The sequence below is a fragment of the Hemicordylus capensis genome, chromosome 3 (assembly GCF_027244095.1).
Source record: "Hemicordylus capensis ecotype Gifberg chromosome 3, rHemCap1.1.pri, whole genome shotgun sequence".
Classification (NCBI taxonomy): Eukaryota; Metazoa; Chordata; class Lepidosauria; order Squamata; family Cordylidae; genus Hemicordylus; species Hemicordylus capensis.
In genome coordinates, this window is record NC_069659.1 from 193,869,492 (window position 1) to 194,011,926 (window position 142,435).

General features: G+C 45.6%; 4 protein-coding genes and 2 long non-coding RNA genes across 13 annotated transcripts; 3 read left to right on the top strand and 3 right to left on the bottom strand.

Moving 5' to 3' along the window:
- Positions 1 to 8,385: 8,385 nt before the first annotated feature.
- On the bottom strand, positions 8,386 to 36,133 carry TMEM72 (transmembrane protein 72). The gene is made up of 5 exons (XM_053308948.1): positions 36,124 to 36,133; positions 31,819 to 31,885; positions 28,838 to 28,909; positions 28,556 to 28,695; positions 8,386 to 8,877 (listed from the first exon to the last, which is right to left on the bottom strand). The coding sequence occupies exons 1-5, from the start codon at positions 36,131 to 36,133 to the stop codon at positions 8,477 to 8,479; spliced, it is 690 nt and encodes a 229-aa protein (XP_053164923.1). The 3' UTR covers positions 8,386 to 8,476.
- A 16,788-nt stretch (positions 36,134 to 52,921) lies between these two features.
- Positions 52,922 to 54,493, bottom strand: LOC128348977 (uncharacterized). Of its 2 annotated transcripts, none has more exons than XR_008318463.1 (3): positions 54,285 to 54,493; positions 53,702 to 53,774; positions 52,922 to 53,555 (listed from the first exon to the last, which is right to left on the bottom strand). It is a non-coding gene; the product is annotated as an uncharacterized LOC128348977 (long non-coding RNA). The 2 variants fall into 2 exon arrangements; XR_008318465.1 differs by having other exon boundaries at positions 52,922 to 53,558.
- A 16,281-nt stretch (positions 54,494 to 70,774) lies between these two features.
- Positions 70,775 to 84,171, bottom strand: LOC128348976 (uncharacterized). Of its 3 annotated transcripts, none has more exons than XR_008318461.1 (3): positions 84,010 to 84,168; positions 81,888 to 82,218; positions 70,775 to 72,244 (listed from the first exon to the last, which is right to left on the bottom strand). It is a non-coding gene; the product is annotated as an uncharacterized LOC128348976 (long non-coding RNA). The 3 variants fall into 3 exon arrangements; XR_008318462.1 differs by lacking the exon at positions 70,775 to 72,244 and adding an exon at positions 81,357 to 81,797; XR_008318460.1 differs by lacking the exon at positions 70,775 to 72,244 and having other exon boundaries at positions 81,849 to 82,218; positions 84,010 to 84,171.
- On the top strand, positions 71,465 to 79,809 carry PAOX (polyamine oxidase). Its single transcript, XM_053304780.1, has 7 exons — positions 71,465 to 71,651; positions 72,727 to 73,216; positions 73,840 to 74,039; positions 75,103 to 75,355; positions 77,672 to 77,784; positions 78,936 to 79,093; positions 79,426 to 79,809. The coding sequence occupies exons 1-7, from the start codon at positions 71,465 to 71,467 to the stop codon at positions 79,573 to 79,575; spliced, it is 1,551 nt and encodes a 516-aa protein (XP_053160755.1). The 3' UTR covers positions 79,576 to 79,809.
- Positions 84,172 to 84,203: 32 nt separating the features above from the next.
- MTG1 (mitochondrial ribosome associated GTPase 1) lies at positions 84,204 to 103,384 on the top strand. Of its 4 annotated transcripts, none has more exons than XM_053304781.1 (11): positions 84,204 to 84,451; positions 84,718 to 84,781; positions 86,816 to 86,921; positions 92,682 to 92,762; positions 93,014 to 93,070; positions 93,808 to 93,898; positions 96,020 to 96,081; positions 96,234 to 96,330; positions 96,927 to 97,008; positions 97,108 to 97,220; positions 101,760 to 103,384. In XM_053304781.1, the coding sequence occupies exons 1-11, from the start codon at positions 84,346 to 84,348 to the stop codon at positions 101,861 to 101,863; spliced, it is 963 nt and encodes a 320-aa protein (XP_053160756.1). In that variant the 5' UTR covers positions 84,204 to 84,345; the 3' UTR covers positions 101,864 to 103,384. The 4 variants fall into 4 exon arrangements, with proteins under 4 accessions (XP_053160756.1, XP_053160758.1, XP_053160757.1 ...); XM_053304782.1 differs by having other exon boundaries at positions 84,306 to 84,451; positions 84,726 to 84,781; XM_053304784.1 differs by lacking the exon at positions 84,718 to 84,781 and having other exon boundaries at positions 84,320 to 84,451; positions 86,808 to 86,921.
- Positions 103,385 to 125,801: 22,417 nt separating this feature from the next.
- ECHS1 (enoyl-CoA hydratase, short chain 1) lies at positions 125,802 to 138,251 on the top strand. 2 transcript variants are annotated; one of them, XM_053311657.1, is made up of 8 exons: positions 125,802 to 126,127; positions 129,065 to 129,262; positions 132,200 to 132,327; positions 132,950 to 133,049; positions 134,118 to 134,222; positions 134,754 to 134,873; positions 136,561 to 136,628; positions 136,874 to 138,251. In XM_053311657.1, exons 1-8 carry the CDS (start codon positions 126,028 to 126,030, stop codon positions 136,937 to 136,939), a joined length of 885 nt encoding a protein of 294 aa, XP_053167632.1. In that variant the 5' UTR covers positions 125,802 to 126,027; the 3' UTR covers positions 136,940 to 138,251. The 2 variants fall into 2 exon arrangements, with proteins under 2 accessions (XP_053167632.1, XP_053167631.1); XM_053311656.1 differs by having other exon boundaries at positions 125,803 to 126,127; positions 129,062 to 129,262.
- The last annotated feature ends 4,184 nt before the right edge of the window (positions 138,252 to 142,435 follow it).

The following is a 142,435-nucleotide window of genomic DNA, read 5'->3' on the forward strand; positions in this document are numbered from 1 at the left end:
GCATTCACATTCCCTAATCACTGGAGTAATAATCTCATTCATCTTTGTCACTAAATTGCACTGGCAGGAGCCATAGAGGCAAATCATTCTATTCTCAAGCTGCTGAAAGCAACATTCATAGAGCCATTGTCATCCAGTTCCATTCTTAAAGCAATCTAGATGGGTATTTTGCATGGGATCCTGGGGGTTTCTCTTCTCAGATAAATGAGGGATTAATTTAACATGTGCAGATTTATCTCTCTTCCTTAGGGCTGTATTTCCAGTACTCTGGGCCCCACCACTGGGAAAAATTGTGCTCCTTCCTGATCAGCATCAACATCAGCATCTGGCTCTGTTCCACAGGCTTCAGCTTTTGTTTCATACAGACTTTTTTTGAAGGGTCTCTGAGGCCCATCTCCTGGATGATATGTTTTGCCTTCATCATTCCCAACCCAAGAAACAACTCCCTAGACTTTCTCGGGGTGGGGGGAGTCCCTCCGTTTTCTAGATCAGTTGCAAATGAGGTTCATTTTTCTCCCTCTACAGAATACTTTGTGGAAGAGTGGCTCACTTTTCCAGAGAGTGCAAGTAAAAAGGGCAGAGAAAGTGTCCTCCCTTATAATAGCAATTATTTGAAACTGAACTCATTTTCGGTAGGGTACTCAGAGATAATACAGCCTTACTTAGCGTAACCTGTGACATCACCTCTCTTGTTTTGGTGTGGTAATGTGAGGAGTTTGCTTTGTTCTCCCTGAGTTCCTTACCTAAAATGAGTTCAGTTTCAAATTACTACATGGGAAGACAGTGACACCATGTAGTTTCATAAATCTCAGCATCAGAAGGGACCATAAGGAGCAGTTTGTACTTGTGGCATAGTTTTCTGTGCATTAGTTATCTATCTGACACTCTCACTGTGTGTGTGTGTGTGTGTGTGTGTGTGTGTGTGTGTGTTGTTTCTATCTGTCTTTTGGGTGCAGTTGCACATGAGTCCATGTTTGAATTAGAGTGCAACTAGTTGCTGGGATAATATCTTTCCTTCGTAGGTGGAAGATACCTGCAACTTGTAACTTCTCGGAGGGAAGGTAGGATGCCTCCTAGTCTTAAGGAGGCAATTATTAGACCGCTTCTGAAGAAGCCTTCCCTTGGATCCCTCAGAGCTGAGTAACTACAGGCCTGTCTCCAACCTTCTGTGGCTTGGCAAGGTAATTGAGAGGGTGGTGCCCTCCCAGCTCCAGACAGTCTTGGAGGAAACTGATTATCTAGACCCATTTCAAACTGGCTTTCGGGCTGGTTATGGGGTGGAGACTGCCTTGGTTGGCCTGATGGATGATCTCCACCTGCAAAGTGACAGAGGAAGTGTGACTCTGTTGGTCCTTTTGGACCTCTTGACGGCTTTTGATACATTTCTGGAGCGTCTGAGGGGGTTGGGAGTGGGAGGCACTGCTCTGCAGTGGTTCCGCTCCTACCTCTCGGGCAGGTTCCAAATGGTGTCCCTTGGAGACTGTTGTTCTTCAAAATCTGAACTTTTGAATGGTGTCCCTCAGGGCTCCATATTGTCTCCGATGCTGTTTAACATCTACATGAAACCGCTGGGAGAGATCGTCAGGAGATTTGGTGCAGGGTGTTATCAGTATGCTGATGACACCTAAATCTATTTCTCCATGTCAGCATCATCTGGAGAGGGCATAACCTCCCTAAATGCCTGCCTGGAGTCGGTAATGGGCTGGATGAGGGATAACAAACTGAGACTGAATCCAGATAAGACGGAGGTACTCATTGTGCGGTACTCATTACTCCTGTATTGAAGGAGTTACACTGGCTGCTGATATGTTTCCGGGCAAAATACAACGTGTTAGTTATAACCTATAAAGCCCTAAACAGCTTGGGCCCTGGGTATTTAAGAGAACGTCTTCTTCATTATGAACCCCACCGCCCACTGAGATCATCAGGAGAGGTCTGTCTGCATTTGCCACCAGCTCGTCTGGTGGCTACTCAGGGACAGGCCTTCTCTGTTGCTACCCTGAGGCTTTGCAATGCGCTCCCTAGTAAAATAAGAACCTCCCCATCTCTGACAATTTTTTAAAAGTCTTTAAAGACACATCTGTTCACCCAGCCTTTTAACTGATATTGTTTTGATTGTTTTTAATGTTGTTTTAAAATATTGTTTGAAAAAAATTTAAATTGTCATATTTTAAATTTCTTGTTTTTGTTTTTAACTAATGTTTTAATGTTGTTTTTATTTTGTTGTAAACCACCCAGAGATGTAAGTTTTGGGCAGTATAAAATATGTTAAATAAAACAAACAAACAAACTTGGGGAGGGCTATTTTAAGGAAAATGGCCATAGACTGAGAAGCCCCTACCCCTCCACTGCTCCTCCAATCCAATCTACCAACTCTTGTGGCTGGTTTGTTTTGTTTTTAAATGTCAGGATAGAGTTGCCAGATCTTCTAAGACTATAAGTAAGGGAGTAAAGGGTAGTGCCTCGTAGGTCAGGGAATGGAGCCTAGGGAGATGGGGAGAGGCATAGTGGAGCCTCATGAGAGCAGATATTACATGGTTTGTGCTTTGGGGCAGGTTGCGCCTGATAGACATAGTGGGGGTTGGGTGGCACAGTTAATAGCAAAAGTTCTCATCAGACCAAGCAGTAAAAACTCTGTTGTCACATCTTGGTGTCAGCCGTGATAGCGAGTAGCAGTTCAGGCATGGATGGAAGAGAAGTAGAGGGCCAGAGAGGGGAGCAGCAGCTGGGGGGTGGGCTGTGGCCAGGTAACAAGTGACAGTCAAACAGAGGGCCAGAGGCAGAAAGTGCAAGCAGGGCCAGGCCAGGTTGAGGACTAATTGGGATAGGCAGGTTGAGGAGGGACAAGGCAAGTCAGCTTTGCTCCTTTGATACAGTCTCCTAGCTCAGATTGCTAGGCTAGCCAAGAGGCAAGGCATACAGCCAAAGGACCCACTGACAGTGCTCAACCCACCCAAGGGGCTAGCATCAGTTATCTGAGGGAGGGAAGGATGTGAACATAAGCAATTGCTAACAAAAGCAGCTAAAGGGGGCATGACCCATACTATCATGGTTCTGATAATTACTAAACTGTTGGAATATACTAATGAAATCAGGGGTCTCTTGCCTGCCCAATAAAAGGTACTCTATATGAAATCTCTCACATAAGCTACACTTCCACAGCTAGAAATTACCGATCTTAAGAAATAATACTATAATAACAATAAACTTTATTTGTTAGCCTCCCCATAACAAATTGTTGTCTGAGCAGCTTAAAATTTCTCTGGGCTGATGAAGCAGAGCTGAATACGGGGGTGGGGGGGGCGACCACAAGTGTCCCACTGTGACAGAAATGCAAAACCACTGAAACCCCTTGAAAGATGTTCCAGTGTGATGATGAAAATTGTGTATAATCACAGAGACAGTGAAACTGCTCACGCTGTACATAGAGCAGAAGCTCAAAAGACTGTATCACAGACACCTGAGTCCTGTACTTGGAGGCTCATCCCTATCAGAGTACAGAAGGGACATGGGTGACTTAAAACCAGTTGATGCTGAGCATCCTCACTTGGAGGCCCCAGCTAAGCCAATTGAGAAGCCAGCTCCTAATCAACCAGCATAAGCAACATCTCTGTTAGACAACTCAGCCACGGATGCTACACATTCCAGTTACAGAAGGCCTTTCAAGCCCAAAGAATGAAAGGGCTATGATATGGGCTTGAAGCAAATGTGAGCAGACACATTGCCAGCAACACACTCCCCCATTTTCTGTTTACAGAGTAGATGTTTTGTATTGAGTCACAGTGAATTAACTGTATATTGTCTCCTTAAATACAGCCCAGCCTTCAAACTCCCCCCTACTGCTCACCCCTCAGGCTAGGGAAAACTCTGAGCCGTCTTGTGTTAAGAGCCCTGGTAAGAAACTCTATAAAGCCTTGTAAATAAGTCAATTACATTTTCAACACTTGTGCAGAGCCTGAATTCAATAGCCAAGGTTCAACAGATGCCACATTTGGAATGGAAAATCTCCATATGACAGCAATGCTTCCCTGAGGGGAAATGTGAACTGAGTACATTTCAAAGGGCGATTTGCACATTATGTTGTGTGCAAGTACAAATACCTGTATGTGTGTGTATGTTTTCATATAAATTATTGTATGTCTTCATTTTAAAAATCAACATGGGGACAAGGCCCTTAAAAAACGTAGAGTACAAATTGCATGAACTGCTGTATGCACAATAAACTTAACATGCAAATGCAGATCAACAAATTAAGCAAATCATGCATGTGTTGATCATGACATGTGAATAGGTCTAATACAGGAACAAATGCAAAAATCATATAGAACCACCCAAAGAAGGATGCAGCAATTCCAGTTATTCTCTTCCCCACCCTACCCTACTGCCCCATGCCAGAAATGCAGTCAATAGCCTGGTCTACCCATGCAGCACAATGAAGTGGAAATAAGCGGGGTGGGGGTAGCATCCCGGGGTGGTAGAATGAACTGTACAACTTTCTGTCACAAGTAGAAGAATCGATTTTTTTAATACTCCATTGTGTAAACAGAAAATGTGTATCCAGGAAGCAAGCTGGACTTTTTCCGTGTGTGTGTGTGTGTTTTAATTTGCTGGTTATGTTTACATGGGACAGCATTCAAAAGAACATGCTCCCCCTCTGTTTTGAAAAGCAATGGTCTACTCTGCCACTTCAAGCTTCTAGCACTTTATTTCTGATACCCAGAGGTGCTCTTACCCCTGGACTTTGGGGCCAAAGTACATGGCCTCCACCCTCTGGGGGCCCCCAAAGCCTCTTTAGTGTGTCCTGGGTGATGCGGTTGCTGCGCCAGGCCACTGGCCCGCACTGTGCAAGGTGGCCGAGAGTGATTCTGACCTGTGCCAGGTGCTTTAGAGTGGGCGAGTAGGGAAAGAAATATGTGGGAGGGGAATAAGTTGCATTTTGAAATGTTTTTGCTAATACATATGTGCATAAATATATACCTATTTTATGTTCTTACATTCTTGTCAGTTCAATTGCTTTTTGTTTCCTCAGAACCCCACATGTTAGGGGTGTGTGTGTGGGGGGGGGGATGATTAACTTGCAGTGGGGGAGTGGGGCCATCAAAGGCATTTAGGTCCAGGCTCCAGAATTACCTAGGTGCAGCTCTGCTGATACCAGCCTAAGACTAGTCTTAACAGAATTTTTGTTTCTCTACCACCAGATGTCCCCAGAAAAACCCACCAGACTGCTTTTTAAAGCTCTTAGAGCCACATCACTGCACATTTCGGTACAGAATGCTCTGCCCTCCCAAATTCCTCAGCCCCCAACTTTGCTCCCCAGCTCCCTTAGTCAGAAGACACTGCCTCAAGGCTCAGCTGCTCTCAATTGGGCCTGTGTATTGCAGCTGCCTTGATGTTTAGCCTGAATTAAGCCTGCAGGCACTTTGAAATGTCACTAGAAAGGGCAAGCCGGATGTTAAGCTATGTGGAGACAGCAGCAGGCTCTTTTTGCTTAATTGCAATGCTTTGGATTCATTTTAATGAGTAGAATCTCTATCTAGACCCACTAACTGGATGTTTGCCTGGTTTGCTAAGATATGCTTTAGTTGCAGATGATCTTAAAGACAGAGCTTGAAGAATCTATCCATCAAAGCAAGGTACAAGCAACCTACTAGATAAGCATGGATGTAAACCATGGGAGTTTACTGCCATCTACAGCACAGAACAAGAATAGGCTTAAATCTGTGACCACAAGAGGTAGCGGTGGGTGTTTGCTCAAGACAAGGCGTAGTGCATTTGTATCTGTTTGGGAAACATGTTTTTGTTGTCACTTCTGCAATGATGATAGAGTTTTTAATCTACAAGGATTCTGTCAAGGATTCTGTTCATACAGCTGTGTGAGCCTGTTCACTGTGTTCCATTTCACAGAGGCAGAACTAAGGCCGAAACATGGTGCTTTCCATGCATTAGGACCATGTATTAGGACCCCAGACATTCTGTGCTGCAAGCAGGAAACTCTCAACTTTTCTTGCTTCTCTTCCCTAGGAGGGAAACACGAGTCCACCTAAAGATTTAAAATGTTCAACAGAAGGTAAAAAATAATCACTCCAAAAAGTTAGTGCTCAGTGAACAGTTCCCCCAGTCCCCTGTCCATTAACAACACAACACTATAGTTATATTTAAGTTCCAAATTTTATTATTAAGAGGAGAAAATTACAGTTGGCTTGTGTAAAAGGAATATGAATCTGTTCCATAACAAAAGTGGGGTAAGGAGCTCTGCCACACTCCATCCACCTCCCCTTCAACAACAATGATGAAGGAACACTTCTAAGATGGAGCCAGTCATTTACATTGTGAGTGGGCTTCCTGAGGTGCCAGCAGTTTAGGCACGACTGAAGGGTCTTCCCTAAAGCAGCAAACCTTCAGGAAATGCATATATCCAGGATTACTGTGGATTTTGACATTACTCTATTACTCTTGCATTTTGGCATTACTCTATTATGTAATTTTGAACTGCCACACTACTACTTCATTCCAGCCACTTTGAGGACATTTTTCAGGACAAAATGAATCACAATTTGTATCCATACTGTAGAATTCATAGGACTAGTACAACATATCAAAATCAGATCAGGTTTGCTAACTAGGCAAAAAGGCACCTTTAAAAGTTATCATTTTCTTGCTTCAGCTTGGCATAGTGTCCCTCCCTATTGCTGCTGTTTCATTCTATTGTGTTTCTTTTTAGGCTGTGAGCCCCTTCGGAATAAGGAGCTGTCTTCTCATTCCTTTTGCCATATAAGTCATTCTGAAAACTGTGGTATATGAATATTCTAAATACACAGAAATATAGTATCTATGTTTATTGGTTAATTACACAAAAATTCTACATAGCCATGTTGGTCTCTACCTATTGTGACTTATTTAATAGTCAATATAGCATGGTTTCCTTGATTTCAAACACACACTTATTGTTCTATGTGTCATATTTCATGAGAAACAGAATTCTGAAAATAGTGAAATATGATCTCCCTGAAACTCCAGTGCACATAGAGGCACCTTTTAAAAGTGGTGATTCTCTTTATTTAGCAGGGGGAGAGCAACTGGCCATATCCATCCCCAGAACAGCATCCCTCCAGTGTTGCTGTTGCTGGTGTTTATCTTATGTTCCCTTTTTAGATTGTGAGCCCTTTGGGGACAAGGAGCCATTTTATTTATTTATTTGTATGGAAACTGCTTTGGGAACTTTTGTTGAAAAGCGGTATATGAATATTGGTTGTATTCATCATATTGTGGGAACATTTGTCAAAGATCATCCATCAGCATTTTTTTTCTCCTGGAATTACCAACTATAATACTGGCAAACTAATACCTTGGTCTTCAACCTATAGAACATATTCCTCTCTGATTTTCCTCCAAGAACATTGCTGTCAACCTACTGCAGACCAAGCACCGTCAGGGAGAAAGTGAATGAAGCATTCTCAGGTCCCATCAGGCCACACAATGCCCTGGTGGGCTATGAGATTTTGTTGTCCCTCTTTTTCCAAGGATTTCAGGAACTTGGAGAGAGTATGTTCCCATGGGGTCATCACAGATATAGGAAACAGGCATGAAAGTTATTAATGTCTTATTATTGTTAGTCCTACCACAATCACAAATATTCTCACCTAGCACTCGCCTTTCCACATTCACATTCTTCAGCAATTCACCTCCTGAACTCTGATTCTGTTTTAACTGTGGCCTCCTGCAAGCCTGCATGAGCCTCCAAGAGTAAGTTACTGCCTTTATCTCTTTTGCCTTGGAAGTGAAATAAAGCTTTATAATGGATCCATTATAATTCCATTATAAAGTTTTATAATGGATTAATGGAAATCATGGCTGTTTGAGCAAATACTTACTTGGGCTCCCCGGATGCCCAGGACAGAGGGATATTATTTTGTTTGCCTCTCTGATCTAGGAAATGAAAATTCTCAATCAGACAGAATTCAAAATTCCTAAGTCAGATTTAGATATATTGTGGCATCACACAGACAAACACAGAATGTGAACTGCTTTCTGGTCTCTGTCCCTCTGCAGTCATGATGGCCCTCTGCTCAAGTGGCAGACTTTGCTGTAACAAAGATCCGACTCCATTCTTTGGAACTGATCACAACTTCTTCTACAGTTCCTGCTAGGAGACGATAAATTCCTGTTGAATTTGAGCACTGTAATTAAAAAGGAGGAAGAAGGTGGCGGCTGTCTAGCAAGCAGATTCCTCCTTCAACAGAGATATCACAATATAAACTCAGAGAGTGAGGGTAGGGGGTGGAATGTGTTCTGGGGAATTTATCCCTATCTATCTGCAACCAGTGAAACTTCTTGTCACTAGCCCAAATTTAGAAAGTTTGTTCTAAGAGTTGCATCCAGGTGTCTTTGGGGCCAGATGCTGGGATCACAGGGAAGCACATCTCCAGGATACTGAAGGCAGCAGAAAGAACCCACTCTTCGTCTTGCTGCTGTTATATCACACCTGGGGAGCAAGGATGGGAGCTGTGTCTGATGTGTTTTCCTCAGCCAGGCTCTCTGGCTCTTCTGCATTTTCTTTAACAGAGAGGATTATATTCACTGTTTTCTCCTCCAAGTGTCTCTGCCTCCTTGAAGACACTATGGGTGAAGAATTCATGACAGCCTCCTGTTTCTTGCCACCTTTGAGGATGCTCCTTAGGCATCCAAAGAGGGGTCTGTGTTGCCCTCTTCTTGCTTCCCTGGGAAAGGTGTATGTTTGTGCAGTGTCATCTGCACCCATCATAGTTACAGCTGTACTGCAGGGGTCACTGTACTGGCCCTGTGTTCCATCTGCTGCTGTTTTGTTCTGTTGTTTACTGAGCAGAAAATATGCCAGACCAGTGAGCACTAACATTGCGCCTGGAAAGGTAAGAATACGAGGAGAGAGAGAAAACCAAATCCAGTTAGATTCTCAAAGGGTATCATTTTAAAAAACACACAACTGCAGAATGCACTTGTACCTTCATCCCTCCTGCTCTCTTCATTCCCACTTAACCTCCAAAATGCATTGGGCTGGGTCCAAAGATCCCCTTTCTCCAGAGGAAGGAGTCCTTTGTCAGAAGAAGGGAACCTTTAGATCTAAGCCAAGGATTAGTAATTCTCCTATTGCTGGTCATTGACCATGATAAATTCATTCATTCATTCATTCATTCATTCATTCCTAATTCTCCTAATGTGCTCGTAGGTGGTAAAGTAAAGTGTGCTGTTGAGTTGGTGTCAACTCCTGGTGACCACAGAGCCTTGCGGTTGTCTTTGGTAGTTTGGGGTTGTCTTTGGGGTTTGAGATCTTAATCAATGAGGCTGTGCACACTAGCAGCCAAACCCAAGTAGGGCAGCCTGTTGGGCAGGCTGGGCTGCTTGTTGGGCTGCTTGTGTGCAGCACCAGGATCGAGGCTGATTCTTGGACTGCCTTCCCTGCAAGCCCAGGAATTTACCCCAGGCTTTAACCTGGGTTAAAGGGCACAAGCACACTCTTTACCCCAGGTTCAGAGTTGTAAGTATGCTTGTGCTGCATGCAGCCCGAGCATATACAGAATCGGGCACCTAGTGCACCCAACTCTCAGGGGATCCCACAATGCACTGCGCTCATCACAGGGTGCACTGTGGGATTCCTGGACCAGGAAAATGAGTCCCAGCCTGCAGAGATCCACACTGCATGGAGCAGTCTGGAGTGTGGTTGCATGCTGAAGAGGAGCGTGGAGATCATCTGTGGGGAAGGTAGAGGTGCACATAAGCTTAATAGGTAGCTTTGTTCATAGTTGCCTACAGGGACCTCCACCTCTCTGAAGGCAAAGAACAGTAAATGAAGCTGGCAGCAGGGTGACAGTGACTGAAAGAAGTGTTGGGAATTCTCTCTGGTAAGAGATACCCTTCTATTACAGCAGAGTGCACAGAGGCAAAATACAGTGGAGTCTGCCCAGGCATGCATGTATGCTAAGAGTAAAAGAAACTCAGAGCCAGTTCATTGTTTCAAATCAATATAAGGAGTCTTTATTAGTGAACATTCTAGACAGGAAAGTGGAGAGAGAGGATCTCTAATCTAGCTAGCTTGCTGGATGCGGAGGGATGGCTTCTGCATCTCTGCACACATGGTGCAGGGAGAGAGGAGCGTGCGTGTTCCAAGGGAGAAGAAGGGAAAGAGGAAATGGCAAGGCAGGAAGGAAGTCCCTGAGAGTAGCAATCTACATATCAAAGGGATAGTGTCAGAGCAGTAGAGAAGGGATGACCAATCTCTCGACCCCTCTAGCCCTCTGACTCACTAATCTGTCCCCCTCTCTCATTGAGACATGAGACAGCGCAGAGTCCTTCACTTCCAACAAGAAGAAACGCCTGAAGCAGAAAAGTTAAGATTCTCTGAATATTTGTTGCACTGTTGCGCTTCAGTGTGCTTAGGTAGAACCATTTTATTTGAAATATATATAGTGCTTGCATGCAGAAGGTTCCAACTTCCCTCCCTGGCATCTCCAAGGTAGGTATGAGAGAGACTCCTGCCTGCAAGCTTGGAGAAGCTGCTGCCAATCAGCTTTGAGTCTGAGAAATGTAGGTTGTTGTTTTTCTATTTATATTTTTATTCTTCTTTTCTCAGTTGGGTTGACTGGAAATTGACCAATGTAACCACATTTTTTTAAAGGGATCCAGAGAGGATCTGGGTAATTACAGACTGAGTTTAACAGCCATTCCAGGTAAGTTGATAGAAAGCATTATTAAAGAGAAAATTATCAAGCATATATAAGAGCAAGCCTTGCTGAGGAGGACCCAGCACAGCTTCTGCAACGGTAAGTCTTGTCTCACTGACCTTCTAGACTCTTTTGAAAGTGTCAGCAAGCTTATAGATAGTGGTGATCCAGCAGAGCCAGAAAAGATGCAGAAAATAGCAACCAAAGCAATCGGGGGCGGTGGGAGTATTACTTGATTACAAGGAAAGACTACAACATTTGGGCCTTTTTTAGTTTAGAAAGAAGACAGCTAAGGGGGAACATGATAGAGGTGTATAAAATCATTCGTGGAGGCTATTCTCACGACCAGCAAAAACAGGGCTTGAGGTCTGAAGGCGGGGTTAGCACTCCCGTGTGAAACCTCGGCAAGCTTTCAAACAGGGTTCAGTCAAAAGAGGGTCACCCAGTTCCCAGCCCCTCCTCTAAAACCAGGTTTAGCAAGCACGGGAGGTTGCCTACCCTCTCCCAGTGCTCATGTGGAGCCAAGGGACGCTGTGGGGCGCTGCTTGAGGCTCCCTCCCCTCCTCTTTACCGGGATACCATAGAGCCTGGATACCAGAGTGCCCTGCAAAGCAAGATGAACGTTTGGGAAAAGCCTGCCCAGCCACAGCACTCAGCAGCACTCGCTCCAACTTTCTTAAAGTGACAGGCACCTTGCAAATGAGCCCAAGGGAAAACAGGAACATGCCATCCACCCGATGCCAGCATCATGAGAGAGCAGCAGCGCCATCACCTGTGCAGACCCTGCAGCTACCCTCCGATGCCTTCCTCCCACTGCTGCTCCAGAGGTGATACACCCCCAAGGCAAGGGCAACATCCCCCTCCCTTGCCCTTTCCAGGTTGAAACTGCACAAGTGATGAGACTCCTGCTCTCCTCTGCTTGGCGCCAGTGGTGGGGGAGGTGGGAGAGGAGGGAGGGAGTGCATGCTTGTCCACTGTATGGTAAGAAGAAGCCTACAGCAGGGAGGCAGCATCAAGGGAGAGAGCTGCTGCCATGGGGAGAAGGACTTCCATTGGTGGGGACCCACCAGTGCTCGCTTCCCAGAGGCAGCAGGGACAGTTCACACAGCAAAGAGTATTCCTTGCCAGCAGGTGACATCATGGCACAAAAAGGCACAGGAGCTCAAGGCAGCAGCCTTGCAGATGTTTGGCCTCAGGCAGTACTCTAAGCACACGCTCTGAAGCACTGTAATCCTAGTGAGCTTCCCACTTGAGGAAAGATGCTGGGGCCAATGCCTTGAAACACAGCCCCCCTTGTTTGTGCTAGCCTGCCCAATGGCCACCGTCGCCTGAGAGGAGAGAGGAGGTGGGGTGTCCTGACAGTGAAGCCTGGGGGCCTTTGGTTGGCGGATAGGCATGCAGGGTGTTGCAGGACAGAATGGCACGGTGAACTTTGTGGGGAGATATGCAGGCTGCCTCTCCTCAAGGGAGGAGGGCAGTCCCGGTGCGAGATCCCTGGGATGAAAGAGGATCCTCAGTCAGGCCCCCAAACAGATGGGTGGGGTGCAGAAGGATGGGTGGCAAGAGGCACCATTGATAGGATGGGGTGAGTGTGGAAGAACAGCTCGCCCACTCGCCTGCTTGCTCACTTGCCCGTCTGCTTGCTCGCTCCCTCCTCACCACTTGCGTGTTTGCTCACCCCTCCCCGCCCACCTGTTCTCTTGCCATCTGCAGGACTGTGTTGCACAGAGGATGTAGAATGAGCTGAGCAGTGTTTGTGTGTATGCCTGTGTGTGCACGCACATGTCATTTTTCCTTTGTACAGCTGTCGCAGCTTCACTTTGGTCCCTGGGCCCACTCCAACCTGGCTATATACCTCTGCAGGGTCAGCAACCTCCCTTTTCCGTTTGCAGGGGGTGGTGGGGGTGGCCAGGGAGTGCGGCTGCTGGGAGCCAGTTCAAAAGAAATCAGGCTAGAGATGTGCTCAGCAAAGGCGCTGAAGGAGCAGCCTAAGAATTAAGCCCCTGCCCTGCTCAAAATCCAGGGAAAGGCAGGGCAGGGAGCAGCAGAAGTCTTGCCAGCGTGTTTCTCCTTCCCAAGCAGATGGTGGCGGCTGCTCCGGGTGGGTCCAACAAGGTCTCCAACAGGCAGGAAGCCGGCGGGATGGCCAGCCAGCCTTCCCGCAGACAGGAGAGCCCTTCCTGGTGTGCAAAGGGCCCCGCCGTGCATCCCACCTCCAGAGGCTCCCAGCAGTTCGGCTCCCACATGCCCTCCCTCCTATGCCCATGCTAGGTCTCTTTGTTTGGCTCTCGTGCTTTGTCCCTCTTGGATCTGGGGTGTGCATTGGGGGGGGGTGGCTCTTCCTTTGAGGCTGGCTGGCAGCTGCAGCTGCTCTCTTCTCTCTGTTTCTGTCCCTGCCTTGTTGTGGGCTGGGAGATTTGGGCATTGGGACGGAGTTCAGTGCCTTTGACAGTGCTGCAGTTGCCAGGAAAGGGTTAACTGAGTCTACCAATCAGGAAGCAGCAAAGAGGGACTGCAGCTTGGAGCCCTCTGAGTGGTCTCCCTGGGTCACATGCTCGCCCTCTCCACTCATGGAGCTGCTGCTGCCAGGGGTGGGGCTGGAGGACCAACAATGCTAGCTGTGTCTGGGGAACCCTGAAATGTTAATCGTCTGTCGCTCATGCTCCCTGCCGAGTTTGCACCATATGCTCGTCTGTTTGCTATGAGGTAAAAATAGGTTTCAAGCTGCATTCAGGAGGTGACCCTGTTTTCTGCTCGTGTGACTAGCTCCATGGTGTGGATCAAGTGGACAGAGAGAGGTTTTTCTCCCTTTTCATAGTATTATTCAGTAATCCAAAAATCTTCAGTTTAAGATGAGAGTTAAGATGCTTTACATTTTCACTTGTGCTCTAAAAAGAATGGAAATAGCAAATTAAGCTGTCCATCTTTACATCTGTGCCATATAAGCTGTAAAGACTTTGTACAGCCTGCTTTCCCCACTCACGATCAGAGCGGGAGCCCTGGGCGGCCGAATCAGCCACCCACACGATTGCCGGCTCCATGATGGAGCCTGAGGGGGCTGGGGAGCTTGGGGGCTGCGTGGCCCCCGGAAGCCCCAGTATGCCCTGCACGAGCACGCAGGGCATACTGGGGAGACCCCCGGAGCCGGGAGGCGGTTTTCACCTCCCCTCCGGGGGTCTACTCCAGGGGTCTACTCGTGCGTAACCGTGGCGCAGAGCTGTGCCGCGGCTGCTCACAATCTTTAAAACTAGATTTGTGGAGCGCTCGCTCTGCAAACCTGGTTTTAGGGCAGGGGTAGTTAGGCGGGTTACCCGCCTAGGAACCACCGGGCTTTCAGCCAAGCCTCCGCTAGCCCAATTTCGCCCCATCATGTGAATAGCCTCATTGTATTTCCAGAAATTTCCCACAAACCTCACAGTTCTCCTGCTTGATTTAATTCCCTTCAGGATGGTGTTATCAGCAGTGCTGTCTAGGGATGTGCACAAACTGGCAGACGGCCAGTTTGACGGAGGTTGGGGGGGTTGCCTTTAAGGAGCAGGGAGGATGCTCTAACCCCCACCCAACTGCTGCCGCATTTTCCCTGCTGCCAGTGCTGTCTGCAAAATTGCTAGCGTAGGGGGGCAGCATATCCTCTTGCCCTCTTGGTCAGTGTCAGACCAGAAGTGGCCAGTGCGCATGCCAGTGATTTTTCAAACAGTGCCAGCAGGGGAAATGCGGCAGCGGGTGGAGTGGGGGGTTAGAGCACCCTCCCTGCTCCTTAAGGGCAACCCCCACCCCCGCTGTTAAACCCTGCTGGGCTGCCAAATTGGTCAGGAGGTCCGGGAGAGGGCCTTCAAACCCTTTCGTGCACATCCCTAATGCTGTGTCCTGAAACAGTGGTAGGCCTTAACCCAATCTGACTGAAATAGTAGGTCATAACCATCTGAATTGCACTTTTTTAACCACATATATTCCTACTCTGCTTTATGACTCCCTAGAGGACAACACACACACACCCAATTCTTGAAACCCCAACTCTTTCAAGGGCTAGAAATCTATATGAGCCCTTATATCTTCTTATTCTTCTTCCTTCACTCAGGACACATAGGCCTTGAGCAGCAGGTCTGTCCCCCAACCACAGTTGGACTCTCTGAGGAGCCGATATGAGCTCTTCTGGCCTTGGTTCTTTTTCTTCTTTTAATAAAGTTGTGGCATGTTTTAATGATACTTATTAGTGTCCAACTCTTTCCCTTCTGTCTATAAAGTAGTACATTTAAAACCTTTTACACAAGTGATGTAGTCTCTGAGTATAGACAGGGTAGATTTCTCCCCTTTAAGCTTCAGGCCTCCTTAATGGCTTACTCAAAGTAGTCTCATTGAAATTAAAAGGACATTAAGCATTTCTTAACATGCCTTTTTAATTTCAGTAGGATTACTTTGAGTAATTTTTCTCATTATGTCAGTCACTATCTCTTGCCGTATTCTCGACAAAGTCAGAGGAGAGGTTATTGGCATTTTTGTTTTAAATATAATCTTATGCCCAGTCAGGGGCATAACTATAATAGGGCAAGGGGAGACAATTGTCTGGGGGCCCAGTGCCTTGGGGGCCCCCCCAGAGGCAAGTCACATGACTCCCACAACCGCGCACCCGCCCTGGGCTTCCTTCAGTTGTATTCCTTCCTCAGAAATTGATCCTTTGTTCCTTTTGCGCCTGTGGCGCCATATTCCCTCAGTCTCTCCCTCCCTCTCCACCCTTTGCCACAGCCTCGCCTTCGTTACTCGCTCTTCCTCCTCCTCCTCTGTCCTGGCCCCTGTCCATTGGCTGGCGGTGCCACTTGAAAAAGAGTTGAAAGGCGCATGATCAACTGGAGCACGCTGGCGGAGCACGAAATCGCAGCCTGTGAGTGAACTCCTCCCGTCGCCCAGTTCTTTGAGGCCGCACTTACTTTCCCGCCTTGCTGAAAAATTTACCGTGCTGTGCATGTTTTTGAGGAAAGAGAGACAACGGACATAGAGAGGGAGCCCTCAGGTAGCTGATCCCAGTAGCTTTAACAGGAGGGTGGAGCAGGGGGATCCTCCTCAAAAATTTTGTTGCATTTTTATTGTTGTGTGTAGAAGCGGCTTAATCCGAGCGGGGGGAACCTGCTGAGAGGAGAGGGCCTTTTAGCCACAACAGGGTCTGTGTGTGCAGGGGCTCAGCAACCAGCCACAGGGTGGAGGGCCAGTCCAGACAGGGTGACTCAACTCCATGGCGGGGCTCTCGCAGACCCTGGTCGAGTGCGGAAGCAGCTTGAGGAAGCAGCGGTAGATGCCGGGCTGGGACCTGGAAGCAGCAAGCAAGGGCTTCCCACTCCCAAGCTCCGCCACCGCCCGAGGGTCCCCATACCATTTCTCGGGCGGGCAAGGCCTGGCAAGCCCCAGGCGCCTCCCCGCCTCGAAGATGCATTCTGCTGCAAAGAGCCCAACTGCAGGGGAGGGGAGGGGCACTCCAAGCAGACCCAGGGGGAGGAGGGAAGGAAACAGGGCCAGACAGAGCCCACAAGGAACACCGCTCCCCTGGCAAGCACCCCCCTCCCAAGGGACAACGAGCCCAGTTGCCGCTGGTCCCCTCCTTCCCCCTCGGGATCCCGGGCGGGTCCTCCTTCAATTGCTCCCCACCCCATGAGGAGACCTGAGCATGCGCTGCCCTTTGCCTCGTGCTCCCTTTCCCCCTTCCCACTTCTCTACCTCTTGCCTTGTTCTCCAGAGCCTTTCAAACAATAGTCCAACATCCAGGCAAGGATAGATATGCAAAGCAAGCTATAGCCTCCCTCCTCCCATTTGCAACTGTTTATGCTTTGCTGCATTTGCTAATCTTGGTCCCACATCATGCAAAAAGCCATGGAAGAGACAGGAAGTATTTTGTCCCACTCTGAAAGGAGCTGCTTGAGCACTGTGGGCTCCTCTTACTGCTACCCCCAAACTTTGAATGACTTGGGCGATTGTTCAGATAAGTCCTCTTTTTTATGAATTAGCATTTCTTAAATGGGATTAGTCTATATGCTTGCCTGGAACTGTGTAGTTAACATGACTATCTGAGTTGAGGGAAGTGAAAAGCACTGCAAAAATGGACACATGCTGTTAGTCTTTAATACTGCCTAACTTTTATTTACTTATTAGATTTAGATACTGCTCAACTAACCAAAGTCCTTTAAGCAGTTTACAAATCTTTTCAAATCTTTAGTTTGTCCTTTTGCATTGCTGAAGAGATACGCCATGTTAGTATTACTATAAGCAGAGCTAGGCTACTGTATGACAAACTGAAAAGGAAATGCGGGGCTCTTCCTACAGTTTGAATTTCACTATTTTATTGCTAATCTGCAGCGAGGGGCCCATTTTAATAATTAGTATTTCTAGTGTGTTCTAGGCATTAAATGTAGCACAAATATATAGTCCTCAGTGTATATCATGATATACTGTGAAGTGTGTGTGTGTGTATTCAGCGAAATGTATTTCCAGGCAGCATCCTTATTTTGATATATCAGACTTAAATTCTTCATTTCTCAAGTATGGTCAAGTGAAGCAGGGGCAGAGGGAGACCAGCGGCGGCCCAGGTTCAGCCCACTGCTGTGGCCCTAGCCCCGCCCCTTGCAACAGACACATCTGATGTCATTAAGCCAGGTCCCCTGCATCTGACAACAGATACATGGGGAATAGCTTAGCTCGCCATGAGGCCCCGTTTGAGAGTAAAGTCTGACCAGCGCTGCATTCACAGCATGGCCGGAGCACTCCCAGCCATGCTGCAAACATGGTGCTTGTTTCGCTTGCAAATGGGGCCCCGGGGCCACTTTTATGAGCAAAATCCGGCCAGCGCCGTGTTTGCAGCATGGCCCGGAGTTAAAGGCAGGGAGAGGGGGGGCCAGACCAAACCGGGGGGGGGGGAGGGTTCGAAGGGGGGACCAGACCAAACTGGTCCGGTCAGGTTTGAGTGCAATTCGCATTCAAACTGAACCAGACCAGCCGGATCCATGCACAACCCTATTTTTGAGGAATAGTAAAGAGACAGCACCACCTAATGGCACAACAGGGAAATGCTTGACTAACAAGTAGAAGGTTGCTGGTTCAAATTCCCACTGGTACTATATTGGGCAGCACTGATATAGGAAGATGCTGAAAGGCATCGTCTCATACTGCGTGGGAGATGGCAATGGTAAACCCCTCCTGTATTCTACCAAGGACAACCACAAGACTCTTTGGTTGCCAGAAATCAAAACTTACTCAAGGCTCACTTTAACTTTAAAGAGCTAAACATGTAAAAAATATACATTATCTGTGCTGAAAAAAGGTTGCCAACACTTTGGAAACCCCCCCCCCACTTTTTGGAAGTTAAAAGCTTAAACTGCTGTATCTCTGACATTTTCCAATGAATGTGCACCAAATTTGGAAGGGTGGTGCCTCCTATCCCCTAGTGGATGTGTGCAATGTTCTGGATGGTTACTTTTGATGTTATAAGCAATAGAATGCTCAGGGCAGAATGTTGAAAACTCTACTAATCTTAACTATACTGACACTGTTGTGGTTTCTCACAAGAAGTTCTTATAAAGATGGGTTCTGAGCAGGCTAAGAGAACACTTAGACAATAGGTGCTAGATATGGCTATGGATGATCAATCAGATCAGGCTTGCCTTCCAAGATATGTATTCCTGAGCAACCAATTTTCTATTTTAAGACCAGCGAGCTATTTGAACTGCAAAATGGTGTCGAAATTTAGCTTTGACCCTTTCTCATTGTATTGTCCTTCCTACAGCTGTATTAGTTGTGAACCTCCCAGAGACATAAGTTTTGGACGGTATAAAAATATGTTAAATAAATAAATAAATAAATAAATAAATAAATAAATAAATAAATAAATAAAATTAGAGGCGAGTAAGAAAAATCTGTACGTAGCTCAGCTATGCCTTTGCAGTTCCAGTGCTATTGAATCAACCGCTCATGTCCTCCTATACAGTCTCTTTTATAAGGATATCCTGAACTCATTTTATCACCCCTTTTATAATAAATTGTCCAGGCCATACAGATCTATTTTATATTCAATATTTACTGTCCAACTAGAATGATCTAATTTCTTTAAATGTTGTACACACAAAATTATAGATTGTAAAATTTGTCAACACTTGATTAATTTGCTTTAATTTAATAATTAAATAATAATAATAATAAATAATTTAATAATAATTTAATTTATTGTTTCAGTTTAATGGCTTGTAATCCAATCGTTTTGTTTTGCTTAATATTTGTTGTACAATGCTGGTTGATGACCATAATAAAGGATTAAATGATTGATTGATTGATTGATTGATTGATACATACTTTTGATTTTATAAGCAGTAGAATGTTCAGGGCTTATAATGGCAGAATGTTGAAAACACTGTGCCAGTATAATCTGTTGGAGCAAAATGCTGGAAGATTCAGTACAGACAAAAGAAAGTCCTTTACACAATGTGTAGTTAAACCATGGAATTCGCTGCCACAAACTAGATTATTTTTTAAAGGGATTATACAAATTAACTAATGATAGTGCTATCAATGGCTACTAGATTAGATAGCTGTATATTTCCATCAGGATCAGAGGGGGCATGCCCCTGAACACCAGGAGACTTTTCACAAAGGGTTTTATTTCGAATCCACTCCTGATTGGAGTGTGCCAGTCCACATATTAGCTGGATTTACCCCGAGGTTCCTGCAGGCTATCAGGGACCAGGACAGACAGGATTTTGTTTTTCCCTGAATGGAGGCTGCGAATTCTGGCTTAGTCCAAACTATGTCCGGTTTTCAAAAATCCTCTAGCTTCAGAGGCTTGGGGGGGGAAACCTGGGGCTTCTGTTTTGCCCTGCAGTTTTCTCTGTTATGTTTGGGGTGGTCATGCCACTAAATCGCCGTTTTTCAAAACTCAGTGAAGGAGAGTTTGATAGCTCTTTTGGGTATTAGGGGTGTGTCCAAACCAGTCCGGAGGCCATTCTAAAGGCCTCCGACCTGCCAGACCGGTTCGGACCTGGCTGGTTCGGGTCCAGGTGGGGGGTCTTTCTTTAAGGGCGGGGAGGGCTTGCTTACCCCTCCCGCCTCTTTGCCCCCGCCAGAGGCCGTATTTCACAGAGTAATGGGGGCGCTGGAAACCAGCCGCCCCCGCCGCCCCCCCCCCCCCCGCCGCGAGCAGATTAAGGCAAAAGCTACCGCTACCACTGCCTTGGTAGACCGGGCCTCCGGCAATCAGAGGCCCGGTCTACCCGGCCTTTTCCCGGTGGGTAGACCGGGCCTCCGGCAATCGGCGTCCTTTGCGGCGCATGCATGCACGCGCAAAGCCTCAGTAGCGTCCAGGACTTTGAAGTGAGAGGAGCTCTATTCGCTAGCTCCTCTCTTTGTTTAAAACAGCATCGGGTGAGGACTCGGGCGGGCGGGCGGCTGGGAGGGAGGGAGGGCTGGCGGGCGACGGCGGCAGTGGTAGTGGTAGCTTTTGCCTTAATCTGCTCGCGGTGGGGGGGGGGCGGCGGGGGGGGGCTGGTTTCCAGCGCCCCCATTACTCTGTGAAATACGGCCTCTGGCGGGGGCAAAGAGGCGGGAGGGGTAAGCAAGCCCTCCCCGCCCTTAAAGAAAGGCCCCCTTTCGGGGCTGGGCCGGACTGCTCCGAACCATGCACATCCCTATTGGGTATGGTCTGCTCGAAGTAATTTGCAATTGTAAGCGCTGGGAGGGGGGTTGTTGCAGATTGGCTGATACTTTGTTGAGGAAAGGGGAGGGAGAAATTCCTGAGTTAAACACAAGCACAGCCTGCAAAATGTGTGTGTTGCTCTGTTTTACATAGCCTTTAGATATGCAGAATGAATAACCTGAACCCTTTGTTGTCTAAGCTGATTCTATTAGGTGTGGGTGTGGGTGTAGGTGGTAGTGCTAAATATTATGTGATGAAGGCAGTCACTCACAAAGGCAAGGTTTTATCCTGCTGTTTTATCCAGCTGTTTGGCAACTCGTTATGCTGGTCTTGCGCTCTTAGCTGTCAAACTATTTTTTAAAAAGCTCTCTTGCCTCTTCCTCTGTGGTGTGATTTCTGACTGGTTGGAGTGAAAACCCGGACCAGGTAGGTATGAATGCACAGAAAAAAAATCTGCCAGGGAGTGCAGGGAGGAACCAACAGCTATGTGAACTGTCAATTTAATCCCCCCAAGTAAACATCTTGCGAATCTGCTGCTAAGCAGATTCGCTCTTCAGATACCTCGAGGCATAAAGCCATGTGTGAATAACCTTCTGGTGCTAGGGGACACCAACATGAGGGAGCAGTTGCTCTCTTTTCCCTGCTTGCAGGCATACATGGATGGCCATGTTAGAGATTTGGAAAAAGATTGTTTATCTACCCCACCTGCAGCAGAAGTGCACAAGTAAGAAGAACACTACTAATTAATATTGTCTAGAGCCATGGAGTTAAAGTTCTAAGTAAAGTAGTGCATTTAGGAAATACATCAGCGAGATAGGAAAGGCCTACATGCCTAGCTGCTTGCTACAGCAGGATAAATGTGATCTGGTTGGTATATGATAATTCTTGGACCATACTATGGCTCTTGAGTAAAGGCTCTTGAGTAAACTTATCATGGGATAAGGGGAAAGGTTCATGTGTGGATTGGTAACTAGGTGAAGGACAGGAAACAGAGGGTAGAAATAAATAGACAGTTTTCACAATGGAGGAAAGTAAGAAGTGGGGTCCCCCAGGGATCTGTACTGAGACCAGTGCTCTGGTCCCAGTACAGATTCATAAATGATCTAATTCATAAATGATCTAGAGTTGAGGTAAGCAGTGAGGCAGCCAAATTTGAAAATGACACTGACCAAAACAGATTGTGAGGAGCTCCAAAAGGATCTCTCAAACTGGGTGAGTGGGTGACAAATAGGCAAACGCAATTCAATGTATGCAAGTGTAAAGTGATGCATATTGGGGCAAAAAACTCCAGCTTTACATATATATTGATGGGGTCTGAGCTGTTGGTGACTGACCAGGAGAGGGATCTTGAGGTCGTGGTGGACAGCTCATTGAAAGTGCCGACTCAGTGCACAGCAGCTGTGAAAAAGGCTAATTCTATGCTACAGATCATTAGGAAGGGGGTTGAAAATATAAATGTTAATATTATAATGCCCTTATACAAATCTATGGTGTGTCCACATTTGGAATAGTGCATGGAGTTCTGGTCACCATATCTCAAGAAGGACATTGTAGAACTAGAAAAGGTTTAGAAGAAGTCAACTAAGATGATCAGGGGCACATTCCTTATGAGGCAAGGCTACAGCATCTGAGGCTTTTTAGTTTGGAAAAGAGGCAACTATGGGGAGACATGATAGAGGTGTATAAAATTATTCATGGAGTAGAGAGAGTAGACAGAAATAATTTTTTCTCCCTCTCTCAAAAACACTAGAACCAAGGGTGATCCCATGAAACTGAAGACCAGGAAATTTAGGACCAACAAAAGGAAGTACTTTTTCCACACAGCACATAATTAACCTAAGGCACTCTCTGCCATGGGATGCGGTGATGGCCACTAGCTTGGATGGCTTTGAAAGGGACTTAGAGAGAAATTCATGGAGGACAGGTCTATCAATGGCTACTAGTCCAGTGGCTATAGGACACCTCCAGCCTCAGAAGGAAGATGCCTCTAAATACCAGTTGCTGGGTATCAACAGCAAGAGAGAGGGCATGCCCTCACCTCTTTCTTGCCTGTGAGTTTCTCAGGAGTATCATAATCTGGGGGGCCACTTTGTGAAACAGGATGTTGGACTGGATGGGCCTTGGGCCTGATCCAGTAGGGCTGTTTTTAAAGCAGGGAGAGAAGAGGAAGTCACTCTCTCAGGTGAGGGAATGAAACCTGAGACAAGTGGAGGCACTTCACTTAGGGCAGAGTGGGTGGCACCCTCCCAAAATATCAGCGCTGCCACCATTTTTAATCACTCACTGCCTCCCCTCTCTGCCTTTCCCTGCCTGAAGTTTGCCTGCCTAGCTGCAATGTTAACACAGAGTGGGCAATAGTAGCATGCTCCTACTGAAAACACTGGACCATGTTTCCCCCTTAATTTAAATTATATTAATGAGGCAGCAGCCAATTGAAAGGCTTGGTTTTGTTTTCAGAAGTTTGGAACACCCAAAGAACCAATGAGAATTCACCATTTTAATTGACAGCTCTGGTAGCCAAACCGAGTGGTCAGAGGGGGAGGGTCTCTATAGAGAGACAAGGCAGAAATAGAGAAGGAATCGCCATTTTGGTTACAGAGTGAGAGTTGTAACTATCACTCTGGATTAGAGAGACCAATTGTTGAAAAGTAAAAGTAAGATTAAAAGCTTCATTTTATTTATGTATTGCTTAAAATGAAACCAATTGTGGCTAGAGGGGCCCCCTCCACTGGCTCCTGACAGGCTGTTTCTCCAGGCTGCTTCTCTCAGCAGCACACATGCGCTGCCACACGCCACTTCTTCCCTTGCCAACAGCACTCTGAAGTAGGGATGTGCACAGAACCGGACGGGGGTGGTATGAAGGCGGGGGAGTGTCCGACTTTAAGGGTGGGAGAGGGTGCACTTATCCTTCCCTCCACATTTCCCCCACCAGTGCTCGGTTTTTGTAAAGTCCTTCAGGGCGGCAGCATACCTCCCTGCCAGAAGTATCTGGTGCGCGTGCGCATGAGCCAGCCGGATGTGCATGCAAGCGAGTGTGATGTGTGCATGTGAGTGCAATGTGTGCACGTGAGCGCCCGGTGTGCGCATGCACACCAGGTACTTCTGGCCAAAGAGGGGACGGGGCGGCAGGGAGGTATGCTGCAGCCCAGAAGGACTTTACAAAAACTGAGGACCAACGAGAGGGAGCAGCAGGAGGAGTAAGTGCACGCTCCCCTCCCCTTAAAGTCCAACACACACATCCCCACCTTGGAACCTCCCAGTGTTTGAGCCATGTTTGTGCACATCCCTACTCCAAATCTCTAATACTCAGTCCTGTACTGAGCCCGCCAGGAGAGGCAGCGTTGAGCCTCTTCTCCGGGAAGCATATGCATGCAGCCGCATGCCATTTCTTCCCCAGCTGGGCCCGTCTGGAGCACTCCGGAGTACTGAGCTGGGCTGGCCGGGAGAGGCCCTAAATTCAGTTTCTTGTTCTCCTCCTCACACCTGGGGCAAAATGGCTAGCAGCCAGGATTGCGCTTAGTGAGCTGAAGCACTGGAAAGAGCAGTGAGGCAGTTAGGTAAGGGCACTCTCCCCCCCGCCACAATAAACCTGCATGGGATTTACCCATTAGCATGTTCCACCCAATTTTTGCTGCCTTGCTCTATGCCGCTTCTGAAACGTTTTCCTCTGTCAAGGGAGTATAGTGTGAAGGAAAAGCAACATTAAGAGGGTGGCGGCAGGGAGCCAGATGTAAAGGAAGATGAGAATTCTGAAGCCTTAGTAACTGTGGCAATTGCTGTTTTTCTTACCACATATACATCCCCCCCCACACACACACACAAATCCTAGAGGTGTGTTCTACTGCAGCTGGTTACTGTACGGTCTGTAGCAAATTATTTGTAGCAAATGTCACAAATAATTAGCTTGCTTAAATGCAAAAGTAAGAATCCTGGTGTATAATGAGCAGCTAGTGGCTTGTGTTTGTACTGTGGACTGTTGTTTATAGAAATCTGAAGAAATGGATACTTTGCCATTTAGAGCATTTCATCTTGAAATATCCATGGACGGTACCTGCTGGTAGTTATACTACAGATGATATTAACGCCTGCCAGAATTGTTTAAAATATCAAATTTACAACAGATATTAAAGAGTTATTAATATATGTGATAGTTATAGGGGAATGCTTACTTCCAGCAATAAGATACATATTCTCCAAGACTGTTCTTTTATCACTTTTATTATTCGGCAAAATGATATGTATAATTTCCCAGAAAGAGGTGAAAGAGTACAAGAGGGGGTAACAGCCCATCTAAAGTCAGGCACATTTATTTTACCTCAGGCATGATTGTCTCATTGTTCTCAATGGGCAAGATACGTTCAAAATTTGGACAATCCAATCTAAAATGACTGGTTTCAGTGTGATATATTTAAATAGATGCTTAACTAGCCCATTGAGATCAATGAGACTTAATGTTATAAAATAAACGAATAATAGAAAAAGAGAGATAATAGACCCTGATGTCTCCCAATAGCCTTAACAGAGATGAGAAACTGTACTAACAAACTGTATTGGAGATGAAATCTGCCTAATTTACAGATGATATCTGTGGCACACAAAGGAAAAACAGTATTTACCTGAATTCAAGAATATCCAAGGTTTTTTTTAAATATTAGAAATCAGGAGGTTGTTTTAAATTCAGAATCCTATTCCTTTCAAGTAAATGCAGGTAGAAGCTGTATTTAACCTCCACTTTTTAAGGGGATTGTCTTAAATTCAGAGTCATCTTCTGCACAGGTAAATACAGTAAATAGGTTGATAATTCAGTTCAATGAGGCTGCAGCAAGGACGAAGCAGTGCGTGTGTGTACTAAAAGGGAAGGGAATTAGGTTTCTCAATGGTAGGATACAGATATATTACTATTATGAAAGCTTACTGAAACTGTTTGGAGCCAAGCTAGTTAATTCTGAAAGCTAAATCAATGTTCAACTGAGAGCATTGAATGGAAAATCAGATTGAACTGTAGGCTTGTATGGTCCCTTCTTCCCCCTTGCACAGAACTTACCTCTCAGACAGTTTTCTGTTTATTGTTAACAATAGTTTGCCAGTGATGTCCAAACTGGCAAAATTGGGAGTATGCTATAATGCTCCCCCTGCATACCATGATTTCTTATTCTGGTTTGGAGGATGAACACCAACTTGAAGTCTTCTGTTCTAAACACCATGATAAAACTGATTAGTGCTAAACAGCCAGTAAATAGTTAACTGGAAATGAACCCTGTCCTAACTGACAGGCTGGTGAACTCCAGAGCTCAGCCAAAGTACACCTGGTGGGTGGGACTTAGGGAGCTGTGGCAGAGGGGAGAAGGCAGTTATTTGTTAGAGAGAGAAGGACATGTGGCCAGGAAGGATGGCTGGAGGAAAACTACTCTGCGGATCCTTGAAAGATAGGAGTGCAGGAAGCTTGAATTCTCCTCTAGTGAGTTCAAGAAAAGGAAGCCTGGGCGTCAGAGGCGTAACTATAGGGGGGGCAGGGGGGGCACGTGCCCCGGGCACCATCTTTTTTGGTCACATGGGGGGCGCCGCCATGACAAAAAATTATTATTATTATTATTATTTAATTTTTTGTTAACACAAATGTTTCCTGCTCAGTGCAGCAGTGCTGCAGCAGTCAAGGGAGCACGTCGGCGCCCCCCCTCCCCCACGAGCGGTCCCTTCCGTGCCGCCCGTGCCCCCCCCATTGCTTTGCTGGCGCCTGGCGGCCAGTCAGTGGCCTGGCTTGGCGGCGGCGGCGGGCGCTTGTGAGGAAAAACCTAAGTATAATGTAGTATGTTGTGGCGCGGGGGAGGGGGCGCCATTTCAATGCTTGCCCCGGGCGCCGTTTTCCCTAGTTACGCCTCTGCTGGGCGTTGACTTCGAGAAGTTTAGTCTAGGGAAAGGTTTGTTTAGTCAGACTTTGTGTTATATTCCTTTTGTGTGTGTTTTGCATATTCCTGATACTGCTCTATTATAGTTTACCTACAATGTAATTGAAACAAGAAACACTGAAGCTATTCTCACGATCACTGGAAAGTGGGCTAAGGGAACTTAGCCCGCTTTCCAGGGATCGTGGGAACCACTAGGTTTACAGGCAAGCCCGGTGCTCCCAAGGCGGCTAGCCCACCTAACTACTCCTCCCCTAAGACGAGGTTAACGGAGCAAGTACTCCATTAACCACATTTTTTTGCTCATGTGCTGCCGCAGCACGCGGAGACACACAAGTAGACCCCCGGGCTCGGGGGTCATCTTCAGAATGCCCTGCGCGCTCACGCAAGGCATCCTGGAATTTCCAGGGGCCGCATGGCCCCCAATCCCCGCCGCCCCTGCTGGCTCCGTGACAGAGCCAGCAGTTGTGTGGGTGGCCGATCTTGGCCGCCCAGAAACAAGTGTCTGCTCGTCTGCGAGGAAAGCGGGCTAAGCCCACTCTCCCTGCAGTTAGCCCCAAAGCTCTTCTCACTGATTGTGAGAAGAGCTTCATTAGCCTACGCGCCATACACCTAGAGAGTAGCAAAAGACTCTATACACATTTAAGTGTGCTTTTCCATTTTCCTAAATATTTGTTCTTTGCAACTGAGTAACCAAGATTTTTAAAGTGTGCTGCCCCAACATCATTCAGACTTCTTTTGAAGTGTTATTGTAACCTACTGAGTATTTTTATCTGTAATTAAAAGCTGAGTAAGCCTCAGACGGAAGCAGTCTGTAGTACCTGAATAAAACTCTTTTTCTTTTTGTTCTTTTCTTTTACAAGCCTCTCCGAGTTGGTTTTTAACTCAGGAACCCCCCTTTCCTGAGTTAAAAATCAATTCAGAGAAGCTAAAGGGGGATTTTTCTGGTGCAAACACATCCCCTCAGGCATTCAACAGCTATAAGCTTTCTCACCATGGTTTTCTCAACACGGCTTGCCCGTGGAAGATTTTTGTACTTGTCTAGTAGCAAAATAAAGAGAGTTTTCCCTGGCATTCCACCCCAACCCCAGGAAGGTTCAAGCTCTGTAATAATGGGGGAGCCATTTTTGAACCTACCAAAAATACAGAAGAGTATTAGGAGAAGCCTAGTCATGCAGCTCATCAGGGATGATTCAACATTTCTTTCCCTCACAAGATCTTGCTTGGAGACAAAGGCTTTAATCTGCTACACGGTATGAGATGGAAGCTGCATACAAAACTTGAAGAGCTTGCCCAAGCCCACTATGCTTTTATGATCTTCCAAATCTTGGCTTCAAGTTTTGTCTGAATTGAACTGATGAGTCAGCAGTACCCAGGTCTTTTGCTAGCAGCAACAAAAATTGTTTTGTAACTTTTAACATAATAAAAATTGTAGCGCACTCCTCTTGACTAATATTTCTCTTTGAGCCAGGCATGTCTCTACTGCTTTTCTTTTTCTTTTTAAAAATCAACAGATGCAAGTGAAAGTTCAGCTAGGGGCTAGTGAATAGGGGAGCAGATTAGTTTACAGCTTTGTAAAATTTGTGTAAAAATTAGATAAGCTATAGCTGATGATTAGAAAAAGTCAGATTTTAATTGGAAGAGCTATCCATTAAGAATACATGACTACTGTTGGGTTTTTAAAAGGTTATTTGGTTTACTTCCCCCCCTGCTCTATTACAGCAATTGAAGATGGCTTTTCTAACAATGAGTGGTATTTGTTTACTTAAAATTGAGTGATCTTGCACTTAAGATCTGATCTTTGAATCTCTCAAACATCTCTGAGTCTCTGGCTCCACATCCACCCAGTACCGCCCACACTGGCTCTGCCCATTACTTGCCCTGCCTAGTGCCCATCTAGTCCCAAGAGCCATCAGTCGCCACTGCCTGAGACTATCAGTGTAACAAAAGGGAAAGTAGAGTAGAGAAAGGGGTCAGAGAGGGGATTCCCTTGTCACTATCTCTACCCCTAGTGGTAAATAGGGTTGCTGATGCTATGAGTCATTGCTATCAGGAGCTGCATTTCCAACAGGCCACTGCATTTCCAACAGACTAACAAACAAGAAGGATACTGAATTATATACACCTTGATGTACATTTACCATGCCTTCCATTCATGAATTAATTTGGGCCTTCTTTCTTTAAACCAAATATTTTTTCAACTGAGAACCAGCTTTACTTAAGCCTCTCTCTCTCTCCCTCTCCATTCCCCCCGTCCTCACTAGGTATTCCCATTAACTCTTTCTTCCTCTTACCTGGGATAGTGACATGCCAAACAATTACAGGGTGCAGGAAACAAGCTACTGAGAGCAGCAGATAGGCCAGGAACTTCTGGAAGGCCCCACGACGCCTGGCTTGCTTCCAGCAAGTGTGCACCATGGGCCTCATCTTGGATCTGCAGTGAAAGAGGCAAGTTCAGGCTGGGAGTGGCTTGGTGCCTCTCATCCAGCCACAATTACAATGATCTTTCAGAAATAACTTAGTATTACACTCAGCCCAGATGGACTGGCCAGGGTGGGTGGGGAAATAGAACTCACATAGAGCAGGAGGTCAAGAGCAGGCTGGCGAAATAAGCTGCTTCACACACAGAAATGGCTATTCCTGAAAAACTGAAGGAGGAGACCATTTAAAAGGCAAGGGATGGGTAGTACAAAACAATCCCCACTAACAAGCTAAAATACCAAGTCAACAATCAGTTAACCATCAGTTAGCTGCTGTGAAGCTTTTAATTATTTTTTTGTGGAAAATATATCTTGTAGTCTAGCCAACCTAGATTCCATCGCTGGTGCAGAGTCTTTAGTGAGGGTATCCAGTAACTCCTCGTGCAGTTATATTGGATTAGTTTCAGTTTGTGACTCCCAACGACGTGAAAAAGCTGCTAGGAACTGTGCATCCTACCACCTGTTCTCTTGACCCTTGCCCAACATGGCTTATATTAGCAAGCAGGGAGATTGTTGTAGAGGGCCTGGTTGAGATCATAAATGCTTCTCTGAGGGAAGGTAGGATGCTTCCTTGTTTAAAGGAAGCAAATATTAGACCTATTTTAAAGAAGCCTATACTGGATTCCTCAGAGTAGGGCAATTATAGGCTTAACACCAATCTCCCATGATTGGCCAAGGTGATTGAGAAGGTGGTGGCCTCTCAACTCCAGGCAGTCATGGTTGAAACAGATTATCTAGACCCATTTCAAACTGGCTTTCGGGCAGGTTATGGGGTGGAGACTGCTTTGGTCAGCCTGATGGATGATCTCCAAAGGGGAATTGACAGAGGGAGTGTGATTCTGTTGGTCCTTTTGGATCTCTCAGCAGCTTTTGATAACGGCCATGGTATCCTTTTGGATCGCCTGCAGGGACTGGGCGTAGGGGGCACTGCTTTGCAGTGATTCTGCTCATACCTCTCAGGCAGATTTCAGAAGGTGTTACTGCTCCTCTACAAAGTGACTGCTGCTGTACAGCTTTTGTATGGTGTCCCTCAGGGTTCCATTTTGTCTCCATTTTGTCTCTATATGAAACCACTGGGAGAGATCATCAGGGAATTTGGAACAGGGTGTTATCAGTACACTGATGAAACCCAATTCTATTTCTCCATGTCAGGCAATGCCATGCCTTTCCTAAATGCCTGCCTTGAGGCAGTAATGGGCTGGATGAGAGATAACAAACAGACTGAATCCAAACAAGACGGAAGTGCTCACTGAAGGAAGCCATAGTTCAGGAAATGGGATAGATTTGCCTGTTATGGATGGAGTTACACTCCCCCAGAAGGAACAGGTTCGCAGTTGGGGAGTACTTCTGGACCTAACCCTTTCTCTGATACCTCAGGTGGAGGCGGTGGCCAGGAGTGCTTTCTATCAGCTTCAGCTGGTTCGCCAACTGCACCCTTTCCTGAAAGTGGAAGACCTTAAGTGGAACATCTTAAGACAGTGGTGCACTTTTTTTTTTTTTTACATTTATATTCCACTCTTCCTCCAAGGAGCCCAGAGCGGTGTACTACATTCTTAAGTTTCTCTTTCACAACAACCCTGTGAAGTAGGGTAGGCTGAGAGAGAAGTGACTGGCCCAGAGTCACTCAGCTAGTATCATGGCTGAATGGGGATTTGAACTGGGGTCTCCCCAGTCCTAGTCCAGCACTCTAACCACTATACCACACTGGCTCTCACTACACCACGCTGACTCTCCACATGCTAGTAACCTCCAGGCTTGACTACTGCAATGCACTCTACATGGGGCTGCCTTTGTACATAGTCTGGAAGCTGCAATTGTGCAGAATGCTGCTGCCAGATTGGTCTCTGGGATGTCCCGTAGAGACCATATTACTCTTATTCTAAAAGAACTGCACTGGCTACCAATAGGTTTCCGGGCAAAATACAAAGTGCTGTTTATTAGCTATAAAGCCCTTAATGGTTTGGGCCCACAATATTTAAGAGAATGCCTTCGTTATGAACCCTACCACCTATTAAGATCTTCAGGGGAGGTTTGTCTAAGGGTGCCACCAGCTCATCTGGTGGCAACTCAAAGGTGTGTCTTCTCTATGGTTGCCCCAGGGCTGTGGAATGCACTTCCTGCTGAGATTAGAGCTGCTCCATCCCTGTTGACCTTTAGGAAACAACTGAAGACACATCTCTTCAGCCAAGCTTTTTAGTTAGTTGGTGTTTTTATGGATATTTTAATCTAGTTTTAACTGTTAAATTCTTGGTTTGTTTTATGCTGTAAACTGCCTAGAGACTTTGGTAGTGGGCTGCATACAAATTTATTTTTAACATACATACATACATACATACACACACACACCAGGTAGAACAGGTATTCTATTCAATTCAGGTAGAACACAGAAAAGACAAAGCCCCTGCACAAAAGGTTTGCAGTCTTGGATTGCCTTTTTTGCTTCCTTTCTACCCAAAACTTGTTTGTTTATTTACTTTTAAAAAATAAAACAAACACGTAATACAAACTGGAGAGGATGCAGTAAATACATCAAAAGATATAATACAAAATATGGTGAGATGGCTGAACTGAGATGCTGATGTAGCATCTCACATCTCATCTCATATGGTGAGTTCAGCCATCTCACCATATTTTGTATTATCTATATTGTCTCTTTACTGAAATATCAAAATATTAAAATAGCATTTGATATTTATTTTGTATGTTGTTTTTTAAATATAAAAATTAAATTTATATCCCAAGAGGAACAAGATTTGTTGCGTTTAGTAGGCAGCCTCTCTCTCTCTCCCCTCCCGCCCTCTCTGAACACTTTAGAATGCCTGTGTGTCTTCCCCTGTCCCACATCCCCACTAATGACCTGAATGCATGATGGACCCTTTGCCTGACTAATTAACCAGACTTCAATCTGATTGTACATTGATTGTGGTAGTGAACATTCACAGCTAAGTCTGTCAAACAGGAGAAGATGGGCTCTTGCATGGGCAGGCAAAAGGTTCACTGGGTGTTTTCATGTGGGTGATATTCAAGGAAGTTTCCAATCTATTCTTCCAGTCCCCAAGTCTGAGAACAAAACTCACAGCAGGTAGATGGCCAGGCTCTTGAACTGTCCCTGTAGCAGCGTGTCTGTGCCCACACCGATGAGTACTGCAACAAGGAACACACCACAGAAATAAATAGATAGATAGATAGATAGATAGATAAATGCTTTAGAGTGTACAAAGTGTTTGTACATGGTGTATCATTCATTCATTCATATATATATATATATATATATATATATATATATATATATATATATACACACACACACACACACACACACACACACACACACGATGCTGCCTTTGGTCCATATAGGTCAGGATCCCATCTACACCAAGGCTGACCCTCCAATGAAGCCTGGTGAAGCAAAGGATTGGAGGGGTTCGTGAGGAAGCCCTATTACTACCACCCCAATGAGTCTTGCCACAACCACTCAAGCTCATCTTGGCTGGTGCTTCTTATTCCCCATTCACTCTGCACACTGGGAAGAAGCTAAGGTTGAGACTGAGTGTGTGTGTGTGTGTGTGCGCGCGCGCTGCTTGTGCACTGCATGTGCCATGGGGATAGGGAAGGTGGTTTGTCCACCAGCTCATATGCCTGCCCAGCTTGGGCCAGACCTGGTCTAAACTGACTGGCAGCAGCTCTACAGGGTTTCAGACAGAGGTCTTTCCTACAGCAACTTGGGGATGCCAGGAACTGAACCTGGGCCCTTTGGCTGCAAAGCATGTGCTGTATCATTAAGTTACAGCCACTCTCTTGTCATATTGCAGTTTAGATGCAGGGAGAAGAGAGGCTGTAAGAACAGTGTGTTGCCCCGTAGTATGTTAGTGGCTGAGGTGAAATTTGAACCAGGGACTTCCCAGCTCACACTGTTAGCCATTACGCTATGTAATGAAAGAAGAGAATTATGAAAACCTATTCCAACCAAATCTTTAAATCCACTCTCTAACAGACCTGACACTATGGGCAGGTTTGGATATACAGAGGCACCTGAGGTTGGGGAGAGCAGCCAGTTCCCTGGGAGCACACGCTCCCTGCGCCAGCCTCTACTTCTGCCCCAGCTTCCAAGATGCTGAGCTTGGTCATGTTGTATTGTTACCTGAGAGTTAACTAAAGCAGCGCCATTTTAGATTCTTAAATGGACTGAGCAAGAGTCTACTCCATTTTGTGAGTTGTTCATTCCCACGTAGAAAAGTATTTGGTCTATTTCTCACCCTTTGCTGTAAAGGCCTTGATTTTAGCAACAGTATGTGAATTGCTGTGCCTTCATGCAGGACACGCTGATCACAGAAAGGAAGATTGCTGATTAGAAGCAGCTCAGTAGGATACATCTATATTATTAATTCTCCAGGATGGGCCATGCATGGGGATGTGGCAGAAAGGAGGCGATTGGCTGACAGAGGGGGAGGAGGCGATTGGCTGACAGAGGGGAAGAGCGTTCCAGAGCAGCAGGGAGTTTTGCTGGCCAGTTGGAAAGCAGTTTGACAGTTGGCTCGGGGGTGCCATGAAGTGGCAGGGAGCTCGGAGGCTGGGGGCAGCTTCGGGAGCTGGACTGTTGGCTCTGGGGGCTGCAGGCAGCAGACGGTTGGCTAAGCTGCGCCGTGAAGCAGCAGGGAGCTTAGAGGCTGTCAGGTGAGCGGGCAACAGTGCCTGGCAGTGGCAAGGGGAAGCAAGGACTGTGAGATAGAGATAGAAAGATGTAGGATAGAGGGGGGGGGCTGTGGGGAGAGCAAGCGAGAGGGTTGGGGGGAGAGTGAGCGAGAGAGTTGTGGGGGTGAGAGAATGAGAGAGAGAATTGTGGGGGCGGTGAGAGCAAGCAGGAGAGTTGTAGGGGTGGTGAGAACGAGCGAGAGCATTGTGGGGGTGGCTAGAGCGAGGAAGAGCATTGTGGGGGCGGCGGCGAGAGTGTTATGGGGCAGTGAGAGCAAGAAAGAGAGTTGTGGGGGGATGTTAGCAGTATTTATTGCTACTAGTAGGGTCAGCTAGTAGTATTTATGACACAACAAAGAGAGGCATAGAATCTTCAAAGGCTAATAGGATGATGTAGTACAGGACTACCTGCCAGGTTTCTTGTTATTGCTGATTGTGCTAAAACTGTGTCAATCTGTATAAAAACCCTTGGCAGCCTCCATTCGTTGCTGCCCTGCTCTGGAAACTATTCCCGGGGTTGCTTTTGCTCTGCAGATTAAATAAAGCTTTGAAAACAGTCTCCAACTGGTGAGTTCAATTGGCTAAGCGTGCACCAGGCTAATAACCCATTTTTCCAGTAACAGTTTGAACCCACTAATTTCAGCATATCATGCTCCATTTCCCTCAGGGAACCCGACATCTGTCCCTCACTTCAAATCTAAGTTACAGGTGTCCGATTCCATCCCACAAGTAGGAAAGTATTCGTGAGTTTCTGCGACATGCTCAATCTCAGCATATCATTACTAAGACTGGAAGTAGGGTTCATGCATGCTCCCGGAGTTGTGGCAGCTCAGGTGCCACATTACATGTGAAGCAGGTTACAGGATCTCAGAACAATAGTGTTTAGTAGGCCTGTGCATGTTGGAAAGTTTTGGAATTCCAGGTAGGAATTTCCAGCCCCCACCACCAGGAGGCAGTACATCATAAGGCAGGTGTCCCAGGGTAGGAGCAGGGTAGGAGGGCTCTTGAAAAGTATGAGTGCCAGTGTTCCCGCTAAGGCATGTGCATGTGTGTGTGCACTCACACTTATTTTTGATGTTTGCTCAGTTAGTTTTAGATCCCGCTCAGGTTGAAACAGGAAGGCCCCACTCCGATTGCACACACTGCCTTGATATTGCCGCCCAGAACAAAACTCATTCTGCACACAGATAAAAAAATTAGAGAGAACACTGATGGGTGCTCCAGGGAGTGGGGAGAGTGTGCTGCACAGCAGCCTGGGAAGCGTGCATGAGGCTGCTGGGAAGGCACATACAGGGCTGGGGGTAGTAGTTCTACTTGGAGCTGCAGTGTTGCTCCAAGTACCACCTAGTTGTCACCCCCGTGCCAGTGCTGGTTGGCTTTTAAAGAGCTCCCACCACTCTGCTTGTACCTTTGGGCACCTGCCCTTTAAATCACTGCCTCCTGGTGGTGGGAGCTGGGAATTTCGACCTGGAATTCTGAAGCTTTCCAGCATGCACAGGCCTAGTGTTTAGCATAGCCACATTTTCCCTATTGGAAGTGCATACAGGACAGTCAGAAATTCCATGTGCAATTCCTCATGACTGCATTTCTATTATAGGGATAGGATGGATCTTTTGAATTCATCCCAGATGTAGATGTTCAAGGCTCAGAAAATGGTGAAAACATAAACTGAGCTGAAAACCGGAAGACAAATATGTTCTAGTCCAGTTGCTTGCTCTACATTAGGGACTTCAGGTGCTTGTCCAACCTTTTCTTGAAAACCTCAGTTATCTAGGCAGCTCAAATACCATCAGAAGCAACCGTTTAACAAGCAACTAACCAGGGCTACATGGGGAAGAAAGGATTGCTATTGCTCTCAGAACATCCAGTCAACTCCACCGCTCAAGAGTTAGGAGAAGGATTGCATACAGAGCCTACAGGCCACATGCACACATAGTACAGGGCTGGAGACCAACTGCAGAAAACATTCCACAACTCTGGGGATATTACATACAGTGTGTTTGTATTGGTGCTTATGAAAGGATAGAAGCATTTTGCAAGATTGTGGGGGGAGTGAGCATAGATAAGTAGGAAAGCACACCGCAGCAGCAAGTTCAGAGGAAGCAGCAGCTACATGACCTGGCTGGTGTGAAGAGTAAGGTAACAAGGAACAGTTTGATTCCCACTGTGCAAGTTGTTAGATGGAGAGGCAGCAAAACTAGATCTCAGTACTATCACTCCACAGAAAGCAACAGAAATAGACAGGAGACAGTCCTTTGATGCCTTCTAGGGTGTTACTCATAAACAGCAAGTAAATCTCCAAGGGCGAGAAGCAGAGAATATAATCCAAAACACATCAGTGACACATTTGCAAAGTTCTTTGTAGAAAAAATTTGCTTGCACCCACGATAATTTAAATTCCACATTAACTGTTTCAAGTGGCATCTTTCTGCTGTGTATGGGATTCTTTTCATCCTATTTTGCTTGAAGATATGGATAAGATCCTTGGGATTGTGAGTTTTGGAAGTTAAGGACTTTGCGCTGTCTCGTCTCAGACAGTGGAGGACAGACTAGTGAGTCAGAGGGCTAGAGGGTCAAGACATTGGTCACCCCTTCTCCACTGCTCTGACACTATCCCTTTGGATATGTAGATTGCTAATCTCAGGGACTAACTTCCTTCCTCTCTCTCTCTTCCCTACCTGCCCTTCTACCTTGCGACATGGTAAGCCTCTCTCCCTGCACCATGTGTGCAGAGAAGATGCAGAATCCATCTGCATCCAGGTAGATAGATAGATTAGAGATCCTAACTCCTCACTTTCCTATCTAGAATGGAGTTCCTTAATAAATGCCTTATATATTGATTTGAGACTATGAATTGGCTACAAGTTACTTTACTCTCAGCATACACGCATGCCTAACTAAATCCGCTGTGTTGTGCCTCTGTGCACTCTGCTATAATGAGAAAGGGATTCTCTCACCACAGAGAATTTCCAACAGTGAGGGTAAACACATGCAAAGGCACCTAAGAGGAACTCGGGGGTGGGGTGTGTGAGAATGCTTCATTTGCAGGGAGAGTAGCGTCATCAGTCTTAAAAGCAACAGTGCTCTATCCCCTTCCCAAGAAGCCCTCCCTAGACTCGGATTTGTGGCATTTATTGGCCAGCCTCCGATTTGCCATTCTTGGGCAAGGTGCTCAAGCGGATAGTAGCAACTCACCTTCAGGGGTAACTGGATGAAATGTATCATCTCAATCCCTTTCAAACTTGCTTTGTCCCAGTAAACATGCATGGCTATTTACAATAGACTTCTACTGAGTATGTTCCAATGTCTCAAATAAGACCAAGTGAGCTGTTCACCCCTATCAAAGGCATCAGCTAATCACTGGAACTGTTTTTAGTAGAAACTGTGAACTGGTTGGTTGTGACTCCATGAGGACAGCACCATGCCCACATTTTTTATTTTATTATTTATTTATTTGATTTGTATACCGCCCTTCCAAAATGGCTCAGGGCGGTCAAAATGTACAACACTACCCCAAAATAGTACTGCTGTATAGCTGTGCTCTGAAAGAAGAGATGGGCAGCTGGATGATGTAGTTCCATCACAAAATTGTCAACACCTTTAAAGGGACACAACTGAGGATTTGGGTTGGGTCTTCTTCCCTTGACCACTCTAAACTAGTGGTTTTTTACATGGGGTCTACCAGAATAAATTGCGACTGGGAATGCTGGAGTTGTAATTCAGCAATATCTGGCAGACCCCACACTAAGAACAACTGCTCTAAACTCTATCTAAATTTTCCACAATTTCCCCCTTTGTTCAGTGCCCTGAACTTAACTTCCCTGCCTTTGAAAAAAGCCAATGAGGGAAGAGAACACAAGCACGTTGATGAACAGCAGTAATGCCCCATGCAGAAATACCAGAAAGGAGAGAGCCAGGGATTAAGAAATGTAATGAGCTTTGCCCTATACTGGAGAGACCTGGTTCAGAATTAATAGCCTTTCCAAGCAATTTGGATTGTGCTTTTCAGAACATTCCATCCTGCCCCTGTCCCCTTCAAAGTTTAACCCCTAACTAAGGACTGGTCTCACTGTTAGCTGTACTATACAACGTTTAAATCACTGTGATTTAAACATTTATACAACGTTTAAATCACTGTAATTGACTTCCACTTGAAAGGACTACCTGAACATGCTTTGAACTTTCCTCCTGCCAGCATTCACTCCCAGTGAAAAAGGCATATCCAGTTCAGTTGGGCAAAAGCAGCCCAAGGATGTCTCTGTCAGAAATCAGCACATTCAAATCATCCAGCAAGTCAAACAAGATTCAGACTTGGGGTGAAATCACATGTCTTGTCTTAAGGAGGCTATCATTAGAGCATATTTGAAAACAACTCCACTGGACCCCTCAGAGTTAGGCCACTATAGGCCCATCTCTAATCTCCATGGTTAGGGAAAGGTGATTGATAGAGTGGTGGCCAGACAGCTCCAGACAGTCCTAGGGGGAACTGATTATCTAGTAGGTGGCACTGTTCGACAGTGGTTCCATTCCTACCTCTCGGATAGAGTCCAGATGGTGTCACTTGGAGACTGTTGCTCTGCAAAGCAAGGGTTACTGTATGGAGTCCCACAAGGCTCTATACTGCCTCCTATGCTCTTTTTAACATCTACATGAAACCACCTAGAGAGATCACCAGGAGATTTGGTGCAGGGTGTTATCAATATGCTGATGACATCCACATCTATTTTTCCCTATCATCCAGGAAATTGATATCATCCCTATCATCAAGAAATGGCATAACCTCTCTAAATGCCTGCCTGGAGGCAGTAATGGGCTGGATGAGGGATAACAAACTGAAGTTGAATCCAAATAAACGGAGATATTGATGGGGGGGGGTCAAGACCCAAGAGATGGTTTAGAATTGCCTGTTCTCGATGGGGTTACACTCCCCTTGAAAGATCAGGTACTGTACATAGCTTGGGAGTGCTCCTGGATGAAAACTCTCTCTGGTTTCTCAGGTTGAGGCAGTGGCCTGGAACGCTTTTTATCAGCTTCGGCTGATACGTAAGTGACATCCATTTCTAAATGGAGTTAAATGACCTTAAAACAGTATTACATATGCTGGTAACCTCCAGACTTGGTTACTGTAATGCACTCTATGTGGGGCTGCCTTTGTATGTAGTCCGGAAACTACAACTGGTACAGAATGTGGCAGCCAGATTGGTCTCTGGGACAACCCAAAGGGACCATATAACACCAATTGTGAAATTGCACTGGCTAACGATATTTTTCTGAGCAAAATACAAAGTGCTGATTATTACCTATAAAGCCCTGAACGGCTTGGATCCAGGGTACTTAAGAGACTGCCTTCTTTGTCATGAACCCTGCCATCTGAGGAGGTCTGGTTACAGTTGCCACCAGATCATATGGTGGCAAACTCAGGGCCAAGCCTTCTCTGTGGCTGTCCCAGGGCTTTGGAATGCATTCCCTGTCAAAATAAGAGCTTCTTCATCTCCAGTTGCTTTCCAAAAGACCATTAAGAAACGCCTGTTTTCCCATTAAAATCAATTAAAATTAATTAATTGTCTTATTCTGTGAAAGTGTTTTAATTGTTTTGGTTTTATATTCTAACTAGAGATCTATATATCAGGTGGTGTATAAATATGATAAATAAATAAAAATTAATATGGCAGAAATATTTGCTATGTGCACTGTGGCAAATGCCAGTGTAGACAGTGGCTGACATCCTAATGAAGCGTACACACTGGAACGGTCTGCAAGATGCAGTGGAAGCCCCAGTAATCTCGAGCTTGTGCTCTTGCACAAAAGTGCTAATACTTTTGAGAAGTGCCTGTACTCCAGAAACATTCTATAAGAGCAGAAACACATTACTTAGGGTCATCAGCATGTTTATGTTTTTAAAGAGCACTTCCAGAGTACAGGTAGTTCTCAGAAGTATTAGCACTTGTGCGCAATAGTGCAGACTGGAGGAGTTGTGCAAGGACTCCCGCTGCACCCCCCACAGACCCGACTAATGTGCATGCTTTGTTAGCCAGAATGTCAGCCAGTAACATTTTGAGAAGAGAAGTGTTGTTTGCAAATATGCAGTGGAACCATAGACACTGGTATGTTTCCCCGTACATACTCCATACATCTCCATATGTTTCTCCATACATACAGAAACATACTCCGCAGTATGTTTCTCCATTTGTTTATGGGAATACATCTCCCTTTCACATCACACATTCAGCTAACATATCTATATGTTATATATGTATAACATATATACACATTTTAACAGTCTACCTTGTGCAGTTGTGGGCTTTCTTTCTCCAGAGATTCTCATTCAGAGGCTGGAGGACCATCTGTCAGGAATGCTGTAGCAGTTTCATGCACTGAACAGGTGGTTGGACTAGAAAACCTCCAAGCTCATTTCCACCTCTAACATTCTAGGGTTCTATGTTTGTCTAGAGTGGCCACAGAACCTTCTAGTAATTCTCCTTGTACAATGTCACTAAAGATTGTTTCAGTACAGTATTTCAAGCAATGAAATCTGTAAGCACACATTTCTGAGATACAATTTGCATTATGTATGAACAATGTATGGCATTCTGGGGAGATGTATGGCATTTTGAGGGGAATTCCTTAACCAACTCCCTGCCTGAATAGGGCCATATTTGCCAGAGAAAGGCAAAGGCCTGCAATGCGAATAGGATTGCCTCCATATGAAGATATGAGCTGGAGGAGCGAGGGAGCTCCTTCTTTTACCGCTAAAATCCTTAAGGATTCTTTGCTATGTAACTCAGTAAAAGTAATCTCAGTTGGCTGATCATATAAGCTTTAACTGATTAAATCTGCATACATTTTATAGTGTAGTCAGCACACAAGATAGCAGGATACTGCAGGATTACTGAACAAACATTTATTAATAAAAATCCTTGGGAAAACATGTAGGATAACTGAATTTATCTGAGGCATCAGCCTCAATCTAGCAGCAAAGCCACTGTCTGTTGCTGTCTAACAACAATATATATATTGTAAACTGCCCAGAGACATTTTTGTGTGGGGTGGTATATAAATGCATTAAATAAAATAAATAAATAAACAAACAATCCTTAACTCCACTCTCCAGTAATAATTACTAAGCAGGCTGAGGTCTTGTCTTAAAGTAACATTGTCTTTAACACTTCCCACAATACACATCACATTTGCATATTGTCAAAATCAATAGTTCTGAATAATAATAATAATAATAATATGATGATGATGATGATGATGATGATGATGATGATGATAATGATAAGGTAATAAGGTGAGAGCTATGCCAAGGTCCAACCATACTGGACAGGTCTCACCAGAGGAGCCAGACAAAGAGTGCCTCTCCCATCAACAATATGGTGAGACGTAACTTTAATAAATCTATACCTGATCGGTCATCGCCCGGGTCAACAAGGACCGCACCAGGTGCTGGAGTCCCTGGACATCTGGTGGCAAGTGGGCAACAGGACTCAGGATCTTCAGTTGAGCAACCAGGGCTGGAGACTGCAAGGTTACTGGAAGAAACGTCGCTTAACCGAAAAAAATATATGAAAAATGCCAACAAGGAAATAATGATCTGCTATTACAAGTCTAGTCCAACTAGAAGAGGTTATTTAAAAAGAATGTACCAAATTTGGAAAGAGAAGCATCCAGATACAGAAATAACAGAACAAAGGCTAGCAGACCAGAGAAGATACATAATAAGAAATAAAGTATTCACAGGAGTTGAGCTGGAAGAACTGCAAAGAGCAACACAGGCTCAAGATATGGAAGAAGAATTACCACCAACTGAAGAAGTTGCTCAGGCACAGGTGGAGGAGGTGTTGGAAATAGAGGATGCCACTGTTGCTGAACAGTTTCAGAATCAAAACCAGGCAACCTCCCCTTTGCCTTCACCTCAAAAACCCGAATGCCATTTAACAGAAAAGCAACAAGAAATAACTGAGCACATGAACCAAACAACCACCAGGGTTTGACTTCCAGCTCTAAAAACAGTTGCTAAAAAACAACTTACTCGGGCATTAAAAGATGACAATGCTGCACTTGCAGAAATAACAACCAAGAATTTGCAAGAAACAAACCAACTAATGTACAGTTCAGCAACAATAACAACACAAGAGCTCGGATATAAGATCAATGGACCTGTAAAAAAAGAAAGCAGTACATCCCCTAAATGCAAGATTCGATTAGAAAATAAAATCTCCAGGCTCAGATCAGATGCTAGTAAATTGAAAGATATGAAAGACAAGAAGCTGAAGAATGAAAACACCAAACAATATCTGATCCAAAAATACCACCTAGATTCAAGGAAAATTAGAGAAGTCCTGGAAATAATAAAGCAGCAAATAACAGCAGCGTCAAAGAAGATTAGCAGATACGAAGCCAGAATCACACAACAAAGGCAGAATCTCCAATTCCAGTCAAATCAGAGACGTTTCTACCAAAGCATAGAAGGAGAAACTGCAAGAAACGTAGAAACACCAAATAAAGAAGAAACAGTGCAATTCTGGCGGAAATTATGGGACAATCAAATAGATTATAATAAAAAAGCAGGCTGGATGAAAGAAGTCGAAAAATGTAACCAACAAATGCAAGATCTAATAATAACACCAGAATTAATAAGTGAAAGAGCAAAGAAAATTAAAGATTGGACTGCTCCAGGCGACGATGAACTGCATGGCTTCTGGCTTAAACACCTAACAAGCCTTCATAAACAACTATCAAAACAGTTCAATCACATTATGAAAGGCGGTGATATTGAACAATGGCTAACAACTGGGAAAACTCATCTCATCATGAAAGACCCAGCAAAAGGTGCAGTTCCAAGTAATTATAGACCGATAACCTGCCTGCCAACCATGTTCAAATTATTAACTGGAATAATAGCAGTTGAAGTGATGTAACACTTATTAACTAATAAGCAGCTTCCAGTTGAACAGAAAGGAAATTGCCCGAACATTAGAGGCACAAAAGACCAGCTGCTGATTGACAAAATGATTTTAGAAAATTGCAAGAGAAGAAAAACAAATCTAAGTGTTGCATGGATTGACTACAAGAAAGCCTTCGATTCATTGCCTCACACATGGATACTAAAATGTTTAGGAACTACTGGTGTCAGCAAAAACATTCAGATATTTATTTTTAAAAAGCAATGAGCATCTGGAGTACACAGTTAACAATCAATGGCGAGACACTTGGACAGGTTAGCATTAGAAGAGGCATTTTTCAAGGGGACTCTCTATCCCCTCTGTTGTTTGTAATCGCCATGACCCCACTTTCACAAATACTAAACAAACCAGGCCTCGGATACCAAACATCTAAAACATCAAGTAAAATCAACCATCTGCTGTACATGGACGATCTGAAGTTGTATGGAAAGTCCCAGTCAGAAATCAAATCACTGCTAAACACTGTCCGTTTATTCAGTAGCGATATAGCAATGGCGTTTGTACTAGACAAGTGTGCTGCATTAATAATGAAAAGAGGAAAAATAAGAAAAACAGAAGGAATAGAACTGCCCAATGGAAGCAACATCAAGAACCTGGAAGAGAAAGAACATTACAAATACTTGGGCATTCTCCAGGCTGATAACATTGTACAAACTGAAGTTAAAAGAAAAATTGGAAGTGAATACATCAGGAGAGTTAGAAAAATCCTCAAGTCCAAACTCAATGGCGGGAACACCATACAAGCCATAAACACCTGGGCTATACCTGTTATCAGATACACTGCAGGAATAATAGACTGGACCCAGGCAGAGCTAGAGAAGCTGGATCTTAAGACCAGGAAAATCATGACCATCAATCATGCTCTGCACCCCCGCAGTGATGTAGATAGGCTATACCTCCCTCGCAGCTCAGGTGGAAGAGGAATGCTGCAAGTCCATCAAACAGTCGAGGAGGAGAAAAGAGGCCTTGAAGAATATATAAGGGACAGTGAAGAAGATGCACTTCAAATGGTCAATAACTAGAAACTATTCAACACCAATGAAACAAAGCAGGCCTACAAGAAAGAACAAGTCAAGAACCGAGCAGAAAAATGGAGAAATAAGCCCCTGCATGGTCTATATTTGCACAATATAAGTGGAAAATCAGACATAACCAAGACCTGGCAATGGCTTAAGAATGGCAACTTGAAGAAAGAAACAGAGGGTTTAATACTGGTTGCACAAGAACAGGCACTAAGAACAAATGCAATAAGAGCAAAAGTAGAAAAGTCAACAACAAATTGGTGGGACCATACAATTGAAAAAGTGGTAGAAAATGAAGATGTAAAAATATTATGGGACTTGCGACTACAAACAGACAAACATCTGCCACACAATACACCAGATATAACTGTAGTCGAGAAGAAAGAAAAACAAGTCGAAATAATCAACATAGCAATAGCAGGGGATAGCAGAATAGAAGAAAAAGAAATAGAAAAAATCACAAAATACAAAGATCTACAAATTGAAATTGAAAGGCTGTGGCAGAAAAAGACCAGAATAATCCCAGTGGTAACTGGCGCCCTGGGTGCAGTTCCAAAAGACCTTGAAGAGCACCTCAATACCATAGAGGCCACAGAAATCACCATCAGCCAATTACAAAAAGCAGCTTTACTGGGAACAGCCTATATTCTGGGACGATATCTATAACAACTGACAATAAAATTCTGGCATCCCAGGTCCTTGGGTAGGACTCGATGTCTGGATAAAACAAACCAGTCAATAACACCTGTCTGACTATGTAAACAAGAAATAATAATAACTAGTGGGCCCGGGCACAGAGCATCTGTGCCTCTAGTTGGGCTCTGCCCGGGCCCACCGCTGCCGCCCGCAGCTCCGGCCGGGCCCACCGCCGCCGCCCGCAGCTCCGGCCGGGCCCGCCCCTGCCCTAGCCTGCCACCGCCTCACCCGGCTTCCCCCACTGCCTCCTCCAGCTGGACCCGCCGCCTCCTCCGGCTTCCCCCAGGCCCGCTTCCCCTGGGCTCCAGCTTCCCCCGGACCCGCCGCCTCCTCCCGGCCTGGCCTGCTGCCTCCTCCAGCTGGGCCCGCCACCACCCGCGGCTCCGGCCAGGCCCACCGCCGCCTCGCCCAGCTTCCCCGCCACCTCCTCACCTCGCCCGGCCAGGCCCGTCGCCTCGGCTCCTCGGCCTGTCCCCATCGCTGCCAGGCCGGGCCCGCCAGCGGCCATGGCCGCCGCCGCCACTGTTCTCCTGGGTGCGCCAGCCAATCAGGCGCCCCCGCAGCACAGCCAATCAGCTGGGCTGCCGGGACGCATTTTTCCTGGGCACACCCAGGAGAATTATATATATAGATAATAGTGGGTTCTCCTTAGACCAACAATCTGACAGTAAAGTGCAGCAGAAACTTGATGCTCTAGCATCAAGGGATGCTCTAGCTCTAGTTTTCCTACACTGAGCAGGTGGTTGGACTAGATAGCCTACAAGGCCACTCCGTCTCTATGATTCCCCTAGGACTATAACTGCTTCGATTGTCAAACTGTCAAAGCACCAAACTGGCTCATTTGGTGGCGACTCAAAACCAGGCCTTCTCTAAGGTTACTCTGGGGCTTGGGAACATACTTGGAAATCAGAATCTCCCCATCTCTGGTTGTTTTTAAACAACTTTTGAAAGCACTTCTGTTTTGCCAGGCTTTTCATTCATGATGTTTTAAAGTTTTAAAGCTATGGTAATTTTAATCTATTTTATGTGATTTGGGGGTTTTAGTTTCTGTTTAACTAACTAGATTGTAAACTGGCCTGAGATTTTATATAGAGATATAAATTTGACAAATAAGGATATAAATAAATAAAGGATCCTTCCTTTGATTTTATATTAGAGCTGCACAACTTTGGCTCTCCAGTGGTTGCTGGACTACAACTCCCATTATCTCCAGCTAGAGTTGTATTTTTAAGATTCTTCTGTCCAGCTAATCAGGGGACATTTTAATCTATCAATAAGTTTTTAATTGATTCATCAATCTGATGAATCACCTAAATGTTGTCAACCTGTAGTTTTCATGTTGTCCCTTTTTTAATATTTAAATTAAATTATGCAAGCTACAAGGATTTAAGACTCTGGGCACATACATTATATTAGACTCACAAGTATGACCAGCTTGGAAATAAATGAAAATATGGAGCTGCCCTATACTGTCAAATTGTTGGTCTCCCTAGCCTGGGTGATTAGCAATGATTCTCTGGGGTTTCAGGCAAAGGAGATTTTGCTAGGGACTGATCTATACTGTCAGATTGTTGTCATCCTACCCACCCCCAGCACACTGGCCCTACCCACCCTCAGCACAGTACTTCCAGTGACTGTTGCTGGTGTCTATCTTATGTTTCTTTTTAGATTGTGAGCCCTTTGGGGACAGGGATCCATCTGATTGATTTATTATTTCTCTGTGTAAACTGCCCTGAGCCATTTTTGGAAGGGTGGTATAGAAATCGAATGAATAAATAAATAAATAAATAAATAAATAAATATTAAATTAAATCTGTGACCTTAAGCAGGCAAAACACAAGCTATGTGAACTCTGCTGTGTAATCCTCCATACAAATATCCCAAAGTCAAGTGGCTGTACTCTTGAAATGAAAAATTACAGATCCATGTATTGAATTGAAGTTTAATTAAGGTGGCTTTGCTCAGACTGCACTCAGCAGTCTCCTTGGCTTCAAAGGAGAATTACATAGCTGCAAGGGAAATGCTCAGCCTCTCAATATGAAAGTTATTATTTGAGAAAGAATGGGAAGAGATTGAACTCGACTTATGATGATCCAGTAGCTCAACTTGGATGATCCTAAATTATTTGCCAGTTAATTAGCATACAATCCATCCCTTGACATGCCAGCAGATTGCAGGCCCCTGCCCCAGAAGAGCCCATATATATGCCAGCAAATCTATGCTGGCATAGTGTCATTTTAGCTGCTACTGCTGGCAGATGTGTGTCCCTGCAGAGGGGATAATTCATGACAGTTGGAAACTTGGATAGGGGAAGAGAGGGGGACTGCCAATTGGTGAGTGGGGAACTGAGACATGTGAAATGAAAGGTCACCTAGACTCTAGCATAGTTTCACATGTTTGATTAAAGTGTGTCACTGTACCTCTTGGTTGCTGATGCTACCCATTATCAGTAAACACATCTTTCTTTTTTTATTATTAGTATTAGTATTAGTAGTAGTAGTAGTATTTAATCTCCCCACAGGCAACTAGCTAGCCGCATTTCAACCAGGACAGAGACAAGAGATCTATCCTGTCCATCCACCCAGCAGATTCTCAGCAATATTTCCAGCAGTGGTTCATCTAACAGATTGCTACCCATTGGGTTCCTGGAGAGCTCCTATGCCTTTGATAAGTGCTTGACAAACAGGCATGCAAGAACCATATTCTACATGGAGAAGCTGTAACTTTGCTATCTGTCTTGCAGCATCTAAAAGCAGAGGCGTTTCTAGGGAAAATAGCGCCTAGGGCAAGCATTGAAATTGCGCCCCCTGTCCAAACATCTGACACCCATCTTTCAGATAACTTTACCATAATATCAGCTGGAAAATACAAGTCTGAAGGTCACATACAAGACACATATCTGAATATGTGTACAGTGACTTATATTATATTTTTTAAAAAAATTACCTGTAGCCCCTTTGGGGGGCTTCCTAAAGGCCGTGGTTGGGGGTCTGCAAAGGTCCCCCCTCCCCCATGCTGGCCGCTAGGGCTTCACAGGGACCATTTGAGCATGTGCAGTGGCCATTTTTTAAATTTTTTTTTTAAATGGCAACTGAAAACAAAATGGCCACCATGCATGCTCAAGTGGCCTCTGTGAGGCCTAGTATAGCCTAGGGCCTCACAGAGGCCATTTGAGCATGCCCGGTGGCCATTTTGTTTTTGGCAGGCTTTTTTTTTAAAAAAAGTAATTTTAAGAAATGGCGCCACTGGGGCATGTGCCCTGCCTGCCCCACCCTAGATACGCCCCTGTCTAAAAGCACAGGGACCCTACAAAATACATTGCAGACTCCATCCCTCTGTGTTGCTGTCAGGCCTCATTCTAAAATAGTTGCAGTTCTATAAGTAGTGTGATGGCTCCAGTATTTTTCTGCTCTTACAAGCTTTAGCAAATAGCAAATCCATACCCCTCTCATTAGCAAAAAGTTTGTGCACAATGTTATGGAAGTTGTCTGCTTGGAGGCATAGATGCCACAGGAGTATTCAGACTTTTCCTCGGACAATGAGTTCCCACACAGGACTCTTGCCCCTCCTAACACCATAGAGGCATGTGCAGGGGGAGGTGCTATGGTCTCCTTCTGACTACCTGATTCTGCATTGTGTGTGCGGACTGTATTGAATGATATCATGGGGTCATGTGGCAGTTGCTATACATCAATGGGTATCTTCCATATAGGAGTAAATGTAGGGTGATTGTTGCTGTGTAATTGCGGGTGGTGGCAAAGGGATGTTGTGTGCATGTCTGTCACTGTTGTTACATTCACGTTTTGTTTGTACAGCTGCTGTTGTGCTGCTGTCTCTGCTTCTGGTTGAACATGGCTACATTATGCCAGCATGAGCCCTGGTGTAGCAGCTGCCCAGTGTACTGAGACCATAGATACACTGCACTGTCTACATATGAACATGCTTTGCCGACTCAACTATGAGTGCTGGCATATACATATGAACAACAGGTGACTTACACATGTTAACTAACCAATGTTAAAGTGATCTTGGGAGCATGTTCCAATGATTGGAATGGTTTTTCTAAAGTCTAAACTGCAAGAACCAGTACTTGTATTAGAATTTGCGAGTTAACCAATCCAAGGTAAAGTGGCCCTGAATATTCCCAAAGATTTTGTTTCCACCCAACTTTGTCCTGTGGGAGCGAAAAAGGCTCTTTCTGTGTGAACTTCTTAGGTAGATCAGAAATACAATGGTCTTTCCTTAGGGGTTACTTTCAGAGTTGGGACTCACTTTTGTGCCAAACCTATTTTAAAACACCTAGACTGGAGGGCTGCTTGCACAGGGCCATCTACGTTATTGGTCTTCAATAAAGACCCTACCATTTTCTTTATTTTTAAGAGAATTTGTTTTAAGAGAAGATGTGGATGAAAGAGGAGAAAGACATAAAGAGAAAAGGTGGGGGAAGAGTGATGACAATTTTAAATTGTGTTCCCAGTTTTTGGCTCCCCCAAACTGTAAAACATCTAGTTCTCACTCCCCCTTCTCCTCATCTGAGGTAGGATTCCGATTTGTTAAATCTTTATAACTGACAAATCCAATCCAACTGTAATTGTCCCATGCAAAATCCAAGAAAGAAAAAGTGGCATCAACATCAGAAATTCAGGGAAGAAAGTTACATTAGGCAGCAGATCTCACCTGCTCCAGTAGAAATCCCCAGCAGTCGGCAAGTATATTCCAGTGCATTCCAAAAAGCTATTTTTGTCATGCTTGCAAAACAAGAAAGCCTTCAACCTTCCTTTAGGAATTATTGCATTAGACCTGCACTCTGTATGCCTCCACCCAGATGGAGGGAGCCTCAAATCAAGGATCCATGTCCTATGCAAAAGCAATAATCAGATGCTATGCAAAAAGCCAGCCTCCAGCAACACCTTATTCCCACCCTGAACCAGTTGGTACCATTCCTGAGGGCCTTGTCTTGTTCTTTTTGTGCTGCATTGCTCCGTAGGACAATTAATGATTACCAGGCAGAAATGGAGTTTCCACCAGTACCAGAGGGTCCCCTTCTCTGGGCTGTATTTCAGAGCAGGACAAACATAGCCAAAGCATGCAAAACTCTTGTGGCTGCAGAGGCCCCTTAGTGCAGATTAATTGCTATGGGTGGCAATCAGGGGCTTAGAGCTTTACTGGCTGCTTTTCAGAATTCTAGGCTACCAGCACAGAAGGTGTTACAAGACTTGAGTGGGTGCCAGGAATGCTGAAACTATATCCAAAACAAGCCTCAATTTCCCTTTAAGAGATAGTTAAAAGTGCACATCTCAGGAAACTCGTTTTTAAAAAAATATTGTATAGTTTTATATATTGTTCCTAATTCACATTAGAGCTATCGAAACAAACTATCTTCCATTTGGATGAAATGCAACAAAATGATATATAGCTACATACATCTGTTGAAGTCCAAGAAATAGATTCATTTTAGCCTGAAACATATTTAGCTTAAATTGACGATTAGTGTTCCTGATTCACCACAAATTGGTTAATTAGTCTCTGCTAAGTCACAGATCTTCCATAACTGTGCTGTTGCTATTATTGGTGTTTTCCAGCAACATGCAATTTCACCATTCAGTACAAGTGCATTCATAACAAATTCAAGCTTAGTATCCAACATTACATTGACCTGTAATGCAGACTGCTGATTTTCACAATGTCTGAAGGTTGCTGCAGAACACACCAATATAGTGGTAATAATAATCTTCATTATCAGCTCCATCTTTCTAGTCTATATTTACATGACTGATGCTACTGGCAGGCAGGCAGGCACACGCGCGCACACACACACACCCCAACCAATCACAACCTGCCAAACACAATGACAGCATCACATACAGATGGCAAAAAGCCTTTAAAAAAACAACCTGAAAAATGAACAGGGAGAGAAGGAAGGAAGGAAATTACAGCATAACACCTAGACAGCTAACTCAGGTGCAGATATGCCTCACACGCTGTCAGAAATCCACCCTGATGCCTCCCAAGTCCAGGGCTGTGATTTGTTTTATTTAATTTATAATCAATTGTGTTACCATGTTCATGGAATTCAGTGGGTTATTACTTTCTTTCTCTGCCACTATATGATTATGTTTATGTAGTGATCAGCCTCCCCTCCCTCTAAAGAGTTAACAGGGAGTGAACCCTAGTCTTGACTGACAGGCTGGTGAACTCCAGGGCAGCCAATCAGTACACTAGGTGAGTGGGACCTAGAGTGTGGTTGCTGGGTTCTGGGAATAAGAACCTAGGTTGCTGGTTCTGGGAATAAGAAGGGCGATCCATGCTGGAGAAGCATGTTAGGGATTTGTGAAACCTTTCGGATACAAAACATTTTGTACTCAAAATGGGCCATTTCGGGTGTTTTGTAGACAAAACAAAATGCCCATTTTCCAAATCCAAAAGTTTTGTAAACAAAACATCTCTGTTTCGGCTGCAAAACGTTTTGTTGTTTCAGATCTCCGTTTTGTGGAGATCTCTGAGTCAGTCTCCATTTTGTGTTTGACATCTCTTTGAATTTCCCACCCTTCCAGCCTTCCAGTTGGTGACCTAAACATGGGCTGACCTGCTGATGATTCCCTTCTTGTTCCGCACTGGCTCTTTTGCCTCTTGCCACTCTTTACTGACCCCACATTAGCCAGGGGAAGGGTTGAAGAAGGGGCAAGGATGGGGGGGGAGTTCAAGGAGGGGTTTTCCATTCATTCAACAATTTAGTTACTTATTCGCCATTCTGCCTTTCTGCCTCATTGAAGAGAGAGAGAACTAGTTTGCATGGCATGGCATGCCTCAAGTTGCCATGATGATGCCATGCCATTACCTATGCCTGCCTGCCTTGTTGCCAGCCTGAGCCCAGCCTGCCAGCCTGCTATGTTTACTGCATGCCAGCCTGGGAATGGATTTATCTGCTGCATTGCTTTTTTGTTCCGGAAGATTTTTTTTCACGCCCTTGAGAGATGTCATGCCATTGTCTATGCCTGCCTTGTTGCCAGCCTGAGCCCAGCCTGTAGATTCTCTGGTAGCATATGAGATTTTCAACAACAAACCATGAATCCACTCTCATATGCTACCAGAGAATCTACACTCAAAACATCTCAGAAACAACAGAACCCAGTACCCCATAGGTTAGCAACCCATGGGGGTGGTTGGTACCCTATGTGCTCTACACCACCACTCGCTCTGGGCCACCCCGGAGCCACCCAAGTGCAGTTATGGGGCTGCTGAAACCTCCATCATTCCCTATGGGGAAGAGCCTTAAAGACATGTAAACTCCATTAAATCTTTAAAAATCACCTTTCTGCTCAATTCCTTTGAAATAATTCTGGCAGCTTCCTTGCCCCCACTGGGCACGACCATCCACCCTACTCTGCTCTGGGCCACCCCCTCCCCCCCCCCAACATGAAGCTATACTTTTGCTGAAACCATTATTCCCTATGGGAAAAATCTTAAACTTCAAAAATTCACCAAATATCAGCCCTTTGCCCAATTCCTCTGAAATTTGGTTGGTAGCTTCCACCCATTTGGCGCTACCACCCCCAGCCACTAGTTTTGTCCCAGGGCCATTTTTAAAAAATGTTTCAAAATGTTTACAAAATCCAAAATGTTTCAGATTCATATTTTGCAATTTCGAACAAAGAACAAAATTGGAGTGTTTCAGATTGGCTGTTTTTGAACAAAGAACAAAATGGGGGTGTTTTGGATTCAGGACAAAAAAAAAACAGAAAAAAAAAACGCACAACCCTACTTTGAACCAAGGAATCTAACCAGGTAGCTCAATATTACAGCCTTAATGAGTGACCACTGAATCCCTCGGTGAAGCTTTCTTTTTGAACACATTTCATTTCTCTTCTTTCCTCCATTGGGATGGAGTTTGGTGCTTTTGATAGCTTCTGTGGAGGAACAACTGCCTATCCCTCCTAACTCTTTGCTGCTGCCACCACGTAGACGTTTTGTATGGCTAGGTCCACTACAACAAACCTTTGTCCACAATTAACAAACCCCCAAAATACTCAGTAGAGTGGAGAGGCTTATAGGCATGGAGAGGAGAGAAATCAATAAGCTTCAACTCTTTATAGAATAAGAAAGTTTACTTAAAAAGAAATCAGTTCCATTAAGACACGACTATACCCTAACCCTAAAAACAGTTAACCAAAGAACATCTCAAGGAAAATAAAAGGCTGGGGAAACCTCAGCCACTACCTGACCCTACACTGATCCCTGCACAGAGTTCTCTTTCTTTTCTCTCTTCTCCGCCTCCGGCTTGCTGGGCAGTCTCTGGTCCTAGTCTAGGCACAGGTTTGGGGCTCAGTGCAGCCCAGCCCTTCTAGGATTTCTGCTGCTGTCTTCAGAGGGGCTTTCCTGCCAACTTCTCCACTGCAGACAGATTCTCCTGGTACAACGTTGCCTTCCAAACCTCATGTCCTAGACTGGGAGCTTTTGTATACACTAACAGATTTCTTCCCTTTCCCCCAACTATGTGGTGTGCTTTACATCAGTTTGTTGGTAAAACCTCTTTTTAAACCAGTGATAACCTTAAGCAAGCCGATGAATATTGTTCAAAAAAAGTCAACAGAGATTTTATAACTAGAACTTTCCAAGAGTTTGCAAGGCTAGTTTTTCTCCTCTTCACATCTAGGCAAGGCAGTTCTATTTGCAGTCCTAAAGCGTGCTTTCCTCTTGTCATCTTAATGATTATGGAAATGCTCTAGTCAGTGGCTCTTCCTGGCATTTGCTGCAGTGTTTTAAGAAAAAATCGCTTAAACCCAGAATTTGGGTGCACCAGCTCTTCAGCCATGACACCAGTGACATCCCCTCCTTCTGGCCTGCTACTGCAGCCCTTGGCCAGATCCCCATTGACCAGACCACTCACGGACTTGCCCTCCTGGAGATCCTGGTTCTGCTCAGCCCGTTCAAAGGGGGTGAGAACCACATGGGGATCCTCTCCTGGGGTGAAGACAACGGAGCCCTCAGGGGTAACCTCGGCTGGCTGTTGCTGTCGAGGCAGAAGCATCTCTGGCTCCTGTTCATGCTGCTTGGGGTAAAGGTGCTCCTATTCCTCCAGTGGGTGCTATGCCTCTCGCTGCTCTCTCTCCCCACTTGAGCAGCTCCTCTTCTTTGCCAAGTTCGGCAACCAGCTTGCAGAGCTGTGCCCACTGCATGCAGACGTAAGTTTGGGTAGGGTATAAGATAGATAGATAGATAGATAGATAGATAGATAGATAGATAGATAGATAGATGATCTCCTGCTAGATGGCGGTGTGCCTCCAGCTGGGCAAGACGCTCCACATCTTGTTGGCACTGATGGAACTCTTCTTCTGGGGTTTTATGTTTTGGCCAGGGTTGCTCTGGGCCTCGCGGTGGCTGTGGGCTATTTCTGGACACAGTCATTCCTGGAGTCCTCTCGTTCTTGCTCGAAGAAGTCTGCTGGTTGGGAAAGAAGACGATGAGAGAGTGAATGAGAGCCCAGCTTGGTTTGGGAAAGGGGCAGAGGGCCCTGCCTGCCCACGAGGAAAGAAATAGGCTTCAGGGCTGGAATTCCCAAAGGGTTAGAGAAACGGCATCCTCACCTGAATTGGGACAGAAGGACTGCCAGGAGTTCTCAGTCCTCCCCGAATTCGAGAGCTCCCCGGAAGCAGTTGTCTGGTTGGGAATGAAGAAAAGAGTATTAATTACAGCACATCTTGACTTTGGAAAGGGGCAGAGGGCCCCTGCCCACCCCCAAGGAAAGGAGGCGGTTTCTGGACAGGGATTCCCAAGGGGGGAGCGGCAGAGATGGTTTCCTAGCTGCAGTTTGGCCACAAGGCCTTCCCAGGGAGCGCCATGTTTCTCTGGGGGTTTGGGTTGGGATGTCAGGGCCCTGGCTTTGGGGAGGGCTCTGGGGAGGGCCAGGGAGAGGGAGGGAGTGGGCTCCTATGAGACCCATGGTGGGCCAAGAGGGGTAGCCGCCAAGGACCAGAAGGAGGAGGGGGCTTCCCTCCTTCAGGGTTCTGGACCGCTTCACTGTCTAGAGCCTGACAGTGATCACAGGGCAGGCTGTGAAAGCTAGCAGACGGGTGGAGAAAGCAGAGCCGTGAGCGGGCTGTCTTTCGAGCCAGGCCACCCCCTCCCTGGCCCCCCAGTCCCCTGAGAAATGGGGCACCTCCTCCTCACCTCCAGCATCCTGCGCAGGTGGCTCTGATGGCCCTGGCTTGCTGCTCTACCCAGCTGGCGGCAGCGAGAGAGGCAGAGAGGCAGCAGCGAGGGAGGCAGCAGGGGCCACCTGGTTCCTCCACCCACAGATGCACCACTATGGGGCGGCAGCTGGCCCAGAGGCTGCGGACTCCCCTGGTTCATCCGGGGGGGCCACTCTACTGGTCCTCCTGGCCAGGAAGGCTTGGATCCTGCCCAGCCTAGAAGAGAAGAGGGAAATGGTGAGAACAAGGCCCTTGGGCAGAAATCTTGGGGGCAGAGAGGGAGCCCTGTGGGGGAACCCCTGCAGAGCAGCTAGGGAGATGTTACCAGCAACGCTGATTCTGCCTGGATTCTAGGAGCCTCCCTGATTGCAGCTGCATCTCCAGGCTTGGAGATTGCACTTTGGATATGCTCAGGAGCTTCACAGCAATGTGAGCTCTCAGTTTCTAGTATCCTTGGGGAACAGGTCACTTAGTTGTCAACAGGCTCGTTGCCCCTAGATTTGGCTGCAAACAAAACAAATTGGAACAGGCTTGTAGTTCCCACTCTTGACATGCTCAGAGCCTCACAGGATTGTGGGCTCATCACTTTTCAGTCTATGGGGATAGGTCAGTTAGCAGGCAGTGGGACAATTGCCCCCGGGTTCACCAGCTATGAAGCAAATTTAAACGGGATTAGCCTTGCGCCTTTCCTTCTATTGAGAATGTCTAAGCAGACCCGAGTTAGCTTCCGACTGAACTTCAAGGTCTCTCTGTCCAGAGACTGACTCCGTTACCTCCCCTCCTTGGTTGCCTCAAACAAGCTAAGCCAATCATCACAGCAGGAGAGCAAATAAGGCACTGCGAGAACGCTGCTCCCCTCCCCAGCAAAAGAGCTCAATGGGCCATAGGAACTCAGGAGATGCACTCATTAAAAGCACTGATCAGTTTACTGGTCCTTCCACCCTGACAGAGAAGTCCATGCACATCCATTCAGTCCATTTACATACAGGTTGTTCTTGCCCTGTTCACGCCATTGTGCTTATACAGTACTAGCACACCCCACAAAGACACTGGATGCTTTTGAGATCAACAGCAATTCCCCTCCTCAGGAAGGAGAAGGAACCAGCATTTTGCCCCAAGGCATGTTTTGGGCTATAACTGGGTTGCTTCAACCAGTGCGCTTCCTTTGATCTCTACACCTTGGAGCTACCTGCTGTTTGAGCGCTTGACCTGACACCCGCCATCACATCTGGCCATGCCTCGCTCATCGCACCATTCCCGCTCTCAGCCTGCAGATCGGCCTTCCTCATTGGCCTGATCTGCCAAGCATGCCTCGCTGCTATGAGAAGATGGCTACACTGGAACCAGACCCCTTTGGAATCTACTGCTACTGCTTAACCCCCCAATGGCATTTGCTTCTCTACCGCTGCCTCCCAATACCCCTCCATTCCAGAGGAAAGAGGTCCTTTGGTTGCATCAGAGCCATAAGGAGTGAGGTGGTATACTAACTACTGTGCCCCTCTGGGCTTCTCCCTATCCCTCTGGGCTTCTCCCTATCGCCTCAATCCAAAAACCTGTTTCTCTGAAGCCTTCTTCCTCTAGCCAGCCTGGAGTTCATTGAATTCAGACACCAAGCTCAAACAACCTCTTTGGAAGTTACCTGATTAACCCCAGTGACGTTTTTGAGTAATAATATTGCCTTAATCAACTCTTTTTCCACTGTAGCCCTAAACCCTTCAATAAATCGATTGTATTTGTGAACCTCAAGCTACTCTCTGTCAGTTCATTTCCCCGGGTTCAGAACTTTGCACCAATTTATTCTGATGTGGGACTGCTCCACTTATTCCCCCGCCAAACAAGCCCTAACGCATTTAGGAGTGTTTTGCCCATCACCCCATAGCAGTTCCATTAACAGAATATTTTTCTAAACCATTTTTAAAATTTTATGATTGGTTGGATTACTTTTTATTGACTGCTATTATTGCTTTCAGTTGTGCACACTGCCTTGAGATAACAACAAATATTTATATACATTTATATCAATGTTTTTCTAAACCATCTTTAATTTTTTAATAATTGGTTGGATTGCTTTTATTGACTCTTGTGCACACTGCCTTGATACAACAACAACAACAACAAAATATTTATATACTGCTTTTCATCAATCATTCCCTAGCGGTTTACATCAAGAAATAAATAAATAAATAAGATGGCTCCCTGTCCCCAAAGGGCTCACACTCAAAAATGAAACATAAGATAGCCACCAGCAACAGCCACTGGAAATACAGTGCTGGGGGAGGATAGGGCCAGTTCCTCTCCCCCTGCTAAATAAAGAGAATCACGTTAAAAAGGTGCCTCTGCCCAGTAAGCAAGGGTATTATTAGGTGGTTTGGAAATGAAATGGAAAGGAAGAATTAAAGCAAGACTTACATAATCAGCAGGATGGTTGTTCTTCTCCGATGAAGAATTTCAGCCTAACCTAACACTAACACTGAACCTAACTAAATTTAACTCAAACAGAACAGCAAAAAACAAAACTCCCCGAACTAAACCAAGACTAGTCCCCACCCCTCCCCACCCTTCCCTCTCCAATGAATACTATGAAACCCAACCCTGACCTAACTAAATCTAACTCAAACAGAACAGCAAAAACCAAAACTCCTCGAACTAAACCAAGACTAACCCCCACCCCCTCACAACCCTTCCATCTCCAATGAATACTATGAAACCCAACCCTGACCTAGTTGAGTTAGATTTCTAGTTGAGTTAGATTTATAACTCAACTAGAAAAGCAAAAAACTGAAAACTACTAGAAACTAAAACTAACCCCAACCCCAGCCGCCTCCCCCTCCCTATCCCAAACAAATCCCCGCTTCAAATCACTCCGATACTCTCCCTCTACCCTTTACTCAGTCTCTCTCTCTCTTTCTCTCAATCACTCTCAAAATTTCGCTCAATCTTGCTCTAAAGGACTTTCGCTCTCTCAGCCTCTCTCTCAGACACCTGCTCTCTTCCATTCTCACATTCATTCAAGGGAACCAGCGATGATTCCTTCCACAGGACACCATAGCGACAGGTGACATCACAAAGGGGGGCGCATCATCAGCTAACTGCCAACTCAACAGTCCCTGGTCCTCTGGGTCTAGAGCCAGTGTGGTGTAGTGGTTAGAGTGTTGCACTAAGACCAGAGAGATCCGAGTTCAGATCCCCTTTCAGCCATAACTCTCACTAGGTGACTCTGGGAGAGAAGCCACTCTGACTTCTCTCTCAGCCTAACCAACCTCATAGCGTTATTGTGAGCAGAGACATAACCATGTACACCACTGTGGCCAACTTGGAGGAAGAGGAGGAAATAAATAAATAAATAAATAAATAAATAAATAAATAAATAAATAAATAAATAGACAGACAAACAAATACACCTTCCTTGGGGCACCTGTGGTTCTTCCTGGGGTCTCTCCCTTCCCGGCCACATCCCCCTTACCTGAGAGGCCTCCACCTTGCCCATTATTGCTTGAGGGGCACCATCCCAAATCCCTCCTGGGAGACCCTTCTTTGAACTCCTTCTTTGCTGCTGTCAACTCCAAAGGACCCAAGGAGGAGTCCTCCTTTACCGTGTTAAAAATACAAGGCCCTCCTTCCTAGAGCAGTGTCTCTTCCATAGAGGACTCAATATACAGGTGGTTCTACCTTCGCCATCCAGAGTAGCATGTCACCTGTCCTGATGCTTCATAAAAAACATTCCCACCAGAAGCGGGCACGGCTTTAATTTTAAAATGAGTTTTAAAGCTGATTTGCATTTTCTTTTCACTTTTGGGGGGTCTGTTATGGTTTAATGTGTTATGTGTTTTTATTGTATGTTTTAATCTTCTGTTGTGAGCAACACAGAGAACAAATTGTTATGGGATGACTAACAAATAATGTTTGTTTGTTTATTGATGATGGCGATGATGCTATTTACACACAGTCTGCCAGATGTTATTAACTGGATTTGGCACTAGAGATGTGCACAAAACTGGTTTGCCTGATTTGGTTTGAATTCGAACTGTTTCAAACCTGTTCAAACCAGTTTGGACATCCAAAAATTGGTAGGATGGTAGCTGGCACCCAGGGGTACCTGCCAACCAAACCCCAAAGCAATCGGACACTTGTACAATTTTTTATGAATTTTTGAAAAATATTTTTATTTTTTTCTCAAGGGTATAGTGGGACTCGAAACAGCCCATTATTTGTTATTGTGGAGCACCCATGAGTGCCAACAACCATGCCAACACCAAAGCAATTGGACACCCCTAAGATTTTTTATGAATATTTGAAATATTTTTAATTATTTTTCTCATAGGGTATAATGGGACCAGAACCAGCCCATATCCCCTATTGTGGAGCACCTAGGGGCACAAAAGTGGGGTGGGTGGTAGACAACCAGGGGTGGCTACCACCCACAAAACCCCAAGGCAATCGGACACTCCTCTGATTATTGGTGAATTTTTAAAGTATTTTTGAATTCCTCATAGAGAATAATCAGGATTGCAGCAAATGTATAGCTTCACGTCGGGGAGAAAGGGGTGTCCTAGAGCGGAGTGTGGTGGGTGGTAGTTCCTAGGGTGGGCAAGGAAGCTATCAGAATTATTTGAAAGGAATTGGGCAAAGGGCTGATTTTTAAGTGATTTTTGAAGTTTATGTGTCTTTAAGGTTAGCAGATGAGAGTGGATTCATGGTTTGTCATTGAAAATCTTATATGCTACCAAAGAATCTACACTCAGAACACCATCATCGCCATCATCAATAAACAAACAAACATTATTTGTTAGCAACCCGTAGAGGTGGTTGGCACCCTCACTCTGGGCCACCCCTGCTGAAACCTCCATTCTTCCCTATGGAGAAAAACCTTAAAGCCACTTGCGGGTTGCTGGGGTAGCCCAGAGTGAGTGGTGGTCTAGTGTAAAGAGGGTGCCAACCAGCCCCATGGGTTGCTAACCCATGGGGTACTGGGTTTTGTTGTTTCTGAAGTGTTCTGAGTGTAGCAACTCATGGGGCTGGTTGGCACCCTCTTTGCACTAGACCACCACTCACTCTGGGCCACCCCAGCAACCCGCAAGTGGCTTTAAGGTTTTTCTCCATAGGGAAGAATGGAGGTTTCAGCAGCCCCATAACTGCACTTGGGGGGTGCTGGGGTGGCCCAGAGTGAGGGTGCCAATCACCTCTATGGGTTGCTAACCCATGGGGTACTGGTTTTTGTTGTTTCTGAAGTGTTCTGAGTGTAGATTCTTTGGTAGCATATAAGATTTTCAATGACAAACCATGAATCCACTCTCATCTGCTAACCTTAAAGACACATAAACTTCAAAAATCACTTAAAAATCAGCCCTTTGCCCAATTCCTTTCAAATAATTCTGATAGCTTCCTGGCCCCCTTTGGGAAATACCACCCACCAGACTATGCTCTAGGCCACCCCTTTGCCCCCGATGTGAAGCTATACATTTGCTGACACCTCCATGCTTCTTTATGGAGAAAAACCTTAAAGACGCATAAACTTCAAAAATCACTTAAAAATCAGCCCTTTGCGCAATTCCTTTCAAATAATTCTGATAGCTTCCTTGCCCACCCTAGGAACTACCACCCACCACACTCCACTCTAGGACACCCCTTTCTCCCCGACGTGAAGCTATACATTTGCTGCAATCCTGATTATTCTCTATGAGGAATTCAAAAATACTTTAAAAATTCACCAATAATCAGAGGAGTGTCCGATTGCCTTGGGGTTTTGTGGGTAGTAGGCACCCTTGGGTTTCTACAACCCAACCCGCTTTTGTGCCCCTAGGTGCTCCACAATAGGGGATATGGGCTGGTTCTGGTCCCATTATACCCTATGAGAAAAATAATTAAAAATATTTCAAATATTCATAAAAAATCGCAGGAGTGTCCGATTGCTTCAGGGTTTGGGTGGTTGTTGGCACCCATGGGTGCTCCACAATAACGAATAATGGGCTGTTTTGAGTCCCATTATATCCTATGAGAAAAAATAAAAATATTTTTCAAAAATTCATAAAAAATTGTACAAGTGTCCGATTGCTTTGGTGTTTGGTTGGCAGGTACCCCTGGGTGCCACTACCACCCTACCAAATTTTGGATGTCCAAACTGGTTCAAACCAGTTCAAACCGGTTCGAATAGAACCACCCCCCTGGTTCAGTTCGAATTCGAACCTGCAGCTCGAACCTGATGGCTGGTTCGGTTCGAATTCTAGCCTTCGAACCACCCTGGTTCGATTTTGAACCGGTTCGAATTCAAACCGGTTCGCACATCCCAATTTGGCACTTTAATTATCAGGCCTTTTCCAAGGCCCAAAAAATCAACTAAAGAAAAATTAAAAATATTGTCGAAGTATTTGTGCTCTCCCGAGTAGTGTGGCCTTCTGTCATTGACATGTTGTAATTTTATTGATGCCCAAGGTGTCAAGATAGTGTTCAAGTTCTTTTGGTACTTCACCAAGGGCACCCACAACTATCGGCACCACTATTGTTTTCTTTTTCCAGAGCCGCTCAATTTCAATCTGAAGGTCCTTGGATATGGTTATTTTCTCCAATTGTTTTTCATCGCCTCGTCTATCCCTTGGGATCACTATATCAATTATCAGAGCCTGGTTCTTCTCGATGACTATCAGATCAGGCGTATTGTGTCCTAAATGCCTATCAGTTTGTATTCGAAAATCCCAAAGGACTTTTGCCTCTTCATTTTTGGTGACCTTCTCAATCGGATGATTCCACCAATTCTTGCTTGCTAGCAATTTGTAATTCTTGCAAATGTTCCAGTGGATCATTGCAACAACTTTATTGTGATTTTCCTTATAATCAGTCTGCGCAATTTTCTTGCAACATACAAGGTGCTCAACCGTCTCATCCGCTTCCTTGCATAACCGACACTTACTGTCTTTCTGGGTCTTATCAATCTTTGCTTTTATAACATTTGTTTGTAGTGATTGTTCCTGGGCTGCAAAAATGAGACCTTACATTTCTTTCTTCAGTGTCCCCTTCTTTAACTGCTGCCATGTTTTACTATTGTTGACTTCCAATTGTATGTCATTAAAGAACTGACCGTGCAATGGTTTGTTGTGCCATTTTTCTCATTGATTCCTCATCTGCTGCTTTTTGTATTCATCCTTTGATCCCTTTATTTTCAACACTCCTGTCTTACTCACTTCCTGGAGCATTTCTTCTTGGCTTTCATTGATGTATTCCGCCAATGCTTGCTTTTCTTCTTCAACAGACTGTCTGACTTGCAACATTCCATGTCCACCTTAATTTCTTGGCAGATACAGCCTATCAACATCACTTCTTGGGTGCAGGGCATGATTAACGGTGATTATTCTCCTGGTTTTCCTATCCAGTGCAACCAGTTCAGCTTGTGTCCCATCAACAATACCTGCTGTATATCGGATTACAGGAATTGACCATATGTTGATTGCTTTGGTAGTGTTACCACCATTAAGTTTGGACTTCAATGTCTTTACTTGCCTGATATATTCCTTACTAACTTTGGTCTTTACTTCAGCATGCTTGATCTTGTCAATTTGGAGAATGCCCAAATAATTATAACTTTCCTCAGGTGACAGACTCTTTATGTTGTTTCCGTTTGGCATCTCAGTTCCTTCACTAGTTGCCATTTTTCCTCGATTTATTGACAGTATAGCACATTTGTCTAGTCCAAACTGCATTGCGATATCACGGCTATAAATTCTAACCGTATTGAGTAATGACTCAATATCTTTATAATTAAAACATGCCCAGGAGATGCGTCCCAGTACCCAGCGGATTGGCTGGGTGGCGGGAGCTCTCGTGCGGCAGGAGGCCGTTGAGCTGCTGCCAGTGGAAATGGCGGCGGCGGCAGCGAGCAGGCCACGGCTACAGCCACAGCTGCAGTGAGGCGGCCACAGCAGCACACCCGCCTGGGTCAGGAGGCAGCAGGGCTGCCAGGAAGTGGAGGTGGTGGCCGGAGGGGATGGAGAAACCAGCAGGAGGCAGGAGAAACCGCGGGGAAGACAGAGTCAGGGAGAAGGGGCTGAAGAGGGGGGGAAAGTTGAACTAGGGGCACAGACGCTATGTGCCCGGTCAGCTAGTTATTATTATTTCTTGTTTACACAGTCAGACAGGTGTTATTGACTGGTTTGTTTTATCCAGACATCGAGTCCTTCCCAAGGACCTGAGATGGCTGAATTTTATTATCAATATTGTTGTTGTTATTATAATAGATATCATCGCAAAATATAGGCTGTTCCCAGTAAAGTTGTTTTTTGTAATTGGCTGGCGGTGATTTCTGTGGCCCCTATGGTGTTGAGGTGCTCTTCAAGGTCTTTTGGAACTGCACCTAGGGCGTCAATTACTACTGGGATTATTTTGGTCTTCTTCTGCCATAGCCTTTCAATTGCAATTTGTAGATCTTTGTATTTGGTGATTTTTTCTATTTCTTTTTCTTCTATTCTGCTATCCCCTGGTATTGCTATGTCAATTATTTTGACTTGTTTTTCTTTCTTCTCGACTACAGTTATATCTGGTGTATTGTGTGGCAGATGTTTGTCTGTTTGTAGTCGGAAGTCCCATAATATTTTTACATCTTCATTTTCTACCACTTTTTCAATTTTATGGTCCCGCCAATCTTTGGCTAAAGGTAGCTTGTATTTTTTGCAGATGTTCCAGTGTATCATCCCTGCTACCTTGCCATGCCTTTGTTTGTAGTCAGTCTGTGTGATCTTTTTACAACACCTGATTAGGTGGTCCACTGTTTCATCTGCTTCTTTACAAAGGCAGCACTTGTTGTTTGTTGTTGAGTTTTTGACTTTTGCTCTTATTGCATTTGTTCTTAGTGCCTGTTCTTGTGCAACCAGTATTAAACCCTCTGTTTATTTCTTCAAGTTGCCATTCTTAAGCCACTGCCAGGTCTTGGTGTTATTTGATTTTCTGGTTATATTGTGCAAATATTGACCATCCAGGGGCTTATTTTTCCATTTTTCTGCTCGGTTCTTGACTTGTTCTTTCTTGTAGGCCTGCTTTGTTTCATTGGTGTTGAATAGTTTCTTCTTATTGACCATTTTAAGTGCATCTTCTTCATTGTCCTTTATATTTTCTCCTCCTCTACTGTTTGATGGACTTGCAGCATTCCTCTTCCACCTGAGCTGCGAGGGAGGTATAACTTATCTACATCACTGCGGGGCTGTAGAGCATGATTCGTGTTCATGATTTTCCTGGTCTTACGATCTAGCACCTCTAGCTCTGCCTAGGTCCAGTCTATTATCCCTGCAGTGTATCTGATAATAGGTATAGCCCAGGTGTTTATGGCTTGCATGGTGTTCCCGCCATTGAGTTTGGACTTTAGAATTTTTCTAATTCTCCTGTTGTATTCACTTCCAATTTTTCTTTTCACTTCAGTGTATGCGATGTTATCAGCTGGAGAATGCCCAAGTATTTGTAATGTTCTTTCTCTTTCACGTTCTTGATGTTGCTTCCATTGGCCAGTTATGTTCCTTCTGTTCTTGTTATTTTTCCTCTGTTCATTATTAATGCAGCACACTTGTCTAGTCCAAACTCCATTGCTATATCGCTACAGAATATATGGGCAGTGTTTAGCAGTGATTCAATTTCTGATTGGGACTTTACATACAACTTCAAATTGTCCATGTAGAGCAGATGGTTTATTTTACTTGATGTTTTAGATATTTGGTATCCAAGGTCTGTTTTGTTTAGTATTTGTGAAAGTGGAGTCATGGTGATTACAAACAGAAGAGATAGTGAGTCCCCTTGGAAAATACCTCTTCTAATGCTAACCTGTCCAAGTGTCTCGTCATTGATTGTTAACCGTGTACTCCACATGCCTATTGCTTTTTAAATAAATATCTGAATGTTTTTGCTGACAACAGTTGTTGTACTCCACATGCTCATTGCTTTAAAAAATAAATAAATATCTGAATGCTTTTTAAAAACAAATATCTGAATGTTTTTGCTGATACCAGTCGTTTCTAAACATTTTAGTATCCATGTATGAAGCAATGAGTCAAAGGCCTTCTTGTAGTCAATCCATGCAAGACTTAGATTTGTTTTTCTTCTCTTGCAATTTTCTGAAATCATTTTGTCAATCAGCATCTGGTCTTTTGTACCTCTGGTGTTTGGGCAATTTCCTTTCTGTTCAGCTGGAAGCTGCTTATTAGTTAATAAGTGTTGCATCACTTCATCTGCTATTATTCCAGTTAATAATTTGAACATGGTTGAGAGGCAGGTTATCGGTCTATAATTACTTGGAACTGCACCTTTTGCTGGGTCTTTCATGATGAGATGAGTTTTCCCAGTTTTTAGCCATTGTTCAATATCACCTCCTTGCAAAATGTGATTGAACTGTTTTGATAGTTTTTTTATGAAGGCTTGTTAGGCTTGTTAGGCTTCTTGTTGTTGTTGTTGTTGTTATATTTGTGTCCTTTATAGATATATATTACAACCTAGGATTATGTTAGCCCCCCCCCCTCCCCAGTCTTTTGTATTTTTCTGTATTGATCTTTTGGATCAGGGATAAATTAAAAAGGCCTTTGATTTAAAAATAAAAAAGGGGCAGGGAAATGCAGATGTAGACAGAGGCATTGTTAAGGCTGTTTAGTGGTGTTAGACTTGGACAGAGGAAACCCAAGAGTTTTCCAACTGAGTCCCAATACACTTTTTAGAAATCATTGAATCTCCCATGGTGTGAAACCTTTCGTTTCTCTGTCCCCCGTGCTCAGAAATGACATGAGGCAGGAAGAAAGAGAGCCTGTGGGACCCAGTCTGAAGGAGGAGCTGCTCCTCTCCATTTGGTGACAATGGCAATTCAAGAGTGCCACACACATAGAGTTAGCTGAAAATGAATCCATTTGCACTCATGATCCCAAGCAGCAGCTTGGAAAAATCAAGAGAGAGGTTTGAAAACATAATGATACCGGATCCCTGTGTCGTGCAGGAGCATAGCAGGCAGCAATGGAAGGACACATCAGCATGAAACCCCGGTTCTGGCGGCATCCGAGATTTGACATAATGCTTTGCCGGTCAAACCTCAGGTCCTGGCGGCGAATCTCTGTGCAAACCCAAGGCTCAAGGTGGAGTTAGGTGAGGCAAATCCATGCTCGCTTTCAGCCGGAAACCACAGGATCATAGATTTGTACTGGAGTACCAACCTCTGCCCTGTTTAACTCCAGTTTTGCATTACATCTGAATTTGGCCAAAGAAAGCTAGATGTGAGCAAGGAAGAAGACTAGATGGTATGTTTAGAAGAACTGGGTGGTGGTGGCAAGAAGTGGGGGCAATGCCCCTCTTGCCCTTAAAGACCAGCCTCCCATGGTCTATTGTGCGGCCACATTTGGAGTTCTCTGTACAGTTGCCAAAGAGGGCAGCACAGATGATCAGGGGCCTGGGGCACCTTCCCAAGGAGGCAAGGCTACAGCATCTGGGGCTCTTTAGTTTGGAAAAGAGTCAAGTACAGGGAGACATGAGAAAATTAAGCATGGTGTGGAGAATGTGGATATGTAGAAGGTCTTCTCCCTCACTCACAACACTAGAACCAGGGGGTCATCCCCTGAAACTGAAGGTCAGGAAATGTATGACCACCAGAAAGGAAGGACCTTTCGACACAGTGCATCATTAATCGATGGAAATCTCCACCACAGGATGTGGTGGTGGCCACCAGCTTGGATGGCTTGAAGTGGGGCTTAGGCAAATTGATGGAGGACAAGTCCATCAGTGGCTACTGATCCTGACAGCTATAGGCCGCCTCCTCCTCCAATAGCCTCCTCCTCCAGATCCCGGTTGCAGAGGAGCAACTGAATCCCAGTTGCAGAGGATGAAGGGGCTAGCCTCCATCTTCTGGTTGTGTGGCTCCCCTGGGCAGCTGATGGGCCACTGTGTGAAAGGGGTGCTGGACTGAATGGGCCTTGGGTCTGATCCAGCAGGGCTGTTCTTCTCTTCTTAGCAAAAAGAAAAAGAAAAAAGTCTCCAAGGGTTTCTATAGAAAAGCCAACGAAATGGTTGCCTGTCCACAAAGGCCTCCCAAAAGGATTTCCATGGGAGAGACCAGCAGCCATCTCCAGAGTGATGCTGTGATTGGGCTGGAGAGGGACTGGAAGAATCACCCTTCAGAAGGTGCCTCTTCTTTGCTCAGTTACGAGGGGGGTTGGTCCCAGATGCCCTGCCTGTTCCTCATCGGACAGAACAACATGAGCATCCTGAACAGAGGGACGACCTTTCTATGTCCTTGCACCCCCAAATGCAAATGTTTGATGCCCTTGTGAAACGCCCAGGGAGGGAGGTTTGGAGCGGTGTACAAACGTTAAATGGAAGTTCTTGCCCTTGGGAGTTTGTTTTATGGCAAAGACAGCTGATGATCAATATGCTAATTGAACAAAGAGGCACCTTTCAAAGTGGTGATTCTCTTATATTTATCTGGGAGTTATTCACATGTGGCTTCATGCTACACAGTAAATGTTGAGTGAAGCCACTTTTTACACTCACAGCATTGAGGGAAGCAGCCCCTCCCCTCTGCTCTTGGTTTCCTTTTGGTGCAAGTTCACATGGCATGTGTCCACATTTTCCTTCTAGCCAATGGAAGGGGTTATGGAAGGGAGATTTCTAAATCCTATATCTGCATTCCTAAAGAGGGTTTCCATCTTATTATGCTAATGATTCTACGTCAGTGCCTCTTCCTATTTGCTCTGGTGTTTTCAGAAAAAGTCGCTTAAAACCAGCATTTTAAAAACCCAGAAATACATTGAGATAAGCTAGAATTCAGAAGACAGAGCCCGATCTGTGTGTGTGGTGGGTCCAAGGATCTCGAAGGGACTTCGAGGTAAGTTTGGCTGGTGTGTGAATATACACTCTCTCTCCCGGAGGAGATTCGGGGTAACAGCCCTGTCTGTAAAGCCTCCAGAGGGAGAGCAATTGGCCCTATCCAACCCCAGCACAGCACCCCTCCAGTAGCTGTTATTGGTGTTTACCTTATATTTCTTATTTAGATTGTGAGCCCTTTGGGGACAGGGAACCGTCTTATTTATTTATTCTTTATTTTTCTATATAAACTGCTTTGGAAACTTTGTTGAAAAGTGGTATATAAATATTCATCGTCGTCATAGTAGTAAGTGTATTAAGCAACCTGGGACCCTCCAGATGTTGCTGAACTACAACTCCCATCAGCCCATTCCACAACCAACTGCACATCTAGAGCAGGGCTGCTGAACTTCGGCCTTCCAGCTGTGTTTTGGACTACAACTCCCATAATCCCCAGCCACAGTGGGCAATAGCCAGGGATTAAGGGAGTTGGAGGCCAACATCTGCAGGGGTGGGGCAAAACTGAGCAGTCCTAATCTCGAGGAAGCAGAAGCAGCAACCAGTTAATCCAGTTCTAATCAGTCCTCTGTTCCAGGTTCTGGGCACTAGAAACTAGCAGAGGTAGGAGCAAACCTATCCTCTTTGAATTATGTCTTTCTGGGGTCTGTACACACTGCACTGCCATCCTCTGAGTGGAGAAGAGGTTAACGGAGAAAGCATCTGCCCTGAGGTGAGGCATATAAGCTTGGAGTTCTCTTGGAACACGATCTTGAAACCAGCCTACTTTGCAGGGCTTTTGTGAGTATGACATGGGGAGAGGATCCAGGCAGGCTGCCCCAGGTGTATCATGGACCGGATATAAATTAGAAGTGCAACGTCTTTGGTGTTGGATGCTGCTCTTCTGTCCACTCTGTTGAAGTAGACAGAGGCTGGTGAAGGATCAAATCACCCTTCCTTCCTTCCTTCCTTCCTTCCTTCCTTCCTTCCCTCCTTCCCTCCTTCCCTCCTTCCCTTACTTACTGGATTCAACTCTGGCCTAGAAAATGATTTTTAATGTACAGTGGAAAGGCAGAATATAAATGTGCAGTAAGGCTTAGTGAGGGGCATGGAGTTTTTGCTCCCTCGTGGTCAAAGCCAGCATGGAGATTTCTCACATGGAATAACTGCAGATCCTTGAGACAGCATTGCAGGAACCTTGATTCTCATCAGGTGTTGGGTGACTTTTCAAGGAAAAGGAGATTCAGCATAGAGAGCAGTTTGTTTGTCAGATTTTGTGTTAGAAACTTATATTTCTGTGTGTGTGTGCTTTGCGTATTCCTGATACTGTTCTATTATTGTTTACCTGCAACGTAATTAAAATAAGATACACTAGCCTACACTCAATCCACCTAGGGCATTGCAAAAGACCCTGTAAACCTTTAAGCATGCCTAAATGCAACCTGAAACTGCAGCCTAAGACAACCTGTTTTTGTAACCTACGAAGTATTTTTGAGTGTATTTAAAACCTAAAAGCCTCAGATGGAAGCAGTCTTTAGTAATTGAATAAAACTGGGGGTTTTTTGTTCTTTTCTTTTCACAAGCCTCTCAGAGTTGGTTTTTAGCTCAAGAAAAAGGGAGGGCAGAAAGGGGATTTATCTGGTGCAAAAATGTCAAGCACTCAGCAGCTATCAGTTTTTTCATCCCATGGAATGAAACACATGGAAGGTTTTTGGTTGGGGTTTTTTGTATTTGCCCAATACCCAGTTACAGAAGGACCTTGGATTAAAACACCCAATCCACTGGTCTGGTTCTCTGCAAACTTTAGGATGCTTGGTGGCAGTATTTTAAATCTACCTGAAATATAGAAAGGTTTTATGAGAAGCCCACCCAGGCAGCTCAGCAGGGATGACTTTCCCTCACGTGAGCTAGCTCTGAGACAAAGGCTTTAATTCATTACAGTTTATTACCCTGCTCTCAGTAAATAACTTCTTGGTCATGTAGCCCCGTGAGCTCAGGATAGGTATATATGTTCAGTGTATAAAAGGAGACAAAGAATAAAGTATAAAACAAATAAGAACAAGCTTATCATTTGCTTAAGATGAAAATAAGGAACTCTGCAAAGCAGGGCACATAGACTTCATTACAATGTTGCTAAATCAATCAGCTGTTAAACACCACACAGAGCATTTTGACCTTCTTTCTGGTGACATTTGTATGTCGAATAACTTAAGACAGGGGTTTTCTACTGTATTTCTGAATCTTGGTGTAACAACACAGACCTCTTCCAGGAGTTTAACCAGGAGTTTTGCCTCTGGGCATCTTTCTTTCTCAGGATTCCCCCCCCCCAAAAGCCCAGAGTACTGTTCCAATGCTCCACTGGCTTCTTAGTCTCTGAACATCAATTCACCAAGAATTTACACAGAATATGAACAGTTTCTCTTGTTTAGTCACCCACACAGAAACTCTGGCTCTGAGCTCCATTCTCCTGTCTTACTTTGTCCTCCATTCCTAATCAATGGTTACCAACTCTCTCTAGTTTGGGGAAGCCTGCTCTAACAGATGTTATTGACTACAACTCCCATAATTCCCATGCAAAATCCATGGCAGCTGGGGATTCTGGGAGTTGTAGTCAACAACATCTGGGAATCTCTAACAGTGTTAGAGGGAACACTGTTCCCAGTCATTTTCAAGCCCTTTATTCTTTTCTTCCCCATGTCATTTCTCTTAACCTCTTTCCCTCTTCTCCACAGTACTTCCTCTTATCCAGTTGTTCAGCAGGCATGGAGTAGCGAGAGGGTGTCCCCATGCATCTTTGCTTCTCATGGTGTTCTCTAAGTTACAGGAGATGGTTCATAGCTGCAGTAAGCATCACTGGAAAGCCTGTGACTTTTCTATTTATGAATGCAGTTTTGAAACAGGCAGGCAAGCTGCTCTTGTAACTTCAGAATGCATTTATTTTCCACTCTTGTAGCTGGCCTCTGTTTTACCTTATATAGATTTATATAGATTTATTTCCTTTTACATGTATAGCCTGTGCTTCCTCCAAGAGACCCAGAGTGGCGCACATGGTTAATTTATACCCCCAAAAGCCCTCTCCAGTTCTGCTGAGAGATAAGTGACTGTCTCAGAGTCACCCAGTGAGTTTCATGGCTGAAGGGGGATTTGAACTCAGATCTCCTCAGTCTTAGTCCAACACTCTAACCCCTACATCACACTGGCTCTTGGCTCTACACCACATTTGATAGAAGTTTTCCAAAAGAAGTATGATAAGTTGTTGGAAAGGATTCCAGGGTCTTCCTAGGACCTTTCAGCATAGCATTTACACTTCTTAAACTTAAATTATTATTTAGCTACTTCTGGAAATATAGTGTCTGTCCTCACTGTATCTCCCCTGCTCCATTTCATGTAAAAATTAATGCTTCCTGTACAGGGTTGTTTTAAATATTACTGCAATGATATGCTTAAATGCTTTGAGATTCTATGATGCTGTATATATTGTTAGGAACTGAAAATAATTTTCCTCTCTTGGGTAGATGTATATGGGTGAGGGGTGAGAGCGCAGGCATCTTGTGGAAATTGGTGGGGAGAGAGAACTTAAAACAGTGCTATTGTAGTGCTATTAGGATGCCATCCACTTCAGTTTCTAACAATCTTGCAGAAACTGGACTACATAGGAACACATATATCCAAACTATTTTATTAGTATAGAATTGTGCTTCTTAATAGTTACAAGTGATACTTCATTTGAAATATTTATAAGTAAGAGAAAACAGAGGTCACATATCAAAAGTTAACAGAAAAAAATAATTATTAAATGAAACCCAAAAAGTATGGTGAAACCCACCCATTCTGCTCAAAAAACAGTAAATGGCCCTGAGCAATTTCGGAAGGGCGGTATAAAAATCGAATAAATAAATAAATAATAAACCTGGCGCCCCCCCACATAAATTCCCCTGCCCTCTCAGTGCCCCCAGTCCGGCCCTGTGGGGTTGTATCCTACTGCCAGCAGCACATCATGGGTTACAAGGGGTGTTATCCACATTTTGAATGGCTGCCATATGGTAACAAATTTAACTGGCAAAAAACAAAACAAAAACCACCCGGTTCAGGGACCCTTCTCCTATGCGCTGTAAATTTTGTTTGTGTCGGCCTGGAAGCGCAAAACTGAATAGAGGGGAGTACAAAGAGACATGATGGTCTTATCAGTTTTCTTCCCTTTGGAAAGTAGCTAAACCCGACGTCAAGCAGAGCAAGGAGCTCTCGTTTCAAGACCAGCGAGTTGTGACTCTAGTCTTTTTCCACCTCTGTGGTAAAGAGTTGCCTGACCGGGCACACGGGAAAGGGAGGACCGGCAGGAGGCAGTCGGCAGGGATGGAGCCACCGGGAGCAAGAGGGAACCCGGCGCTCCCAGCTCGGCCACGGGTGCTGATCGTGGGCGCTGGCGTGGCGGGGCTGGGCGCGGCGCAGCGGTTGCTCCGCGGCTCCCGGTGCTTCGCCGACCTGTGCCTCCTGGAGGCCTCGGGGCGAGTTGGCGGCCGTATCCGTTCCGGAAGACTCGGTAAGGCGAGCCCGCCGCGGGGGGAAGCGCGACCTTCGGCTCCAACGCCAGGCGCTCCCGTCCCGAGCAGCGGCGGAGAGCCCCTCCTTCACCTCCCAGCTCCACCGCCGCGGCCTGCTGCTGCGTTGCCCCGGTTATCGCCCCGGAGTCCTTTTTGTCCCCGCCAGCTCGGAAGTGGCGTTGGTGGGTGGGATTCGATCCACTGCCGTTTTCCTCCTTCTTCTCCTCACCTTAGTAGTGGAGCACAAGCCTTGCATCTCTAAGGTCCCCCCTCGGTACAACCCCTAGCATCAGCAGTTGTTTAAAATAAAACCGTGCCCATACCCAAAACAAAACCTAAGGAGCTGTGTTGGAAAATAGAGCCTCCTCCTGCCGCCTTTTAGAGGCTTCTCTGTTCTCTCTCACAAAGGCATCAGAGGAGGCCATCCCACCTCAGGAAAGTGATTTGGAGGAGTATGTCTGCCGTGTTCCTCACGGATTTCCTCCTCAGTCAGACAGCAGAACTTGACGCCTTTGTGCTGTGCACCATCCCTCTAGTTTCAGGGAACTCCCTCTTCTCTGGTCTCTTTTCTTCCCCGCTCCCATGTGCTCTCCTGGAAATAAAATAAAATAAAATTCCACCTCGTTTCCCCAGCAGTGTTGACAAGGGAGGGAAGCAGCCTGCTGCAACCCACCCAGCCAAACTGAATGTGGATCTGCTGCTCCCCTGCAGAGAAAGAAAGTGCATTATCAGAGCCTGCCCCTTCACAATAGCCTTGGGGCTTGGGCAACAACAGCAGTAAAGCAGAGAAAACTCTCTCCAACCATCCAGTACCTGCCCAAATACCACATGTATTGAGTAACCCTGAATGAATGAGAGTGCAAAAGGTCTTGCACTGAAGCTCTTGATTATCATACAGATACAAGAACTCTTCCATGTAAGCCAACACCGGTGATTTGCCAATCTAAGGTGCAGCCCCCGCCCCCTTACTCTTTGTTTATCTTTTGGTGGCCAAAATAAGCAGGCCCAAGAAGTTATTCTGTTGGGGCTTTATACTGTAGTGCTATTGGGAAGCAGCTCTCTCCTTTCTCCTAGGAAATAAGGTGGTTGAGATAGGTGCACACTGGATCCATGGGCCCTCCCCGAAGAATCCTGTCTTCCAGCTTGCATCCGAGTATGGACTACTGGATGAAGATGCTATGGCTGAGGAGAACCAGCAGGTGGAAGTGGGGGGCCATCCTATACTGCCATCAGTCTGTTACTCCAGCCGGGGCCAATTGCTGAGTTCAGACATAGTGGACTCCGTGGGGGCCCTCTTTTCTACTCTCTTGGAAAATGCACACAAGTTCCAGCATGTGGCTGAAGTGCCTGTACCCAGTGTGGGCGAGTACTTGAAAAAGGCAATTATTCAAGAGATGAAGGAATGGCCAGACGATGAGGAGACAAAGCAACTGAAGCTGGCTATCCTCAATATGCACTTCAAGCTGGAGTGCTGTGTGAGTGGGACCCATAGCATGGACCTGGTGGCACTGGAGCCCTTTGCAGAGTATACCATGCTTCCTGGTCTGGACTGCACATTTCCCAAGTGAGTGGTTGCTGCAACATTTTTAAAAAGAGCTTGCTCACCCCAGGAGGCTTCTCTGGTCTCTTTGAGGGCTGGTTTGCCCAGACGTGTCTCCTCCAGTGACTTAGCTTTGGCAGGGGAGGGAGGGGTCTGAGCTAAGTGAAGTATTATCTGCATATGGAAATATCTATATTAGCCATGTGTATTCACCAGTATTTTCAACTGTATCGTGTCTTCTGCTTGTCCCGTCTGTATGTTGTTTATGGTAGAGGCAGACTGAAATCCCCACTCAGCCATGAAGTTTAGGTCAGTCACTGTCTCCCAGCCTAATCTACCTACAGGGCTGATGTGAAGATAACATATTGGAGATGAACCTTATATACTTTCCTGACACCTTAGAGGAAGGAGGGGATAAAATGTATTAATTTCTCCTGTATGGATTTTCATCTCCCTCATTGCTTCTGGTCCTTCTATTATGAGCATCCTTTTCCTTCGGGTCTGGAAGGCAGTTTGAATCATATGAGCTGTTTACTCATATTAGCCCTCTTACTGCTAATATTTTTGGAGTGGGGAGTACGTATGAATCCGTTCTGAAGTACTTCCCAGATGAGGCTACCTAACATTCTCTCTCTTTCACTTTTTAGTGGCTATGAAGGCCTCACAAACTGTATGATGGCATCTTTGCCCAAAGGGGCTGTGCTGTTTAATAAGCCAGTGAAGACAGTTCATTGGGGTGGCTCCTATTTGGAAGAGACTCCCACAGGCCGGTACTTTCCAGTGCAAGTGGAATGCGAAAATGGCGAGAAGTTCTTTGCTGATCATGTCATCATCACAGTCCCTCTAGGTGAAAACTCTCTGGCTTTCTCCTTTCCTCCCTCCTGCTTCTCTGGTTTTGTTGGCTGATTTGTCAATCATTTATTTCTGTATAACACAATAGAGCTGCCCCTCCCTTTGCCTTTGATCCCTGGGCATAGTGCCAGCATTGAAGTAGTTGGCTAGGGTTGAGTAAAAACCAAGGTGCAGCCTCATTGGAGCCAGCTCCAGTTATCAGAGCTGGGAAGACAGGACAGTCTGAGAGACTTTGCAGCAGGGAGTCTCTCAAACATGGAGCTAGTGTTTCTTCAACTTTTCAAATATGAGACACCTTTCTAAGATTTCTTTTCTTTCCAGAACTCCCCCAACCCTTTGCCCATAATCTGTTTTACAGATTAGAGAGGCTTCTGTGCAGCATCCTTCAGCTGCATGCAAGGATCTTTCACTATTAGAGATTATTATCTTGGCATGAGTGCTACTTCTTCTTAGGAACATAGGAAGCTGCCGTATACTGAGTCAGACCATTGGTCTATCTAGCTCAGTAGTGTCTATCTACACAGACTGGCAGCGACTTCTCCAAGGTTGCAGGCAGGAATCTCTCTCAGCCCTATCTTGGAGAAGCCAGAGAAGGAACCTTCTGCTCACCCCTCACTCCTTCCCACCTTGCTCTTATTTATTTTTATTAATTATTATGTATATTCTGCTCTTCAACCAAAAATGTTCTCAAAGTGGTTTACATATAAAAAGGAATACTACTACTACTGATAATAATGAGATGGTTCCCTGTTCCCAGAGGGCTCACGGTCTAAAAAGAAACACAAGGAAGACACCAGCAACAACCACTAGTTTGTGGAGTGCTCAGGTCTCAGAGCCAGAAGTCACAGGAACCCCTCCCCACCACCACTACTTATGAAATCACCCCTTCAGCGTCTTGTGAGCCCTCCTTCCATGGGTCTTGATTCAGAGTTTAGGAACTGAGGGCCAGAATATTCTCTAGTAGATACATGAAGTGTCTATAAAGCCTGCTCTGGGATATTCCTCCAAATTTTGATCTTGTCCAAATGTGTGTTCTGTTGTGTCTTCCTTAACCCTAGGTTTCCTCAAAGAACAAGAGACCTTTTTTTCCCCTCCACTTCCATCTCAGAAGACGGCAGCAATACAGCAGCTGGGGTTTGGGACAAACAATAAAATCTACTTGGAATTTGAGCAACCATTCTGGGAGCCGGACTGTCAAATTCTTGAGGTTGTGTGGGAGGATGAATCGCCTCTGGCTGAGCCACCTGTTGACTTGCAAGCTACCTGGTTCCAAAAGATTCCTGGCTTCATTGTTCTTCACCCACCAGAGAGGTATTACTATAATTTACATTTTTATCCCACTCTAACTCCAAAGAGCTCATTGCAACACTCATGGTTCTCTTCCTCCCCTCTCTTTTATTCCCACAACAATCCTCTAACTCCACGTTTTCTGATTTATTTATTTATAGCAATAGCAATAGCACTTACATTTATATACCGCTCTATAGCCGGAGCTCTCTAAGCAGTTTACAATGATTTTAGCATATTGCCCCCAACATTCTGGGTACTCATTTTACCGACCTCGGAAGGATGGAAGGCTGAGTCAACCTTGAGCCCCTGGTCAGGATCGAACTTGTAACCTTCTGGTTACAGGGCGGCAGTTTTACCACTGTGCCACCAGGGGCTCATGGATTTATCTATCTATTTCTGTTTCTATACCACCCTTCCAAAAATGGCTCAGGTTGGTTTACACAGAGAAATAATAAATAAATCAGATAAGATGGCTCCCTGTCCCCAAAGGGCTCACAATCTAAAAAGAAACAAGATAGACAACAGCAACAGTCACTGGAGGTACTGTGCTAGGGGTGGATAGGGCCAGTTACTCTCCCCCTGCTAAATAAAGAGAATCACTATGTTAAAAGGTGCCTCTTTGCTAAGTTAGCAGGGGTTGAAAAAATAATTATTGAAAAAATAATGGCCCAATTTGTCTTGATTCTTCCTGGATGAGTGAACCATCTGCCCAGAGGCTTCCATCCAGATGTCCTCAAGCAATTCAGAAAGAAATGTTGTTCTTTATCATGGAACTAAGCTTTTCAGTTGGCCCAATGACCTTTGTTCTCAGGATTTGCAAGAGTCATGTCCTGAAGCAAATGGACTTCACCTGGGTTGTTAGGTTACTGAAGGTTGTTAGGGTACTAGCCACTCCCTATTTCTGCTTAAGGAAGCCCAAAAGCTTCCTAGATGGACCGAGGGAAATCTGGTGTCAGTGTAAGCAGAATGATTACAAGGGGCTCTCAATACCAGACTGTCTGGCTCAGTGCTCTAGTACATCAGGTGGTGGTGTCCCTGAACTGATGAAAATAGCCACCAAGTTATAGGGATGTGTGAGCCGGAACAAGGTTGAGCCAGCTCACACTCGAACTGGCCCGGCTTGAGGACTTGCCCTCAAGCCGGATTGGGCCCAGTTTGGCTCGAGGTCAAGCCAAACCTGCTGAGCTGGTCTGGGGCCAGTCCCCCCCCCCTCCAAATGGAGGACATCGCCATTGTGAGCTTTCTGTGTGCCCTCCTGTGAGGCTATTAGCAGTTTTGATAGGGTGGTTTTGATTCAGATCATGGGGCAAGGAAAATAGTTAACGCACATGAGCATACCGCTTCCCTGATCAAATTAGCCATGGGAGATCCAGTTTTTCACATCAAGTCTAGTTTGGCCCTCACACTTGTTCATATATGTTGGCACATACAAAGATATCCTTTATTCAAGGGCAGACTTAGCATTTCTAATGTAACCGACCTTCAGCTTCTTGTTGTGCTGTTGCCTCCTAAACTAAGTTCTTGCTCTGGGAAAGTATGCACACCTACACCTCCCTTTGGGGATTAAACCACCCTTTATCTCTCCTGGAGAAATAAAGCAGATGGAACTCCTAAATTAATCTAATTTCATCTTTAAAAAGATGATCCTGTTTTCTTCTGCATAATAGATATTTTTAAAGGAGTTTTTGCAGGGATGCTGGACTAAATAGGCCTTGGGCTGATCCAGCAGGCACTTCTTATGAGTCACTTTGTAAGAGTGACCACAGTGGAACTGATATTGCCATATACATAGGCTTGAATCTGCCCCCCCAAAAAAATTAATCCTTTTAAAAGAGAGTGGCTGACATCCAGACTGTTAATCAAAAGTATTACTCAGGAATTTATTCTAAAGGACTACTTAATTTCAATAGAACTTCCATCAAGTAACTTAGTCAGGATGTTAGCCAGTGTTAATAAGGACATTAGAAACCTTATCTGATTATGTTTAAAGATGAACAGGTGTGGCTGAATGTGCCATTTTCAAACCTATTCACATTAATCTCTTAAGGCTTTTAATAAGGATTACATATATACGGGATAGGTTTTACTGGCCATATTCACAAGAAATACAACTATTCTGTTTAATGACAGTTGAGTTGACTCACGACAGTCACATGCTGGGAACTAATGTGGGATGAATAACACCACATGAAGCTCCATTTGGCTGGCAATTGCTGAAAGGTAGAATACTAAGTCTGATGGGCCACTGCTTTGACCCTGCGCAGTGAGTCCTGATGGATTCAAGGCTGCCTTGCTCTGCAAACAAAGCCTTTCTCGTATTATTCTTTCTTCACACAGGTATGGGTACATCCTCTGTGGCTTCATTGCTGGGAAAGAATCTGAATTCATGGAAACCCTCACAGATGCTGAGGTTCTCTCAGCTTTAACACAAGCATTTCGTAGAGTGACAGGTAGGTGCCTCTTCCAAGCTGATCTGCAAGTGCTGGCTGATGCATACAAGGTTTTGTGACATGTTCTACTAAAAAATAGCCTAACTTTTCCAAAATGTCTGTAATTCTGCTAATATGTATGGAAAGGTTTACCAAAGCTGTTTAGTCTCTTACTCCACCCCCCTCCACCTTCTTTGAAAGCCAAGAGGTACAGTGATATTGTCTGCTTTAGAGAATGTGGGCACCATAAGAGAAGGTATGAGTTTGAAGTGACGAAAGAAATTGTTCACCACAGCAAAAAAAATATTTATTCCGGTTTCCTATGCTAGATGGTCCTCTTTTACAGAGACAGTGGGGCTATTCTCACGATTAACAAAAATCGGGCTAGGAGAGCCTAGCCCAATTTTTGTTAATCGTAAGAACTACTGGGCTCGCAAACGAGCCCGGTGGTTCTTGAGTGGCTAACCTTCTCAAGTAGCCCGCCCCTTAGCCCGGGTTTGCTGAGCGAGCGCTCCGCAAACCCGGGCTATCTGCTTGCGAGTAGATCCCCAACCAGGAGGCGAAAAGCCGGCTCCAGGGGTCTCCCTAGTATACCCTGCGCACTTGCGCAGGGCATACTGGGGCTTCCGGGGGCTGCGCAGTCCCCCCAGCCCCCGCCAGCTCCGTCACAGAGCTGGCAACCGTGTGGGCAGCCGATCTGTCCGCCCAGGGCTCCCTGCACGATCGTCTGCAGGGAGAGCGGGCTTACTCCGCTCTCCCCACAGTTTTGCAAAAAGCGGGTCTCACAGATCGTGAGACCCGCCTCATAGTGTTTCTGCATTGGTACTCCATGAAACAAGGCTTAGTCTGGGTTTTTTAGAATTATGTGGCCCAATGGTAAAGTACAATTCCCTGATTTATGGCAAGAATCTCTACATAAGGATTCTCAATTAAACCTCACTCTAAACACCTGTGGAAGCAGAGATAGCCAGTTATTACAGGATTGGGGTCCTTTAGTAGCACAGAAGTATAAGAATTTAGTGCTGTATATCCCACCATGTCACAGTCTCCTAAAGAAAATGTCAGAAGAGCTTTGCATGCTATAACTGTCCCAAAGTGGTAAAGTATGTTAATGGTTTAAAACTGGAACTAGCAGGCAAAATGGTCACCTGCTCTGTATGTGCTTGGATCAGGAAATCCAAAACTTGGTCCTCCAAAGAATATTCTGAGATCCAAATGGCACAGCGAACCCTACACCAAAGGCTCCTACAGTTACGTGAGTGTTGACAGCAGCGGAGATGACATTGATGCACTTGCTCAGCCCCTTCCCGAGGAGGCATCTAATTCCAAGGTAACTGTTCTGGGCTCCTGGCTGCACTGGAGTTTCTCAAGTTCACAGGTTACAACAAGGACTCTGCAGTCAGTTGACTAACATCCACATAATTTATTGAATAGGGAGTAGTAATCCTACTAAAAGAACTACTAAATTTCAATAGGATTTCCTCTAAATTTAGTCAGCATGTTAGCCAGTGTCAATTAAGCATTTGATTGGTTTCCCCAGATCACATATCAGCTTTCCTTACCTTGCCTCCACACGTCCGTGGTTTAAGATGGACTTGGCCTAACTTGTCTTCATGTAACCAGGGCTATAATAATCCTTTTTTCTTCTTCCCCTTATTGCAGCCACCACAGGTTCTTTTTGCAGGAGAAGCCACACATCGCACATTCTATTCTACCACTCATGGGGCATTGTTGTCTGGCTGGAGAGAAGCAAATCGTCTCATCTGCCTCTATGATATATTTGAATCCTCAAACTACACCCCTAAGTTGTGACTTGGTAGCTGGGATGACAGCAGCTCAGTTTTGTGGTGATTTCTCTCCCAAGTTGTCAGATGTTGTTGGTATAATCTCTGCTGCATACTTCTTAATCAGTCTGGTTAAACTGCTGCGAAGTATCTCTTGTTAATCACTGGTAGCTCTGATGCCAAAGGAATTAATGCTTTTTAACTCTTCCAATATGTGCAAGTGGTAGTGTTAGTATAAATAATAAATATCTGGTTAAATGTGTTTTGGTCCTGGATCTAGGGTATAACTTCCTACCCTGTAGGACTCCATACACCCTGATAGAACTGAGCTGAATCTTTAAAAAAAAAATCTCACTTGGAGGCAGCGGATAAATTAAACATAATTTCAATCATAACTTAGCTAAAATTGAGTTTTGTTCTGGCATATATGCACAGAATATTGCTGCTATCTATTTTATAGCTCCTGACAGACTCATACCCTGGGTGTCCTCTGAGTTTCAGTATACTGGAAGCAGGGGACCAAGTTGTTTTACGTAAGCTAGAAACTCCTTTCTGTATTCCCTGGCAAATGAAACAGTATTCTGCCAAATGGTACTCAAGTCCTATGCACGTGAAAGGAATTTTCCTCTATATTAACTGGTGTGAAGAAAAACAGGATTTTGTTTTGGTCTTTTCAAAGCAGACTTCCTTCTCAAATGTACTCAAGCAGAAGTGATTTTACTAGTGACATGCCACCATATAAACTCGCACAGCACAAAATTTACTATGCAGAGTTAGAGTCCTCTCTTTTCCTTGTCATTTGTTTGATTAACCAGAATATTGACAGTTGTCATGAACAAAGGTCCATACATTTTGGCCAACACTGGTTAACCAGACGTTAATTGGGTTTGCCACCAAACCCTCCCTGGTCACATTTGGAGATGGTCAGAAGCAGCAAGAATCTCCTTGCTCCTGGGGGTCTCTAAAACTTTCTTCAAAGCAGAAGACTCTTCCCTCCCTTGAGTTCTCTACACGTTTTAGAGAAGGAGCAGGAGTCAATCTCTGCCATAAGGCATGACATGAGAGATCCCTCTTCCCTCCTAGTTAATCTGCAACATGTCTCAATTTGTGCTGGGCATTCAGGGACAGGCAGCTGCCAGAAGGTTTTGTGGTAGCAAGCATGAATTGTCCTCTGCTAAGCAGGATCTGCCCTGGTTTGCATTTGAATGGGAGACTACATGTGAGCACTGTGAGATATTCCCCTTAGGGGATGGAGCCACTCTGGAAAGAGCATTCAGGTGCCTGTATGCAGAAGGTTCCAAGTTCTCTTCCTGGCATCTCCAGATGGGGCTGAGAGAGACTCCTGCCTGTAACTTTGGAGATGCCACTGCCAGTCTGGGCAGACAATACTGAACTAGATGGACCAATGGTTTGACTCGGTAGAAGGCAGCTTCCTATACAAAGATTTATGCCCTTGGTGTAAGTGCCTCTAGTGTTCATCCCTCTCTACTGTCCACTCATCCTAAGGAAGGAAATTGCAGGTGTAGTTTACAAATCTCTTAACAGAAAATATTTTTTAAACTATGTAGCTGAACTTTTACACATAGCTTTTTACACTAAGTGTATAATTTGCAATATTAAAGATCTCTCTTTTAATAATGTCTAGTTCTGGAAGTATGATTTCAAGTTCTGCCCCCTACTGTCCACCTATAAAACCAAATTACACTGTACTACATAGCTTATTTATCCTAATGTAGCATTAGATTAGTGCTACATTCCTCCTGCATTGGCTGGTTTGTTAACTCCTCTTAAGGCTGTGAATTTCAGTAGTAACAGAAAGAGCTTCCCATTTAATAACTGAACATAGATTGAATTTTTAAAAACCAGGCAAAATTCAAGCTGTATGACTGTAACTTCTGAATATAACATTTGTGAGAAGGTGAATTAAACTATCAGCAGAGAGGGGCAGTTACAACAGAACCAAGTTCAGAAATCTACACACATGTTTGTGGCAGACTTGCCTAATGCATAACACAGGAAGCCTTTCTGATTCAAGATCAAGTCTCCACAAGGTGCTCCTGTTACAGAGAACCATACTTAAAGAACAGAACTGAAGCCAAGTTCTAGAGCAATAGTCCTGCTCCAATGGTGCAATTAACATCAAAGTTTAACTGCCTTCTGAAACGTCTGCTCAAGTTGTGAGTAAAAAAGCTCAGGCCCTCTTTTCTAGGATCTGTGACAGGGCAACTGGGAACCATGTATGCTGGGCTCCTTGGGGAAAGGGTGGAAAATAAAATAAATAGGCATGAGATCAGAAGAAAGTGACAGACCAAGCACAAAATTATTTTTCCCCAGACTTACATTGAGAAAGTCACAGCTAGACAGCCAGCAAAGCTATCTTATGCTTCTCATGGTGGGCACATGATGAGATTGAGCTGGGACATGACAAATGACCTGTCAGGTGCCTGGAGCAGGCAGGCAGAGAGAAAAGCTAGTACCAATTGGTGCATGAGATGAGGTAGCGCACGTCATCGAGCAGATCCAGGAGCCAAGTTTGGCTCTGACCATGGGACCCCGACTCTGGTTCTCTGGGCGGCAGCGCTGGACTGTGAGTGGCATCTTTTTCAATAGGTTCTTCGGGGCTCTGTGCAGCTACTTCCTCCTCAGCCTTCCCTGAAGACATTGCTCATCCCTGGGAGGAAATAGGAAGATCACTAGAGTTGCACCCAGCATGCTTATAAACTGGGAGCTACTATTTACCATTTTTTATAGATACAGAAGTGGTTGTGTTCTAAGTATTGAAATCTCTATGATGTGTACAATTTGCAATGGAAAATTAGAGCAGAGAACTGGTTCATGTTTTATCCCAGGAAGATCAGAAATGACCTGGGTTGGGATTGTACTTCCTGGAAGTGATGGTGGAAGAGCTGAGAGATTACTACCATTCCCCATGTAATATGAGGACAGTGTGAAATAAATTGCATTGCTTCTTATGTGGCTCTGACTTGTACCAACCACCAAGTCAGATTTTTTGCCTGACTTAATACAAGTCAGTGTGACTTTCCCTGTCAGAATATCCAGTATTGGACATTCTGATGGAATAGCTTGCCAAAGCTCAAGGCAGGCAGAAGTCTTCCTTACCTTAGCATTACTTCCTTAGCCTTACTACTTGATGTGTTTTTAACTGGAGATGCCAGGGATTGAGCAGAGAAGCTGCTACCCAGCTTCCAGTTTGATTTGAAATGTTCATACAACACTTTGGTAGGAGCAAAAGTGCATGCAGGGCACAAGATTTCTATATGCAGTGGAATGCTAGATTCAGTAAGACAGAGAGAGGCCAGGAGGGGATTAGAGGGAGCAATATGACATTTGCTGAAATCTGGATGTATTTTGTCAAATTTTTAGCTAAGAAGCCAAATCAGATACTGATGAATTGACTACAGGGATTATAGTGGCAATGCTTAAAATGCTGTAGTGGAACAACTCTGAAGCTTAAGCCACAAATTGAAAGGCTAGCTGTAGCAAAAGCACTGGGAGGAGGTGATGGTGGGGTGGGAGGATTAAACCTTTTCCTAGGGGTTGTTCCTGAAATCCAAGTCACCCATCAAGCTGCTTTCTCAAGCCATAGGGTGACTGACAGGAAGTGTGAAATTTGGGGAAGGGTTATCTTACACAGAAAAGTGACCTGCAGGGTAAGGTTTAATCAGTCAATCATCTTTATTATGGTCCTAGACCAGCATAAAACAACACAAAAGGGTATAAGGCATAGTAATATAAAAGGTAAAGTGTGCTGGGGAATCAGTGTCAACTCCTGGCGGCCACAGAGCCCTGTGGTTGTCTTTGGTAGAATACAGGAGGGGTTTACCATTGCCATCTCCCACGCAGCTTGAGATGATGCCTTTCAGCATGTTCCTATATCTCTGCTGCCCCATATAGTTGCTTCCCATATCAGTGGGGATTCGAACCGGCAACCTCTGGCTTGCTCGTCAAGTCATTTCCCCACTGTGCCATTAGGTGGCATAACATAAAAGCAATAGCAATCTATAAAACTGAAACAAATATTGCACTGTAGAGTTATAAAATCTCCGAAAGCTGCATTTTCTCATTTTTATGTTATCTTAGTATAACCCATTTTGGGGAGATGCATTTTTAGAAAAGCAGCCTAGAAATGTTTCAGATAAGATATCGGACTACATTACAGGGTTGTTATAAGCCACTCTCTACCCCGCCACTAACCTCCAAATATTACAGAGCAGGCCTCTTGTAAGCTTCCCTCTCTACGACAACTCTCTCAATTGCAACAAGGCTATGGCTCTTCCCCAACATTTGCCAGGTCCTGGGAGAACTGGGCTTTCCTAATAGACCAATACGCTCGGCAGATCCTTTCATAACAAAGAACAGTCAACTAACCGGAATCAAATTCGTTCAAGGTCCTTCCGCCCCCGCCAGGTTTGGACTCACTGAGTCCGCCCCTCCCCCTTACCTTAGACTGCCATAGACTACGCCGTGCTCTCGCTCTCGCTCTCTCTCTGCCTGCACATGCGCTCTGGCTCACCCTACTCGAAGACTCTGGGAGGCGGGCTCCAAGAGGTGGGTTGTTCCTTGGGAGCTTTGCAAGGACCCGCTCCCCGACGATCGCGCCACTCCCTCGCCTCTCTGCCAGATTGGCGTATTAGAGCCTCGGGTGGTTTGTCGTAGTAGAGACAGTGACCAAAGAAGCAGAGTCTTCTTTCTCCACGCACGCGCACGCCGAGGAAGGCACAGCCCGGAAGTAATTTGGCAGGCGGAGATTCCGGGCCGGTTCTCTTACGCCGGGAAGATGCGGCTCACGTCTGTCTTGCGGGGCGCCGTCGTGGGCCTGAGGGAGCGGTTCGATTTTGGCGGTCGGGACGTGGCCCGCTGGTTCCCCGGGCACATGGCCAAAGGCATGTAGGGCGGGGGCGGGGGCTGGGGGGGTCGCGTTCCGGTCTTGAGCTTACCCCAAAGAGATCCCCAAAAGACCAGAGCAGCATCATGGAGCTTGAGCTTGTGGTACTGACAGAATCCCTGTCCGTGCCGGATGGCGTCGCCTTAGGCTGCCTGTTGGTATCTTCTGAAGCGAAACGTCTATGCTTTGCTTTGGAAAGCTAGGATGGGAAACTAGCTCAGTTTCAAGCCAGGCGTGTTGTAATTGACCTGACCTACTTCGTAGGGCTGAAGGACATGAAGACCCGCCTGCGCGTTGTGGACTGCTTGCTGGAGGTGCATGATGCCCGCATATCCTTTTGTGGGAACTTGCTTGGAAACTGATTAAGTCCTTTTTAAGAAAGATTGGATGGGTTTTGCCCTCTGTGGCACTTGTCCCGTAAGACACTGCCTCTCTTTTGCCTTTGAATTGCCTTTGTGGAAGACAGCCTGGATGCCTTTCAAAATTTTGAGGCGCTCACACGTGCTCACTATAATTTTACAGGAATCAGCCCCTCACATAGGTGTCTACCTATGTCCATGAATGCACATAGATACAAAATACCAGTGTACTGCTTCCCTTCCATCTTCTTCTGTCTGTTCCAATAGTAAATGTCGCTGCATGTGTTTGAGTTACAGACAGTCTAGAAATAAAACTAAATTGGTGGTGAGATACAAAAGTCTACTAACCACACTTAAAGAAGTTTCTTTTTAAACCAATCTGTTATGTTCATTTTAGTAATTCAGTCTGCTTTGGAAGTTTGTGCATTGCAAAGCTATTGTACAGTGAATACAGCAGGCCAAAAAGGGTGGGGGGAGACTACCTGTGTTAAAAACACACAGTAGTGTCCCTAGTTTTGTCGATAAAGTTTTGTCTATAAAACACCTAGTTTTGTCTATAAAACACACAGTAGTGTCCCTAGTTTTGTCTATAAAGTGCTGAAGTTGCCAGTTTGGGCTCTCCTTCTAAGGACATGCTTGTCAGTTAATGTCTGCTAACTGCGCAAAGTGGTACCATTTAACATGGTGGCTCTCTTACTGAGGGAGAACAGTTGTTCCTCTCCAACCCCAGCAGAGCGTCCCTCCAGTGGCTGTTGCTGTTAGATCATGAGTTCTTTCGGGATCAGGGAACCATCTTATTGCCATTATTTTTGTATGTAAACCACTTAAAAAACCTCTTAGTTGGAAAGTGGTGTAGAAATTAATGCACAAGTCAGTCCTTGGGCATTAATTTAACCAACATTGGACAGACTTTCCCTGTTTTGTTTTTTGAAGTGATGATCCAAAGCCAGTTGCTTGCCAACCTCTAAGAGATTTTAAACATCATAAAATTAGCCCTGAGCAGCTCCATGTTCAGCCGCCAGAAAGCCAACTTGGTTGTGAAACTAGCTTTTTTAGCCTACTTTCCAGCATTCTGCCCATTTGTTCGAGCCCCACCCCCCCTTCAACTTCGCAATGTCTGGACCAATATGAACCAAATTGGGTACAGTTGTACCAGATTAATATGAACCAAATCGGGTACACACAAGGACACCTCAATGGCATAATTGTGATGATGTCATCCTCTCCAAATCAAGATGACGGACACGTAAATGTTTAAGGCACGTGGGTTAATGTGAACCGTCCAGCTGATTTGAAACAAATTTGCTACAGCTGTAGGGACACCAGTGGTGTAATCTGTGATGATGTCATCCATCTCGATCCAAGATGGATGCATAAAAGTTTAAGGCGCAAGTGGGCTAAATTGTGGACCGTCGAACCAAATTTGCTATATCTGTAGGGACTGCTCAATGGCATAGTTTGTGATGATGTCACCCACCCCAATCCAAGTTGGCAGATGCATAAACGTTTGAGGTGCAAGTGGACTAACTTGTGGACCATCTAACCTATTTGAACCACATTTGGTACAGTTGTAGGGATACTGAAAGGAAGGTAGGCAGATTTGTTCTTACAGAACAATTTGTTTCTTCTGCCCACAGATTGATGCAGTTCGTCAAACTAATGACAATTGTCAGTCTGGGTTTCTTTTAGATTGTGAGCCTCTTTTGGACAAGGAACTGTCTTCTCATTCCTTTTGCTTTGTAAACCACTTCAAGAGGGTTCTTGTGAAAGAGAACCTCAAGTATGTAGTACACCGCTCTGGGCTCCTTGGAGGAAGAGCAGGATATAAATATAATAATAATAATAATAATAATAATAATTTATATAAGAATGTTTCCAGCTTTAAATGCCATCCCTATGGCTACATTCTTCAAACTTCTGCACCCCGGACCACAATTCAGGCCAAATGCTTATGTGGCTAGTGCAGTTATTCTTTGCTCTTATTTGGCTCCTTAGCACATGCACATCCCATTCTCAGGCCGGAACCCCTTGCTGAAGGAAGCCCTGAGTATCCGTCCACATTTGCTGGTGTTAAACAAAATGGACCTGGCAGACCTAACCCACAAATCGGTAAGACTCAAAGTAGGTCCTTCCCATATTTAACACTTAGGCAGCTCTAGGTCAAATCTACAGGTTGGACTAATTCACCATGGGATGGATGGTAGGGATTTGCTGCCCTACTACTTGTTTTCCATGCAATGATAAGCAGCTCTTGCACTCTTAGCACTAGCTCTGAGATACTGGCTAAATCAATTATTGTATTACCTCTCCTGTTAGATAATAAAGAGCCTGAAGTGATGTATGTCCTTGTTCTGTTTTGTTACTGATCCTCTGCATCCAAGCCTGGTCTCTTCTGTTCTATACTTGTACATTTTATTTTTTTCATACCTAAATACAGAACGTTCCTTTTTCTCTGTTGAACTTCATCTTGTTGGTTTTGACCAAGGATTTGAGCCTGTCCAGATCCTTTTGAATCTTAATACTGCCTTCTAAAGTGTTAGCAACACACACCACAGTTTTGAATTGGCTGCAGATTTCATAAGCATCTCCTCTACTCCCTCATCTAGTCATTTATAAAAATATTTATCATATCTGTACACTGCCCCAAACTTCTGTGTCTGGGCGGTTTACAACAACATAAAACCTTAAAACAAATGTAAAACCACAGTCTAGTTAAAAAGCTTGGTTGAAAAAATGTGTCTTCAAAGACTTTTTAAAAGTTATCAGAGATGGGGAGGCTCTTATTTCAGCAGGGAGTGCATTCAAGAGACTCAGGGTGGCAACAGAGTAGTCCTGCCCCTATGTATTACCAGATGAGCTGGTGGCAAATGCAGACAAACCTCTCCAGATGATCAAAATGGGTGATGAGGCTCATAGTGAAGAAGACATTCTTGTAATATGGTCTCTTCGAGATGACCCGGAGACGAACCTGGTTGCCACAGTCTGTACCAACTGCAGTTTCCAGGCTATGTACAAAGGCAACCCCACACAGAGTGCACTGCAATAGTCAAGTATGATACCAGCATATGTACTACTGTTCTGAGGTTGTTTATCTCAAGAAATGGACACAACTAGCATATCAACTGAAGCTGATAGAAAGTACCTCTGCGACACAGGGAAAGGTTTGGATCTAGAGCTACTGCGTACCTGTTTCTTCTGGGGAAGTGTGACCCCATCCAGAACCGGCAGATCAAAATTGTCTTCTGAATTCCGACCCCACACAATAACTACTTCCGTCTTATCTAGATTCAGTCTCAGTTTGTTATTACTCATCCATTTCATTAGAGGTTCTAGGCAGGCATTTAGGGAGATTATGCCTCCTCCTGATGAAGTTGATAAGGAAAAATAGATTTGGGTGCCATCAACATATTTCTATGGTATAGAAATTTAATAAATAATAAGGAATATTGATAACACCCTGCACCAAATCTCCTCAGGGTCTCTCCCGGTGGGTTCTTGTAAATGTTAAAAAGCATTGGAAACAGTATGGAACCTCGGGGGGGGGGGTGCTATTTAGAAGTTCATGTCTTAAAGAACAACAGTCTCCAAGGGACATAATGTGGAATATGCCAGAGAGTTAGAAATGCAAAGCAGTACCTTCCACTCCCAACCTCTTCAGATGCTCCAGAAGGATACTATGGTCGATAGTATCAAAAGCCACTGAGAGATCTAAAAGGACCAACAGTCACACTCCCTCTCTCAATTCCTAATTGGAGATCATCCATCAGGCTGACCTAGGAAGTCTCCACCCCATAGCCCACCCCAAAACCATTTGAACTATTTGAAATGGTTCTAGATCATCAGTTTCTTCCAAGACTGTCTGGAACTGGTAGGCCACCACACTCTCAGTTACTTTGCCCAACCATGGAAGATTGGAGACAGGCCTATAGTTGATGGTTAGACCTCTGAGGGATCTAGTGCAGGCTTCTTCAGAAGAGGTCTAATGATTGCCTCCATAAGACAGGAAGGCATCCTGCCCTCCCTCAGAGAAGCATACCGCCTAAAGCCTTTGGAGTCAGGTGGTATATAAATTTAATAAATTTACCAGGCCTACAACAACCTCCTTGCCAGATAGTATAAGCCATATTGGACAAGGGTCAAGAGAACAGGTGGTAGGCTGCACTGTTCCAAGCAATTTGTCTAAATCATCGGGAGTCACAAACCTAAATTGATCCAGCATAACCACATAAGAGGAGTTGCTGGACACCTCTGCATTAGATTCTGCAATAATTATGGGGGTCTGAGTCTGTCGGCCCAAATACAAGATATATTATCCACAAAGAACTCATTAAAAACATCTGTCATGCCTTCGTTTGAGGACTCAGAATAGGAGTGGGAGGCAGTGAATTTACCCAAGGACCTGCTCTGTGATCGGAGGGAGGAGGCACTTGGGATGGGCCAGGTGGAACGCTTAGTGCAGGAGGAGCCAGCAGAGCAGAGTGATGAATCCCAGAAGGAACTCTCGCCACCGGTGTTATCTCCCAGAATACATAGGTGCAAGAAGCAGCATGACCAGGTCAGGGAGTTGAGATGCAGCAGCCGCTTGCTGCGTGCACACAACTGGTGAAGGGCAGCCAACTGGGTGGAGCGCTGATTGATTCCAGGTGGCAATCTGCTTAAATTCTGCAGCTTCACTCTAGATGGGCTGCTGGAGACAACTTGTCAACAGCCTTGACACGTCTTTGTGTGACGGCGGTGGCATACACCTTGGAACCTTGGACTCTGAACCCTTGGGATCTTGCCTGCTTGGATGAAGTATAGAACCAGAGCCATCTCTTCGCCTGCTACTGCATCGTAAATTACCGATGGCTCATTGAGTGTGGCAGGTTTACAACAACATCATAGTGGGTAATTGATGGTTCCAAATTCTAATTCAAGGAAGGAGAGGCATTTACTAGCTCCCTTACAATGTGAAACAACTCTGCTGGATGTGAGCTTGCAAGTGCAATACGGGCAGAAAAGAATAGCTTCTTTGTATGTATTGCCTGAGCATATATCTTCAAATGTGCTTTATGTTGTAATCTGTTGGATTTGAATTGAGTCTTTCTCCATATTGAACACAAGATCCTCGACAAAACCCTATGACACTTCACTGGACCTCTCTCTTCAGGTGGATGTGGAGCTGTTAATGAGTGTCCATTAGGCTTGGTTGTTCAGCCACCTATAGATTCATGTAACAATGATATCATTTAGCTCACATTCTTGAGAAATATGCTGGCTACTAGTATTCTTTTCTAAATGCTCACATACTGTTTAATCATCTGTTATAGGATCTTGCCAGACATTGATGTTAAGCAGACAGGTCTATAGTTTCCCAGCACTTCCTTTTTCCTTTTTGAAGAGAGGGACTTTTGCTCTTTTCCAGTCTTCTGGCACCTCATCTATTCTCCAGAAGTTCTCAAAGATTACAAACAGTGATTCTGAGATCACACCTGCAAGTTTCTTCAGTATCTGGAGATGTAACTCATCTGGCCTTGGAGACATAAATATAGGAGTCTTGCTTCCAACCTTTTTCCATTACAGATCGAGTATCTCTTATCTGGACACCCAAAACCCAGAATGCTCCAAAATCCGGACACCACGCCATAACAACAGCAACAAAAAGCCTCAGCTCACTTTAAAAATTCAGTCAAGCCACCTTCCCCAGGGCCAGGGCCGTCCCACCACCGCCTCCCTCAGGGCCAGGCCAGGTCATCCGGCCGCCCACCCATCCACCCCCACTGCCGCCACTGGCGCCTCTTGCATCCTCTGCTCACCTCGTCAGCCGTCCACCTCCTCGCCGCCACCATTATTGCTCGCTGCTGGAACTCTCGTGCACTCTCATGAGAGTTCCGCCTGTACCCTGTACTGTAAATAGAAGATTTCAAAATCTAGAAAAGTCCAAAATCCGGAACACTCCTGGTCTCATGCAGTCCAGATAAGGGGTACCTGACCTGCATTACAACAGTTGCCCAAGTCAAAGCATTGATCCATATATCTCAGTGTTGTCTATACTGATTGGCTATATCAAGTCCAAACAGGAGTCTTCCCCACCCCTGCTTGGAGATGCCAGGGATTAAACCTGGGACCTTCTGCATGCAAAGCAGATGCTCATCCATTGAGCTACAGATTAGTGCTACAGATCTACCATTTTCTTAACCTTCCTCTTGCTTTGGCCATATTATTTTTTAAAAATACTTTTTCATTCCTCACATGCCTCTGCTCATTCTGAGTTTTAGCCTTCTTGTTACTATCTCTACAGGTTCAGGTTATCCTCTTGTACTTCCTTGGTTGTATGCCCCTTCTTTGATTTACTATAATTACCCTTTTTGCATCTATAGAAACCGTTGTGGAGGTCTCTCATTTTTCCTTCTCATGTGAATTGTTTGCAATTGTGCCTTCAGTATGTCACTTTTCACCACTCTTGGACTTTTTCTTTCTTCAGGATTAGGATTTGGCCTATCTTTTCCCTTGCAGACATTAAAATCAGCTTTCCTAAAATCCAAGATACACGTCCAGTTACCAGTTCCTTTGATATCACGCATTCCAAGATGATATCATGCATTTCAAGATAGAGAGCTATCCTTCAATGTTCCCACCACATTAATTTCATCAACCAATCCTTTCCTCTTTGTACAAACTAAGTACAGCACAACTGATTTACTTGTTTCTTTTTCTGGACTGGTGACAAAATGCGGGGAGGGGACTGGGCCCCTATTTTATAGTGATTGAGGAGGAACGCTTTTCAACTCTTCCAGAGATAGACCTGAGATTCAATCTATCTAGATATCATCTATCTAGGCCTATCCAGGGTTGCATTTCTCCCTCCAAACTGGAGCTTCTGCCTCCTTAATGGGTCTGAACGTACATGTCTAAGATAGGTCTGGTTATTATGGAATAACCATTGCCAGATATTGATGTTAAGCTGACAGGTCTATAGTTTCCCAGCACTTCCTTTTTCCTTTTTATTATGGAAAGGGATTTAAGACCATACCTTGATGGCTCTGTCCCTTCAAAGACAAAAAGCAAGGATTGTTCTCATTCAGTCACAAAAGAGAGCAATATGCCCCATTCAGATCACTCAGGGTGGAGTATAAGTGTAAGACGTGGAGGCTCTACACACAATCCGTGTGTACAGCCTAACCGGGCTATCCCCACAGACGAGCAGGGAGCCATCCCTGGACAGCCACACGACTACCAACTCCGTCTTGGAGCTGGTACGGGTGGTGGGGATCAGGGGCAGCCTGGCCCCTGGAAGTCGCAGGATGTCCCGCCTGAGTGCACGGGGCATCCCGGGGAGACCCCTGAGGTGAGGAGGCTTGTTGTAGCCTCCCAGTCGGGGTCTGCTTATGTGTCGGCGTGGAGCCATGCCGGCACTCAATCAGCTAAACAGGGTTAGTGGAACACTTGCTCCACTAACTTCGTTTAAGGGGAGGGGTATTTTGTGAGGTTTGCTGCCGGGAGCCGTATGGCAGCACATAACCAAGAGGAACCAGGCTAGGCTCCCTTAGCCCAGTTTCCCCTGGCCATGGGAATAGCCTCATTCTTGAGTTAAGATGGAGATCTGAGTTTCGTCACAGTAAGCAAACAAGAAAATTTGCTGTAAACCTTGTAGATTCTTGCCCTCTTCATCAGTGATCCCATAGCTGTGTATTTGAAATGCCCATGGTTCAACTGAGACTGCTTTCTAACTATGCAAAAGTATGGCTTAAGTCAGCAGATCCTCAATACAAAATCAGCTCCATGTTGAGCTGATGACCATCCAAAATTATTCAAGGTTGTTTGAATATTACTTGCTTGGATTTTCTTCACTTTTTCAACTTGAATAACTATACTTTACTGTGCTTTTAGCGAATTCTGGAACAGTTGGAACGGCAAGGTCTCAAACACGTCCTCTTCACAGATTGCCTGAAAGATGAAAATATCAAGGAGGTACTCTTTAGATAAAGCAGAGTTGTATTTTAGTGAGTTAAAAGTGGGTGGAAGCTTAGTGCTTGTTCTTGAAAACAAGCTTAGTGCTTGTTGGTAGCTAAAGTAGTGAGGTCAAATTCACAGCCGTTTACTTTGTGGGATGATCTGTTGAAAGGGGAGGAAGGAGGCAGTAGTCCTGTTGCTCTCCCTCACTTAAACCCATGATGACACAATAGTTGTTTCCCTGAAACTACTTCTGTATTTTCTTGCAGATTCTTCCTCTTGTCACAAAATTGATCAGCAATAGTGAGCGCTATCAGAGGGCTGAGGTCAGTGATCTTGCATAGTTGTGTTTGTGGGAATGGCAACACCGCTGTGTTTTTCCTTTGAAATGAAACAGCCATTTGGCTAATGACTGGGGAAATTGTCCTGCCAATACTACTACTCACTCTGTGGTGAATGTTACTGTGTATCTTTCAGAAAACTGGCAGAGCCAAGAGGAGTAGTACAACTGTAGTCCTCTGCTAACTTGGCAAAGAGGCACCTTTTAATGTGGTGATTCTCTTTATTTAGCAGGGGGAGAGTAACTGGCTCTATCCACCCCCCCGCACAGTACCTCTAGTGACTGTTGCCAGTCACACATGCGCTCGCTACTTCCGGCTGATGGGGGGAACAGGGTGGCAGGGAGGAATGCTGCCACCCTGAGGGGCTTAAAAATAACAGAGCACCTGCGGGAGAAATGCGGCGGGAGGGGTGAGTACACCCTCCCCCGCCCTTAAACACCCTCCCCCGCCCTACCCCCACCGGCGCCAAAGATCTTCATGCACATCCCTAAACTGTGACTGTTGCAGAAATGCTGCCTTGCTACCTATGGATCTGATACCTTGATTATTAATGCTGAAATTTTTGTGTAGAACTTGAACCTCAGAGCATATTCTGCCCTTCAAGGTCACTGTTCTTCTCCATGGTTACTTTGAGCTAGAGCAGTCTCCACCCCCTGCTTCTGATCTCTGCCAGTTGTTTTTGGTAGGTGACAGGCCAGTTCTGATCCTCTGGTTGGTTACAGAATGTGGAAAGTTGCCTAATGGTTATTGGTGTGCCAAATGTGGGGAAATCATCCGTCATCAATTCAATGAGAAGGCTGCACCTCAGGAAAGGTATTTTCTGCTGCTTGGATTATGAATCTAACTTATAGAATTGCTATATGCAAATCAGAGTCTAGGGTAGCATTGGATTTCATAAGGAGGAACCAGATGGCACTAAATTTTGCAGTACTGCCTGCGTTTGAGATAGGATATTCTATATATAGCACAATGAAATGACTGATTTTGTAGACTGAAAATGCCTTTCAATTTTGGGGATTCATTGTTATAAATTGCACCTAATATCTTAGTAATTTGTTGTTTCTTTTAATCTGTTGCATTAGAATGCCTTTGCTACTCTGGACTGTGGGGAAACACTTAAACATGCTGGTTGGGGGAAGAGGGAAGGGAATATTGGGAGTACAGCTAAGACAGTTTTGTAAAATCAGGCTGCAATCTAATAGTAATTTAACAACTGAACATAGTGGAGTTTACTTCTGAGTATGCATCTATATAATTAATTCTCTTAGCCAGCATGCGTGTCCAGGATTTGGCGGCGGAACTCTTGCGAAACACTGCGAGAGTTCCGGCGAGATGAGAGGCCGGTGGAGTGAGGAGGAGAGAGGGAAGAAAGTGCCGCCGACGACAGCCAGCTAGCCAGCGGTGGGCAAGGCGGAGGAGAGAAAAGCAGCAGCGGCCAGCCGGGTGGGCAGGCGGGAGAGAAAAGTGGCACTGGTGGCAGTGGGCAGATGGCGGGGAGAGAAAGGCAGCAGTGGTGGGCAAAAGAGAGAAAAGCGGTAGTGGGCGGGCGGAGTGGGGGGAGAGAAAAGCGGCAGCGGAGGCGGGGGAGAGAAAAGCCGCGGCGGGTGGGAGGGAGAAAAAACAGCAGCGGCAGTGCCCTTCTTGGCTGCCCGCCGCCCGGTGAGGCTCTGTGTGGGGAGGAACAGGAGGGGAGGAGGGCTAGAGGGCACGGGACTGGAGGGAGGGGGAAGAGTGGAGAGACCGGGGCAGGAGGAAGAGGGAGGGGGAAACAGCCGGCCCCAAAGCACTGCACAGATGCTCTGTGCGGGGTTGGCTAGTGCCTAGAATTGCACTGTAAGTCTCTCAAAATTAGTGAGCTCTTCTACTCACATGTTCCTGTGTGAAGTATTTTCCAGTTTACAATGCTTTCCTACATGGTGCCCTAGTAGCAATTCCTGCACACTATAGCAGACCATGCAAGTGGCTATTTCCAAGATGGAGCTAAGCAAACTCTTTGGTTTGTTTCTTCACTGTCTTATACGACACTGAAGCTATTCACACACACACTAAAAACTGGGCTAAGGAAGCCCAGCCTGGTGTCAGTGCATGTGTGTACTGCCTGGAGCTGCACAGCTCCCGGGAGTGTGGTGGCAAGCCCACTAAGCCCACTGCCACTTAGCCAGGGTTTTGGATACGAGGGCGCCCAGAAAGCAGGCTAAATGCTCATGTGTTGGTGCCTCCCAGCCAGCGTCAGGAGGCTCCCCATAATGCACCGTGCACTCATGCAGTGCATTATGGAAGCTCCAGGGCCCTCCCAGCCCCCAAACCTCCCTGCTTCCTCCCTGCTACCAGCAGAAGCTGGCAATCTTCTGGGTGGCCAATTTGGCCACTCAGCAACATGGACGGGATCTTCTGTCAGGGAGTTAAGCGTTTCGCACCTTCCCTCACCCTGTCCGAGCCCATTCTCCAATCATGAGAATAGGCTCACTGAGTTATAAGTATAGAGGTGCTGGAGTGGTTGTGAAACAGAATTAACAGGCTTGGACCTTCAGCTTATGAGGCTAGAAAATGGTTGGGCAGTAAATAAATATGTAACGGTAGGAGAAATAAAGTGCTGCAACAACAAAGCACTTTATTTAAGTACTTAAATGGCCAGAGCCATCTTTCAGATTCCTACATCTGATTGCCAGGTAGGGTGGCCATGTGATAGCCAGCCTTCTTTTGAAGCCAGTCTTTCTAGCTGTTGCTATAAAAGACTGGAAGCTTGGGTTACTAAGGAAGGCTACTAAGGAAAACCTTGGTTTCCTAAGCTTCTAGTATCTAGATCTGGCTTAGAAGGCAAAAGGGGCCTGTTCTGTCCCCTGTTAATGGCTAGAGATCTTCTTGAGCACTAGTTGCATGTTACATAATTGCTCATCTTTCCCCCCTCTTTCTCCCTCCATGCACATCACCAAGGGAAAGCTTCCAGGGTTGGTGGGACACCAGGTATTACCAAAGCTGTCCTCACCAAAATCCAGGTAATGTACACCATTGCACCACATTCCTTCTTGATTTGTATGAGCAAGCTTTACTGACCACTCCTTGTAGTTGTTCTTGAACCCTTTCCCCTGTAACCTAGTGTGCTGGTTTTGGGGATTGTAAAGCTGATTTTGATCTCATCATGTTTCAGGTGTGTGAGCGACCCCTCATGTTCTTGTTGGATACCCCTGGGGTGCTGTCTCCCCAAATTGGGTCTGTAGAGACTGGCCTGAAGTTAGCACTGTGTGGTGAGAGGACTCTGTGTACATCTTTTTCTGATGGTATACTCTTGTAGGCCTGGGTGGGTGAGGCAACATCTGGACTTTGCTGACTGAGCAGTATGTCACGAACTGGGGATGGAATTGGCCACACAGGATCTGCTGAAGGGACAGACATGCAGCGATGTTGCTTAACCAGCAGTCTTCTGGCTTGAGACTGTAACCCCACTTTCCCATACCAATTCCCTACCTAGAGCTCTGCATATCATTCTGTGGGCCTTTGCTTTTGCTGACAGAATGCTATTGGGGAAGGGAGTAGAGGCACACTTGCCAGCTTCTGTGCCCTTGCAGTCATAAGTTCTGCATTGTTTGACACTCCACCCAGAGTTTTGGGTGTGTTGCATCTTTCCCAAATGAACACCTGACCCAGCCCTGACACTAGAGACGGGTTATTGGCCACTTTCAACTATCATCTCCTTTTGTGCTGATCACTGCTCAGTGGAGTATTCGAGCCCAAATAGGCCCAACCTGTGGCCAACTCTTGTCAAGTATCTTGTGGGGTAGGAGGGAAGTTTGGAGTTCAGTGCTTTTGCTTGCTGCCAGCAGTCTGGTCATTTTTTACCCAGGAACAATCCGCGATCACCTGGTTGGTGAAGAGATCATTGCTGATTATCTGCTTTACACACTGAACCATCAGCAACAATTCAGGTGAGATGATGTCTTCTGGGTTGTGTTGGAGTGTTTGTGGTGCCCCAAATAGAAACCCTCATAACAGCTCCTGCTATCCACTTGTTCCCTGCCATGCAGTTATGTAGAACGGTATGGGCTGACCAGCCCTTGTGATGACGTGGAGAGTGTACTCAAGAGCATAGCACTGTACCTCGGCAAGACCAACCGAATCAGGGTGCGGACTGGCACAGGTGGGTTCTCTCCCCCTTCCCAGTTGGCATGCCTACCCCAGTACTGGTGCCACTGGGCTTCCGCTGTGAGTAATGTGCTGAATTCTGTGCTAGTGATTTGCTCACTTGTCTGCCCAGAAATACTGTGGATTGTCTTGGAGGGTGGGTGACATAGTGTAAAGAATTTGCTGAACTGAATATATTACATACTCAACATACAGAAAGAGTACCATTTATTGTAGACCATGCTTCATGTGTACACAAGTGATTCCCTTTCTTCAAACCAGACAGCAGTGTTTAGCAGTTGGTTTTTGTAGCGTATTACAGCCAGCTTACGTGAGGGAATGAAATGCTGTGAATCATCCCTGCTGAGCTGCCTGGCTAGGCTTCTCCTAAAACTATTCTGTATTATTGGTAGGTTCAAAATTCTGCCACTCCTCTCGACAGAGCTTGAACCTCCCTGGGCTTGGGGTAGAACATGGAAAACTCTTTATTTTGCTATTGGATAAGTACAAAGTCTTCCTTGTACAAGCCTGCACGTGGTGAGAAAACTGATAGCTGCTGAACGTTTGAGGATATGTTTGCACCAGAGGAATCCCCCTTTAGTGCCCCTGCTTTCCTAATTTAAAAACCAACTTGGAGAGGCTTGTAAGAAGAAAAGAACTAAAAAAATACAACCCACCCCACAGTTTAACCCACCCTTAATTCACGCTTAAATGTTTATAGAATCTTTTGCAATGCCCTAGCTAGGGTGGGTGTAGGCTAGTGTTTCTTATTTTAATTGCGTTACAGGTAAACAATAATAGAACAATATCAGGAATATGCAAAAGCATGCACACCAAATAAATATAAGTTTCTAACACAAAATCTGACTAACAAACTGTTCTCTATGCTGAATCCCTTTTCCTTTAACTCACCCTATTCCTGATGAGAAACAAGCTTCCTACAGTCCTTTATTTCAAGGATCTACAGAGTTATTGTCCTGCAACCAACCTCCATGGCCACATATCCTTCTCAGCATCTTCAGTCTGCTTCTTCTCTAACAAAGAACTCCCTCCTTCCTGGCAACAGCTTTCTAAGTCCCACCCACCTGGTGTGCTGATTGGCTGAACCCTGGAGTTCACTAGACTGTCAGTCAAGACAAGGGTTCACTTCCAGTTAACTCTTTAGAGGGAGGGGAGGCTCGTTACTACAGTTTTTGTTACCTCAAACTGGTTAAAGTGGTGACTCCTTATGTTTAGTGGTGGAAGAGCAAGTGTCCCTATCTAACCTTAGCACCGCATCTTTGCAGTGGCCATTGGTAGTGTCTACCACCTTGTGTTTCTTCTTAGGTTTTGTTTATTGGTTTGTCATATTTATAAACTATGTTTATAACATGGGACTCTCCTGGCAGTGTACAATCATTCAAAACATAGCAGAAATAAAACATTTAAAATTACAACATTAAAATTAAAATTTAACTTTTAAAAAAATTACAACACAAAACATTTTTTTAAAGTTATCAGAAAGCCTGAGAAAACAAACGTGTCTTTTTTAAAGGCAGCCAGAGATGAAGAAGCTCTTATATGGTGTATTCCAGAGCCCTGGGGCAGCCACCGAGAAGGCACAGTCCCTTGCCACCATCAGATAAGCCAGTGGCAACTGTAACTGTACCTCTCCACATGATCTCAGTAGGTGGCAGGGTTCATGACAGAGAGGGCACTTTCTTAAGTACCCTGGTCCTAGGCCGTTAAAGGTTTTTTATAGGTAATATCTAGTATTTTGTATGTTGCTAAGAATCGTATCAGCAGCCAGTGCAGTTCTTTTAAGATTGGTATTATATGTTCCCTTGGGGTTGTCTCAGACCAGTCTGGCTGCCTCATTCTGCACCAGTTGCAGTTCAGGATTATGTATAAAGACAGCCTCACGTAGATCACATTGCAGAAGTCTAATCTAGAAGTTACCAGCATTTGTACTACTGTTTTAAGATAATTTACCTCTAGAAATGGGCAAGGGCATTCATGATAGAAGATGATAGAAAGCATTCCTGGACACTGCCTCCTCCTGAGAAACCAGGGGAGATTTGGATTCAGTAGTACTTGTTCTTTCTGGGGAAATGTAATCCCATCCAGAACTGAAAGATCTAAACCATCTTCTTAGTCCCAACCCCCCCATAATCAGTACCTCGATCTTATTAGGATTCAACTTTAGTTTGTTATCCCTCATCATTACTGCCTCCAGACTGGTGTTTAAGGAAGTTATACCATTTTCTGATGATGTTGCTATGGAGAAATAGATATTAGTGTCTTCAGCATATCGATAACACCCTGCCCCAAAGCCCCTGATGATCTCCCCCAGTGGTTTCATGTAGATGTTAAAAAGCATTGGAAGTAGTATGGAACGCCATACAGTAGCTGTCACTTTGAAGAGCAACAGTTTCCAATCAACACCATCTAGAATCTACCTGAAACAGTGCCACCCAGTTCCAACCCTCTCAGGCAACCCAGCAGGATACCATGGTCGATGGTATCGAAAGCCACTGAGAAATCAACAGAGTCACAATTCCTCTGTCAATATCTAATTGGAGATCATCCAACAGGCTGACCAAGGCAGTCTCAACCCCATAGCCTGCTCAGAAGCCAGTTTGAAATGGGTCTAGATAATCTGTTCCCTCCAACACTGCCTGGAGTTGAGAAGACACCACTTGCTCAATCACCTTACCCAACCATGGGAAATTGGAGACGGTCTGTAATTGGCCAACTCCAAAGGATCCAATGCAGGTTTCTTCAGGTATGGCTTAATGATAGCCTCCTTAAGACAAGGCGGCATCCTGCCTTCCCTCAGAGAAGCATTTTCAATATTTACCGGACCATCTCCAATTGCCAGATGAAATGAGCCAAGCTGGGCAAGGGTCAAGAGAACAGGTGGTATGGTGTACAGTCCGAAGCCGCTTGTCCACATCCTCAGGCGTCACACACTGAAAGTGATCCAATCTAGACCCATAAGAGGAGTTGCTGGACACCTCCATAACAGACTCTGCATAGGAACATAGGAAGCTGCCATATACTGAATCAGACCATAGGTCCATTTAGCTCGGTGTTGTCTACACAGACTGGCTGCGGCTTCTCCAAGGTTGCAGGCAGGAATCTCTCTCAGCCCTATCTTGGAGAAGCCAGGGAGGGAACTTGGAACCTTCCCAGAGCAGCTTCATCCCCTGAGGGGAATATCTTACAGTTCTCATAAATGTAGTCTCCCATTCATATGCAACCAGGGCAGACCCTGATTAGGTAAGGGGACAAGTCATGCTTGCAACCACAAGACCAGCTCTCCTCTCATTAGTAATTCCTGCAATAAATGGGGAATCCAGTTTGGCTCCAATACAAGAGATTTTGTCTGCAAAAAAGTAATTTAAAATGTCACAGTGGGTAACTGCTGGTTCCTAAATTGAATTCAAGGGGAAAGGGGCATGTAGCTGTCTCATGATGCTAGACAACTCTGTTGGATGTGAACTTGTGGACGCAGTGTGGGCAGAAAAGAACTGCTTCTTTGCTGCACGTATTGCCAGAGCATAAATCTTCAAATGTGCTCTATGTTGTAATCTGTTGGATTTGAGTTGATATATACCCTGTTTCCATTATTTATTTACTGAAACTTCTTATATACTGCCTCCTCCAAAGACTCTAGGTGGTGAACAACAGAAATACCAACAACAATCAATGTTTTAACAAATAATTATTATTATTAAAGGGCAAACACCTGGTGAAACAGGTGTGTTTTAAGAAGGGCCTTAAAAGCAACCAGAGAGGGGGCTGAATGAATCTGGGGGAGAAGAGTGTTCCAAAGAAGAGGGGCAGCCACAGAGAAGGCCCTCCTACGGGCCCAGGCACCACACACTACACCAGGGCCCGGGACACTGAGTGCCAGCTGAGAAGACCTCCCAGGACGGGATACAACTGTCAAAGAGAGGCAATCCCGGAGATATACAAGTGCTAAGCTCATAAGGATTTTGTAGGTGAGAACCAGCACTTTGAATTGGACCCGGAAGTGAACAGGCAACCAGTGCAGCAACCGTAAAAGAGGTGTGACACTATCAAATCTGTGGTCACCCATGAGGAGGAGGACTGCTGCATTCTGGACTAGTTGAAGCTTCCGAATCATTTTCAAAGGCAACCCTAGGTAGAGCACATTACAGTAATCCAAACGAGAGGTAACAAAGGCATGAGTCACTGTTGCCAGGGCCTGCCAGTCAAGGATAGGCCGTAACTTGCGAACCAGCTTAAGCTGGGCAAAGGCACCCCTGGCCACAGCCTCCACCTGCTGTTCAAGCAGGAGCCATGAGTTCAGGAGGACCCCCAGATCACGAACCATCTCTCTCATTAAAAGATACCATTATTAACAAACCATTATGTGAATGCAAAAACCGCAATAATTGAAAGTAGATCCTCAAGGTTTCAATTATCACCGTTTTTGGCATATGCAGCGGTAGCCAAACATAACCCCCACAAAAAAAGAGGCCTCCTGTACTCCTGTCCTGGCCAGGAGCCAGTACTGTGGTCAAATGTTTTTCTTCTTTTCTTGCAGGAGATGTGACTGTGAGAGCACCCAATTACAATGCAGCAGCGTGTGATTTTATCTACTCTTTCCGCAAGGGACATTTGGGGAAGGTAATGCTTGACCAGGCTTAGTAATGTTCTCTGTGATGGTACAGTCACACAGAAAACAATCCCATTTTCTTCTGGATTGTTCTGAAGATTCCACATCGAGCAGGAGGAACACCACTATGCAGCTGATCAGGACTGTGGGAACCCTACGTTTTCTCAATAAACCTGGATCACAGGCAGCCATTGACAGTTTCATCTGCTATCTTATGGACAAGGTTATTGGATGCAGCTGTAGAACCTTGAGATAAGGATCAAGCTAGCAACTATGATCATCATTTATAGTTGCCAAGCCAATTTTCTGTATATCTACCCTTCCCAAGCTCCCCGCTCTTCCAGCCATTTCTTCCCAATTTTAGCAATCTGTCTATTCTGAGAGAGAGAATTGCTTAATTTTCTTCAGAAGGCCCAGGTACTTTGGGCAAAGCAGATCATAAGGAAACCATTACGGGTTGCTGTGCTGGGGCATGATATTATGCTTTTGGAACATTTTGTCAGCGAAGCGCACTAAGCTAAGGCATGACTCCATGATCTCCTTAGGCTTGTCTTGTGGCTTCTTTGAAGAACTTTTGGCATCTGCTTGCTATTCTCTTCATGTTTATGTGATTGAAGTGAAAGATTTTGGCTTGTCTTTGCTTTCTAAGCAGCAACAGGCACGTTCTGTCATTCTCTCTTTATTAACTGGAAAGGAATGGTTCTAGTTCCAAAGGAAGCTATTTTTGCCCCTTGCTGCCTTACACTATGTGTTTGTGCCCTATCTCTGTTGTCTCCTGTTGCTCTGCAGTATCTTACTCTTAATTAGAATGTTGTATGACTTGACCATGCCTCGTGGGAGTCTGCTTTTGTACAAAATTGATACGATGTTAAAGGATACATTTACTTGAAAATTTAAAAAAAACAGATTGGAAGTGACTGAGCTGGTTGACTTCTCACCTTAGTTTGGTCAGGGCAGTTTGTTTGCTTGTTACTTTCAGCCTCCTTGCTCTTCTTCCCTCCTCCTCCTTGCTGGACTTTTGTTGACCTTGATTAGGGGTTGAACTGGACATAGCACCAGCGAGAAAGCCATGCTGAACCTATTTATTTTCATGGCCTGGCAAGGAAGAGTATTGCACTGTAGCAGCTAGGGGCTGCTCTGCTGGCGCATGCCACAAATGGGCTTTGATAAGACAGAAATGTTAGGAAATAACATTTAGAAAACAATATTATTTTGAGGGGTGGGGGGTCATTATGCAACGGTACTGCAATTCACCTTTGAGGAAACATGGATTGCATCATTTTGACTTGGCAGACTATCAGCCAAGAGTTGAAATGGCATTTTGCAAGATGCTTGGGGAGGGCAGGGAGAGAGACTAAGCACCATTCTCATTATGCTCTAGTCTGTGATAATGCATGGGTATTTTGCATCTTTCCCAAATAATAATCTGTCCCAGTCCTGACACTAGGGATAGCTTATTGGCATGTAATTGTTATTAAACAGGCCCAGATCCCCGTTCTGCTTCACTAAGGAATTGCACCGTATTTTGAATAAATTATACAAATATTTAGATACATTTTGTTTTAATAGTATATTCTGTGGAGTTAGTTATCACAGGAAGGGTTGCGCACAAAGTGCACCATAATTTACTTTGTTGCTATTGTTGCTTTGTTGATACCTATGCAATCTCAAGGCTATGTAAACATGAATTATTTTTATTTCCACCCCACCATTCAAACACTTTACAAAAAAAACACAGTGTCAAAAACCAGGCATTTCCATTTTCCCAAGCTTCTCCAGGAGAAAAGGACTCATGATTAGAGTACAGAAGAGGTAATTTTGTAAACATGCCACTCGCATGGAAATACCTCAAGTGGAATCTCCCTTTGAGACACACTCTCCCATCCCAGGCACAGGAGAAAAACAAACACTATTTAATTTATCTAGATCTGCAAACAGTTCTTACTCAGTATAACAAAATCCATTTGAAGGTCTTCACATTTTACACATTACAAAAACTACAGAAAAAGTTACTGTCAGGCAAAATATAATTCAAAGATTTGGAACTGGATTCATAAACAGCACATGAGAGTACAAGTGAAAATGAGCAGCAGACTTAGTTCGACATGTGCACCACTTTCTTTTTGAAGTGCAAGTTAAGTAAAAACCTACTAAATACGACTAATATGAAAACTGACTTGGTGTAACAGTTGGCAGTGATTGCTGAGCATTGGCAGTTGGAGCTGTGATGGAGAACATAGGGTTACGTTGGAAAGCAGGGCAGTGCCAGGCAGCTAGCTCTACCCTCCTGCCCAGGCACAGGTTCTAAGTCACTCTTTGTTCTGCTGCAGCTTAAGTTGACTCCAAGGATTGCGCTGTAAGACTTCAACCCTAGACATGCTCCCATGTAAATTACAGGACAGAGGTGCTATCCACAGACACCTAGATGAATGCAGTGCCACTGACTTCACTGGTCTTTTTAATTCACTTTCTAAAGCATGGTGCCTGGCTCGCAGTTAGTGACAAAAACAGCTACTAGTTTGCTGTTTGAAATCTCTTACGTATATGAGCATATAAAGCTGTGCTTTATTGTACCACTGGTCCACACTGGTATTGAGTAGAATCAATAGTCTACTGGTAATACCTTTCCAGGGTATTAGGCAGAGGTCTTTGCCAGCATCTGCTGCCAAAACTGCAGATGGCAAGGACTAAACGAGGGACTTTTTGTATGCAAAGCATGTGCTTAACCATTCGGTTGTAGTCCCTCCCCTATAACATGGATGGCTGCAGCAGATCAGCCTAAACTCTTATGAAGCCAATGTTTTATAAACTGACTCCCATTATAATGCAGGGCCAACAGAGTTGCTTGTTAGGAAAATAGCAAAGGGAACAGGAAGTACAAGTAGTTCATACTTCTAGTTCCTCTACCACTGTTCCAGGCACAATAGGTCTTTTATATCTTTCTCGGTGAGGAGATGCACAAGTGCCTGATGTGGGGAAAGCTTGCACGTTTTGGATATGGAAAATATCAGTATGGAGGACCAGGAAGCACATGACACTTGCCTGGTCACTGGATATTACTGTAATAACCACTCTGTATTTGCCAGATGTCTTTATTCCTGAAGCTACTGAGTGTGCCCCACTCAATAATTGTAGACATATGAGTGCTCATCCTTTAGATTTAGCAATTACCATTTGTTTTGCTGGCCACATACAATCTCAACTCCCCCCAAAAGCTGGTAATAGTGCAAACCAAGAATGTCTTGGTTTGAGAGATCATGTGATTGGGAGGAATGGAATGAACTTGCAAACAAAGCAGTCGTTAACATGATGGTGAACTTCCAGCAAAGTAGTGGCTTCACTACACTTCTCCCCTACCTTCACATGATACATGAAATGTGAATTCTGACAGTGATAGGAAGAAGCTAGGAAGCAAAGCCTTAATTTGAGCACCTCAACAGCCAGGCACAGTGAAGAAAATGGCTACACCTGGGTGAAAACAGCAGCTGATACGACTTTCATCTGGTGCTGGTGTTCTGAGCCAGCTCCCATCAAGCCTGATATATGGCTACTCCTAGCACATGTATATGCTTCCATATATCACTTTTGAGAAACGGAACTGGAAGAAGGCCATGGCCTTCATTATCTGATATCTGGCTGTGTCCAAGACAAAGGAAGCAAGAGTTAGGCACCCTAATGGAGCTCCTCTTGGCGAGTAGTAGAAACATCCAATGCCCACTGCAATTCTAATATTCCTTATAGGAAGGATCAGTGTCCATGTTTAAGCCTAAATCAGGGAAAGGGGCAACTTGAAACAGGTAGTCTACAGAAGATCAAAGAACACTAGAGTAAGGGCAGTGGAGACAGACTGGGAAGGATAGAGCCAAGGCCCTTTGCAACAGCTGGCCCCTTAGATTGAAAAGAAACTGGCCACGCAAAGTAGGCAGGCAGGCAGATAAACAAGGTGCCAGGGCTCAGCACCTGATGTCCATGCCCGATAATTGTAATTGCCCTCAAATGTGCTGTTGCCAGACTGCATCTCTGGAGCGCCCTCCCCAGCCAACCTCATATTCCTTGCAGCAACAGCTGCTGAGGCTCCTGCAGCTGCCCCGCCTGCTGCTGCAGCTGCCACCCGCAGTGATGTCCCCGAGGAGCTATAGCGGGGTGATGATTTTGACCGGCGTGTAGTGCCTCGTGCACTGCCTCGTGCTGCTCCTCGTGCTCCGCCTCGTCCTCCTTTGCAGCTGATGCCTTCAAAGAAAATGGCAGCCAGTAGAATGAGAGTCCAGCAAATGGCCGTATTCCATTTTATCATCACGGCAACGTGGGCCAAGCCTGCAAGGAAATGGGAATAGATATATCAGCTGCATATTTCAGTTGAAGAAATTGCCATGGCCTCTACTTTCTGAGTAATTAGAAGTCGCAGAATCTCCATGTCTTCTAGCCTTAGCCTGAAAGTTTATTAAGTTGGGCACATTGCCACTGCTTGAAGCCTCAGTATGGTCTGCAGCCATAATTTTCTCTTCTGCAGAGAGGAAAATGAGAGCTACAGGGTGCCAGCTGTGGTAGTCCAGAGATCCTTCATGCCTGTGAAAGAAGCAGGGATGTTGGGTGAAGAAGAAGGCAGAGCTGAGGCGATTGCAGCAAGGGATGAGCACCCATTCCCTGCAACCTTATTTGCAATGTTGCGCTGAACCCAAGTTGTATAGGATGGAAAGCACAGCCTTGTAAATCAGACCTCACCTGGTTGCCTGTGGCAAATTAAGAATTTTCTCTGAGCAACCAGTCAGGGAGTTTTTGCATTTAAAAAAATAATCATGTTGATTCTTTTTCCAGTAGCAAAATCCTAAACTGGGGTAGCCTAATATGTCTATAGGACTGTGAACGTAATTAATCAACCTGCTTCATTGATTCAGATTCTTTGGCTCGGTCAAAAAAACAGGGCATTGTCCAAATAAAGGGCACATGACTTGATTATTGCCTTGCTGCTTGAGACTCAGCACAAGTGAAAGAGTCTACCCTGCCCTTCTCCAGGGTCTTCATGAGTGACATTGCTCATGCTGGAAAAGTATCAGTATTTTTTCATTGGATGAACAGATAAATATGAAGAGGGCAAGTTCAAAAAAGAACATTAAAAGCATACAATTGGTTATAATAAAGATGACATTTTTCATCTGGAATCTTGATTTTGTGTACATGTAGATTAAGCACATTTATGATATAATTTATGAGTTGACTGAAACTCAATAATTAACTAAGCATAATTGAGTGACAGTTCTTGTTTAAATTCATTTATCAATTCATCAAATCATAGATAATAAATTTCCTAAAAGGAAAATGTCTCAAGGGTTATTTGGAATATAACAGAAGATAATATCTCCCCAAGCTTTAACACAACATTATTAAATGGTTAAGGTACACAAGAAAATAGATGTTTGGTGAATACTTTACTTACGGCAGTTAAGATGCTACTTGCAACTGTTGGAAAATAAATGGCATGCCAACTACAGAGGAATGGTGTACAAACCTGGTAGGTTATGATAATAAGTAAATTAACTGCATTAAATAAAAAATAGAAGAACAAATGCTACTGAGATTTTTTAACAGAGATTAACTAAATTTATAATTTACTAGAAGAGCAATTTTGTTCAAAAGAATTTTACACATCTAATTCCCATGCCCTTCACAATAACAACCAGCTCCTGCAATAAAACAAGTCTAAGGACTAGGGGTGAGTCCGAACCGGTCCGGTGGCCATTCTAAGGAATGGCCAAACTGCCGGACCGGTTCGGCCCTGGCTGATTCAGGTCCGGGTGGGGGGTATAACTTTTAGGGCGGGAGGGCTTTCTTACCCCTCCCGCCTCTTCGCCCCCTCCAGCGCCCGTATTTAACTGAAGAACGGGGCGCTGGAAACCAGCCGCCCCCGCCGCCCCCCCGAGCAGATTTACATACAAAAGTCCCCATACCCCTGCCGCCGCCGTCGTCCATCCGCCAGCCAGCCCTCCCTCCCTCCCAGCTGCCCGCCCGCCCACCCGAGTCCTTACCCAAAGCTTCAGGAGGAAACGAGAGGATCTACCAAACAGAGCTCCTCTCGTTAGGAAGGCCTCCAGCAGACTGAAGGCGCTTTGCGCGCGCGCATGCTGCAAAGGACGCCGATTGCCGGAGGCCCGGTCTACCCACTGGGAAAAGGCCGGGTAGACCGGGCCTCCTGAGATCGGAGGCCCGGTCTACCCGGCCTTTTCCCGGCGGGTAGACCGGGCCTCCGGCGATCGGCGTCCTTTGAAGCACGCGCATGCGCACGCGCGCAAAGCGCCTTCAGTCTGTTGGAGGCCTTCCTAACAAGAGGAGCTCTGTTCGGTAGCTCCTCTCGTTTCCTCCTGAAGCTTTGGGTAAGGACTCAGGCGGGCGGGCAGCGGCGGCGGCAGGGGTATGGGTACTTTTGTATGTAAATCTGCTCGGGGGGGCGGCGGGGGGCGGGGGCGGCTGGTTTCCAGCGCCCCGTTCTTCAGTTAAATACGGGCGCTGGAGGGGGTGAAGAGGCGGGAGGGGTAAGAAAGCCCTCCCGCCCTAAAAGAAAGGGCCCCCCATCAGTGCCGGTCCGGACTGGTCCGGACCGTGCACATCTCTACTAAGGACAAAACACACAAATACATTATTTGCACAAACTGGAGGAGAAGCGCTGTTCCAAAAAGAAGAGGAATGCCAGTTCCTTTAAGGTCTTTGATAAAAACCAATGTTCTACAGGTGCAGTTTCCCTAACTCTTAAGGGCATGTCTACACACACATTTTAAGCCAGATTCAAACTTGCTTAATCATCATGGTCCCTCACCACTCAGGCACTGGGAGCTGCAGTTCTTTGATGAAAGGGTTCTAATAAAGGCTTCTCAGCATTTGCACAACATTGCAGTTCCCATTGTTTTTTTGGAGGGTCGGGAGGCCCAAAATGATGAAAGCTGTTTCAAACTAGTTTAAAGGTGTGGTCCATTCCCTTTTAAAATATGATCACCATAGCACAACCCACCACATAACCATTCTCATTCACTAGCCAAATTACTCTCCATCTCTCTTTAACAAGTCTTCATCAATTCAAGATCTACTGTGGAAGGTAGACAAAATAGATGGGTGATCCCTTTTTAATACAAATGCAGAAGACCTTAATGATGTCTGAATAAACAGAACAGAACTGTTAAGAAGGCAGGAGAGAACAATATGCAACTCAAAGAGGGAAAACATTTCTCTAGTCTTCAGAAGGGAACTATCAAATTTGGGCTAACAGGCTGAAAGATTTACTACAAATTAATAAGGAAAAGTAGGAATCCTCAAGACCAACAGTTGCTAAATATTAAATACTGTATTTGCAGTTATAAAAACTACAAAGCAAAGCTAGCCATCCACCATTTTAAGTAGATGGAAATGATTCATTTTGAGTGGGGAGGGGGAAAGCAAAGCTGTCATATTTATTCATAGAGATAGAAGGAGGTTTTGAAAAGGGCACATGCAATTGATATTTACTTTAGGAACATATTGCAAACACAGCAACTGCTTTGAGGGGTAGCTTGGTTTCTGAACATAAGAAAAACTCTCAAATACAAACAAGTTGAAGCACATTCATTCAGGCCAGACAAATTTCAAGGGTACAAGAAATATACTCACCACCACTCAAATGTTGTCCAGTCTTATAGTAACAATGGAGTTTGTTTCTTTGCTGAACTGAACATCTTATTTTCAAGTCCATTCCTCGACACAATGCAGGAGGAACCATTCCTACAAGCACTGCAGTGCTAAACAAAATGGCAATTCCTGCTCTTTTGGTCTTGCCTCTCTCAAAATAGATGGCTCGCCACTCTGGTTGGCTGATAGGATCGTCAATCCACATGATGCCTCCTATCAGGTCATTTCAAGGTCATTTCAATTTCTGCCCACTTTATGAAAACAAAGGAGGGCCTTTTCATTGGTTGCTGCCTTATTAATATTTAAATGAACGGGGAACACTGTTCAGTCTTTTCAACAGGAGCCTGCTACTGGTGCCTACTCTATGTAAACATTGCTGGGCAGGCAAGCTGCAGGCAGGGAAGTGTAGAGGGCAGCCACACACAGGGAGGCAGTGAGTTATCAAAAATGGTGGCATTGAAATTTTGGGAAGGCGCCACCCACTTTGCCCTAAGTGAAGAGCCTCCCTTGCCCCTCCTGTATTCTACCAAAGACAACCACAGGGCTCTGGTCACCAGGAGTTGACACTGACTCGATGGCACACTTTACCTTTATGGGGCTTATCAGAGCATTTTTGGTTTGCAGCACCCATAAGCCATTCTGGGACTCAACAAAGGATGGAGTGAGCCAGCCAGAAGCTGTGCTTCAGTACCCATCTGTTTGAGTAATCTCAGTTGGGAAAATGGGCCAAAAGCAACATGAGACTTGCATGTTGCTTCTAATCTGGGCAGCACTGTTTTCATGCGAAATAAATGCATGTCTCCTCAATATCTGAGACAAGCAGAAAGTTCAGGACCAGTTCTACAGTAGTCACAGGAATTTGGAGTTGTTTGCATACATTGTGAGGGAAATAATTGCACATGGTCACCAGTGTATTGTGGTAGAGTGCTAGTCCAAGACCAAAACTGTGTCACTTGAATATAAACATGAAGTGCTGCACAATTCTGGATTTGACCATGAAAGAAACTCACTTCTATGATCAGTTAAACTATAAGAGGGGAGATCAGTATGACATTGAGGTCTATTTCCATAAGCTTGATATTCAGTGGCTGGAAACTCGGCAGGACAAGCAACAACACAGTTTGGAGGAGCTATTCACCAATGAATTGGCCACTGTTAATGTCAAGGAGCTTCTTCGACGTGGTCTCTGTCTTTTACACCAATGGGCTATGCGCCTGCACAGAGAACTCGTCGGAACCTAACAAGCTCAATTTTCCTGCTTTAAGCGGGAACCCCGCCCCCAGCCGCTATATTTGGCTGCGCCACTGCTTATCTCCTCAGTCTTTCATCATCTGTGCTTCAGTCAACATAATGAAGTCTGCAGCTTGGCAACGGGTAGGATTGTGCTCTATCCCCTTGTTGTTTTCTTTCCTGCTTTCTTCTCTCTTCTTACTTTAATTTCTCTGCATAGTAGCATTCTTCTCTTGGTGTTTTGTGGGTTTCCCCCTCCTTTGGAGCTCCTATCCCGGCGGAGACGGAGCTTGGTGGCTAGCTGGCCTACGGCATTTATGCTGGGCACCGCGAACTTCAAAAAATGTGTTCGCAGTGGATCTAAGATCCCTTCCCCCAATACTCATACTGAGTGTCTTCTTTCTTTGGGGGATTCCCACATTGTCGAAGCAGGCTCGCAAGAATAGGGCTTCTCACCTGCATGCAGCCCTGTGGGATCTGGCTCTCCATTCGTCGGAGGCCTTATTGCTGAAGCGGTCAGTTAAAATGGCTTCATTGGTACAGCCTGACCTTCCTGAATCCGCTTCAGTGAACGTCAATACTCTGGTCTTGATATCGGTATCAACGCCCCCCGTCATTATTCCTTCAATGACTTCAAGCACTTTGGTGCACTCAGAGGACTTAACACGGCGCCCTCTACCATCTGGTCCTGATCCTTTGGCAACCCGCTTGGTGTCAAAACCGAAGAAAAGAAGAAGCTGGAGTTGCCTCAAGACTTGCCGGAGGGGCAACACTTGCCCCCAATCCCGAAAAGGATGAAGAACATGGCAGCATCTGCATCGGTAAGACCAGTGGCTAAGAAGCCTAGATTGGACTCACCATTGGCTGAAGAGTCGATGGAACCCGAGTGGGCGCACCCGCGTAGAGAACATTCAGTAGCAGCTGATGAACCTGGCTACGGTTCATTGGGGGAGGAGGCCTACTTGCCCCCCAAACCTGCGGAAGATGCCTCGTGGTTGCCTTGATCACCACCTCGTCGACATCAAGAACATCTCTCGCCAGGGGATCGCGACTCTTGTTGGGGCTCAAAAAAACGATCCTCTGTTTACAGGCAGGATCAGGACTGGGACCACCATGAATCTTTATACCCGGATTGGTACCGTGGTTCAGAACATCGTTCTCCTTTGGATGAGGTGGTGCCTTCATACAGCATTTGGCGTCGGGACTTTGGACCTTACAATCGATGTTATGGAGATTATTCTTCTGACTACTCTGACTACTCAGACTATGTGAATCTTCGTTATGTCCCTTGCTACTTGGAGGATCCGGCATATGGGGGCTCCAGATCTGTTCAGGGCTACCGCACGCCCCCCTCTTACTCTGAAGGGAGGCTGCGCTCATGATCTCCTCATTGCTCCCCTCGGGATCATCCGGAAAAGCACAAATCACCTTCCTGATATGTAGGAAGCCTCACTCTCTACCCAGGTGCTGCCAGCATGGATCCCTCCTCGATACTGGTGGATAAGGGTAACAATTTCGAATCCCCTACGTTCTTGGAGGCAGTAGCACAAGCTTCTTTGGTACCACTTGAATCAGAAGATGACAGCGCTTCTAGCTCTCCAGAATCTGAAGGTGTGTCCTGGGGCTCCTCTCCCCTGGATATATAGTTGGACTCTAAACCTGTTTCTCCATCAGAAGATATCAAACTATATTCTGCGTACGTAGTGAGAATGGCCTCAGCCTTGGGCATCAGCCTCAGTACACAACAGAAAGGGGAATTGGACCCTTTGTTTAGTCTTATCGATGCAGACGCCAAGGTACCGACCGCTTTACCCCTTAACTCAGCCTTGTTGGGGTGATCTGCTTGGAGAACTTTTATAGGATGCAATTGCAGGATGATAACGCGTTCTTAAATAATCATCCCACCCCTAATCCCATCATGGTAGAGGCATCCCTACAGAAGACTAGGGGTCACAGCCAGTCAGCTCCACGCGACAAGGAGGGTGGAATCCTTTGGGAGGAGGCTCTATTCGGCATCGGCTCTCCACTTGAGGGTGGCTAATTATCAGGCCTACAATACCAGGTATAATCAGTTGCTGTGGGAGAAAGTAGCCCCCTTTCTGGATCTACTGCTGCAGGATAAGCGTGATCCTGCCAAGGCATTCCTGCAAGAAGCAATACAAGTTGCCAAGCAAGAACTATACTCAGCCAGGTACTCGGTGGAGTATGTGGCCACAGTGATGGCCACATCTGTAGCCCTCAGGCATCATGCCTGGCTGTGTTCCTCTGGACTGACTTACGAGGCACGCTAGGGTGGAAGATCTCCCCTTTGAGGGTTCTAGCCTATTCGCTGAACAGACTCATGATACGCTTCAGAAAGTCCAGAAGCTGTACAGCACGGTGAGGTCCATGTCCTATCTCTCTCCAGCTTCTAAACAACAAAAATCTGCCCAATGGTTGCCTTATCAGCAGAAGGCTTCCCCTCGGCAGTGATCTTCGTGACAACAAGTTCCAGTCCAGATACAAATCGAACCCTCAACCTAGCAAACAAGCTTTCCAGAAACAACGGCCTGGCCCCTTTCCAAAGAAGCAATGACTCAGGGAGTTTTCAGACTCGCCTGGCCCCATTTTCAGCAAAATGGGATGAGGTGACCATGGACCAGTGGGTCCTTAAAATCATATGCTTGGGCTACTCCCTCGAGTTATGCAGGGAACTACCCGTGTCCGGGATCGTGACAACTCCGTACACTCTGCAACTGGACCAAGAGGTTTCCGCTCTACTATCCAAAGATGTGATAGAACGGGTCATCAATCCGAGGAGTCCCGGTTTTTATTCTCGGTACTTCATAGTACTGAAACCGGACGGAGGTCGGCATCCCATTTTAGATCTCAGGGCTCTGAACTGATATCTGTTATGCAAACGATTCCGGATGGTACCATCATGGCCATCTTAGAAAGGAACATGTGGATGGTGGTATCACTAGACCTAAAGAACACATATTAGCATGTGTATTCGCTCCCAACATTGGCGCTTCCTGATCAGGGGGACTCCCTACCAGTTCAAAGCCCTGCCATTTGAGCTCACAACGGCTCCCAGGACTTTTACAAAGTGTCTAGCCCCAGTGATGGCTTTCATACAAGAACATGGCCTACAAGTACTGCCATACTTGGATGATTGGCTGATCCTGGCAAACACCAGGCAGGCAGTTCTGGATGCCCTCAAGATGGTCGCAGACACCTTCCAAGGCTTGGGTTTCCAGATCAACTTTACGAAATCCCAAATGGAACTGACCCGCAAAATTCAATTCATTGGATTGATCTTCGACATGACCTCGGAGATGATCTTTTTACCAGAAGCACGCGTTCATACCCTATCGAGGCTAAACCGCAGCGTCCCCAGGCTACACATTCGGTGCAGCACTTGTCGGGGCACATGGCAGCCACCACTTACATGCTACCTCTGGTGTGCCTTCGGATGTGGATAATCCAGAGCTGGTTCTTAGATGTCTTCAATGCCCTTTGAGACCCAGCCCATTTGGAACGAACACCCCCGCAATGAGTTCAGGAAACTGCAGCCTGGTGGGCAGAGAGCTGTCATCTGACTGTGGGTACTCCCTTCAGGATACCCCAGTCTCGAGTGATTACCACCGATGCATTGGAACTCGGTTGGGGTGCACACCTGGATGGGTTTCGCCTGAGCAGACACTGGTCCCCCAGGGAATGGACTTGGCACATCAACTACTTGGAGTTGCTGGCCATTTTCAACAAACTCAAGGGGTTTCTGCCAGTGATTGCAAGTTATTCGGTGACGGTCCAAATGGACAATACAATGGTGAAAGCCTACGTCAACCAACAGGGCGGCATGTCTTCAAGGAGCCTCCTGTTCCTGTTGACGGATCTTTGGCACTAGTGCATGGCGCATGCGGTGTCGCCTCAAGCGGTGTACATTCAAGGGACCATGAATGTCCAGGCGGACACATTGAGCTGGATGGTGTCAGTCTCACATGAGTGGACCTTGGACCAGGATGTTCTCACAAACATTTTCACAGAGTGGGGTGTCCCGGTTCTGGACCTATTTGCATCCAGGGACAATGCTTGGTGTGCCTTCTATTGCTCCAAAGGGGGGAGGGCGAGGGCTTATTGGGGGATGCCTTTGTCCTGTCTTGGACAGGCCCTCTGTTGTACCTATTCCCTCTGTTTCCACTCCTTCTGAGGGTGGTAAACAAACTGAGGTTGGAGCAGGCAAAGGCCATCCTGATACCACCTTGGTGGCCCAGGAGGCCTTGGTTTCCTGCCCTTAGGAGGCTGGCAGTAGCTTGGTTACAACTCCCTGCCCAGCCGAACCTGCTGTCATGGGAGAGTGGTCGGGTGCTCCACCCAAACATTCGAGACCTAAACCTGATGGCTTGGAAGATCCTGATGACTTGGAAGATCCTGATGACTTCCCACCAAGACTAAGGGACATTTTGGTTGCTGCCAGGAAACAGTCCACTAGGAAAGCCTATGATCATAAGTGGACTCGCTTCAGGTCTTTTGCTAGCCTACATGGGTTTCATGTATGTAACCCTTCTGTAAAAAAATTTGTAATTATTTGCTTTCACTTAAGGAGTCTGGTCTAAAGCTGTCGTCCCTTACGATACCTTTGGCTGCTATTGTGGCACATTTCCCGGCAACCCGGGCTTTCTGGTTTAAGGATCCAGGAGTTAAAAGTTTCTTGTAGGATCTTTCCCATGTTTTTTTTTCCTGATGACCCTGTGGTGTCACTGACCTGGGATCTGTCTGTGGTGTTGGCCAGGTTGATGAGGCCCCCATTTGAGCCTTTGGCTTCCGTTGCTCCCCGTCTTCTTACCTGGAAGGTGGCCTTTTTGGTGTCCATTGCCTCTGCTAGGAGGGTGAGTGAATTGCGGGCACTGAGAGTTGATCCACCTTACCTAAAATTTCACAAAGACAAGGTGGTACTTAGGCCGGATGAGCAATTCCTCCCTAAGGCGGTGTCTATGTTCCATCGTTCTATGCCACTAACTCTGCCTGTATTTTTCCAGGACCCTTCCTCTGACATTGAGCATAGGTTACATCGCCTGGACATTAGAAAGGCATTGTCCTTCTACGTCCAAAGGTCTGTGGAATAGAGGAAGACTCCTTCTCTATTTGTTCTCTACGAAGGGCCTCGTAAGGGCCTCCAAGTTCCTGCTCAATCTATGTCCAGATGGATAGTTTCGACAATTGAGCTTTGTTATAAATTGGCCCATAAGCAGTTACCTGCTACCGTTAAGGCCCACTTGGTCAGGTCCGTGGCAGCTGCTGTTGCTTTTGATTGTGCAGTTCCTTTGGACACTATTTGTCAGGCGGCTACTTGGGCTTCACCCCATTTGTTTATCCACCATTATGCTATTGATGCCAGGGCACAGAATGATGCTGTGTTTGGCAGGAGTGTCTTCCAGTCTATCTTCAGTTAATGTACTTGTTTCTGAATAAATGGTTCTGGCAGGTTACATATTGCCTCTGTTTCTTCCCTCTTCCTTGGGTGCTAGCTTGTTATGCACCCATTGGTTTAAAAGACAGAGACCACGTCGAAGAACAACAGGTTACTCACCTGTAACTTTGGTTCTTCTAGTGGTCATCTGTACTTTTACATGCCCTCCTGTCCTCCCCATGGGGTCTCCTGAAGGCGGACTCCATGACTGAGGGGATGAGGAGTGGCGCAGCCGCATATAGCGGTTGGGGGCAGGGTTCCCACCTAAAGCAGGAGAATTGAGCTTGTTAGGTTCTGAAGAGGTCTCTGCACAGGCGCATAGCCCATTAGTGTAAAAGTACAGGTGGCCTCTAGAAGAACCAAAGTTACAGCTAAGTAACCTGTTAATCTTGCTGAAGGACAGGGTGGAAAGCCTACAATTACCACCCTGTGCTAATTTGCAATAAGCAGTTTTGATACACTGATCATAGTTGAAAGAAGCAAAAAACAAACAAACAAAAATCTATAATCTCTGAGGAATATTGTCCATTTCAGAAAGATATAAGTGCTGTGGCAAAACCCACCTCCAGAATGATTCTGCCAACCAAAGATCACTCTACTTGGTACTGGTGTCCTTCAACCCAGTGACAGGAGACATTGACTAGCCACCAAATGGTCACAGCCACACATTTAATCATGGTGATGGACGGCCACATGGTAGATGTCTGTTTCCCCAGCTGGGGCTGACTGAAGATCCTGATCATTCAGAAATTATCAGTTCACCTCTTGTCATTGATTGATTGACTGAGTGTGATTAAGTGCTGTCAAGTCAGTGTCAACTCTTGGCAACCACACAGATAGATTCTCTCCAGGATGATCTGTCTTCAACTTGGCCTTTGAGGCCTTTCATTGCTGTCGTAATTGAGTCCATCCACCTTGCTCCTGGTTGTTCACTTCTTTTTCCTTCAACTTTTCCCAGCATTATGGACTTCTCAAGGGAGCTAGGTCTTTGCATAATATGTCCGAAGTATGATAGTTTGAGCCTGGTCATTTGTGCCTCAAGTGAAACTTCTGGATTGTCATACCACACTTCAAACATGAAACCCTTCCACCAGTCATGACTAGTTGGGAAGACCAATCACCCACGTAGGAGCCAAGGGAAAAGAGGAGTTGCAACACATTTCTTCCTCCTCTTGTGCACCTACTCATTGCACAAGACACCAGTCTCTTCCTCCCTTGCTCCCTACAGGTAGTAGTTAGGTACTTCTGACAAATCCTACACAGGTAATTCAGGTAATTCAAAACCTGGATGTATGTGCATAGCAAAGTGAAAATTTGAACAACTTCCATTTTGAAGGATCACGTACCTCCACACCATGTTGTGGGGCAGTATTGTGGAAGTGCACAACAACAGTATTAAATTACAAAAATTAGTGTACCTTTCCCATTCCTGAGGGTGGGGGGAGGCAGTGGGAGAGGCCATAAACCAACCCACAGTGTTCTACGCCAGAAGAAAAATAGCAGGATGAACTTGGAAAGAAAAACATAAAAAGTGCTAGGTGGCCAAAATAATGGACACTCAGCTGCCACTCTTCATATAGTTAAATGCAGGAACGCACAAGAAAAATTTAAAAAGCCCTTTAGAAGCAACTGGCCTATTTTTACACTGATATAGTTCAGGTGTAACTTGAAAACTGCTGTTTACTGCTTATGTCAAAGCCTCAGCTTGCTCACTTGCCACCATCTTAACACACCCTTAAATCCTAGTTGCTAGATATACCTGCTAAAATGTCAAATTATTTTTAGCTATCCTCAGGAAAACATACATGCAGACTATAGATTAACAAAGAATTATCCTTAAATTCTTAAATTCCAGACCCACTTCCCCAGAGCAGCCATAGTGGTTCCTAAATGGGTTACAAAGTTCGCTCTTAGAATGCGACTTTCTCCCCCAGAGGATGAGACAAGAGCAGCGGATGCCAAGAATGTGCTGCAGACCATTATTAGAGTCAAGACACGGGGATAAAGATCTGCAGCCAAAGCTGTTGGTGTGCTGCAATCAGTTCTTCTCCTAATGGTTTGCCCACGGGTGCAACAAAATGTGTGTGCTTGTGTGCGTTTACATATAATGTATAAGTGTATTAAAATGTCAAGGAGGCCTTGCACATGCTGCATCGTCCCCAGCCCCGCTCCCTCCTAGCAACAGCACGGCCCTGAACAAAACCTCCACACCGGGATTCAAGGGTTATCCCAAATCTGCTTCATCCAGTGAGAGAGATCGGATACATCGCCCACGCGAAGTGATGAGCCAGAAGATCATCCAAGTCCACCACGGGAAATGCGCCTCTCGCTCCCCCGCTTGCGCGGTGCAGGGCAAGGCAAGCCCGGGCATGAGGGGCAAAGGACGCTAGTCAGTGGGCAACAGGGCAAAAGGGAACGCCGGCATCGTCTGACAAGCGACTCTGACAGGAGGACGGAGCCACGTGCCCTCCGCAGCACGCGCGCTGCTCCCCCCAGCCCCCGTGTGAGGTGCGGCTGGGCAGTGGGCTCAGACTAGCAAACTAAGGCTGGCTCAGGGAGAGCCACTGCTGCCTACTCCTCCTCCCCAGATCGTCTCCTAGCTGCCTGCTGTGCCCACCCCCCACCCCCCGCCATCCTCCCGGGAAGGAGCCAAGCAGCTCTCCGAGGCCGCAGGGCTACCCTTTGAGTCTTGCTGCAGCGGCCGCTTGAACGCAAAAGCACATTAAGGCAGGGGCTTCAGTGTGGAGGAGCGGGCTGGGGGGCAGTGGCTCGAGTCTCCGATGCCCGTCTCTTTCCCACCCGCCGGCCGCTTTTCCAACCCTTCTAATTGCGGTCAGAGACGCCTGTAGACAGGCCGAAATCGGAGGTCCCCCCCGCCCGGCCCTCCTTGCCAGGAGCGTACCTGCTAGCGGGCGGCACCGACGGCCTCCCTGGTCGGGCGGCGACGGGGGAGCTACGCGCGGGAGCGATCCGGAGAGCTTCTCCCGCTGTCAGCCGCAGGGCGGTGCGCGGATGTGCCTGGCAAAGCTCGCCTGCTAGCTCAGCGCCGCCCCCTCCCCCGTGCCTGTTTTCCCAGCTCATCCCCCTTCCTTGGTTGGGTACTGACGAAGCCTCAGGTTGAGAAAAGGCACGTTGCACGGCATCGCTCCTAAAAATGTCATCTAAGGACCATGTATCGGTTATGTGGCTATTCTATACTTATATCATTATTTCAGATGGAATAATAACGGTAGTAACCAATGATATAATTAATTACAAGAATATAATTAATTACAAGTGCATTAATCAAAATACACTTTGGATTGGGAAGGTGCAGGGGTGTAACAAGGTTGGAGTGGGCCCAGAGACAAGATTTTTAAATGCCCCCCCAAAAAAAGTCCAGGGCATCTGCACACCCCAGGCCCCCAAGGATTTAAGTCTGATATTTTAAAATAAATATGCCGCCTGGAAATACATTTTGCTGAATACACACACGCACACTTCACAATATATAGTGATATACATTGAATACTACATATTTGTGCTACTTTTAATGCCTAGAACGCACTAGAAACACTAATTATTAAAATGGGCCGCTCGCTGCAGATTAGCAAAGGAGGCTTTCAACCAAGCAGTGTGAGCCTATGTATGTTTTCTCAGAATTCTCAACAAATTCAGTAAAGTTTGTTTCCAGGAGGTTTTTCACATGGGGCTTTTAAAGCCCTTTCACATACATCTCCTCTGGACTGGAGGTGCTGCATTCACATGTTGGCCAGATTTATCATGAAGTCTCTGTGAGTTGTTGGGGAGCAGTTCACATGCAATTCAGGTTTTTCACTGCTCGTTAGAGTGTAGCCTGATTTATATCCAGAGTAAAAACAACAACAACACTATTTTGCGTTGGTTCTTTGGGACAACTTCCATTTCACTGTAAAGCCTCCCAGTAAACTTGCAGTAAAGCCTGCTGTATGTAAAAGTCCCAGGTAATGCAACTTCAGGCAGCAAATCTAACCACATTTAGCTGGAAGTACATTTCATTGAAACCTAAAGGACTTACTAGCAAGGAAAGCATGTCTACTTCAAAATAAACTCCATTGCATCTGAGATCCTTCCCTGGTAAGTGCATATAGGATTGCACATGCTCAGGGATGTAAACCAAACCAAACGAATTTGTGCTCTCAGCGTATTTTGCTCCCTGTAGGAGACCAGTAAGTCCCACTGAAGCAAGGAAGATAGGTGGGGAGAAATAGAGAAAAGAGCAAGAATTAGCACCATTCCTCGGGAGAAAAAAGGAGGGGGGAGAGAATGAGGAATCTGCCTCTTCTTAGTAAAATTTTAAGAGAGGTGAGACATGCCGGGGCTCAAGGAGCGCCTGAAGTTATGCCCTAGTCTGTCCTAAAAGTCATTCTCCCGGCTCCCCAATGTGGAAGTAGGGCTGTTGTGGTCTCTCACTGTTTTGAGATTAAAACCACTCTCCGCAGGTGCTCAGAAGCAGGGTCGTCCCTAGTGGGGTGTGGGGCTGGGGGGCAAATCAGTATGTGCAGGGCCTCCTTAATATACTGACTGATGACATACAGTGTAAATAGTGTGAGTGAGATTTTGGGACATGTCCAACCAGCTTGGCATTTCTAAAGAAAAATAAAATAAAAGCACCACACATGCTTCACATTTCTCACTCAGACCTTCTGGGTTGCAAACAACTTGAACATAAGTGCATTTATGAATGAACTAGTATTTTTAAGCCCGTTATATTAACGGGCGCTAGCCTTCTCTTCCTTGGGTTTTTTTTTTTTTTTTCGTTTTTGTGTTTCTTTTTCTGGTTTTTGCTCATTGTCTCTTGGTCTGTCTTTTCTGCATCCCCCCCCCCCCTTTCCGCTCTCTTGTCCTTGTTTATTTTACTTTTTGCCCCTGTTTGCTTTCCTCTCCCTTGGCTCTTTTCTCTCCCTTGCCCCCCCCCCCGCTTTTTTTAAAAAGATTCTTTTCTGGCTTCTGGTTTCTGTAGTAATTTACTGTAGGGCAGTCTTCCCTTCAGAGTTTTATTTTTATTATTGGTTTGGTGTACTCAGCACAGCAGCATCAATTTATTTCTGCTTGGTGATGGGCTGTTTTTGTTTATTATTATTTTGATTATTTTGACAGTTTTTTGGGGGGGGGTTGGTTGGCAGAGTCATTTGGGATGTAGGGGAGGTCCGTCTATGCTCTCTTTTGGCTCACCTGAGCGTGTTAAGACTGCCTTTTTCTCTGCCTTGCCTGCTCTATGCTGTTCTGTAGAGTAGGGCTATTAGAGTATCTGTCTTTCCTTGTTTTATTGGTTATCTTGCTCAGCTGCTTTAGTGCTAATGGCACTGCAGGAGTCCACTGCTGACGACCGTTAGGCTGTCAGTCTGTGGGTGCGAGCGCAAATAACGGTTCCCCCCAACCCTCCGCCCTTGGCTGTGGGTGGGGGACTCTCTTGGTTTTGGGGGGGGGGATGTGGGGCACACCACTGGCCGCTGCTCTAGTCTGTGTTTTTTGTGTGTGTAGTTTTGTCTTCTGGGTGTGTGTGGTGCTTCGTGTTACTTCTTGTGTTTTGGGATTTAGTGTAGTGCTTAGTGTAATTTTTTTGGTGTGTGTCTCGTCGGCGTCTCTAATCTCCCCATGGCTGGGAAGTGTGCTGAATCTGCTGACGGAGGAAAAGCAAGTGGATGTGTGGAGCACTCAAAAAGAACTCCTCCCTGAGCTATGCTGCTGCCCATACTGTTTCAATGAACGTTAAGTACGCATTAGGCGTCCGTTTCGTTCATAGCGGCAGTTTGGGCAGTGGTTTAGCACAGGGAGGAGCTCTTTTTGTGTGCTCCTCTCTTCTTTAATGTTTTTTTTTTTCCTTGTGACTACCATGGGCTGGTGTGAGTAAGGTGGGTTTGGGCAGTTGGTTGGGTGGGAGTCCAACACGCGGGGGTGACGTGCAAATGTTTAATGGTGGGGGGTGGAGAAGGTGATCCTGGACAGCTGGGAGGGCGGGTGAGTGTTTTTGGCTTCGCTGCCAACTCGGCCAGCGTTCCTGTCTTCCGTTTAGTGTTTTGGTCCTCCTGTTTTCAAAGCATTCCCCGCTCCTTTCCCCCCCTTTTTACTTTTGTTGTTGTTTTCTCCGCCGCCATTGGCCCCGGTTTTTTTGGTTCTGCTGGGGCCGAGTTTCTCCCCTTCGTTGCTGCTCATGGCAGAGGCGGCGGCTCTGCCGCCGCCTCGCTCAGTTTCCCCCTCCTCCGCTTCTCCGGCTTCTCATGGCTGCCGGCTGCTGGGTGTTCTTGTCTCCCTCTGGCTCCGCGCATGCCCAGAAGGTCCGAGCGAGGCACGGACACACGCTTGGTGTCCGTCCACGGACGGACACCAAGCGTTTTATTAGAGAGGATGAATGAATGAATGAATATAATATTGTTTGTTCCAGAAGTTTTTGTAATTTTCTGCCATGAAACAAGCCACTTATAGGACTTTTTAGAGAGGTTTAAAAAAAAAAAAAAGCCAGCAAATTTTCCAATCTGTTTCAAATTAAATATTCAGAGACTTCTCAGTCTCTCCCCCCAATATCAAAGCCCTACAGCAAGCAAGCAGATCCCTATATATGGGGGGGGGGGGCGGGTGTTTAACCTCTAGAAGGAATTCACATTCTACCTCCATTACTGTGGTGGGTAAGGGCAGCCAGCGCTGGCCACTCTGTCTGCCTGCCTCCTTCCTTCCTTCCTTGCTGCCTGCTGGCACTCGAGTTCAGGCTTCAGGGAGGCCTGCACGGAGGCCTCTCTGGAAGCCCTCGCCCACCCGCCGATCAGCTGAGAGGTGGGGAGAGAAGGAGCTCTAGCAGCTTGCAGGCTGCTTAGATTGCCGGCCAGGAGGGCAAGCAGGAGAGAGGGCGAACAGGGCAAGGGGGACTGGCTGAGTGAGGGGCCTTGGGGCTGGGCGGGTGGGCAATGGGGAGTCGTGTGACATGTCTCTGGAGGGCCCCTCAAGGCAGTGGGGCCCCCAAACAACTGTCTCCCCTTGCCCAATCGTAGTTCTGCCCATGGGAAGGCAAATGGCCAAGGGTCCTGGTTGCTGCGGCACCTCCTCGCTCTTCCACCAGCTGCAGATGCAAGCACGATGCCGCCCGTGTGTGCACGCGCAGGTTTTCACAGCAAATCGGAGAGGGGAAGGGAAGACGACCACAATGGACACCACAATCTAGTCGTGCTATTGATTGAGACAAACAAAAAAGACCGAACATCTTAAGCAAGCTTTCAAGTTCTTTGAAACTCTTCATTAGACTGGATGATTAAAAACAACAACACTAAAGGAGGGGAGAGCTGTGCCTAATGCAATTGCCTTTTGGGGGTGGGGGGCCATCCACACCCCCTGGGGCCCCAAAACCCTCTTTACTAAACCAGCCTTTAGTCTGTCTTAGATGGTGTGGATGGTGTGCACCACTGGTCTGCTCTGTGCTGGGCAACCGAGTATGATTGTGACCTGCGCTGGGTGCTTTAGAGACAGAGGGGGGAGTGGGGAAAGAAATATGTGGGATAGAAATTTGTTAAGTTGTGTTTTGAAATGTTTCTACTAATGCATATCTGCATAAATATACCTGTTTATAGCCTACTTTCCAGTAGGCTTATGAGATGACCCAGCATTCTATGTGTGTGTCCGTCCATGTGTGTCACCCCCATGCCCCCCCCCGTATCAACTTTACAATGCCTGGACCAATATGAACCAAATTGGGTACAGTTGTAGAGACACATAGGGACACCTCAACATCGTAGTTTGTGATGATGTCATCCACCCCGATCCATGATAGTGGACGCATAAACTTTTAAGGTGCAAATGGACTTGCCAAAAAGCTCCAGTTTTGTCATAAAAAAGCCAGACTGGAATTTGCTAAAATGCATATTGACAAGCCACAATGCTTCTGGGAGAATGTCCTTTGGACAGATGAGACAAAACTGGAGCTTTTTGGCAAGTCACATCAGCTCTATGTCCACAGATGAAAAAATGAAGCTTTCAAATAAAAGAACACCATACCTACTGTGAAACATGGAGGAGGCTCGGTTATGTTTTGGGGCTGCTTTGCTGCATCTGGCACGGGTTGCCTTGAGTCTGTGCAAGGAACAATGAAATCTCAAGACTATCAAGGCATTCTGGAGCAAAACGTACTGCCCAGTGTCAGAAAGTTCTGTTTCAGTCACGGGTCATGGATCGTCCCATGGGATAAGGACCCAAAACACACAGCTAAAAGCACCCAAGAATGGCTAAGGATAAAACATTGGACTATTCTGAAGTGGCCTTCTATGAGCCCTGATTTGAATCTTTCCATCTATGGAAAGAACTGAAATATGCAGTCTGGAGAAGGCACTCTTTAAACCTGACACAGCTGAAGCAGTTTGCTCAGGGCCAAACTACCTGTTGACAGGTGCAGAAGTCTCATTGAGAGCTACAGGAATCGCTTGTTTGTAGTGATTGCCTCTAAAGGTTGTACAACAAAATATTAGGTTAAGGGTCCAATCATTTTTGTTCATGCCATTTTCATTGGTATTATTTGAAATATTCTGTTGCATCAAAACTCTAAAGCAAAGTCTGATTTTTGTTAAATCAAAAGAGCCAGAGTGGTGCAGTGGTTAGAGTGCTGGACTAGGACCGGGGAGACCAGAGTTCAAATCCCCATTCAGCCATGAGACTAGCTGTGTTACTTTGGGCAGTCACTTCTCTCTCAGCCTAGCCTACTTCACAGGGTTGTAAGAGAAACTTAAGTATGTAGTACACCACTCTGGGCTCCTTGAAGGAAGAGCGGGATATAAATAATAAATAATAATAAAAGAGGAATAAACAATGATGGGTGCCAATTACGTTTGTCAGTTTCAAGTTATTTCAGAGACAATTGTGGGTTCTTCTTTTTTGTGGAGGGGTACCAACACATTTGTCTACGTGTGTATGTCTATAGCCAACGCTTTTCTTCCTGCAACACACAGCACGTGTGAATCCACAATTTTTAAAAAAACAAATCTTTTCACAGATTGATTAAAAAGTCTTGTCACAGATTGCTCCCCTTCCTTTCCCATCATTTTTCTCTCTCCCCAGGACAGAAATGACAGGTCCTGCGGGTGTGTGTGTGTGTCTAGGATTTCAGCTATGATTGGGCAGCAACCTGCTCCCACTCCAAACAAAAGATCGCAGGAAAGAGTTCATGTTCTTTCGAAATCAAGTTTTGTATGAGAAACATGATTTGTTTGCGTTTAAAAGAATTGCGTTGCTAATGCAAGTACAAACAGCGGCATGCGGGTGTGTGGCAGGGGCGGGAAGTGATTAACCTTTCCCTGTGGTCTATTTTTCCGATCAACACCCAGCCACCCATGGAAGCTCTCGTTTTGCCGTCCACAGATAGAAAAGCAAAGGGGAGGGCGATTTTCGTCTGTACAACCTCGCAGCCTCTCGACTGCATTCCAGACCATGTGTAGTTTGATTGAGCGAGCCTTAGTGGTCGTTGCAAGTGGTGGTCCTCTGCTGCAGAACTGAGGCCACATTTTCATCGTAAATCTGGTCATGGTCACTTTCTGTCAGGGGCTGGTTTGGATTTCCGGTTCACACCACAGTCCCCCATACAAAGCATGTTTCAGATTGCAGCGAAGGCCAACCTAGTTAAATTGCGCACAATGCGCAGACTCCCTGTCAGCCCAAACCCAGTGTGCTCTACTGCAGGCAGAAACCTCGCGCTCTCTTGGCTGCCTAGGAAGGGCATTGTGCTTTTTCTCCTCCTCCGACTGAAGCGCCCTACGTTCAGAGCTACCCGGAAGTTGGGCCGTGTATGTACGTCTGAGTGTTGCTTTTTAGGTAGAAGTCTATGGTGGAAGCTAACGGAGGGCGGAGAAAAGTCTTCATCTCACCGCTGACATGGCTGCTGCCGTCACCTGCCTCCTTCGTAGGCTGATCCGTCCGGTCTCAGCAAAGGCGGCAGTTGTCTCGTTGCCCCCGCGTCGCTTTCTTGCAGGAGGTGAGACTGAGAGTACGGCGGGGTTGGGAGAGAGGCAGGCATGGCCGGGCCTCGGCCAAGTGCGGGCAAGCAAAAATGTTCCCCACGAACAGAACGGGGTCTAACGGGCACCATCTGGCAGCAGCTGGAGTAAGCTCGGTAGCGGCTCGGGGGGGGGGGGGAGAATTGGGGCGGGGGGCACAGAAAGTGCATTTATAGGGGGGGGTTGTGTCCCACATATTAGAGTTCTGAAACAGATTGGGGGGCGGGAGGAGAAGCTGCTTGTCTGGGAGGTGCCTGCCCACCCATGCTCCCCCTGCCCCCAGCCGTCTTTGAGTAAGCTAGTCAGGGGCAACTCTTGGCAGAAACTCTTCGAATGGATTTTGCTGCCTAGTGCCTATGGGAGAACTTAAATCCTATCTGTTAAGAGGACATGACTGATTGTGACACTCCAGCCCCCAAGAAACTCAATGGACGAAAAAACAATATGTGCAGGGAAAAGAATTCTAGCCTAGCGTTCTACCTGACATGTTAGTTTTCTGTGGCCAGGCTTTGAATTCTCAGTACAATCATCTGAATATGCATTGGCAATCTTTAGCAGAAGGACCTAGACACAGGTTTACCACCTTAAAACTGGGTGGGCCCCTTTCACCATTGTCAAAATCTGGTCTCGAGACTCCTCTGGGGTAGCTGGATTTCGTGGAAGGATGGGCACAATGCCATACACTTAGGATACTAGAATCAGCAAATACAATCGGCAAATATAAAACTCAGACAAGAATCAGAATTCCCAATTCTGATTTTTAAAATGTGTACTGCTTCTGCAGCACAGACATTAATACTGAATAGAAGCTAAGATGGTGCCATTCTGCGGGATTTTAATTTGTTTTCTTAAACGATAGGATTTGGGTCCTCAGCACACCCAAACAGGTTCCAGCTGGTGGCAATGAAGTCCATCACAGCTAGAAAAGCAGGAATATCCAGGTTAATGTTTAATAAAAGAGGCATTATCATGTGAACACTCTCATCACAGTTTGTTGAAAGAGGATGATGACATGGTGGACCCCATTTTCATTGCTCTGCTGAAGCATGGTAGATACTTGGCAGCAAGAAAAAACCCTAGAATAGATCTGAGAAAGTGAATTAGGTGCCTACTTTTGGAGTCTTTGTGGAGGATCTTTGGATGCAGAAGTTGAGAAGTAAATACTGTACAGAGGTGGCAATCTGCAAGTAAACTGGCAGGGAGGAGAAGTGGCTCTTAAAGACCCTCTAAATACTAAATAGCAATAACACTGGATTTCAAGTAATTGATCTTGCACAAAGAGAGCCAAGCAAAAATCTGTCTCAAGGAAGAACCAGTTCTGCAGTCTTCTTCTAAATTCTAACCTTCACATCCCAAAAGGCATGCTTAGCCTGATGCTAAGATGCCTGCCTCTCTAGATCCTTCAGGATCTGCAGAAGAATACAAGAGACTGGACAGCTAATTGATCCACAGCAACAGGATATGAACAAGATCAATCATACCTCTTGTTTTCAGGTATTGGAGAAAGGGAATAAGAACTACAGAATTTTCTGCAGGTGTTAGGCAGTTTTGGTGAAGAATGAGAGCAGGAATCTTCATATATTATTATTATTATTATTATTATTATTATTATTATTATTATTAATTTTACATTTATATCCCACTCTTCCTCCAAGGAGCCTAGAGTGGTGTACTACATACTTGAGTTTCTCTTTCACAGCAACCCTGTGAAGTAGGTTAGGCTGAGAGAGAAGTGACTGGCCCAGAGTCACCCAGCTAGTATCATGGCTGAATGGGAATTTGAACTCGGGTCTCCCCGGTCCTAGTCCAGCACTCTAACCACTACACCATGCTGGCACCACTTTTGTCCTTAGCCAATGATTGAAGCAAAGTTTGGCTACCCAGAGTACAAGGAGACAAGCAGAAATTCCAGCGAGCTTGAAGGAGAAGGGCCTCATTTATCCCAGCGGCGATTAAGTTATTTGTTGCTAAAGTTTATCCCTTATTTTTTTATGGTGCCCAATTGGGGCCTCCTAGTAATTTTGGCCTGCTGAAAGCTGTACAGTCTACATTTATTAGAGCTATTCTTCAAATTCCCCCCTGCATTCCCAATTCTCTCACCAGATGAGATGTAGGTCTCGCTAGGGTTGAACTGGGCTACTGGACCTGTATTATAAATTTTTGGTAAAAACTGGTTTTTGCCAGTGTAGGTCTGGCTTCCTTGGTAATGACTGATGACTTTAACCATAAGTGGAAGACCTTGTTTAAAAATAAACTTCTTCAATTTGGGTTCTCCCATGAGGAGAGAAATTCTTAGATTAAGACATGATCAGGCCTGGTAGGTTATCAAGCAGCGTATTGCTGATACAGAATTACAAGTGGATACAGCCTGTCTAAAGAGTGGTATATATCTGGGGAAACAACTTTTTAATTCCTCACCGGCAGCATATTTAGATAATATTCTTATCCCTAAATTTAGGCGCCCATTTACTCTTGCCCGCCTAAACGCCCTTCCAACGGCTGTTAGGGATGGCAGATATAAAGGGATTCCATATAATTTAAGGATTTGCCCCTGTGGAATGGGTGCTGTAGAAACTACCCCTCATGTTATTTTATATTGTAAATTGTATAGCAATGCTCGTTTAATCGTAATAAAGTTTATCTGTCTATCTGAAGGAGAAGAGCATCATACCAAGAAGTATGGTCAGTAGGTGGGAACTGTTGAATGGGTTTTCTCCTTGCCCCAGTTCTTAGAAAGTAATGCATCAAAGCTACCTTTACTAATTGCATTTTGTGTAGTTTCTCTTGTGCATTTTTCTTAACCCCACAGTGTCCTAATCAAACCCACAATAGGGTTGTACCTAACTAGTTCAGGGGGCTTTTGGTTGGGTTAGAAAGGGAGACACTTGGAATTATTAGTTATTTATCCTTAGCAGGTGCTCAATTCCAGTACATAGTGGTGGAGAAGAAGGGAGCCAAACAGAACGTGGGTGTGATCCAGCTGAATCGCCCCAAGGCCTTGAATGCTCTGTGTGATGGACTAATTATTGAAATGAGCCAGGCCTTGGACTCTTTGGAGCTGGATCCTCATGTGGGAGCCATTGTCATCACTGGCAGCGAGAAAGCCTTTGCAGGTAGGATTTCAAAAACAATGAATGATCAGGGCTCTTTATGGTCTACAGATTCCCATGTGGGGGAAATGATACATTACTGTCAGAAGAGCCCATGTGAATGTGGGCTCTCTGGTTTTTAAAATATATATATAAATACATAAATATATCTGGTTCCCAGCATTCATGTTCAAAGAGAGAGAATGCTAGAAACATGAATTCAAAACTAGTTTTGTAAGAAAAAGGTGAGAGCGGAGAGGGGACAGATGTCTGAGGAAAAAGCAGTTTTGTCAAAAATGACAGAATTCTTTATTAGTTGGATTAAAATGCAGTCAAATGCAGTGGTTGGCACCCTCGCTCTGGGCCACCCCAGCACCCCCCAAGTGCAGTTATGGGGTTGCTGAAACCTCCATTCTTCCCTATGGAGAAAAACCTTAAAGCCACTTGTGGGGTGCTGGGGTGGCCCAGAGCGAGTGGTGGTGTAGTGCACAGAGGGTGCTGACCACCACCATAGGTTGCTAACCCATGGGGTACTGGATTTTGTTGTTTCTGAAGTGTTCTGAGTGTAGATTCTTTGGTAGCATATAAGATTTTCAATGACAAACCATGAATCCACTCTCATTGCTAACCTTAAAGACACAAACTTCAAAAATCACTTAAAGATCAGCCCTTTGCCCAATTCCTTTCAAATAATTCTGATAGCTTCCTGGCCCCCCTTGGGCACTACCACCCACCACACTCCACTCTAGAACACCCCTTTTCCCCCGACGTGAAGCTATACATTTGCTGCAATCCTCATTATTCCCTATGAGGAATTCCAAAATAATGTTTACAATTCACCAATAATCAGAGGACTGTCCGATTGCCTTGGGGCTTTGTGGGTGGTAGGCACCCCTGGGTGTCTACCACCCACCCCACTTTTGTGCCCCTAGGTGCTCCACAATAGGGGTTAATGGGCTGGTTCGGGTCCCATTATACCCTATGAGAAAATAATTAAAAATATTTCAAATATTCATAAAAAATCTTAGGAGTGTCCAATTGCTTCGGGGTTTGGGTGGTTGTTGGCACCCATGGGTGTTCCACAATAGGGAATAATGGGCTGTTTTGAGTCCCATTATACCCTATGAGATAAAATAAAAATAAATTTCAAAAATTCATAAAAAATTGTGCGAATGTCCGATTGCTTTGGGGTTTAGAAGGTAGGTACCCATGGGTGCCAGCTACCACCCCACCCACTTTTGGAGGTCCAAACCAGTTTGAACCGGTTCTAATTGAACCACCCCCAGTTTGGTTCGAATTCGAACCTGCAGCTCAAACCTGATGGCTGGTTAGGTTCGAATTCGAACCATCGAACCACCCTGGTTAGAATTTGAACCGGTTCAAGTTCGAACTGGTTCACACATCCCTACAAGCCAGGCACTCAACAATGTTCTTCAGCTTTTCTAGCCAAAGGCCCTTTGAAACAGATGATCCTTGCAGGAGCATCTAAAAGCCAGGAAGTTTGAACAATGACAAATCTCTTGTGGGGAGGTCATTCAGCAAACCTGGGACAACAACTGAGAAAGTCCTGGTCCTTACTGTGTTTACAACTCGACCTTCTAACTGGAAGGTATTTAAAGCAGTGCTCTTGAAGATTTCCATTTAAAAGGTGACTGGGCTCATGAGGAGAGGCACTGTTTTAAGATTTGGTCTTGAGCCATGAAGGGGTTTAAAGGGAGACCAACAGTGGAGGCCTATTGGCAGCCAGTGCAGTTGGCACATAGTGGGTTGGAGCTGGCCTGCCCACAGATAGCAGCAGCTGCAGCTTCTTCAAGGGTAGCTCCACAGAGAGTGTGTTACGTTAGACAATTCTAGAGGCTGAAAACTTGCAAAGCCTTGGCTCCCAACAAAAGAATGTAGCTGTTTTATGAAATGTGGTGGGTAGCAAGTATTCCAGACCACTTTGCCACCTGCCTGTTCAACAGCAACTCCAGATCCAGGAGGATGCCCAGACTGTTATGGTGGAGCAACTATACCACAGATAGCAATGGCTTGCATGGTTCCTGAACTTTAGGCAGCTGTGGCAGAATCCCCTCCATACTGCCTGGATTCAGCCTTAGTTTGTTTGCCCTCATCCAACAAATTGCAGCTTCCAGATATAGGTGAACCTCGCCATCCACAGACCCCAAGCCCATGGTTCTGTGTATCCGTGGTCAGGTTTGACACTCGACCTTGGCATACACTGTTACAAATTGTTTCAAAGGATTAATTTCTGTGGTTTTGGGACGGCCATAAATGATCTCTGAGGTCCTTTCCAGCCAACATTTTGTGAAGAGGAGCCATTTTGTGGCTCCTTTGGTTTAAAAAAAAAAAAAAATCCTATGAAAAATAATGGGAAAATGGCAATTTTGGACCTTTGGGGAGTATGCAGTTGCAGACCCGCGAAGTATGGTAGGGCACTTCGCATTATTTCCACCAATTTTTGCCATTTCCCCACAGTTTTGAAGCCTCTGAGAACCTCCCCCCACAATTCCATTGACTTAATGCCCCGTTATCCACAGTTGTAGTGGAGAATGGAACCCCCACAGATAACGGGGTTTGCCTGTACTGTTTCTTTACACCCTCTTCTTTCTACCCACCATCCATGTCCCCTTATATATGCCTGCTGTCATCATAAATGTTGTTCTGCCAAAACTCCACAGCAGATTCTTAGCAGCAAAGCTGAAATGTACCATGTCTATGTTGAGTTGCCCTTCTGCCTCTATGCTGCTGAATCTGGGTAGGGTTTCTTGCCTCCCCAGAGCATAGCATCCTTGTAAGGCCCTCTTCTGCAGGAGTTTTGTTCTACTCCAGCATGTGCAAGAGCAGGCCTGATCTATTGGAACTGAATACTGAACTCCTTAATCCATATTCTTTTATGCACCAAGCCTGGACTATGTTTGCTATCCTCATGTCTTGCTGACAAGCTGTTCTCCCTTGTAGCTGGAGCAGATATCAAAGAAATGCAGGACAAGACTTTTCAAGAGTGCTATGGGGGCAATTTCCTTGCTCATTGGAACAGAGTTTCTACCATTAGAAAGCCAGTCATAGCTGCTGTCAATGGATATGCTGTGAGTTTGGCTGTTCTTCTCCCCATCATATGTTAGTCTGCAATTAAGTATATTTCTTTGTTCAGAAATCTATTCAGTAGCAATAAAGGTGCGTTGGGGTAGTTTCAGAAGCCAACCAGTGATGAATGGTTTGGGTCTTCTTGTAGATCTGTGTTCAGGAACTGATGAGTCTGTCAGTCAATCAATTTTTATTACTCTCATAGACCACCAATGAGTCTGTCTGGAAACCAGGGCAAGGAGGTCACTGAGATAGGGAGATAGGGATGCCCTCAAACCCTTTTGCACTCTCGTTTCTATCACTGGTAGAGATAGCTCAGACTGGGGTGATTTGAGCACATTCCTAATTGTTTGGGGGGAGGGAGGGAGAGAGAGCTGCCCATCACTAGAGTATACTTGGATTCTGGCTCAAGTGATGCTGCCTACCTTAATCCTCACCTCACCCCCAAACCTTTGCAAAGATGATCAATTTGTTCTGCCTTTCTTGGAGGTCCTTCTGTGGCATCATCACAGTAGAGATGAGAAGGGTGCATCATGCTAGTTCTAGAGGAGTAAGGTCAGCATGGGTCACTGCTTCTGTATTCTAAATATAGCCTTGTTTCTTTATCTTTCAATTGTTCAACAGCTTGGAGGTGGCTGTGAACTTGCCATGATGTGTGACATCATTTATGCTGGAGAAAAAGCACAGTTTGGGCAACCAGAGATCCTTCTCGGAACTATTCCAGGTAATGACACTGTGGAAATGTGTAGCAGGTGCCTTTTCAGATAAAATCTTTCAGCTGGCAAAACAGCATGCGGGGTGGGGGGGAATTGCTTTAAAGCAGCTAAAAATAGCTATAAATGGGCGGAGCGTCTCTGCTGAGCTGCTATGCTGCCACCATCCGTAGTGCCTTTTCACATTCCTCTAATATTCCAGTTCCTGTTGCCTTAATGTCTTTGGTTGACCAGCTAAGGTTTGTGGCTACACCAAGCAGCCATTGAATAAGGCAGATTTTTGTAGCCTTTAGCTAAGGATCTAATGATGTTTTGAATAAGAATTGTGCTAACATACAGACCATGAATAAGAATTGTGCTAACATACAGACCATCCTAGGGTGTTCACAAACGTTTTCTCAGCACTGTATATTCATTCATTCCACACCTCAAAGATTGTGATGGGTTAATTGGAGCAAAGACTGCAAAATTAAAATAGCACACTGTTGAACTGTTCACAGTCTGTCTTTTCTTGCAAACGCCCAGTATGCCTTGGCCACCTTATTATTGGAATCAAAGAAGGTTTCTACATTATCTTCCTGAATTTTGGTCATTGTGTATTCTCTCCTCCAAGTGGGGCAGATGTTAGCCACATCCTTCCCACACTTTCCCCAAGAGGGTCAGTCTGTCTTCTCGGAGAATCTGGCTGCTTTGCTCTTCTAGTCTTTGTTGTTGTCGTCCTGAGATCTGAGGTACAAAGCTGCTCAGAACTAAGTGCAGGCTTGAGAGAGCCAAACAAAATAATCTTGGTGCCTTCTGCTTCTCTGTACTTACTGTTCCCTAATAGAGGCCTTGGGCTGTGCTTCTTGGTGTAAGCTACCACTGGAGAAGACTGGATGGTGTTTCTATATGACAGACACTGGCTGCACCTCCTAGGGCTTGTGTCAGGGACAGGAATGCTTGTGTACACATGAAGGCCACCGTCTGAGCCAGTTGCTTGTCTTTTAATTACATTTAGTTTGCCCACTGATCTCTTGTGTGCTCAAGCATTTGTCATGTGTACAGCAGTCCTCTCAGCTCTCTCCATATTAATTACACAGGTTCTGGAGGAACACAGAGACTGACCAGGGCTGTGGGCAAGTCGTTGGCAATGGAAATGGTCCTCACTGGTGAGCGCATCTCTGCTCAGGAAGCCAAACTAGCAGGTAAAACTCTAGTCCTCTCCTTTTGGACTAGGAGGGAGGCTGAAGTTCAGGGGGATAGGACTGGAATGGCGGAATTATTTGATGTAATGCCCTCACCAGGGCCAGACTGCAATCCTACCAAAGTTAACCTTTAGTATTGGCTAGCTGTGTGCTGCAATCCTCCCATGCCTAATCCAGACCTTGTTGGGCATTAAACCTTGTTGGTTTCTGTGCTCAGTAAGGCACAGAGTCTTTTTGGATACAGTTTTAGGCTTCCCTCTGCCGGGCAATCCAGTCTCATGTTGTCATTTGCCCTTCTGTACTGTGAGCCTTGGGCCCAGTTATCACTGCCTTTTCTGTCTTCCAAGATGGCCCAACTTTGTGGCTACAGAGTAGGGCAGGTTAGCAATATATCTCAGCTGCCATTTTGGAGTCTATATTATAAGGAAGAATGCTGGGCATTACTTGGGGCATGCCTGCATGTGAGCAGCCTTCATTAGGTTTACTGGTATGTTGATTAGGTGTCTTCTGGGGGTTTATACACTTCTGTAGGCCTCATCAGTAAAGTCTGTCCTGTGGATAAGTTGCTAGATGAAGCCATCAGCTGCGGTGAAAAGATTGCTGGGAACTCTAAATTGGTGACTGCAATGGCCAAGGAAGCAGTGAATGCAGGTAAAGCTATGCTGTGCTGGGAGTGGGATGCTGGGTGCTCTCTGGCTTATCCTGCTAGTTGGTGATCATTTTGCCATGGAGTTCCATAAAGAGGTGCTTGCCAAAATGTGTGCTTGCAAGAGAACTACTGTTGTAAGTCTTAGGTACTCTCATACCCAAGTCTTAGGTATGAAAGTCTTTCATAGTCAAGTCTTGGGTATGAAAAGAATGGCATGTCATAAATGCAGCAACTGCAGGGAAGCATGCAAGGCGTCAGTCAGGTTCTTGGTCAGTGTTTTTTTGGGCTGAGTTTTTGCAGCTTAGCCATGGCTGTGATAGTGTTACATCAAACCAGTCGTCATTTCAGTAAGAGCATTCCACTGGGGCTCCTCTCATGTGCCCTCTTCTGCCTCACTACAAGGCAACAACCAGATACTTCCATGCTTTCCTTTTGGCCACCACAGCTGTGTATCAGATGCTTGAAAGCATGTGATGTGATGGAAATGAAAGCATCTTGGGTGCTGGTCAGAAACTAAGCAAGAAGGAAGAAATTGCTGCCAAGATAGACTTCAAGCTTTGGAAGTGGAACAGTTAGGGCAACTATGTGCTATACAGAAATGTTGTAATATTAATGGGAACTCAGTGCTACACAGCTCCTGGCCTTCTAACAACTAACTCCTTCTCTGAACTGCAGAGAATTCTAGAAGGGAAGATTATTTCACTGTTCAGGAATAAGAAACTAACATGGGTTAACTTCTGTTGAACCCATATAACACATGCAAAAACTTGGGAGAAGGAAGAGGCTGGTCCTGTACTTCATGTGGTTTCTGCTTTCTCCAAAGCCCAGCATGCAGTGAAAGAAATCAGCCCTTGTCCTAAGTTCATTGCATGTGCTAGAGGACTTGGGGGAGGGGAGGGATTGTTGGTTGCCTTAGTAAGGTAAGTCACAATTTCTGAAGCCTTACTACTATGTATATGAGGTTTCCATATTTGCATCCTGCTGTTCCTACAAGGGACTCATGACAGTATGTCATGAGGCTATCCTTATAACAACCCTGTGAGGTAGGTTAGGCTGTGTGATAAGTAGTTAGTTGCCTGAAATGAGTTTTCCTAGTGGAGCAGAGCTTTGAACTTGGGTCTTCCCAGTCCGTGTCTAACACATCACCTGCTATATCTAACTGGGTTGAGGTGTGGAAGATCCTACCTTACAGGAGATGGGGCTTGGATAGATGAGCATTGGCCTGTTGAAGAAACTTAACTTTTAAAACACTGGAAAAGGGCAGCCATTTCACCATGCTTTCATTCAGCTGCAGAGAAATTAATGTATTCCCAGAGTTGTTGGGACTCTGGTAACGCAATGTTTGGACTTCCCTTACAAATCAATTGCTGCTGGGTTTTGGTTTTGTTGTTGTTGTTTGAGATCCATTCGTTCTCCATAGCTCCAGCCACCTGCTTATAGTTTTGACTGACACTTTGTCATGAGTCCTGGAATTTGGAGGCTTTATCATAGATGCCTGCCAGAATAATTGTGTGGAAGAAACAATACTCTTGATTTAGCACTGTCTCTAACCCACTCTGGCAGATGATACAGAAAGTATGTGGGCAGGGACAAGGAGTGAACCTCCTAACTCACTGCATCCCTGAGGAGATGACCGGCCCTTCTGGCATCTTCTCTGAAAACATTACCCTCAAAACTTTTATTTTTCAGCCTTTGAGATGACATTATCTGAAGGGAATAAAACAGAGAAGAGACTATTCCATGCCACCTTTGCTACGGTGAGTAGCTGTCCTGCTTGGTATGAGAATAGCAGTGGAGTTACTGCTTTGTTCTTCTTCTAAAGCCACTGCTGCTTATTTGCCATCTTGCCTTCCAACCACACATCTCTTGTGGGGGAGAGATAAGCTTTCCAAAGGTACAGGGTGTTTCACAAATGTCCCATATGTACTCCCCTAAAGCTTTCCACTTGCAGAAGCAGCATGTTTCCATCTTATCTGTGATATATTCTGCTTGAATGTTTCAGGATGACCGAAAAGAAGGGATGAGTGCCTTTGTTGAAAAGAGAGAGGCAAAGTTTACGGACCACTGATGCACACAGAGTCCTGCTATCATGGGAATGTATGACTGGCTGTCAGTTGGCTATCTGAAGAGTTCATGGCTGCATTTATCCAATCAGGACATCTGAGCTCTTCCAAACAGCACCACCTTTGCCACAAGAGGCCTTAAACTACAAATTCCATGCTATGTAGGGGGGGGGTTGCCTTTTAATTAGCCCAGAAGCTGATATAATCTCATTGAATCCAGCTAGGATGTTGAATGGTTTCATGCTGTGTAATTCCAGTGATGGGTATGTTTTATAAGAAAATAACTACTGTCTACAGTTCCCATTAAACCAGCTTGTTGGGAATGTATCTGACTGAAGATGTCTTTGATTGCATAGCTATTGCACCTTTGTGTGCATTTGTGTTGGCTGCAGTAAGTTACATTGAATTAGACCACAATGCCAATTGTAGGGAGCATACATTCCCTATAGCTGAGATGAGAGGGCTTTGCCTCTTCCACTTAATAATAATAATAATAATTCGATTTCTATACCGCCCTTCCAAAAATGGCTCAGGGCGGTTTGCAAAGAGAAATAACAAACAAATAAGATGGCTCCCTGTCCCCAAAGATGGCTCCCTGTCCCCAAAGGGCTCACATTCTAAAAAGAAACATAAGACACACACCAGCAACAGTCACTGGAAGTACTGTGCTGGGGGTGGATGGGGCCAGTTACTCTCCCCTTGTTCAAATGGCGCACACTGTTTCTTTGCCGTCCTTCCCTGAGCTATTATCTGGCTAGCTCCAAACTGAGTGAGTGGAGGAAGGTGTGTTTAATGCTGTATTCCTTCCAGGCTAGTGACTTTTGGCTCTATAAGCTTTGCCAGAAGTTTGTTGAGTGTAGAGTTGTCTTTTGGCTTCAGCTCTTCTGGAGTCATATATTTGTTACCACCAGTGAGTCCGGCTGCATTGGTGGCAAATGTGAGCTGTTGCCATCACAGATCCGCAAGACAATAAGATACATCATCTGTTCTTGCATTGTAAAAAAGCCACGGACTTAGGGCTGTAACCACAAATGCTAGAGGAAATGTTGATGGGGGTGCTTTGTAAGTCAATGCAAAAGAATTGTGTGTCTGACTTGACTTAATTCATGATTTTAATAATTAGAATTTTTATTTTAACTTACATCTTTTTAGTCAGTGTTGCAGAATTGTATTCCAAGCTTCACTGAAGGAAGAAGAATGAACCGTCACCCAAGATAACTTTTAAAATAAACATTTTGAATGCACGCGCACACATGCACACACAGCCATTGAGTAATAAAGGTTTTTGTGATTTCTTAATAAATGATTTCGTGATTATGTTGAATTTCCTTCGGGTTTTACCCTGCAGAGGAGGGCTAGAATGAAGAAGGAAAATAGAGAGAACAAAAGACCAAACCCAACTCTTGTTGACAGCCAGCACCCAGAATAAATCTGCCATGAGGTAGAACTTTTGGCCTTTAGGTTTTAAATTTAACCTAGAGCTTTCTTTTAGTACAACTCCATCTGTAGTTTCACTTTCACCTGAAGGCCTATGCAGCCACCTCAGTAAGTGCCTTAAGTGTTCAACATACAGTCTAGTTTAATGCTGTAGGTTTATGTACACTTATTTAAGAGTAAGCCCCACTGATCTTATTTCTGAGTAAGAATTTAGAGGATTGGACTATAAAGCTGTACATGTGCTATCTCCCTCCGGATCAAAATTCTAAGAGTGACCTGGAGTTGGAGAAGCAAAAGGCATCAGAGAGGCAGAGCTGTAATAATGGCTGACTTCAATTACCCTCACATAGACTGGACAAATTCACAGGTGGGTATTGACGAAGAGGCCAAAATCAGAAAGGATGGTGTTAAGGAAAGCTAAGGCTCAAAATGACCCGAAGCTTATGAAGGATGCCAAAACCAACAAAAAGTGGATTTAAGAAGCCTGCAGGAGAGTAGAGGAGGAGGAACAGTGTGAGGGACTGGGTGCCTGCCTGCCTGCTTCTGCCCCCCCCCCCCGCTTACTATCTACCCCCCAGGACAGGCTGCTGGACTGTGGTGAGGCTTTGCAGGACTGGGGCCCACAGTGAGTGACTTGGCAGTTCCCTGGTTTCCATCTGCCAGAGCTTGCTGCTCAGGGCTATTTAGGGTGCTGCCAGTGGTGGCGGGCCCGCCACTGGCAGGTTCGCCCCTTTGGGGGAGCCACTTCGGGGGACAGTGAGGGCCAGGCATCTGTGGGGGGGCATTTAATAGTGGGGCTTCTGGGTGTGATTGTTTTAGAATGTGTCTGGGCTTACCTGGAGATGGGGAGACAGGAGGCGTGTCCACTGACTGTGGGGCAGCAATTCCAGTGGTGATGGGGAATAGAAGAAGTAACGTTGGCAGGTCAGCGGGCCATTACAGAGGAAGGGGACTTGGAAATCTAATAGCTGTTTCCCCTTCCGGCTGTCCTGTCAGCTTTTTGACCTTGGTGAGCATGCCAACCACCCTTGAAACCTCACCTTGCTCCTCTGTAATGTAACTTGTCCAGAACAAATCAGAAACCATCCATGATTTGATTCTGAATGAAGGCACCAACCTGGTATGTACAGGTGAAACTCGGAAGATTAGAATATTGTGCAAAAGTCCATTAATTTCAGTAATGCAAATTAAAAGGTGAAACTGATATATGAGACAGACGCATTACATGCAAAGCGAGATAAGTCAAGCCTTAATTTGTTATAATTGTGATGATCATGGCGTACAGCTCATGAAAACCCCAAATCCACAATCCCAGAAAATTAGAATATTACATGGAACCAAGAAGACAAGGATTGTAGAATAGAACAATATCGGACCTCTGAAAAGTATAAGCATGCATATGTATTCAGTACTTGGTTTGGGCCCCTTTTGCAGCAATGACTGCCTCAATGCGGCGTGGCATGGATGCTATCAGCCTGTGGCACTGATGAGGTGTTATGGAAGAACAGGATGCTTCATTAGCAGCCTTCAGCTCTTCTGCATTGTTTGGTCTCATGTCTCTCATCCTTCTCTTGGCAATGCCCCATAGATTCTCTATGGGGTCAGGTCAGGCGAGTTTGCTGGCCAATCAAGCACAGTACACTGTATACTTTTCAGAGGTCCGATATTGTTCTATTCTTCAATCCTTGTCTTCTTGGTTCCATGTAATATTCTAATTTTCTGGGATTGTGGATTTGGGGAGGAGGAGGGCGACCACCCTCACCCCAGAGCCCTGACCGGCCACTGGGCGCCCCGGAGCCACCGTCAGCAGCGGGCCGGCTCTGCTGAGTGACTCTCAGCATGGGAAGCCCGCCGCAGCTGAGTCGAGGGCCTCGGTGGTGGCGCCCGCCCAGCAGCAGCCTGGCAGTTGCCCGCTGAGGAGCTCGCGGGGCGCACAGCGACGCCGCCGGCACAAGCGGCAGGAGGGCGGAAAGCAGCGCCTGCTTGGTCGGTCGCGGAGGAGAGGCCTGCAAGGAGGAGGCTGAGGCCGCTGCTGACACCGCCGGCAAGAAGGCTGCCCCCCCCGCCCCGCACACTCAGCGGGCTGCCGCTGCTCCCTCTCTGGTGGGGGGGGTAGGGTTAGGGTTGTGGGTTGTGGGTGGCACAGAGACATCAGGCAAGAGGGCTGTAGAAACCAGCAGCCACAGCCCCGGGAGAGCCTGGCAGTGCCTGGTGGCTGGCAGTAGCCAAAGGGCCACCAGCTCCATGGCAAGACACCACCACCTCCCCCCAGCCCCCCTGGACCCAGCCAGCTGGCTCACTGCAGGGAGAGACTGCCCAGAAGTGTCCCCCCCCATCCCTACTGCCTCTCATCCCATTGGCTCCCCTGGCTGCCTAGCTCCAGCAAGTCTGCTCCATGGGCCCCACATTAGGGAGGTGCATGGAACTGGCCTGGGGTAACTTTAAGGGCAGGGGAGGGTGCACTTCTCTCCCCTCCCCGCGCTCAATTTCCTAAAAGTCCGTTGGGCTGGCATCATGCCACCCTGTTGCCCCCTTTATCAGATGGAACTGGAGGTACTCAACATATCTGTGCGCGTTGGGTGCGTGTGCAACGCACACAGGCGTGTCGAGTACTTCCAGTTACATCCAGTAAAGGGGGCAACGCTGCTGCCCCGATGAGCGCTGGTGGGGGGGGGATTTCAAATTCTGTGCTTTTCATTCTTCCTATAATACATCTGTGTTTGAAATATGATTGGCCGGGGGGGGGGGGTGCGCCAGAAGGTGATCTCGCCTAGGGCGAAAAAAACCCTAGCACTGGCCCTGTGTTCAGAGCAATACGTGCGGCAAAGAAGTGATTCTTTTCTGCCCGTATTGCATCCGCAAGTTCACGTCCGGCAGAGCTCTTTAGGTTTGTAAGGGGGCTAGTATGTGCCCCTCCTCCTTTGAATCAGAATCTGGAACCATCAATTGCCTGCTGTGCCGTGTTTAATGAATTCTTTGTGGAAAAAATCTCTTGTATTTGGGCTGACTTAGATTCCATCTCCACAATTACTTCAGTGTCTGATGTGGAGGTGTCCAGCAACTCCTTTTGTGTGGTTAAGTTGAATCAGTTCTAGTTTGTGGCTCCTGAGGATGTGGACAAGCTGATCGGAACGGTGAGACCTACCACCTGTTCTCTTGACCCTTGCCCGACATGACTTATACTATCTGGCAGGGGGGTTGTTGTAGAAGGCCTGGTAGAGATTATAAATGCATCTTTGAGGGAAGGCAGGATGCCTCCTTGTCTTAAGGAGACTATTATTGGACCACTTTTGAAGAAGCCTACCTTGGATTCCTCAGAGTTGAGCAACTACAGACCTGTTTCCAACTTTCCGTGACTGGGCAAGGTAATTGAGAGGGTGGTGGCCTCCCAGCTCCAGACAGTCTTGGAGGAAACTGATTATCTAGACCAGGCCTGCTCAACTTAGGCCCCCCAGCTGTTTTGGGACTACAACTCCCATAATCCCCAGCTACAATGGCTAATAGCCAGGGATTATGGGAGTTGTAGGCCAACATCTGCAGGAGGGCAAAAGTTGAGCAGCCCTGATCTAGACCCATTTCCAACTGGTTTTTGGGCAGGCTATGGGATGGAGACTGCCTTGGTTGACCTGATGGATGATCTCCAATTGGGAATGGACAGAGGAAGTGTTTCTCTGTTGTTCCTTTTGGACCTCTTGGTGGCTTTCGATACTATCAACCATAGTATCCTTCTGGAGCATCTGAGGGGGTTGAGAGTGGGAGGCACTGCTTTGCAATGGTTCTGCTCCTACCTCTTGGGCAGGTTCCAGATGTGTCCCTTGGAGACTGTTCTTCAAAATCTGAACTTTTGTATGGTGTCCCTCAGGGCTCTGTATTGTCTCCGATGTTGTTTAACATCTACATGAAACTTCTGGGAGAGTTTATTAGGAGATTTGGTGCAGGGTGCTATCAGTATGCTGATGACACCCAAATCTACTTGTCCATGTCAACATCATCAGGAGGGAGCATAGCCTCCCTAAATGCCTGTCTGGAGGAGGTAACGGCTGGATGAGGGATAACAAACTGAG

Coding starts and splice junctions, on each gene's coding strand:
- ECHS1 (XM_053311656.1), top strand. CDS start 126,028: ATGGCTGCTGCCGTCACCTGCCTCCTTCGTAGGCTGATCCGTCCGGTC. Junction 126,128..129,061: donor GCGTCGCTTTCTTGCAGGAG/GTGAGACTGAGA, acceptor ATTTATCCTTAG/CAGGTGCTCAATTCCAGTAC. Junction 134,874..136,560: donor CAAGGAAGCAGTGAATGCAG/GTAAAGCTATGC, acceptor TTTATTTTTCAG/CCTTTGAGATGACATTATCT.
- TMEM72 (XM_053308948.1), bottom strand. Junction 28,696..28,837: donor CTCTTGACCTCCTGCTCTAT/GTGAGTTCTATT, acceptor CTTTCACTGCAG/ATCCAAGATGAGGCCCATGG. Junction 8,878..28,555: donor TTGGCATGTCACTATCCCAG/GTAAGAGGAAGA, acceptor TTACCTTTCCAG/GCGCAATGTTAGTGCTCACT.
- MTG1 (XM_053304781.1), top strand. CDS start 84,346: ATGCGGCTCACGTCTGTCTTGCGGGGCGCCGTCGTGGGCCTGAGGGAG. Junction 96,082..96,233: donor CTGTCCTCACCAAAATCCAG/GTAATGTACACC, acceptor ATCATGTTTCAG/GTGTGTGAGCGACCCCTCAT. Junction 97,009..97,107: donor AACCATCAGCAACAATTCAG/GTGAGATGATGT, acceptor CCTGCCATGCAG/TTATGTAGAACGGTATGGGC.
- PAOX (XM_053304780.1), top strand. CDS start 71,465: ATGGAGCCACCGGGAGCAAGAGGGAACCCGGCGCTCCCAGCTCGGCCA. Junction 75,356..77,671: donor GTTCTTCACCCACCAGAGAG/GTATTACTATAA, acceptor TTCTTCACACAG/GTATGGGTACATCCTCTGTG. Junction 79,094..79,425: donor AGGAGGCATCTAATTCCAAG/GTAACTGTTCTG, acceptor CCCTTATTGCAG/CCACCACAGGTTCTTTTTGC.